The 144,179-nt window shown below is 39.7% G+C and overlaps 1 pseudogene; it reads right to left on the bottom strand.

Annotated features, from left to right (window-relative positions):
• Positions 1-58,642: 58,642 nt before the first annotated feature.
• On the bottom strand, positions 58,643-127,299 carry LOC145823630 (receptor kinase-like protein Xa21 pseudogene; annotated as a pseudogene).
• Between the last annotated feature and the right edge of the window lie 16,880 nt (positions 127,300-144,179).

The raw sequence follows: 144,179 nt of genomic DNA, 5'->3' as shown, positions 1-144,179 counted from the left end.
CAAGTACTGACGCCATATCTTCAAAGCAAAAACCACGGCAGCCAGCTCTAAATCATGGGTAGGATAGTTCTTTTCATTGGGCTTCAACTGACGAGATGCGTATGCTATGACTTTACCTTCTTGCATTAACACGCAACCCAAACCCTTATGTGAAGCATCACTATAAATCTGAAATTCCTCATTACCTGATGGAAGTACAAGAACTGGTGCTGTAACTAACCTCGTCTTCAACTCCTGGAAGGCTGATTCCCTATCATTGGTCCATTCATATGTTGCTCCCTTCTTAGTTAGTTGTGTCAATGGCACTGCAATCCTCGAGAAGTCCTTTACAAACTTTCTGTAATAACCCGCCAAGCCCAGAAAACTACGAACCTCGGACACGTTGGTCGGCGTCGGCCAATTCACAATGGCTTCAATCTTACTGGGGTCAACTGATATACCCTCTTCATTAATCACATGCCCTAAAAATGAAATCCTGGAAAGCCAAAACTCGCATTTACTCAACTTGGCGTACAACTTCTTAGCTCTCAAGATTTGCAGGGCAAGTCTCAGATGATTCTCGTGCTCACTCGAACTCTTGGAATAGATCAATATGTCGTCAATAAAAATAATTACGAACTCATCTAGATACGGCTTAAAGACTCTGTTCATCTAGTCCATGAATGCTGCTGGGGCATTGGTCACTCTGAAGGCCATTGCCAGAAATTCGTAGTGGCCATATCTTGTCCGAAAAGCAGTCTTCTCGATATCCTCGGCTTTAAACTTCAACTGATGGTAGCCTGACCTAAGGTCAATCTTGGAAAAGACTCGTGCTCCTCGTAGTTGATCAAGCAAATCATCAATCCCAGGCAATGGGTACTTCTTCTTAATGGTCACCTTATTAAGTTCTCTGTAGTCAATGCAAAGGCGAAGTGTGCCATCCTTTTTCTTAACAAATAGAACGGGTGCTCCCCACGGCGAAGTGCTCGGCCTAATAAACCCTTTATCCAACAATTCTTGTAATTGCAATTTCAGTTCTCTAAGTTCTGCTGGGGCCATCCTATAGGGTGTTTTGGAGATAGGTTGTGTTCCCGACATGATGTCCACAGTAAAATCTATTTCCCTCTCAACTAAGTGGCCATGCAACTCATTTGGAAAGACGTCGGGGAATTCCTTAACAACGGGTATGTCGGCTAACTCAACACTTCCATTCAAATCACTTAGTATACTGCACAAATAACCCTGGCACCCTTTTTGGATCAACTTAAAGGCTTTCATGGATGAGATTAAGTAAGGTGGGGGTACTACTCCTTTACCCTGGAAAATGACCTCGGCTTGGCTTGGGGTCTTCAATGTGACGCTCTTAGTAACACAATTAATGGATGCATGATTCGCTACTAACCAATCCATTCCCAATATGACATCGAAGTGAGTCATGCTTAATGGCATCAAATCAACTAACAACTCTGCACCCTCAATCACAACAATACACGCCCTATAAATGGATGCAACAATCATATTTCTCCCAGATGGAGTAGACACAGATAATACATAATCAAGGGGTTCTAATTTCCTATTTAATTTCTCGGCGAATATAGCAGACACAAATGAATGCGTAGAACCCGAATCAATCAATACGTATGCATCTTGAGAACAAATTGGAAGGGTACCTGACACTACTGCCTCAGCACTCTGGGCGTCTCCTGGTACTAATGCAAAAACTCTGCCCTGCCTCGCCTGTATCCTCCCGATGTTGTTCTTCTGTGCAGGGCCCGAGGTGCTTCCATTCCTCTTTCCGTCGTCAGCCTTTGCTTTCGGGCAGTCCTTCACACGATGACCTATCTCGCCACACTCGTAGCAAGCCCATGTTGCCCAACGACAGACCCCAAAATGTAGCTTTCCACAACTCGTACACGTCGACTTAACATTACCTTCATGATTTGAGTTGCTGGAACTGTCCATATTCATCTTCTTCTTGGCATTGAACGAAACTCGGGGATTATCATAATTCTGTCTCTTCCTCTGACTCTCACCTGAACCCCGGTATCGGTTCAAGTTAGCTTCAGCCAGGATGGCCTTGTCTAGTACTCCGGCGTACATCGGCATATTGAGCATGTTGACCTGATCTTGTATCGGTCCACGCAACCCACTTTCGAACTTTCTCGCCTTCTGGTATTCGTCATCAATCATGTGAGGCACATACCTCGCCAATTCAGTAAAGGCACGATCGTATTCTGCCACTGTCTTGTTCCCTTGTATCAGATTCTGGAACTCCGTGGTCTTTCGATCTCGGATGCTAAGGGGGAAATGTTTGTTGTAGAACAACTCCAAAAATCTGGCCCAAGTCAAACCCGGATTCCTTTCTCGGACCATCACCCACCACCTACGAGCGTCGTCGTCTAATGTGAATGCTACCAGAGATACCTTCTGGGCGTCTGTACTGGGGAAGATTTCAAACAACTTCTCCATTTCTAAAACCCATGCCTCGGCCTTCATTGGTTCTATACCTCCTTGGAATCTTGGCGGTTTCATTTTCTTGAACTCTCTGATCAGGGTTATCGTGTCGTTTCCATACAAAACTTGTTGTGAAGGCACTTGCGGCACTGGAGGAGGTGGAGCTGTATATCGGCCATTCGTCTGCTTGCCTTGCGTGGAAGTGGTACCAGTATCCTGTGGCCTAGGTTGTCTCAGCTCACTAACCAAGCCTTCGACTAATCTTTCCAGTCTCTCCAATCTATCTTCGGAATGATCTCGGTCAACTGGAGGTCTACCTCTCCTCATGATGCTAGGAGGATGTAAAATGTGACTTTAAAACAACTGAACAGATAATACGTATACAAGTAACAAATGTCCATGCCGAAATGATGCACACATAGTCAAATAGCAAGCAATATGATGCGATCCTAACATCATTCTAAGGGAAATCCTATGCTCTTTAGGACTCAAGGTGTGTGATTAACGTACTATAAGGAACGCGGGCTCTGATACCAATCTGTCACGACCCCAAACCGCCCCTAGTAGAATGGTGCCATGATGGCCAGTGATCCAAGATTACCGAAGGCCATCTCATAAGGATCACACACAATCAGAGTATAAAATATGGGGCTTACAAGTGCGGAAGCAGTATATATATATATAAGTAGTCCATGAGAGCCGTGCATAAGTCCAATGAAATGGCATACATCTTTACAAAGTCTTACAACTTAGATACAATAAGGATATGAGATACAAAAATACATCTTGACCAAAAGGCTTCTCAAACCGACACATACAAATACACATGAAATGTAAGCTAAGAAGCGTGATCTTCAAGATGTTACAAAATGCAAATCCAAAACGCGTCGGCAATGCACCCAAAAACGTATCGGCAACACATCTAGGCCTCAATGCCTTCTTCCTCATCACCTACATATATATATATAGAGAGGGTGAGCTTGGATACTCAGTGAATGATATTAGAAATAAAGGTTTTGCATGATTGATATCCAAGATCTCTTCCAAAACAATACATAGCATACTTTACAATCAGGGGGGGGGGGGGAAATCAAGTTCGTTTGCCGATCTTTCAAGCTCCTTGGATGTTAATAACATCTACATAATACATGGGGCGACGACATTCCAAGACAAGGGTGCAGTTGCATTATAGTCCCCTGGCACTAAGGACTTTCAAGACAAGAGTGCAGTTGCATTATAGTCCCCTGACACTAAGGACTTTCAAGACAAGAGTGCAGTTGCATTATAGTCCCCTGACACTAAGGACTTTCAAGACAAGAGTGCAGTTGCATTATAGTCCCCTGGCACTAAGGACTTTCAAGAAATGTCATCGAAACAAGATAGTGCTTGATATACAAATAGAGATAATCATTCATGCTAAATCAAATACTTTTCAAAACAAGGCAAAGCAAAGCTTATCAAAACGTATAACATAACTTTATTAAATATACCACTCACTTAGTTCTTCAAATGTCGGGGTCGAGACAAGCCCAAGTCCTACAAACACATGGCAAAGCCTATTGAATGCACTTTCAAACAAGCTTCATATGTATACAAATGATCTCGGAAAAACATGTTGGGTACCAACCAGGTCTAGGCCGAGGTTCCACACCTCCTTGCCGATGTGTGTTCCCGTGGGCCACATCCAAGGAAAAGAAGTCGGGAAAAATCTGGGTTTCCCTCTACTAATGAACATAAAGAACATGAGCATGAAGAACATGAAAAATATGAATGCTCAATCACAACCTGTTATCACAAAATCTTGGATTTTCATGCTACGAGTTCGAAAAACATGGACCTGGGTACCCGCACTTGAAGTTATTGTGGAAACAAACACAAAAACATGATTCCCAATGCAAACTTTCGGATCAAAACAAGACTTTTTTCTTCAAGAACACATGAATACTATTTTCTCTTTCTAAAACCAGCTTCAAATCAATGCATGTCGTGCAGGACAGGTTCGATCGTGCAATGCAGCTAGATAGACACAAAGAACTACAAGAGTAAGCCAAGGATCTAACCTCAGTATGCGAATCTAACGGTTCGATCTCTTGGAATCAAGCTCGAAGATTTACTTTCTCACTCTAAAACTTCTTCTTCCTCCTAGAGCTTCTCTCTCTAAAAGCCAAGGATATGATACCAAATGATAGGTTCTCTCACTCGGTTCTGGGCTTAACCCTCTGCTGGGACACGTGGCGGCAACTGGTTGGGTTTTCCCTCAAAAGGTGGCTGACAGACCAGACAAAAGCATGGTGAAAGGGTGTTCAACAAGTAAAGCGGTATGGGCTCTCTGGCGAGGCAATGACGTCGGCTAAGAACAAGGCGTCGGCAAGTAGGGTGACAGTGATCTCGGCTAGGAAGGACAACACTGGACCTAGCTGTGCCACACCTTGGCCTAGATGTACCACACCCCGGTCTAGGTCGTACCGATCTGGGAATAAGATCACTTGGGTTCAAGGATAACATCTCGGCCTAGATGATACACATCTCGACCTTGGTGATGCACACCTCGGCCTAGATAATGACCTCTCAGCCAATATGCCAGGACGAAGGTAGAGGTCAACCAAAGTGGTTCTAAGCTTAGGATGACCTCGGCTTGGAATAACCTAGGCTTAACATGACTTACGCTTGAGTCAGCAAGGGAGGAACAAAGCATGCACATAACACTTAGGCAAAACAAGATAAGATTCATGAATGTAAACTTAATAAGACAAGGTTATGCAAGTGCACATGAACATGTCTAAGACATGAATGTGGGTTATTACAGGACCATTTCATTTGGGCCCGTGTGGCCTATCACAAAGTCTCACTTTAATGATCTGAACCATTCATTTTTATATCACTATGTGTAGATTATTTATAAGAAAAAATAAGTCGATCCAATAATTATAGCCGCATTAGTGAATATTTTTAGACCCCTAGTGAATATATAATATTTATTACATTCCAATACAATAGCATATTTTAGTTTTGAATTATTGGTTATATTGTTGATGTTAAGATTGTTGGACCAATCTTCTGTGTAAATAAAATAAATAGAAACAAAGGCAAACAAAATAAAATAAAACTTACAGAATTTATTTTGTTGAACCGAATTTAAAAATCAAAAGACCAAGTCGAGTGTGTGACACTCTGTCCTTAAGACAGATTCGTCCTGCTACGGTGCTTACGGTTATGCGGCGTCTATCTCCCAGGATACAATGATCCTCACAATATTGTTGTAGCACACCAAACAAAATTGTACAGCGAACCAAACCTTGTGTTCTTACTCTCTGAATTTAATTCTAAAACTAAAATGAAGAAATAATGTAAATAGGAAAATCTGGACAACAAGAGAAAGGATTTTCAGACTGAGATTTCGATCTACTGGACTGCTGAAAATAGATTGTATTTATAAACTAACATTAGACCCGAACAGGTTCCAAAGTTGAAGTGAAAAGATGCAACCACTATTCAAACTTATCTGTTTGAATAGTTGGTTTGACCGTTGCTAAGACCACATTTTCAAACAAATTGAAAAAGGTTCCGAAGGCGTAACAGTTATAAACTTGTTGGAATAAACTTATTAAACTATTTAAATAGTTTAATCAAAAACAAACCGTTTAGTGGAACAGTTTATTTTTTTTTTCCAAACAATTGGAATACTTATATTAAACTATTTGAATAGTTTAATCATTTTTAGGAAACCACTTTAGGAAACCAAAAATAAATTTATATTTAAATTAAATTTCCACAACAATTTTTATTGAAAAAATTCAAATGAACTTTGTCTAAAAAATTAATGTTAAACCTGAAATCGACGTCAATTTCCCATTCACTCATAAATGGTTTTGATGTTCTGTCTTCACCGTGTGACTTGCCACGCGGCAAGGAACACGTCACCTCTTCGGACCCACCCCAAAAGACGTTCGGGGCCCACTCTATTTTGGGCTCAAAGTCGGCCCAAAATAAGCCTAATAAACCAATTTTTCCAACAATTCCCCACATGAATGGAATTTGACGGAGAGGAAATGCAACAACATGATCTAATTACAGAGAGTACAGAAATTGGAAATATTCTGCAAAGGATAGGTAGCTTTTGGCTTTGAACCTTCCCTTGTGAGACACTATCGGATTTATTAGCTAACCAGTGAACATGATGTCTTGAACTGTTCAGCCGTTTGTGTAAACCAAGACAATAAAACTCACACAGTATATCCCCAGACACAGTTTAGTTCTCACTATTGTGTTCATTTTGGCCCTGAACAACTTGGTCTTTCATGAGTGCTCTAGAGAATTGTAGCCCTTCACAAATCTCATAGAACTGGCCCAGTTCACACTCACATAGGTGATTCTTATGAAGAGTATCCTGCCATACTCCACTAGGTTTACCTAGATATAAGAATCATTAAAAGTATTAATTAACCTAAAACGCTGCAAACATCACTATTTCATCATAAAAATGGGTAGGAGTTGGACTCCCTAGTGATCCTTTTGAGTCATTCACAACTCGGTTGTCCCTTAGAACCTAGATCTTGGGATCTCCAGTCAACTAGGTTGGGTTGCCGTTGTGGTAACTCTTTTTTTAATAGGCTTAAGTCCCATTCCCCTCGATGAATTGTCAACTAACTCTCTTGCTAACCCTTTGGTTAGTGGATCCGCTATGTTGTCTTTAGACTTAACATATTCTATGGAAATAATTCCATTAGAGAGTAGTTGTCTCACAGTGTTATGTCGACGACGAATGTGTCATGACTTACCGTTATACATATGACTCTGTGCTCTACCTATAGCTGATTGACTATCACAATGTATGTATATAGCAGGCACCGGTTTAGGCCATATTGGAATCTCTTCAAAAAGTGGCGAAGCCATTCTACTTCTTCTCCAGCTTTGTCTAATGCTATGAATTCTGATTCCATAGTAGACCTAGCAATGCAAGTATGTTTGGAAGATTTCCAAGATACAGCCGCCCCACCAAGAGTAAAGACATACCCACTGGTGGACTTCGAGTCTCTAGTATCCGATATCCAATTTGCATTACAATATCCTTCAAGTATTGCTGGATATCTAGTACAATTAAGCCCAATGTTACGAGTAAATCGGAGATATTTTAGAACCCTTATAATTGCTTTCCAGTGTTCTACTCCCGGGTTACTCGTAAATCTACTTAATTTACTTACTGCATAAGCTATATCCGGGCGAGTACAGTTCATCAAGTACATTAAGCTTTCAATAATTTGGGCATACTCTAATTGAGAAATACTTTCCTGTACATTCTTAGAAAGATACAAATTAGCATCTACAGGTGTTCTAGCAAGATGATCATCATCTTTGCTGAATTTGTCAAGTATTTTCTCAATGTAATGAGATTGTGATAAAGCATAACCTTCTGATGTTTTGGTAATTTTCATACCAAGAATTACATCAGCAATGCCCACGTCCTTCATGTCAAAATGTTTATTCAACATTTTCTTGGTAGTTTTAATCATATCATTATTACTACCTATGATGAGCATATCATCTACATAAAGACATACAATGACATAACCTTTGTCTATGTTTTTAATATAAACACATTTGTCACACTCATTAATTTTAAATCCATTTGACATCATTGCTTTGTCAAATTTCTCATGCCATTGCTTTGGTACTTGTTTTAAACCATATAATGATTTAACCAATTTACACACTTTCTTTTCTTTCCCTGGAACAGAAAACCCTTCTGGTTGTTCCATGTAAATTTCTTCCTCTAACTCACCATTTAAGAAAGCGGTTTTAACATCCATTTGATGAATTTCTAGATTGTATAGAGATGCAATGGAAATTAGCATTCTAATGGATGTTATTCTAGTAACCGGTGAGTATGTGTCAAAGTAATCAAGACCTTCTTTTTGTCTAAAACCTTTGACCACAAGTCTTGCCTTGTATTTGTCAATTGATACATCTGCTTTCATTTTCCTTTTGAAAATCCACTTGTACCCAAGAGGTTTACAACCTGGTGGCAAGTCCACTAATTCCCAAGTGTGATTTTGCAAGATGGATTCAACTTCACTGTTGACAACTTCTTTCCATAAAGAAGCTTCAGGACTGGACATAGCCTCTTTAAAAGTTAAAGGCTCATTTTCTAACAAATATGTTAGAAAATCTGGACCAAAAAAGATTTTGAGGCTCTACCACGTTTACTACACCTAAGTTCATCTACCTCATTTTGATCTAACTCTTGTTCTTGATCATGTTCTTGATCCTGACTAGTAATAGCATTATGAGATCTTTTATTGTTACTAGTCTCTTGTCTACTCTTATTTGGAAATACATGTTCAAAGAAAGATGCATTCCGAGATTCAATAATATTATTTACATGCATTTCGGAATGTTCTGATTTATGAATCAAAAACCGATATGCACTACTATTCTTGGCATAACCAATGAAAATGCAATCAATGGTCTTAGGACCTATCTTAGTCTTTTTAGGACTAGGAATAACCACTTTCGCCAAACACCCCCACACTTTTAAGCATTTGTAGGATGGTACTCTTCCATGGCACAATTCATAAGGTGTTTGATTCACTTTCTTTCGGGGTACTTTATTAAGTATATAATTAGCAGAAAGTATTGCTTCCCCCCATAAGTTCTGAGATAATCCAGAACTGATTAACATGGCATTCATCATTTCTTTTAAAGTCCTATTTTTCCTTTCAGCAATTCCATTTTGCTGAGGTGAGTAAGGAGCAGTAGTTTGATGAATTATTCCATGTTCTTTACAAAACTCACCGAAAGGTGATTCATATTCACCACCTCTATCACTTCTAATTTTCTTGATTTTCTTACCAAGTTGATTTTCAACTTCATTCTTATATTGAATGAAAGTTTCCAAAGCTTCATCCTTGGTTCGAATTAAATAAACATAACTATATCTAGTATAGTCATCTATAAAAGTGATAAAATATTTTTTCCCACCTCTAGTTTGAATTGATTGAAAATCACAAATGTCACTATGAATTAATTCAAGTGGCTCCGTACTTCTTTCAGTTGAATGAAAAGGAGTTTTAGATAATTTTGTCTCAACACAAATTTCACATTTATGATTTAAATCAATGTCAAATTCAGGTAAACATTCCATTTTAATTAATCTACGCAAAGATCCATAATTAACATGTCCTAGTCTACCATGCCATAAATTTGAAGACTCAAGCAAGTAAGAAGAAGATGTATTATTATGAATAACTGAAGGCACAACGGTCATTACATTTAACTTGAAAAGGCCATCAGACATGTAACCTTTTCCTACATACATCTCATTCTTCGTAAGTACAAATTTATCACTTTCAAATACTAGCCTAAAGCCATTCTTACTCAACAGAGATCCAGAAACAAGATTCTTGCGAATGTCCGGTACATGTAGCACATTGTTGAGAGTGAGTTCCTTTCCAGATGTCATTTTAAGTACAATCTTTCCTTGTCCTTCAACTTTGGAAGTTGAGGAGTTGCCTATAAAGAGTTGTTGACCATTGTCCACTGTAGAATAAGATGTGAACATCTTTTTGTCAGCACAAATGTGGCGAGTAGCACCAGTGTCCACCCACCATTCTTTAAGATTTCTGACAAGATTTGCCTCGGAAACAACTACAGAACGATTGATGTCATCTACACCATTGGAAATCTTGTCCACTTCGGTCATATGGCCTTGAACAAGCTTCTTGCTTGTTCTTCTTTTGCTTTTGCCTTTACTACAACAATCTTTGGCCCGATGTCCCTCTTTGTCACAGATGTAACATTTGCCATTAAACTTGTACTTTTTATTTCCCCCCCCCCCTTTAGAGCCTTGTGATGAACTTTCTCCAGAAGACTTTCGTTTCTTGGTTTTTGAAGCATGTTCCACCACATTTGCTTTAGACTCCATAGGATGCTTATCAGCCCGCTTTTCAGAATTGCGGTTGTCCTCCTCAATCCTCAAATGCACAATAAATTCTTCCATAGAAATTTTTTTGCGCTTGTGTTTGAGGTAGTTCTTGAATTCCTTCCAGCCTGTTGGTAATTTTTCAATTAAGGCTGCAACTTGGAAGGATTCACTGAGAGACATGCCTTCTGCGTGAATGTCATGCAGAATGAGTTGGAAATCTTGAACTTGGCTGATCATAGTTTTTGAATCAACCATTACAAAATTCAGGAATCTGCCAACCACAAATTTCTTTGAGACGGCATCTTCCGTTTTGTATTTTTTCTCCAAAGACTTCCAAAGTTCCTTTGCTGTCTTGATAGGACTATAGACGTTGTATAATGTGTTGTCAAGTCTGTTCAAGATGTAGTTCCTGCAAAGGAAATCGGCATGTTTTCAGGCATCAACCGCAGCAACCACTTGCCAGTCGGTTTCATCCTCTTTCAAGATAAGAGAATCTTCACAGAGGGAACGAGCTAGGTTCAGAGTTGTAAGATAGAACAACATTTTCTGTTACCATCTTTTAAAGTCAGTTCCTGAGAACTTCTCTGGCTTTTCACCGTGATTTACCGGTACTGTTACAACAGGAGAGGGGGTTGCCATCATTACAGCCACCACAGTAGTACTTGTTTGGGCATTAGTTTCAGTTGCCATCAATTCTAATTTATAAAACAAAATTAGAATTAGAATTTACACTACACAGAAAATTAAACCAAATTCACAGAATTAAATCCTATAAAAAATAAAAGAAACACAAATGTAACTTTTATTTTCCAATTAATTTGGAAATAAAATAAAATTTTATTCAACCAATTCCACACAGCAAATTAAATTATGTAAAATAAAAGAAATAAGAATATAACTTTTATTTTTCAATTAATTTGGAAATAAAATAAAATTTTATTCAACCAAATTAATTCCACATAGGAAATTAAATTCTGTAAAATAAAAGAAATAAGAAAATAACTTTTATTTTTCAATTAATTTGGAAATAAAATAAAATTTTATTCAACCAAATTAATTCCACACAGAAAATTAATTTCTGTAACACTTCAATAATTAAAATACTAAAACAGAATTTTAAGTAATGAAAACTTAGAAAATAATTTCTAAAATCCAAAAATAATTTCTAAAAAAATATACTTTGAATTGTTAATGACACCAGTAACGTACTACTAGTTGTCAAAGAAAATAGACAATATATTACTACCATCTGTTAAATAGCATATAATTACTATTTGTTTTTCCAACCAGAATATTATTTTGTAAATCCACAGAAAATAATTTTCTTAAAAGAAGAAAGAGAAAAGGAAACAAATGAAAAATTCTGTAAATAGAATAATTCGAAATCTGTCTTAAGATTGTTAAGATTGTTGGACCAATCTTCTGTGTAAATAAAATAAATAGAAACAAAGCCAAACAAAATAAAATGAAACTTACGGAATTTATTTTGTTGAACCGAATTTAAAAATCAAAAGACCAAGTCGAGTGTGTGACTGTCACACCCCAAACTCTCCCCTAAAAGTTTGGGCATGACCTATTCAAAAACGGACATTTAACCTGGTATACATAACGGACGGGGCCTTAACGGAAGCATTAAATATCAAAATTTAATAAGGAACAAACTCCATTGAGCTACCACTACTATGCCAGGATCACAATCACTATAACAGGTAAATAATATACAGAAACTTGTACCCAAACATCGGTTATGTGCATACACATATACAGACCCAGCCCTGTGCTTGGGCATGAAACAAAAGAATTGAAGGTTAAGGAAGTTATGTACATTCAACCATAGACAAAAATTTAAGATACGAGCCATCAACTTAACAAAACTTCACAAATCAAAAGTGGCTTCGTCTAGTGCCTAGACACTCAAAGTTTGTCAAAAGAGGACAGATGACATGGGTTAGGATTGACCTCCCGATTGGTTACCTACAAAAGCAGACATAACCACAAAGTGAGCCAAACTCAGTGAATAATAATACTGAAATAATTCGATACTCAATTAAATCATAATACATTTCAAAGCGTAAGTGAATGCGGACATCATGTGGTTAATCTGATTCTGTACGCATTTTAGAATGGCCTTGTCGGTTTGGCACCATGTTCTTGCATGATTTTCAGAGCTTAATGCATGTCATTTGTCCATGTTTGCACCCTCTTAAGTGTGCTCGAGAATTGCTCTTTAATGCTTAAGTGTTGGTCCATGTGTGCATACATGTTTGCATGTCATTTCGCCTTCATTCTTGAGCACCTTGGCCACTGTTTTGGACCTAACTTAGAGCTGTCCAATTAGTGTAAGTCCATTCGTCGCATGCCATTCAAGTGTTGTTACATTATCCCATGTTTGCATGCTTTGGTTGCATGTGTTGCATGCTTGAAATCACTCGCATTTGGCATGCATTCCCTTGGTCAAGTTGCTAGCATGTCGCATGATTAGATTGCATCTCGCATGCTTTAGTAGTTTGCATAGTTATGGCATGCTTGTTTGCTTGTTTGCTTAGTTTGTGTACCTAGTGTACATCACTTGCTTGTATGCTCATGTTGCATGCTAGCTCACATGATTAGGATTGCATTGCATTGGCATGCATGCTCTACCTCTTGACTAAGTCATGATGGAGGGAGAAGCCCCATTGGTTTGATTGTGTGCATTGCATTTCATTTGACATAAAAATGCATAATTTGGTCTCTTGGGCCATCACGCATTGAAATGCGCGATTGGTGGTCTGAGAACCAAGGACCATGTCCCTTTGAGTCATACACATGATAAAGGGGCTTGGTTGGTGCATACATTGCCTGAATTGCATTGCCATGCTATGCCTTGTCCTCTGCTGCTGTCGATTGCAGGTTCTGCAGGCATTTTCTGCCGACCGGCAGTGTTCAGTTCCGACCGGCAATTAATTGGTGGCCGATAGCTTCATCAACAGCCGATGACCACATCCTACTGCCGGTGGCAATTCTACTCAGCCGGTGGTGTCTCCCAATGTCCAGGGAAGCAATTCTGAGACTTTGGCAGTCTTCAGAGGAGTATAGCAGGGAAAACAGAGGCAGCTTGTGTATGGCAGTGTACTTCCGAGCGGGACCGAGCATGCATCGCATTGGGCTCTCTTCCCGAGGCGGTTTATCTGTTTTTCCTAGATTAGTTAATTTGCTTAGCTAATTAGATGGCCTGTAATATTTAATTAGCTTGTAGGTTAATTATCTGTAATATTTATTTGGTCCCTCCGCGCGAGGGCGAATCTGTAATAAGTGTGGGTGCGTGTGTGTGCATGTCTTCCAATCCCCACTTCTTTCTTCCCTTTTATTTACCTGCTTATGAAGGTAGATTAGGGCATGTTTAAATTAGCATACCTTATGCTATGCATGCGTGCATCCATACATTTGTCTTGCATGCATCAGGCTCGGTACATCATGCTAACTGTATTTGTACTTCAATTCCAAATTGAATACGTGCATCAATTGATTGCATTTCACATGCCATGTTTAGGTTAGCCGAGCCTACTCAAATTGCATCCTGTATGTGTTGCATTAGTCAATTTAACATGAATTAGGACCATGCATGTTGGCTAACTAGTTTATTGTTTTGGCACGGAGTACGATGTAAGTATTTTCATGCTTTAGCATATCGCATGCGTGTGAATGCTATCATGACATCATGCTTACCATGTGGCTAGATGCTTATGTGATAAACTGTTTGAATGCCTGTGGGTGAAGGTTGGATTGTCTGAGTTGGAAAAACTCGTTGAAATCCGTATTTTAGCCTACTTGCGAGTAGCAAATTCCAAAGTGTTTTTCAAGACAAACGGATATGCAATGCTTATTTCCAAATTAGGCAATCTAGTCTATACTTGTTTACTGTGCGCGTAGCATAGTAACTCTAGGCTAATAACCGGAATAAGAACACATAACGTTTTCAAAAACGGATATCATGGTTAGTAGAGGCCGGTCTTCGGACCGGGCGAGAGGGGGTGCTCATAGCTGACCTTCCTCGATCGTACCCAAGTTCCCGAGCCGAGGCAACTTTGGTGATGACGGACATGTGGCCTTTGGCACCGAGTCAAGGTTTCCTAAATTCCCCCATAAAAAAATATTTAGGTGGCGACTCTATATCTGGCAAAGCAGTCCATGTTTGGCACTTCTTTTCAAAAATCTGTTTCTCAAAACGATTTGTCGGATTTGGACTCTTTGGTTTAGATTTAGAACCACAAACAAAATCGAGTCCGAACTGTAGCGTGCAGCGAGGGCCCCCCCTCGCGGGCGCGTGCTATAGTTTCTGGCGACTCTGCCGGGGAGTTTAGAGAGCTTGACTCGAACTCATGATATCCTGTTTTGATTTCATTTATGTGTCTCTTTGCATTGCATGTGCATTGGTGCGCCTAGGACACCGTGTTTGCCATCTGCCATTCCTGAACGGTTTGCCGGAGGCTTGTCTTGTCAAGGAATGACCGTAAGGCTGACCGGTTATGGGCTCTGACAGTATGGGAACACAAACCCCGATTTTTACCGGGGCACCCTTTTCGACCATTCGACCTAGTGCATATCGAAATCCATAGCAACCATTCCAAATTAGGGCAGGTTGCTTACCCGATGTTAGGTTGTTTGACAACCGCTGCGTGCGTAGTGAAACCCTAGCTCCTGACAAAATAGGACAGGGAAACCCTACCCCAACATAGGGGTGTTTTGGTTCTCATTTATCTGCTATGTGCTTTAGAGTGTATCTCTACAGGAACATACATACCAGTTTGCAAGTTTGAGTACCGGGCCCGAGGGCACCAGTATCAGTGTTGCTGAGAATCAGTTATCTGCGGGTATCAGGTTCAGTTTTGGGGACAGTGATTTCTGGGGAACAGTGATCAGCAGTAGAGTATAGTTGTTCAGCTACATCCGTGTTTCATCCATTTGGGCTGAAATACTGCTTGTTGTCTCTTTCAGTTCCGACAGCTGGTATAGAATAGCTAGTGTTCGCCCTTGCTGGGGCCGGACTTATGATGACGCAGAATTCGGAAGAGATCGTGGTTATGACAGCTGCATTAGATCAAGGGATCACTCTGCAAAGTGAGACCAATATTGATATGTCGCACCCACCCAGGTCGCCTGTTGCGCACCCGGTCTGGCCCCCCCAGCTATACCAGGCTCGCAAGCCTACTACATTTGAACTAATGGGGATGATAGGTGACCTCCAGAGGTCTGTGGTGGATCTCGCCTACGGAATGTCAGCTTCACCTCCAGCCGCACCATATGCCGGGAGTTTTGTACCCCAAGAGCCCCCGCTGTTGGGGCGAATTGTGATTGAACTTAGCCAACCGGAGATGGCCTCCAGCTATGGTAATGACATATCAACATCAAACCAAACCCTCGATCAGGCTGAGGCCAGAGGAAAAGACAAAATGAAGGCAGATGCCGATCCCATTGAACAACTGCTACGGGCAGTCGAGGCTTTGAAAGCCGGGGGGATGAACAAGCAACAGATATCCGCAATTGTGGCAAAAACTGTGGAGGATGCTTTCCCCACTCCACCTGAGGGTAGTTCAAGTCAGTCAGAAAATCGGGATAGGCCCCATCATACCAGAACAGTTCCTCCTATTCTCGCCCCTGCACCTGTGAAAGATCAGAAAGCCAAGGCAGTGCCTGCCGACCCTTTCGCTTGTGCGTCTAGTAAGAACGCTCAGACTTCAAAATACCTGCCCCGAGGGCGCAGGACCTTTCATGCTCTCTACATGCCTTTGTCTAAGGCACTTCAGATCCTTGCTGAGAGGGGACACCTCAAACCCTTGGAACCTCGGCCTCTCCCGAAGAATCTCCCTGCTACGCATGATGCTGCTCAGTACTGCGCGTACCACCAGCAGATAGGCCATGCTACCGACAATTGTTTCCGCCTCCGTCATGAGGTGCAAGATTTGATTGACAACGAGGTTATCCTCCCGCCCACCTCAGGCAAGTCCGTTACCACCCAGTTATTGGATTTTGAGGACACAGATACTGCAAGTATGTAATCAGAAAGTGAACCACCTGCGGGCGGTATTTGGTATATTTTGGATGTGGAGTCTGGCACGCATTTTTGAGTGTCTGTGAACGCTAGCTTTGTAAATTCTGGCTAGGATATCGAGTCAGTCTTTTGTTTTGAGTCTGTCTTTTTGTCTTGAGTCAGTCTTTTTGCTTAAGGGTCTGTCTTGTTGTAGCGAGTCAGTTCCCTTTGTGTAGAATACCAGGTGATTCTAGGGTTGTTGCCTCGAACACCGTTTTGTCTTGTAATTACCCGTTTTGTTTTTTTGAGTCTGTTTCTACCGAGGGGCTAGTTACACCAACAAATCTGAATGAAACAGCTGTGGCTATCTCATTTTCATGCTTGCTTTCAGTGTGAGTTAGTTGTGCTAGAGGATTTGAATGGGCTGACAGCACATCTCGCCTGCTCTCCTGCGCGCCAAGCTCATTGCATTAACCTAAGTTTTTCAAAAACCCCTTTTGAACACTGCGGTGATAAAAAAAAAAAAAAACGAAGAGGAAGGAATTCCTCTGGTTCTGCAAAACTTTGATCATTTTGAGAGAAACAGAGGCATGCTAAGCCTTTTAATGAATGAAATCATGCTTGTCCGCGTGAGTACTGAGAAGGACTCTGGCTTGATCCAGATTGGTTCCACACTGTCTTCGGCGCAAGCGATTTTTCGCTTTCTTAAAAACTTTCAAAAACAAATGTTTTACGCGGCCCTGTGAAGACCTGTGTGGAATCGCTCTTGAGATCGTGCAGCCTAGGATCGCTTTCAGCCTCAAGATTCGACCTGTTCATTTTGAACCTTGAATTCATTTGGAACATTCAACGGTCAACTGTCAGAGGAGGCCCGTGTGGCCAGTTTTGAAGCAGCCCTCGAACAAGAGGCACCAAAGTCGAATAAAAAAGATTAGATCTCACCAGAAGAAGCTCGTGGGGCAGCCATGATGGATTCTTTCGCAAATCATTGCAACAGCCATTCTCCTAGACACAGAGAGGCTTCAACTTCAAAAACCATTTGGCATGGACTTGTTACACTTTTACCCTTTGAGAGGCTCGCTGGGCCCCTTGGCAAAAGTTAGAGCCTGAAGAGTGAAGGTTAAAATACCCGAGTGTACCTTAACCGGAACTACGTAAGGCTTGATTCCCATGTTTGGGATACGTAGGCAACTTCATTTTGGAGTCCAGCCCCCAACGCTTTCATAGCGTCTCGGTCCATACATTGGTTTCGATTTCATCCCAAAGTCCAGTCGCCAACGCTTCCAAAGTGATTGTATCCATATATTGGTTTTGACCATCTTCGCCTTCTCTGTACCCGAGAAAGTTCGGTCGTGATCATCACTGGTAGGGACTGTTTACAATATGTTGCGGCATCATCCAAACAAGGGGCAACTTTCCATTGCCGTGACGTCGCCGTTCAAACCAGGGGCAACTTTCCGTTGCCATGCCGCGTCCTTCAAACAAGGGGCAATTTTCCATTGCCTCCGATCCGAGGTTGCGCATCTCAAAATAGTAGGTTCCGTGCTTGTTGAGCATTGGCAGTTTGCAAAAATAGTTTTTGAGAATTTTTACTGAGGTTGACTTAGTTTTCTCGAAAATTATTTCATTTTCCAAAACTGGACCATTTTCTAGGACCCAAGAAAGGAAAATTTTCAGTGCTTACAGCCGGATTTGCATGGCTTTCAAATCAAAAATCGAACAAGTACGTTAATCCGACTCTCCTCTTGATCAAAACTATTTTAGTAGAAAACCAAAACGAAAAAATGGTCAAAATGATGAACTAGGGGCACAGTTAAGTCAGGCGTTCTGTCTTTCCCCCGTCGTCAACATACTTGCCAGGAGGGCACTCTACCCACCAGAAGAAATGGCTGTGAGCTAACGGCATCGGGCATGAACCCGTAACTTCCAATTCACCCATCAATTATCCTGGGGAGGGATGGAAAATGAGAGAATAAAGAATAGAGAGGTGTAAGTTGAGAGAAAAAGCGAGCCAACGGGTTTTGAGAGAAAAACCGAGCTTGAGTGCCAGAGTGATGTGAGAATCACAAATGAGAAAAGGGTGGGAAACAATACCCAGAGAAACTGGCTCCTCGTGATCTGAGGTCCCCCGTCTTCGTTAACGCGTCTATATGTCGTGTCTTTTGTTTTGTTTACCTCAACCTTTGTTTTAGGTCTCTTCCGAGCGTGTCTCGTTGTGTTTAGGTCATGTACCCTTTTATTTGAGTCCTCCCCGCTGTGTTCAGTTGTAGGCTCGATACCCCGGTTTGAAAAACCCTTATTTAATCTCAAAAATCGTTTATACTCAGAATGCTGTGCCATTCTCTATATTTGATTGTGTTTCAACTCCAGCTGGTTTCACCTCCGTAGTCCGTCTTGTCAGATTGGGCTGTTTGTTCAGGATTTGCTGTGTGCAAAATGAACCGAGTGTGGTGTTAGGGGCTGTATGCAGACTAATCCCCAGTAGAGTGAGGGCTATGTGTCCAGAATCAGGCAGTGGGTTGCTTGGGTTATTTTGCTGTTGGCTGTTTAGTTATCTGATTATTATAGTGCAAGTGTTCAATTCTCAGACAACCAATCAATTTCCTTTACATTGAGGTGTAATATGGTGTGATGCAATGCAAAGTATGAAATGTAAAGATATACGGATGTAAACACTTTTTCAGACAAAAAGCCTGTTTCATTTCATCATCTTTTCAAGTACACAAGTTTTGGAAACAAAAACCTGCCTGTGGCAGTACAAAGTATCCTAACTACCAACAAAAGGGAAAAGTACAAGAAAGAAGTAAAACAACAAAAATTTGCATCCATGTCAAGCGGCTCCGAGGGCTATTGGTCTGTCCTAGTCCTCTTCCTGGACGAAGGTCCAGGAGCATCATCAGCATCGTCATCAGAGCCAGAGCCAGTGCCACCTCCGGTCTCCTCCTCCGATGACTCCGCCTCCGACTCTGCCTCCGCCTCCGACTCCTCGTCATCATCATCAGGGACTGGAGCCCGCGAACTACTCCCGGCATGAGTGCGCCCCGCCTTGGTGCGGGGGAATACTCTGCCCTCCTCACCTCTCCCTCGGGCGGGGACGGAAGGTCCAGCTGGAGCACCTCCTACAACGGGAATCTGGAAGGGAGGCTGGAAAAGTACATAAAAGGCAAATGCATCAGTATACTGTGGACAGTTTATCAATGCAGAATGCAGTGTATGAGTACAGTGTGTGAATGCCGTTAGCAGTTTATCAGTGCAGAATGTAGTGTATGAGTATAGTGTGTGAATGCCGTGAGCAGTTTATCAGTGCAGAATGCGGTGTATGAGTACAATGTGTGAATGTCGTGAGCAGTTTATCAGTGCAGAGTACAGTGTAGAATGTAGTGTATGCAGTGTATCAGACGCTGTGAGGTCAGTGTGTCAGGTGTTGTGTCGTGCATCAGATTACGTGAATCAGCTTGTGAGCGATTTGAGGCCGTGATCAAAAGAACATACTGGAATGCTGTAGAGGGCCAGAAGGTCAAAGGTCCGCTGTAGCATCCCCATCATGGAGGCATTCAACTCCACGGACTGCCGGGTGTACTCGGAGGACGCCTGCAAGAGTACAAGATATATCAGTATTCCGCGGAATATCAAATAAACTGAAATGAAATGCCAATACAAGATGCAAAATGAAGTAATACATACCGGAGGCAAGTCGGGGATGCCGGCTAAGTCATGACCAGCCGGGGGAGGAGCAAAAGGGATCTGGTAGGTCACCCCATCCTGCCCTCTGTATGTCAGTAAAGTGGGCAGAGCAGGCCAACCGGTCCCCCGTCCTCCCCGAACTCCGCCCCTGCCACGGACTCGAGCCCTCCTCGATGCTCCTGCTCCAGCTCCCGCTCCTGCCCTAGCTGCTGGCACCACGGGCCTGGCTCCCTCAGCTCGACGGCCGCCACTCAGAGACTGCATAATGTATGTTTGCACGTACTCTCTGTAGTCGCTGACGCCGCTGAAGCGGGTCGCCTCCCAGTCGATAGTATAATCTGCCATCTGCTCGGTAGTGAGTCGCTCGGTCTCCCTCATGTCCTCAGGAGGGTGAACCGGGACTATCTGCTCTGGTAACTCTAGGGTCTGGCGTAGGAAACGCTCAGCCAGGTACCAAGCCCGACAGACCGGGCCCTCCAGTAAGATCCGGAAACGCGAGGTCTCCTCAGCACCGGCAAATCGGTCCCGAATCGTGGCCGGCAACAGAGCCCAAGGCTGCCAAGTGATCTGAAAGTGACATACAGTTTGTTATCTATCGTTATTGAAATATGCAGTGAAAAGCAAAGCTTAGATAAATTCTGAAATAAAACATACCTCAGCAGGGGTGATAGTGTCGAAGTAGCGGCGAAAGAAGCTAAATGTCCCTTGTGGCCTCCGCACGCATCTGCTGTCGAAGCGTCACGAGAACGGGATGACGAGGGGGGTCTCCATGTCTGGCACGGGTGCAAGCCTGGGAAAGTAGGCATAGACCCACAACTGCAGAGAAAACATCAATATGATTATCAGATAAGAGCGGAATGCAAAATAAAACAGGAATAACAGGGCCACATATTGTGCAGTACGTTGCACAGACAGTGTATTGTGTACGGTGTACAGTGTGAGCAGTGTACAGTTAGTGTAAAGCAGAGTGTATGTGTGTGCCGTGTGTGCAGTATACAGTTAGTGAAAAGCAGACTACAGTGTGTGCGATACAGAATACAGTATAGAGTATAGAAGATAGAAAAGCAGAAATGAAAAGCGGAAAAGAAACGTACCTCCCAAGCACGCCAGTAGCCCCCGAGCAACTGTCCGCTGCCACGGGAAGCCGAGCTCATATACCTGTAGAGGGTGGCCAGAGCGGCGCCACCCCAATCATAGTGCAAGATATGCCTGACGTCCACCAGTGCACTAAGCAGGCAGAGGGGCACGGTGTTCGCCCTGTCGGCGAAAATGGTCGTCCCTAGCAGGAACATGAGAAAGCCGCGCGCATATCTCTCCACGGCCTCCGGAGTCATCAGAGCCTCCTCCACCAACGCGGGCTAGACCCTGAACTGCACCTCGAACCAGGAGTAACGAACAAAGCCTGGACGGGCGAGAGGTGGCACCTCGCCAAGCAAATGGATCTGAGCAGTAGTCCACTCGTCCATATCAGTGTCGAAGGGGATTGGATCACCCCCTACCCCGATGCTTGTGAGCATCGAGAAATCATAGGGAGTCATTGTCATGTCTCTCGTCGCAGATAGATGGAACGAGTCGGTGGTGTCCCACCACCTCTCCGCTAGAGCAGCAAGGAGAGGCCTGCTCGCGGTGAGTCTGGATAATCCCCTGCAGAAAGCGCCGAAGCCTGCCTGGTCCACAATGTGGCGAACCGCGTCGGGAAGCTCAGCATACCAGTCCCGAGCGGCAATGTTCCCATACCCGCGGACGGTATGGGAATCTCCCTGTTTTCAAACAAATAATTGCGAGGCAATACTGAATATACTAGTTTTGAAGGGCATTCAGAATTAAGTACAAATATAGCATGCGTGCAAGTTTTTCAGATTCAAACAGATCCCGGGTGCTGGTGTGCTTATAGTGAACTACAACGTGCGATGTGTCAGCATGTTGGCATGGTTCAGTACAAATATAGCACGTGTGTACGCTTTTCAGATTCAAACAGATATCGGGTATCGGTGTGATTACAATAAACTACAGTGTGTGCACATGTCATCCTCAAACAGGTATCAGTTGCCAGTATGGTTGCGATCAACTACAGTGCACAGTGTGTCAGTGTATCTGAGTCAAGCAGTTAAAGAATGTAATCAGCTATGGTAGTTTTTATATTCTACATTGCGGAAAATAAAACGGGGAAAGGAATGTTACCTCGGAAGCGCCGAAGCATAAGTGAGATGTAGGCTCACGCAGGAGGAGCTCTGGTGGCATCGCTCTGTCGAAACTCCGAAACTGGCGAAGTCCGTTAGGAGGTAGCACATGAATCGCCGGCCGGTAGGTCGCCGGGTCGAACGGGCGGACCCTCAACGGGAGGAGCTCAACCCCGGGATCTATCTCGTGATCCGGGGGAGTCCCGCCCTGTGGAATATCGTCGGCCATGTCAAAAATGGTGAGAAAATAGCCGAAAAAGGGAAAACCGGGCGAAAATGTGGAAAATCAACCGAAAAGTCAACCTGAGAGGGTGAAAAGTGGCCCGAGACGCCGGGAAGTGAAAAAGGCACACAAGTCGAGAGAAACTCTAGGGGAATAAACCCCAAAAGGTGGAAATGGTGAAGGAAGCACCGAAATGAGGAAATATTCGGATGAAAATGTTCGAAACGCGAAGATATACGCGAATCAAACGACGAAACAGGCGTGAAGCGCAAGGAAACGGAGAAAATAAGAGAGAAAAATGCTCTAGAGAGAGGGGGGAGAAATTTCAAGCAAGAGGAAGTGAAGAAAATAGGGTTTGGAACCCTATTTTAAAAGACCCGAGGTGAAAAGTCGAATCTGCCCCGATTCGGGCATTTTTGGCCGGTCGGCTATATTTTTTGCCGGTTGGCCAAATATTTGGCCGGTGGAATGTATTGATGGCCGATGGACAGCCGGTGGCCTCCTCTTCTGGCCGGTGAGCCTCCTGCATCCTTGTTTGGGTCAGATCTGCAGTTTTGGGTCTTCATAGCTCAAAGAAATACAAGAAAGTGCATCTCCGACACTCGGCCGGCCTCCGTTGTGACCTCGGGTCGTGCCTTCTGAGCGTGGCACTCGAATTCGTGCAAGGTGTATCCTTTTCATATCCTTTTGGCTTTTACAAAACTCAAAAGTTGCCCCATGCGTATCGCATATCATTCGCACTATCTTGTGCGCTCGCATTGTCTAAAACGCATCGCGCGGTTTTGCGCATCTCACTGCACTTTGTATGCATTCAATCAAATTCATTACTTGCGTAGACTGCATATTTGTTCAATTGCATTACTTGCGTAGACCGCATGATTGTTCAAATTCAATACTTGCGTAGACCGCATGTTTTGTTTGCGTAGACCGCATGTTTGCATTCAATTTCATTACCTACGTAGACCGCATGTTTTGTTTGCGTAGACCGCATGATTGTTCAAATTCATTACTTGCGTAGACCGCATGTTTTGCTTGCGTAGACCGCATGTTTGCATTCAATTTCATTACTTACGTAGACGGCATGTTTTGCTTGCGTAGGCCGCATGTTTGTTCAATTTCATTACTTGCGTAGACCGCATGTTTTGCTTGCGTAGACCGCATGATTGTTCAAATTCATTACTTGCGTAGACCGCATGTTTTGCTTGCGTAGACCGCATGTTTGCATTCAATTTCATTACTTGTGTGGACCGCATGTCTTGCTTGCGTAGACCGCATGCTTGTTCAATTTCATTACTTGCGTAGACAGCATGTTTTGCTTGCGTAGACCGCATGTTTGTTCAAATTCATTACTTGTGTAGACCGCATGTTTGCATTCAATTTCATTACTTGCGTAGACCGCATGTTTTGCTTGCGTTGACCGCATGTTTGTAATCAAATTCATTACTCGCGTAGACCGCATGTTTTGCTAGCATAGACCGCATTCTTATGTTCAAATTCATTACTTGCGTAGACCGCATGTCTTGCTTGCGTAGATCGCATGTTTTCTTTGCGTAGACCGCATGTTTTGCTTGCGTAAACCGCATGTTTGCATTCAAATTCATTACTTGCGTAGACCGCATGCTTATGTTCGATCTCCTGGCTTGCATAGACCGCATGCTTATGATCAGTTTCGTTACCCGCGCAGACCGCGTGCTCCACTTACATGTCTGTGCCTTCACAGCATTGTTATGCTTCCCATTTGCTTTGCGTTGTCACGCATTTTCAAATACATTAATATGCATGTTGTTAATCACATTGTACCTGTTAAGTTGTTTTCTTGCAGGCACGATATTGTATGTACGGTTCATTTGAGGCTAGTGCAACCAGACGAGCCGCACAGGTATTGTACGGTCTAGGAGACCTTAAATCCTTGGAAGGTGCAAGACCTTTAGTGCATTGATGTGCACAGTCCATTTACATTGTCATGTATCTTAAAAGCAGCGTGTTGTCACGCATTCCACGCAACATGCATTTCATGCATCATTTGCATTTTAAAAACAAAAACAAAAACAAAAAAATATAATTGCATTGTCATGCATCATCGTAAATAGTTGCATTGTCATGCATCATTAAAATATAGTGCATATTGCATTGTGGCTTGCATGCATTCACTACATCACCTCCGCCTATGGCTCGCGCCTTTCCATGTTGAGCTTGGTCCGGTATGTGCCCATACTTCTCGTGTCGAAGCATAGTTCAGTGGACCGTTCTATGTTAGACACGGCTTGTACGTGTACATGGCCTTCCTAGGAAAAGATTTGGTTTGGCCTGCGTGCCATATCCATTGCATCATTAGAATATAGTGTATATTGCATTGTCGCTTGCATGCATTCACTGCATCACCTCCGCCTATGGCTCGCGCCTTTCCATGATTGAGCTTGGTCTGGTATGTGCCCATACTTTTCACGTCGAAACGTAGTTCAGTGGACCGTTCTATGTTGGACGCGGCTTGTACGTGTACATGCCTTTCCTAGGCAAGATTTGGTTTGGCCCGCAGGCCATATCCATTATATTGCATTTCCATTCCATTGCATATTTGTAGATATTGCATTGTAATTTGCATGCATTCATTGCATCACTTCCATCCATGGCTCGCGCCTTTCCATGTTGAGCTTGGTCTGGTATGTGCCCATACTTCTCGTGTCGAAGCATAGTTCAGTAGACCGTTCTATGTTAAACATGGCTTGTATGTGTACATGCCTTTCCTAGGCAAGATTTGTTTGGCCCGCGTGCCATATCCATTGCCATCTCCCCAGCATATCCACATATATATATATTACATTGTAGTGTAAGTTTTGCATCCGGCATTAGGATCATTGTCCTTTCTTCAGCGGGTCGTTTCCCCACTTGTGTCAATCCCACCCCAATACTTGTTCTTGTGTCCGTCTACATTACTCATAGTTCAGTAGACCGTTCTATGGTAGACAGACTTGTTACCTCCATCAATCTATTTGACATTTGTGTGGTTTCAAACCGCTCATGATTGGACCATGATTCAATTGCTTTGCATGTAGTTCGCATTGTTTCAATTGCATTGCGTTTTCATTTGCATTGTTTATACATTGTTTTGTATATATTGAATATCATTTTGCATTCATTCTTGCATTATCATGCATGTTGCTAATAACATCGTACCTGTTGAGTTGTTTTCTTTACAGGCATGATATTGTATGTACGGTTCATTTGAGGCTGGTGCAACCAGACGAACCGCACAGGTATTGTATCCTCCGAGTGAGACGTATTGAGAATTGCATAATTCTCTTACATCCTTTCTGCATTGTAGTGTAGTTTGGTGTATGCTAGCTTAAAACTGTTGCATGTGCGCTTCGTTACAGCTTTTCTTTGCATGATCATAAGTTATGCTCGGCTTCGTGCATTGTCTTGCATTTTGCCCCCGCCTTCGGGCGCATACCTTGTTTGTCTTGCATGTTTGTCTAAGTTTTCGGCCTTGTCAAAAATGGGTCGTCTCTAGGCATTGATATTCACTCCCGTCATTGTTATGACTTTCGAGTTCTGTCAAAGAGGGGTAACTGTAGACACCCCATTTTTGACCGTCCTCAAGATTTGGACGTCACCATTGGAACACTTGGTGATTATCCATGTTTTTGTTCGTCGTGAGTTCCCGGAAGCCTTGGCAGCGCGCCTCGTCGCAGGACCTCTCGACTCGACTGTTTTGTGCTTGGTTTGACACCAAACACTTGTGTTTTGCCTTTGAGGGGCAGGATAGGGCTTGTAGACCATCCCCACCCATCACCGGCCATGGCTTGAGGCCACCGGCTGTGTTTTGTGGCCACCGGCCAATTATTTAGCCGGTCGGCTATCTTTTTTTGGTCAATTGCATCTTTGGCCGGCCGACTACTGTGCATCTACTTTTGCAGATATTTTGACACAGCTGTCTTGCATTTGGCTCCCCTCCGTACACGTGTATGGAGGGATCTCTCTCTTTAGAAGCTTGTCTTGTAAGCTTTACAAGACAAAAAGCTCTATAAAGAGAGGTCTTCTCTCTTGTTGAAAGGGTTAGACATTTTAGATAGCCATTTTAGGGTTTGAGTTCTAGGGTTAGGGTTTGTCTATATCCTAGCTCTATATCTCTCTTCCTCTTGTGTTTAGTGTGTGTATAAGTGTGTTTGTGTCTTACTATTGCACACAAACACATAGTGTTACACCTTTTCTTGGTTCATGAAGGGCCAGAGGTTTGTTCTTGAAGCTTTGGAGCTGTTTTGAGCTCAAGGAAGGGGCTGGTCCACCATTTGTAAAGAAGGTCAACAAGGGTAACAAATCTTACCCCTTTTTACCCCATTCTTGCATACTATCTTTGCCTATCTTAGAACTGTTTTTGAGCTTAGTGTATAATATAAAAAAGTTCTGTTTTTGGGCTCTCTAAATAGTTTGTTTAGAGTGTTTTGTGGTTTGGAGGTTTTTGACCCCTCTTAAGCCTTGAGAGGCTTCATTTTGTGCTATTTTGAGTAAGCTCTGAGACCTTGGTGTTTGGGCCTCCTCACCACTGAAATCCTGAGAGATTTCAAAGGCGAGGATGGTGCCTTGAGGTCCCCAGAAGGAGAGGGCCACCCCCTCTCCTTGTTGTCCTTGAAAAGGACCATTTTTGGCCTCTTGAGGGAGCACCTAGCTTAGGCTCTTGTTGACCATGCCTTAGTTGTTTTTTGTGCTTATTATGTCATAATATGCCTCTGTTTTTTGTTGGTTTTGGTACACCATGCATGCTTAGCATACCTACCTTGTAATGCCATGTTTAGGCCTTAACGTGCATTAGGTTGTAAACCATTGTTCAAGCATGTTTTAGGTCTAGCTTTGTGAAGCTTTTGTGCTTATTTTGCCATGTTAGAGGTCTGTCCTTAGTCATTTCGGTCGGCCATGGCATGCTTAGTATAGCCCCTTTGTACTTTGGCTTGTTGGCCTTGAGTATGTGAGTGTGTAGCATGCATTACTTGCTTTATTTCAGTAGCTTGGCACCATTTGTAGCATCATTTGAGTCCCTTTAGCATGATTGTATGCTTGCCTTGGATGCCTCTTTGATGCCTTATGAGCTTGTGTGGTATGCTCCTTGAAAGTACATTTGTGCATGCTTTTGAATCCAAGCCATTTAGATGCCATCTAAGTGGTCTTTCGGGCTTTGTTTTATGTAATAAAACTCTGTTTTTGGTCATTAAATTCATGCCATGTTTGGTCTTGCTAAGTGTGGTCAAATACCCCTTTAGCTTGTCATGAATCTTGGACCATTGTTACATGCTTAGCCTATCTTGTTTGCTTGGTTTGGCACCATGTTCTTGCATGATTTTCAGAGTTTAATGCATGTCATTTGTCCATGTTTGCACCCTCTTGAGTGTGCTCGAGAATTGCTCTTTAATGCTTAAGTGTTGGTCCTTGTGTGCATACATGTTTGCATGTCATTTCGCCTTCATTCTTGAGCACCTTGGCCACTGTTTTGGACCTAACTTAGAGCTGTCCAATTAGTGTAAGTCCATTCGTCGCATGCCATTCAAGTGTTGTTACATTATCCCATGTTTGCATGCTTTGGTTGCATGTGTTGCATGTTTGAAATCACTCGCATTTGGCATGCATTCCCTTGGTCAAGTTGCTAGCATGTCGCATGATTAGATTGCATCTCGCATGCTTTAGTAGTTTGCATAGTTATGGCATGCTTGTTTGCTTGTTTGCTTAGTTTGTGTACCTAGTGTACATCACTTGCTTGTATGCTCATGTTGCATACTAGCTCACATGATTAGGATTGCATTGCATTGGCATGCATGCTCTACCTCTTGACTAAGTCATGATGGAGGGAGAAGCCCCCTTGGTTTGATTGTGTGCATTGCATTTCATTTGACATAAAAATGCATAATTTGGTCTCTTGGGCCATCACGCATTGAAATGCGTGATTGGTGGTCCGAGAACCAAGGACCATGTCCCTTTGAGTCATACACATGATAAAGGGGCTTGGTTGGTGCATACATTGCCTGAATTGCATTGCCATGCTATGCCTTGTCCTCTGCTGCTGTCGATTGCAGGTTCTGCAGGCATTCTCTGCCGACCGGCAGTGTTCAGTGCCGACCGGCAATTAATTGGTGGCCGATAGCTTCATCAACAACCGATGACCACATCCTACTGCCGGTGGCAATTCTACTCAGCCGGTGGTGTCTCCCAATGTCCAGGGAAGCAATTCTGAGACTTTGGCAGTCTTCAGAGGAGTATAGCAGGGAAAACAGAGGAAGCTTGTGTATGGCAGTGTACTTCCGAGCGGGACCGCGAATGCATCGCCTTGGGCTCTCTTCCCGAGGCGGTTTATCTGTTTTTCCTAGATTAGTTAATTTGCTTAGCTAATTAGATGGCCTGTAATATTTAATTAGCTTGTAGGTTAATTATCTGTAATCTTTATTTGGTCCCTCCGGGCAAGGGCGAATCTGTAATAAGTGTGGGTGCGTGTGTGTGCATGTCTTCCAATCCGCACTTCTTTCTTCCCTTTTATTTACCTGCTTATGAAGGTAGATTAGGGCATGTTTAAATTAGCATACCTTATGCTATGCATGCGTGCATCCATACATTTGTCTTGCATGCACCGGGCTCGGTACATCATGCTAACTGTATTTGTACTTCAATTCCAAATTGAATACGTGCATCAATTAATTGCATTTCACATGCCATGTTTAGGTTAGCCGAGCCTACTCTAATTGCATCCTGCATGTGTTGCATTAGTCAATTTGACATGAACTAGGACCATGCATGTTGGCTAACTAGTTTATTGGTTTGGCACGGAGTACGATGTAAGTATTTTCATGCTTTAGCATATCGCATGCGTGTGAATGCTATCATGACAGCATGCTTACCTTGTGGCTAGATGCTTATGTGATAAACTGTTTGAATGCTTGTGCGTGAAGGTTGGATTGTCTGAGTTGGAAAAACTCGTTGAAATCCGTATTTTAGCCTACTTGCGAGTAGCAAATTCCAAAGTGTTTTTCAAGACAAACGGATATGCAATGCTTATTTCCAAATTAGGCAATCTAGTCTATACTTATTTGCTGTGCGCATAACATAGTAACTCAAGGCTAATAACTGGAATAAGAACACATAACGTTTTCAAAAACGGATATCATGGTTAGTAGAGGCCGGTCTTCGGACCGGGCGAGAAGGGGTGCTCATAGCTGACCTTCCCCGATCGTACCCAAGTTCTCGAGCCGAGGCAACTTTGGTGATGACGGACATGTGGCCTTTGGCACCGAGTCAGGGTTTCCTAAATTCCCCCATAAAATAATATTTAGGTGGCGACTCTATATCTAGCAAAGCAGTCCATGTTTGGTACTTCTTTTCAAAAATCTGTTTCTCAAAACGATTTGCCGGATTTGGACTCTTTCGTTCAGATTTAGAACCACAAACAAAATCGAGTCCGAACTGTAGCGTGCAGCGAGGGCCCCCCCTCGCGGGCGCGTGCTACACCTTGGAGGTCCAATACATATAGTCTGAGCATATCTTCAAGTGTTTGAATCGTCCTCTCTGTTTGCCCATCAGTCTGGGGATGAAAAGCTGTGCTAAACCTCAACTCGGCTCCGAAAGCTCTTTGCAGGCTCTGCCAAAATTTGGAAATCAACTTCGGATCTCGGTCTGACACAATTGACATCGGCACTCCATGAAATCTAACAATCTCGTTCACGTACAACAAAGCGAGTTTATTGGTGTTGAAGGTGGCCTTAACAGGCAAGAAGTGTGCTGACTTAGTTAGTCTATCCACAATAACCCAAATCGAATCCATACCCTTCTGTGTCTTCGACAAACCAACCACAAAGTCCATGGAGATGTGCTCCCATTTCCACTCAGGAATCGGTAACGGTTGAAGAAGTCCTGCAGGCCTTTGATGTTCTGCTTTCACTTGTTGACAATACAAGCACTGCGACACGAATTCGGCTATTTCTCCTTTCATATTCGGCCACCAAAATGTCTGCTTCACATCCTGATACATCTTGGTGTTCCCTGGGTGAACAGCAAACTTGGAACCATGAGCTTCCTGTAAAATTTTCCTTTTTAACTCTGGGATGTTGGCTACACACAACCTTCCTTCAAACTTGAGCACTTGATTTTCTATGGTGTACCCTGATCTCGGCTTTGTGACAATCTCATCGGCTACCTTCTTGAAGAATTCATCCTCCATTCGTCTTGTCTTTACTTCCTCAATAATAGTCGGCTCCACTAAGATCGTGGTTAGGCATGCCAAATTTCCAACCACTTTTCTGCTCAAAGCATCAGCTATGGTGTTAGCTTTACCTAGATGATATTGAATCTGCATCTCGTAGTCTTTCAACAACTCAAGCCATCTTCGCTGCCTCATATTTAATTCCTTCTGAGTGAACAAGTACTTTAAGCTCTTATGATCCGTAAAAACTTGACAAGAAGCTCCATACAGGTAGTGGCGCCAAATCTTCAAAGCAAATACCACGGCTGCTAATTCTAAATCATGAGTGGGGTAGTTCTTTTCATGTGGCTTCAATTGTCGAGAGGCATATGCTATGACCTTACCTTTTTGCATTAGTACACAACCCAGACCCTTATGCGAAGCATCACTGTAAACATGAAACTCTTCATTGCCTGATGCTAGTACCAGAATTGGTGTTGCGACTAACCTCGTCTTCAACTCCTGGAAGGCTGCTTCTCGATCCTTAGTCCATTCGTAAGCCACTCCCTTCTTAGTCAGTTGTGTCAACGGAATTGCAATCCTTGAGAAATCCTTTACGAACTTTCTGTAATAACCAACCAATCCCAGAAAACTACGAACCTCAGACACATTGGTCGGCCTCGGCCAATTCACAACGGCTTCAATTTTACTAGGATCGACCGAAATACCATCTTCATCAATTACATGACCCAAAAATGAAATAGTAGAAAGCCAAAAGTCACACTTGCTAAACTTAGCATACAATTTCCGATCCCTCAAAGTCTGTAAGGTAAGTCTCAAATGATCCTCGTGTTCAGCTTTGCTCTTAGAGTAAATCAATATATCATCGATGAAGATGACCACAAACTCATCTAGATGTGGCTTAAAGACTCTGTTCATCAAATCCATAAATGCTGCAGGGGCATTGGTCACTCCAAAAGGCATTACTAAAAACTCGTAGTGGCCATACCTCGTTCGAAAAGCGGTCTTCTCAACATCCTCGGCTTTGACTTTAAGCTGATGGTAGCCCGACCTAAGGTCAATTTTGGAAAAGACTCGTGCTCCTTGCAACTGGTCAAACAAATCGTCTATCCTCGGCAACGGGTACTTATTCTTGATGGTTACCTTATTCAGTTCCCGGTAATCAATACAAAGACGAAGTTCACCATCCTTCTTCTTGACAAACAAGACGGGTGCCCCCCAAGGTGAAGTGCTCGGCCTAATAAAACCCTTATCTAGCAACTCTTGCAGTTGGAGTTTCAATTCTTTAAGCGCGGCGGGGGCCATCCTATAGGGTGCTTTAGAGATGGGCTGGGTTCTCGATATGGTGTCAACAGTAAACTCAACTTCTTTATCAACTAGGTGTCCAAGCAATTCATTTGGAAAGACGTCGGGGAATTCATTAACAACTGGGACATCGGCTAATCCAACACTTCCATTCAAATTACTTAATATGCTACACAGGTAGCCTTGACACCCTTTTTGGATCAACCTATAGGCTTTCATGGATGAAATTAAGTAAGGTGCGGATACTACCCCTTTACCCTGAAACGTGACCTCGGCTAGGTTTGGGGGTTTTAACGAGACGCTCTTAGAAACACAATTTATGGATGCGTGATTTGCCACTAACCAATCCATCCCCAATATGACATCAAAATGAGTTATGTCCAATGGCATTAAATCAGCTAACAATTCAACATTCCCGATCACAACAACACATGCTCGATAGATGGATGCAACATTCATGGATCTCCCAAATGGAGTAGATACAGATAATACATAATCAAGGGGTTCTAGTTTCATATTAATCTTCTCGGCAAACTTAGCAGAAATGAATGAATGCGTAGAACCCGAATCAATCAATACATATGCATTTTGAGAGCAAATTGGAAGTATACCTGACACCACTGTCTCAGCATTCTGAGTGTCTCCTGGTACCAGTGCAAAAACTTTGCCTTGCCTCATCGATCCTTTCCCAACGCTACCCTTTTGTACGGAACCCGAGGTATTCTCGTTTTTCTTACCTTCATCAGCCCTTGTCTTTGGACAGTCCCTCACAAAATGACCTATTTCACCACATTCGTAACAAGCTCCAGACGCCCGACGACAGACTCCGAAATGTGGCTTCCCACAACTGGAACATGTCGGCTTAGTACCACTTTCCTGCCTTGGGTTGCTAGAACTGCTGACATTCGCTTTCTTCTTGGTACCAAACTGTGCTCGGCGATTGTCATGATCCTGTCTCTTCCTCTGGCTCTCCCCCGAACTCTGGTTTCTGTTCAAGTTAGCTTCGGCCAGAATGGCTTAGTCCAATGCCCCAGCGTAAGTCGGCATGTTAAGCACATTGACCCGGTCTTGAATCGGTCCACGCAGCCCACTTTCAAACTTCCTAGCCTTCATGTATTCATCATTGACCATGTGGGGTGCATACCTCGCCAACTCGGTAAAGGCACGGTCATATTCTGCTACTGTTCTACTGCCTTGCGTCAAAGTCTGAAACTCGGTAGTCTTACGATTTCGAACACTTAAGGGAAAATGCTTGGTGTAAAACAATTCCAAAAATCGGGTCCAGGTCAAGTCTGGATTGCTTTCTCAAACCATCACCCACCATCTGCGGGCGTCGTCGTCTAGTGTAAAAGTTGCTAAGGTCACCTTCTGGGTGTCGGTGCTGGGAAAAATCTCGAACAGCTTCTCCATTTCCAAAACCCACGCTTCGGCTTTCATCGGCTCTATGCTCCCTTGGAATCTTGGTGGCTTCATTTTCTTTAACTCTCTAATCAAAGCTATCGTGCCATCCCCATATAAAGCTGGCTGTGGGGGCACTTATGGTAGTGGAGGAGGTGGGGGTGGAGCTGCATTTCGGCCGTTCGTCTGCTCGGCCTGAGTCGATGTAGCACTAGCGTACTGTTGCCTTGTCTTCCTTAACTCGCGGGCCAAACCTTCAACCAACCTTTCTAGTCTGTCCAATCGGTCCTCGGACTGGTCTCGGCCAACTGGAGGTCTACCTCTCCTCATGATGCTATGAGTATGCAAAATGTGGCTTTAAAACAAAATGAACAAATAAACACGTAGGCAAGTAACAATTAAGCATGCTGAGATGATGCACACCTCGTTCACATAGCAAGCAATGTGATGCAATCCTAACATCCTTCTAAAGGGAAATCCTATGCTCTTTAGGACTCAAGGTGTGTGAATAACGTATACTAAGGAACTTGGGCTCCGATACCATTCTGTCACGACCCCAAACCGCCCCTAGCAGTTTGGTGCCGTGATGGCCAGTAATCCGATATTACTGAAGGCCAACTGCCAAGATTCACACACAACAGAGTATAAATACATGGGGCTCACAAGAATGGAAGTGATACAGAAAAAAATCAGATTAGTCCATAAGAGCCGTGCATAGGTCAAATGAAATAACAACCATCTTCATATGGGTTACAACTTAATTACAAATGAAGCAAAGTACAAATTACATCTTAACATTTTAACAAAGGCTTCACAAGCCGACACAAACAAAATACGCGAACTACCGGTCAAGGAACATAGTCTGCCAGGTTGCCAACATACTCGTTGCCGGCATAGCATACATACAAAACACACATCTTGATCAGAAGGCTTCTCCAGCCGACGCGTGCAAATTACAAGTATTACAAATCTAGAAGCATAATTTTCAAGACTGTCGACGTAAATACAAGTCAAGCCGACATAATCAAAAATCCAAAAACAATCTCCAGAATCACATCTAGGCGTCATCGCCTTCTTGCTCATCACCTACATATATATAGAGAGGGTGAGCTTGGATACTCAGTGAATGATATAAATAATAAAGAGCTTTTGCATGAATAATAGCCGAAGTCTTTGCAAAACAATACAAGTCAAAACTTATATAACAAGGGATGGACCTCGTCCATCTAACGAATCATCAAAGCTTCAAGGGATGCTTATTAGCATCAACATATTACAAAAGACAACATTCCGGGAACCAAATCCACGCGGTAAACCGTCAGTGGCAAAGCAAGACAAGGCAAGGGAGGTATCTCAAACAAGGGTGCTACAAACGTTTAGAGTCCTCTAGCACAAGGGACTTTCAAGACGAGATGTGCTGTGAAAGTTTAGAGTCCTCCAGCACGAGGGACTTTCAAGACGAGATGTGATGCGAAAGTTTAGAGTCCTCCAACACGAGGGACTTTCAAGACGAGATGTGCTGCGAAAGTTTAGAGTCCTCCAGCACAAGGGACTTTCAAAACGAGATGTGCTGCGAAAGTTTAGAATCCTCCAGCACGAGAGACATTCAAAACGAGATGTGCTGCAAAAGTTTAGAGTCCTCCAGCACGAGGGACTTTCAAGACGAGATGTGCTGCGAAAGTTTAGAGTCCTCCAGCACAAGGGACTTTCCGAGAAGATCATCAAACCAAGAGAATGCTTGATATACAAAATAGGGACAATTATTCATGTTTAACAAATACTTTCAAAACAAAGCAAAGCAAAGTCTTTATCAAACGTATAACATAGCTTTATTAAAAGTACCACTCACCTAGTTTGTCAAACGTCGGGGTCAAGCAAATCCCAGTCCTACAAACACATGGCAAGGTCTATTGAATGTACTACTCAGAACAAGTCTAGCATGCATGTAAATGACCTCGGCATTTTCCAAAAACTAAGTCAAATCAAATCAAAACACCGTTTCTCATTTCTGGAAAACAAGCTGGGCAACTACCAGGTCTAGGCCGAGGTCCCACACCTCCTTGCCGAGGTGTGGCCCCGACGGCCACATTCACAAGTGAAGTCGGGAAAATCTGGGTTTCCCTCTTGATAAACATGAAGAACATGAAGAACATGAATCATGAGGAAAACAAATGCGAAGATCAAAATTAGCTATTTCGAAAGCTGGGATTTCATGCTATGAATTCAAAAACATGGACCTGGGTACCCATATTCAAGGATCTTATCAAAACAAACACAAAAACATGGTTCTAGATGCAAACTTTCGGATCAAACGAGGTTTTTCCTCAAGAACACAAGAAAACCATTTTCTCTTTCTAAAACCAACTTTAAATCAATGCATGACGTGCAGAACGAGTTCGATCGTGCAATGCAACTAGATGATTAGTAAGAACAACAAGAGCAGGTTAAGATTCTAACCTCAAAGCTTGGATCTAACAGTTCAAGCTCCAACGATCAAGCTTGGAAGTTCTCTCTCTCTCTCAAAACTTCTCCTTATTCTTCCTAGAATTTCTCTCTCTAAAAGGCAAGATTTCATACAAAATGATGTGTTTTCCCGACAGTCACTGACTTAATCCTTCTGTCGGGACACGTGACACCAGCTGGTTGGCTCTACTCGAAAAGGTGACTGACTAACTGATTGGACAAGACCATGACAAAGTGTATTCAACAAGCTAAACAGCAAGAGTACTCCGGCAATAATGACATCGGCTAACAACAAGACTCCAGTGAGCAAGTGGCAAGGACATCGGCTTGGAGGGACAACACTTGACTAAGCTGTGCCACACCTTGGCCTAGATGTGCCACACCTCGGTCTAGGTCATGCCAATCTAGGAACAAATCACTAATGCAAGGGTCAAGGATCTGGAACGCCTAGATAATAACATCTCGGCCCAGATAGTACACATCTCAGCCTTAGTGCTGTACACCTCGGCCTAGATGGTGACATCTCGGCCAATATGCCAAGGTGGGGATGGAGGTAACCGAAGGGATTCCACGACGGTTCTAAGTGGAAAAGGTTTCGAAGGTGACTAGGCTTAAGATGACCTTGGCAATACACCAGACAAAAACAAAAGCATGCAAGCAATCATTCGAGTAAAACAAGACAAGATTTGCAGGTGCACATATCAAAACAAGATCATCCTTAAATGTATGCAAGTATGACTAAGTCAAAACGAGGGTTGTTACACTACAACCTTGGGATCTTCTCTTCATTGTTTACTGGTAACTTTATTTATTAATTTTTACTTTTAAATAAAAATTATGTGTATTAATTTATAGTTATTTATTATTTTTTGCAATTTTATTTGTTATTATTTATGTTAAAATAAGAGATTTTGATATGCTAAAATTATTAATCTTAATTGGTGGTGATTTATATTAAAATTAGGGATTTTAGTTTGTTGTTGTTTGTGCTAAAATTAGGAATTTGATTTGTCTAAAATTAAAAATATTAATTCGTCGTGATTAATATTTAAATTAGGGATTTTCATCATAACCAATATCACATATCTCATAATCATTTATCACATATCTCATAACTACTACCCATATAGCTCATAACCACATCTTACAACCAATCCCCTTTTGACTCATAACCAACATTACATATCTCATAACTAACACCCTTTTGCTCATAACCACACCACTTTGATCATAACTAATATCACATATCTTATAACCAGTAATTACATATCTCATAACCAAACACTCTTTGACTCATAGCTACACCACTTTGCTCATAACCAAAATCACATATCTCATAATCAGTATCATATATCTCATAACAATTACCCACATATCTCATAACCAACACTCTTTGGCTCATAACTAACATCACATATATTATAACCACTAATCACATATCTCATAACGCCCTTTGGCTCATAGCCACACCATTTTGATCATAACTAACATCACATATCTCATAACCATCACCCATATATCTCATAACCAACACTCTTTGGCTCATAACCACACCACTTGGCTCATAACCATTAATCACATATCTCATAACCACATCTCATAACTAATATCCTTTAGCTCGTAACCATACCACTTTGATTATAACCAATATCACATATCTCATAACCACTAATCACATATCTCATAACCTCATCTCATAACTAACATCACTTTCGCTCATAACCCCTAACTTTGATCATAACCAACTCAAAACCACTAACCACATGTCTCATAACCAACTTTGATCACATATCTCTATTTTAGATTTATTTTAGTCATACTATCTACTGAATATAATAGAAAGGGTAATATACAAACAATATACATTTTAAAATATCTATATACATATAGACATATATATAAATAATTTGACTAAATTTATCTACGATGTGATTTTATTTATTTCTACTAAATCATTGTCCTCTTAATTTTTTGTTCCCAACTTTTCCTCTTTTATTTCCCTGTTCTATTTTCTTTCCCTTGATTTGTCCTAGTTGTGCCTCAACTCTCTCTATATCTTACTAAAACTCCTCTATTTCACTCAAATTATCAAATGACCAACATTGATAGTTCTTCCTCGCTGGATTTTTACTCTTTCAACCTTGATCATCTCTTTCTAATCTTGTCTTTGTGCCAGATCCCTAAGCTCGTCATTGCTCTCTTTGTCTACTTCAATTATATTGGTGGTGATATTTCTCTATCTACTAAATGCATCTATCTCGAAACTCTAGTTCCTTCACATTAATATGTCATACATATACAAACCTTTGGCCCAAGTATTGATTCAAAAGGTTTTGTTGTTTTCAATTTGTACACACATATGTGTTCTATAACTATTGCAAAATGATTTTGGGTATATATAACTAGTTGTGTGTGGTTGCTCGATGGGGGTGTGATAAAAATAAAAATTTGGATTGGAATATAATTTTAATTACTTGCAAGACACATGTTAGTTACAAGTGATAATAATGCGAGGGTATTTTGGATAAATAAAAAAAAATTGTGACATTACACTAGGGGTGGCCATCAGCTCAATGACCCGCTCAACCCAGGCCAATATTTTTAGTACTTGAAAAAATTATTTTGCCTATAGTACTGGGCGGGGATAAAATTTTGTGCCCATTTAATATTCGAGTAAGGCTGCAGATAGACTTACAACCAAGTTCATTTATTTATATAATAGTAATTATAATTTTATAACATTTTAATTATAAAACAAAGTAAAAATATATAGAAGAAAAAAAAAACATATATACTTCTTTCTATGAGTTAAATTAAAACATTTGTTAAAAATCATTTTCATTTTATCATTTAATTTTATTAACATTCTAAATTCAATGATATATAAAAAGATTTAAATAATTTAATCTACATACAAGAAAATAAATAAATAAAATCATAGTTTATATTTTTTTGGATTAAGTGACCAGACTTGGAATTTGAACTTTTTTAGGGCCGGGTTTGGGATGGTTAGATTACTCTCAATGTCGGGTCGAGTTTGGGATGACACATATCCCAACTATTCATCTTTTTCTTTCCTTGTTCTATTTTATTTCCCTCGATTTGTCTTAGTTGTGTCTTAGCTCTCTCTATTTCTCACTCAAACTCTTCTATGTCGCTCAGATTATCGAATGATCAACAATGGTAGTTTTTTCTCGTTGGATTCTTACTCTCTCAACCTCGATCACCTCTCTCTACTCATGTGTCTCTACACTAGGATCCTTGAGCTTGTCACTACTCTTTCTATCTATTTCAACCTTGTTGTGGTTGATGTTACAAAACTTTGTGATTTAATTACAACATTTGTGATTTTTAATAATTTTGAACAATCTTGTTACACCAATTAGTGACGTCGTTACGTTTTTTGTGTTTTATGTTACGAAATTTTGTGACTTAATTATGATATTTCTGCTTTCTAAAAATTTTAAATATTTTTGTTACACTAATTAGTGATGTGGTTATGCATTCTGTGGTTGATGACTAAAAATTTTAAATATTTTTGTTACACTAATTAGTGATGTGGTTATGCATTTTGTGGTTGATGACTACAATACCAAAAAATAGACAATGATTTATATTTAAAAAAAATAAAAAATTTAAGATTTAAATTGATAAATAAAAAATTAATAATTTATTTTATTATAATACTCAAATCATGATTTTTTTTTCTGTAATTGTTACTAGTAAAAAAATTTATCAATCTTATCATAATTTTCCCCCCAAATAATTTTGTCAAAAAATTTGGAACAAACACTCGAAATTTTGTGCAAATCAAAATTCCCTCCTAATTTTTTTTTGGACAAATTTGTAGAACTTTTCTTCGGCCGTAACATTTTGAGAAATTACGCTCCCACGCTCTCTCTCTCTCTCTCTCTCCCTCTCTCTCTCTCTCTCTCTCTCTCTCTCTCTCTCTCCAGTCGTCGACGCTACCCATTGCCACAGCTAGCGACCATCACCACCTCTAAGTAAGTCCCACACCTTTCTCTCCTATTCTATTTTATTTCGGAGAACTGATTTTAACCCTCTAGGTGCCACTCTCTCTCAAGGGATCCTACACTTCCTGCCATCGACTCCACCACCTTCGTCTCCACCATCATCTCCAACTTAAACAACCTATTCGATAATGCCCAACCCCCTGCTACGACGACGAAACCCTAGATGTATTCGAACTCGATTACAGGCTGGTATATATGTAGTTCATAATTGCCCAAAGCCGTTACTTTTACTGTTATTATTTGCGATTTGTCTGTGTTGAGATGAAAATTTCAAATTTAGGGTTTTCAAGCAGAGGACTTGGAATTTTTTGTGTGATTAAGTAAAAAAATCGAAAACCCATCTTTATGCAGGCCCATTTCCTTTGAAGAAAGACTTGATTTTGTTTTTTCAGGTGTAATTTATGAGATTATGTGATTTTGAAGACCATTTGAGCCTTGATTGTTTATGTTATTTAATGTTTTTGTGGTTGAATCTAGTCGAAGCCATTGTAGCTCAGTAATTAATTTATTTGAGATGTACGCAGGTAATGTGGTTTGTATTGAACCACAATTGAGTTGTTGAATTTAGTTGTTCGATCCTTTCTTGATCTCTGGTCACTCTACGCTTAGCCTCTCTCTTTCATTTTGAACTGCTATTTTTTTTTTTACAAGAATTTTATTTGAGGGATAGAACAACAAAAAAAGTTTGGTCTGTGGAGTTGTGAATTTGTTTTGGTCTTTTTGTTTTGTTTAGATATGGGACAATGGTGTTTCAGCCATTAATGCTCCTGGTGGTCTCCTGAGCTATGTTTAATTTGATTGTGTTCTTTGATGTCATCATAAAGTTGAACTCAGCCTATTAGGGTCTCTATTACAAAGAGAAGAGTTGTTTGCTATAAATAACTGTATTAAATTGAAGATGAAATTTGTTTTTCTTTAATAGGTTTGAATGTGTTCAATTTATGTGGAATGTAGGTCTTTGAATTAAGGTTCATAACTTTGTTTTGTCCTTTATTTTTATTTTTTTTGGTTTTGTTTTTATATCTAATGCATGTCTTTGAATTACATTTTCAGAAGCAAACAAGAAAAAGATGAGGTAGCCATCATGTATGTCACTATTGGAAGTCTATATTAGTTATTGAAGTTACTTGGAATGTTCATTGAAAGTCTTCATAATAATAATAATAAAGAACATAGTGGGGAGTTGGTGGTTCTCTTCCCGTCTCTATTAAATCGAAGATCAAATTTGTTTTTGTTTAATTGGTTTGAATGGATTCAAATTCTGTGGAATTCAAAAGTGAATCAAATTGATTTGGAAAGTTATTTGACCAGCCTATTTTTTATTAAGTGCTTTAATCACTCTCATTCTTCTGCAACATATTCAATGTTCAGGTTGGGCATGACAAGCAAGGATTGCTGATAGGTTTGCCAACTATTAGGCCGTCCATGGGGGTGAAACTTCAATTTTCTTTTGGCTATTGTAATAGAGGTATATATTAGTATTTCGCCCACAAAAGGCATATGTGGCGGGCATGATATCTGTATTACCAATACCATCATGCTACTAACATTGCATATGCCCTCTATTTGTAATATGCAAATAAAGTACTAATTTACAATGGTCTTTGGCATTTTCAGGATCTACGTGCCGAGACTCAAAAGAAGCCTATGTCATTTTATGGCATTTTAAAGGGGTCTCTGTATCTTTGTGAGTACGTAGAGATCTTGATAGGTGATTCTATGGATTTTTTAGTTGTGTGCTATTTTATTCACAATGTCCACAAATATATTAATAGTGAATGAATTGCATTTTTTCGTTCTTATTTTCTGTTAGTTATTCTTGAATTTTATTGCTTTAACCAAGGTATAATTTTGGGTTTTTTTTTTTAATTTTTTTTTAAATGCATATGATTGTTATGAAGGAGGATGAAAGAGAGATACTAGATCCACTGTCTGTGGTGGAACCAAGAAGTAGATACTCGAGGAACAAAGGCATTGATTGGTGCCTATGTCGATACTAGCTATAGCTTTTATTGGTATTCCTCAGCTCTGGTTTTTGGTTGTTGGATGTATAGTTTGGATTCATATCAAGCATCCAAAATATAGGCCAAGTATGACAATTCAAAGATGTCAACATAAGCAACTAGGACAAACTTCAAAATTCATGTTGCTTTGTTATATAGATTTTGTCATAAGGATGCAGACAGCATTTAGGATTAATTTTAATTGTTTGTGAGTTCTTGTTGTTTGTAAATTATAGCTCTTAAGGATTAAATTTAATAGTTTTTCAATAGAGCACATGGCTATAGTTTTTGCCCGTTGTTTACACTTATAAGCTATTGCACCTACAGATTGACAATTGGAATATTTACTCCAATTACACTCTCACCACCACCACCACCACTACCACCAACAACAACAACAACAAAAAATGCTCTCTTGGTAAACTTTGGTAATTTTCTTATTTATAATGTAGTCTTATATTTCTTTAATAATCTACATTTACCTATCCTTTACTTTTGTCAACAACTCAATAAATTTTCTATTGAATTTTTCACGCTTGTTGAATCCACATTATTTGTGTAATTCTCTTGGTTTGTTGCATAGTAGAGAGAGGATTAGTCAACATCTCCATAGTATGGTAACTCAGTTTTTCGATGGGGTAGATGTCTTGTGTGCCACTTTGGATGTTTAGGATTCTTGTCTATGTGTTTTAGGAAGCTTTGAAATCTAATTATACATAGGATTAATATATGAGCATGGAATTGTGGATTTTGCTAATGTTTTGGGTGGATTCTTAACTGGTTTCCTTCTTGCCTTTATTTTGCTGCCTTGTCCTCAATTTGGATGGGTAGACTATTTTTATCAATTCTGCAACGTAGAATCTTGTTTGTATGTTTCAACCTCTTGAGTTTTATTTTATGTATTGCGACTTAATAAATATATTTTGAAGGAAAATAAGTAACACCTGCATTCAAGTGATGTCCCATATATTTTGCACCAAGAATGGCTGAAATAAATATCCAGGTCAAATTGGGAGGAGTTAGATGCAAATGCACTTTGAAGCAGCAGCACGAGTGTTGAAGCTAGACGCATGAGTTGACATTTTGGCTATTTGGAAACTTCCTAATATTTTTTGGAAAACACGTGTAAATACTGTTTGGAAAATTATTGTTGACTTCCTATTTATTTATTTTGAATTGAAAAACATGGAGAATTTACATTTTGGATAAATTTGTGTATAAGCTCTATTTTTTGTAAGTGGCAAAATATATGCTATTTTGTGAGGACGATGTAATTATTGTTATTGGAGTTTGTGTTTAATGAATTAAATTTTTATATTTTTTAGTTGAGTTTATTTTATATGTTCGGATGAAAATAGAATTTTGGCTAATTTTGCTGTTAAAGATATTTCATTGTATTCACTAACTTTTATGATAAAAATCTTTTAGTAATTGCCAACTCTTTAATAGCATTGAATACTATGATATACTTTTTTCACAGCATTTATCCATACTAGTTGATCGAATACTAGTTTGCAACAAATGGCTTCTATGATGCATTTTACAAACCTCTTAAATGCAAAAAAAATAAATAAAATAACTTGCAACAAGAACTATGTCAACATAACAAAAGAGGATACCTGGATTTTATGAACAATTAATTGGCTTACAATTGAGTTGGATTGACAAATGATTACACAATCAATTAAACAATCAATTATAAAACAGTTTGTTTTTATAAATTGTCTTGTACAATTGATTGTAAAATCGATTGACTTGCAAATGTGTTGTGGCTTGTATTCATAATCAATTCAATTGCAATAGTATATTTGGACCAAGACTCATGGATTGTGTCACGTCCTCAAAATAAGCCCATTATATATTTATCATTGACATGCAGTATTTAAAGAAAACAATTCATTATCTCATTCATCAGAGTATTACTAAATAAAAGCATTACATGTAACATCAAATTAAATGCCCTACGGGCTTACATCTTTCCCAGCCAACACTTGGACACAAAAATATGAGTTCTAACTCAAATACAAGTAAAGCCCTAAGCTTGAATGTTTACATGTACTATCAAATAAAAACAACTAACTGAAGATAGTCTTCAAAATCCAAAAGTCAAATCCTTCCAAGCTAAGTCCTTGGAGGTAGCTTATCACCTGAACCTGAAAATGATGTTCCCATATAGGGTGAGCCACTGCCCAGTAGAAATATACTAAACCAAATATAAGCATTGAATAAAGCAATAGCATTCAATAGATGGTTAACCAAGATAATCAATTTTAACTTAATACAGTCTCATGACACTAATGTCTATGACATGTTTCAAATCCCATTATTATCAATATGGATCAGAACCTGGCCCAACTTACAACAGTGAACTATATATGATATTCACATTACTTCCAATGTCATATTACTTCCAATGTCAACAACACAGATGAGACTCAGGCTCATATCAAAACACTTCATACTTCCGTTTGATACACATTGTAGTGCTGTATCAATAACATGTAAAAACACTTCAATATGATAAGCACACATAATAGTGATGCTAATGGAGTCCATCCCCTATCTCCTCCCAAACAAAATCCGGTTTAGAGGTCCATCCCCTATCTTCCCCTAAACCGTGGAGTACATCCCCTATCTCCTCCCAAACAATATGCATATGCAATGCTCAATCAATACATGCATTTTCTGTATTAATTCAATAATCTAAATTTATGACTTAAACAAATTGATTAGTTTCAATTTTCCCTAATCCACATGCAATGTCTACAACAAACACAACTATCCTCCACCGATAGCCCAAAACAGTTATTTCTAGACTGGAAATAAATATATCAACAATTCAATAGGCGAGTGATTTAAATAATCCAACTACACCATTTAGTCAATGAATTCCTCAATTTCATGAATTTAACCAAATTCCCCAATTTCCTTAAATTAATTAAACAAATTAGTTTATTAATACAACTAGGGTTTTTCCCAAAATTACCAAAGTACTCCCAACATATCAAAATACCAAAACTTAGAACAAAACTTATAAGATGGAGTAGGAAATCCCTACCTCGAAGAAAATAACCGAAATGGAGAAGACGGAGATGAAGACCCAAATTCCAAAGTGCTCCAAACCACCAAACGTTTAGATTAAATGGAAGCCCTTGACTCACTCTATCTTTTTAATAAAGGACTAAGGTTAGATACTCACCCTAGGTAGATCAATTCTTAGAGAGAAGACAGGTTTAGAGAGAGAGAGAGAGAGAGAGACTCTCAAGGGGCGGTTTTTAAAAGTTAAGAAAGAAAAGTAGGTCAAAAAGTGATCCAAAAAGTGAAATCTCAGACTGATGTAGTCGACTCCCCGCTCGAGCGTCCAAACTCCCGCTCGAGCGTCGAATGCGCACTCCCAGTACTTTTGCAGAACCAGGTCCCCGCTCGAGCTACCAACTCCCCGCTCGAGCGGAACTCACATATTTCCGCTCGAGCGTCCAATCCCACGCTCGAGCGTCCAACATTGCACAGGAAATACTGGATGGGTGATAATCCCGCTCGAGCACTAAAACCCCCGCTCGAGCGGACAAGCAACAAAAGAATCCCTGCTCGAGCATCAAACTCCCGCTCGAGCAGACAGGTCAAAATCTGGGCAACTAGTTTTGGCATCTAAACTCAACCGACCTGTAACAAACATGCCCAACACATCCTATAACTCAAATACAAAGAGATTAGAGGACGACAACAACCAATATATAATGACAGGATCCACGGAACCTAAGTCCGGATAGAATAATCTAAAGGGAAAAGACCGGGGTCGCTATAACCTTCCCTCCTTAAAAGAATTTCGTCCCCGAAATTAAGCATAAGGTTTTGAAAACAAGTTTTTCTCAAATTCCAACAATATGATAACTCAAAATAAACAACTTGACCCAACACCGACCATTTCATCTCTTATCAAGAGGCATTTCACAATATGTAAAATAACATATATTTTCACCTGCATTAACACTATGCAATTTTCTTTCAATTTTAACAATTTTCAATATATTCAACATATGCAATGTTCCATTAAACTTCCATTTCGAGACAAGTTCTAACATATTTCCATTACCCAAAACATTCTCAATATTTTACAGCTTAAGACATATATAAAGCTCTAAAGTTCAACAATATGACAAAATCTAAATACAAAATTACAAATCGATAAACATGTCTGGATATTTCTCGCGGACTTCCAATTCACGTTCCCAAGTGGCTTCCTCCACCCCGTGATATTTCCACAAAACTTTTACCAAAGGAATGGTCTTGCCTCGCAAGACTTGATCCCGCCAATCCAAGACCCGGACCGGTCTCTCCTCATACGAGGCATCCTCATCTACCTCTAAATCGGTCTAATCCAATACATGTGATGGATCTGGCTCATACTTCCGAAGCATACTCACATGAAACACGTCATGAACTCCGGACAACTGCGGCGGTAAAGCTAACCGATAAGCAACCTCGCCAATCCTCTCAAGGATCTCAAAAGGACCAATAAACCGAGGGGATAACTTCCCACTCTTCCCAAACCTCATCAACCCCCGCCTAGGTGATATTTTCAGAAAGACATGATCACCCACTTCAAACACCAAAGGTCTCCTCCTACGGTCAGCATAAGATCTCTGACGACTCTGGGCTGTAACAAGCCTCCTACGGATAAGTTCAACTTTCTCCGTCATTTCCCTCACCAACTCTGGACCCAACAAAGGTGCATCACCCACCACAGCCCAACAAACTGGAGACCTACACGGTCGGCCATACAAGGCCTCAAACGGTGCCATACCGATACTAGATTGGAAACTATTGTTGTAGGCAAACTCCACCAAAGGCAGGTGCCTCTCCCACGACCCACTAAAGTCAAGAACACAACCCCGAAGCATATCCTCAAGGATCTGAATAGTACGCTCGGACTGCCCGTCAGTCTGCGGATGATAAGCCGTACTAAAGGTCAACTTGGTGCCCAAGGCACTCTGCAAACTCTGCCACAACCTAGCAGTAAAACGAGGATCTCTATCCGAGAGGATCGTCACTGGGACCCCGTGCAATCTCACTATGTCCCGAATATACAAGTCGGCAAGATGGTCTACCGAATCTCTCACGCGCATAGGAATGAAGTGCGCCGACTTAGTTAACCGGTCTACAACCACCCAAATGGCGTCACTACCCCGCTGAGTCCTCGGAAGGCCTACAACGAAGTCCATAGTGACATGCTCCCACTTCCACTCGGCAATAGGCAAGGGTTGTAACAAACCCGCTGGCCTCTGATGCTCGGCCACTTGCTGACAAGTAAGGCACTTAGACACGAAAGCTGCCACATCTCTCTTCATACCCCGCCACCAAAACTGGCGACCCAAATCCCGATACATCTTAGTGCCTCCCAGATGCACCGCAAGGTGTGAATGATGAAACTCTCGGAGTACCTTCTCTCGACAAGACTCCGGCACCAACAGACGGTCTCGGTATCTCACACTCAGGTCGGGATACACTGTCAAACCCTTCTCAACCTTCCCACCAGAAATCTTCTCACGGAGGGATTCTACCTCAAGGTCACCCCCCTGAGCCTCTAACACTCGAGTCACAAGTGTAGGCTGTGCAACAACAGAAAACAAGGCCGCAGCCTCTACGGATTCGCCCAAAAGTAAATCGAACTCCCCAAGTGCACCCAACATCTCCCATTCCCGGATGGCTATACTAGCTATGTCACCAACAGATTTCCTGCTAAGGGCATCGGCCACCACATTGGCCTTCCCCGGATGATAATGCAACTCAAAGTCATAATCCTCAATAAACTCCATCCACCTCCTCTGCCTCAAGTTCAAGTATTTCTGTGTAAACAGATATTTCAGACTCTTATGATCCGAGAATACCTCGAACCTCTCACCATAAAGATAATGCCTCCAAATTTTCAAGGCAAATATCACAGCTGCTAACTCTAAATCATGCGTAGGGTAATTCTTCTCGTGAATTTTTAACTGACGTGAGCCATAGGCAACTACTTTCCCTTCTTGCATCAACACACAACCCAGACCCTCTCGTGAGGCGTCACAATAGACTGCATTACCCAACCCCCTCTCCGGAATAATCAAGACTGGAGCGGTGATCAGTCTAACTTTCAATTCCTGCAACGACTTTTCACAAGTCTCACTCCATACAAACTTGACTCCCTTCCGAGTCAAACTAGTCAAAGGTGAAGCTAACCTGGAGAAATCCTTCACAAACCGGCGATAATACCCAGCTAACCCTAGAAAACTGCGGATCTCAAACACACTCTTAGGCTGTGCCCAATCTTGCACTGCCTCAGTCTTGGATGTATCAACAGACACTCCTTCCCCAGAAACTACATGGCCTAAGAACTTGACCTCTTCTAGCCAAAACTCACACTTCCCAAACTTAGCATAAAGCTTATGGGCTCTAAGTAACTCAAGCACCACTCTCAAGTGTTCCTTGTGCTTCTCCTCAGAAGGTGAATAGATAAGAATGTCGTCCACGAAGACGACTACAAAACGATCTAAAAATTCCCGGAATATCCGGTTCATCAAATCCATAAATACTGCCGGTGCATTGGTGAGCCCAAATGGCATCACCAAAAACTCATAGTGGCCATACCGCGTACGGAATGCCGTCTTCGGAATATCCTCCTCCTTGACTCTCAACTGATGATAACCCGATCTCAAGTCTATCTTCGAGAAACAACGGGAACCCTTCAACTGATCAAACAGATCATCTATACGAGGCATAGGGTACTTATTCTTAACCGTAGCCCGATTCAATTTCCGGTAATCTATACAAAGTCTCAAAGCACCACCTTTCTTTTTAACAAAGAGGGCCGATGCTCTCCATGGCGAAACACTAGGACGTATAAAGCCCTTATCTAGTAACTCCTGGAGTTGGATCTTCAACTCAACTAACCCAGCTGGGGCAAAACGATAAGGTGCCATAGAAATCGGCGCCGTGCCGGGTACTAAGTCAATAGAGAACTCAATCTCTCTGTGAGGTGGCAAACCAACAAGGTCCTCGAGAAAGACGTCCGAGTACTCACAAACCACTCTTGGCAACACAGTCTGAGTCTCATTACACTCACCACTTTCAAAGCTAGCAAGTAGACCACTAAGCTCACTTCGCCCTCGCGAATCATACCCCGGTGGCAAAACACTACCAACCCGGTCCCCCAGAAAATGAAAACACTCCCCGCTCACGGTACAACAAGTGACCCTCTGGCGGTAGCAATCAATTACTGCCCGGTATGACGATAACCAGTCCATACCCAAGATAACATCAAAGCCCTTCATGGGCATAACTACAAAAGGAAATGGAAGTCTATGATCGGCGACCTCTATATCACAACCCCTGACACCTTGTTTCAAGATTAATTCAGCCCCAAGAGGTGACACTACACACATAGGGGATGCTAACTGTGCTAACTCCAACTCCAAAACAAATGCAAATGCAGCAGACACAAAGGAATGAGATGCACCCGTATCAATCAAAACACTAGCAACCGAGTTACAAAACAAGAAGGTACCTCTCACAACTGATGGTGCCGGCACAAGATCCTGCACGGTAACAGCGTACACGCGCCCAGAAGACCTCTGATCAACTTGCTCACCCCTAGGAGCATAAGATTGCTGTACCGACTGGGACGATGAAGCCCCCTGATTGGCCCTCGAGGCCTGACCCGACTGAGCTGGCTGCTGACCCGAAATCTGCCTCAAACCAGATGCACTAGATGTGCCACCCAACTGCGAGCAATACCTCTTCATATGCCCTGGCTGACCACACTGATAACACGAGAGTGGCTGCCCTCTACCCTAACTCTGGCTCTGAGATCGAGCCGAAGATGATGCTGCTCTCTGCACTCCTCCCCTCTGAGGACAAACTGGAGACTTGTGGCCCAGCTGGCCACACTTGAAACAGGTAATGTCTCCCTGACTGCCTTTCCCCGAACTAGCACTCGGCACAGGAAAAGTCGATCTAGAAAAGCTACCCTGAGACTGCTGAGGATTAAAACCCTTCTGTCTCCTACCATCACTCTAACCATCCTGACTCCTCTTGGAGCCCTTCTGTCCTTCCTCCTCTTCCTGCATCATGATTTCCATGTGGGCTGCAGCATCAACCATACGCCCATAATCCCGAATCATAGTTCCCCCAACTCGCAGCTTGAGGCCACGCCTCAACTTCTTCTCAAACTCGATACAACGGCATTCCTCAGACGCCACCAACTCAGGTGCAAACCTGGACAAGCTAGTAAATGCAGCCTCAAACTCGGCCACTGAAGAACTCGACTGCTTAAGCTGGCAGAACTGGTCTCTCAGCTTCTCCCTAACTGCTGGAGATAAGAACCTCTCCTGGAAAGCGTTCACAAAAGCCTCACATGTACCTCCTATACGACCCTTAGTGAACTTCCACCACTGACTCGCATCTCCCTTCAGCTGGAAAGATGCCAAGGTCACTTTCAACCCCTCGTCTTCGATGCCAAGCATCTCAAACGCCTTCGTTGTCTGTTCGAGCCATTCATCTGCCTTAAGTGGCTCTTTAGGATCACCCACAAATTCATCCGGGTTAGACCGGAAGAACTCCCTCTTCAGAAAGGAAGGTCCTGCATCCGCAACAACAACCCGCGCTTGATTCTCAGCTCTGAGAATGCCTACTAACTCCCTGAATGCCCCTGCTATCTCTCGGGCTAGAGCGCCCATAGCCTGCTGGCCTACTGGCTCGGCCACATTGGCCTGGCCAATACCCTCCTGAACTGCCGGAATCTGCTCTGGCACAGGCACCTCCTGCCTACCCGGCCTACCACGCCTACCGCGTCCTCGTCCTCGTCCTGACATCCTAATAAAGGAAACAAAGACGTCAGCACATTAATAAATGTGCCGAAACTAAACACTTGCGTCCTAACGCATTGAACAACAATAATTCATTCCACGTAAGCACATAATCACATAAACATCTACGAATTTCATTCCTGGATGATAATAGTCCCGAAGCGTTACTATAGTTCCGGTTGGAAGCAGCATTGATCAAGTGCCTTTCCAACAAGACTACTAGCAACTCAAGGGTCTAATTAACATCCTAGAAACTACGTTCCATACCCACATAATCACATAAACATATAAGCATATAACATTTCACTAAGTCTCTATCAAACGAGACGAACCCATTGTGATACTAATCACTTCCCACGTACCCAAAGTATTCAAACCCGGTACGCTCTGATACCAAGTTGTCACGTCCTCAAAATAAGCCCATTATATATTTATCATTGACATGCAATATTTAAAGAAAACAATTCATTATCTCATTTATGAGAGTATTACTAAATAAAAGCATTACATGTAACATCAAATTAAATGCCCTACGGGCTTACATCTTTCCAAGCCAAAACTTGGACACAAAAATATGAGTTCTAACTCAAATACAAGTAAAGCCCTAAGCTTGAATGTTTACATGTACTATCAAATAAAAACAACTAACTGAAGATAGTCTTCAAAATCAAAAAGTCAAATCCTTCCAAGCTAAGTCCTTGGAGGTAGCTTATCACCTGGACCTGAAAATGATGTTCCCATATAGGGTGAGCCACAGCCCAGTAGAAATATACTAAACCAAATATAAGCATTGAATAAAGCAATAGCATTCAATAGATGGTTAACCAAGATAATCAATTTTAACTTAATACAGTCTCATGACACTAATGTCTATGACATGTTTCAAATCCCATTATTATCAATATGGCTCAGAACCTGGCCCAACTTACAACAGTGAACTATATATGATATTCACATTACTTCCAATGTCATATTACTTCCAATGTCAACAACACAGATGAGACTCAGGCTCATATCAAAACACTTCATACTTCCCGTTTGAGACACATTGTAGTGCTGTATCAATAACATGTAAAAACACTTCAATATGATAAGCACACATAATAGTGATGCTAATGGAGTCCATCCCCTATCTCCTCCCAAACAAAATCCAGTTTAGAGGTCCTTCCCCTATCTTCCCCTAAACCGTGGAGTACATCCCCTATCTCCTCCCAAACAATATGCATATGCAATGCTCAATCAATACATGCATTTTCTGTATTAATTCAATAATCTAAATTTATGACTTAAACAAATTGATTAGTTTCAATTTTCCCTAATCCACATGCAATGTCTACAACAAACACAACTATCCTCCACCGATAGCCCAAAACAGTTATTTCTAGACTGGAAATAAATATATCAACAATTCAATAGGCGAGTGATTTAAATAATCCAACTACACCATTTAGTCAATGAATTCCTCAATTTCATGAATTTAACCAAATTCCCCAATTTCCTTAAATTAATTAAACAAGTTAATTTATTAATACAACTAGGGTTTTTCCCAAAATTACCAAAGTACTCCCACCATATCCAAATACCAAAACTTAGAACAAAACTTATAAGATGGAGTAGGAAATCCCTACCTCGAAGAAAATAACCCAAATGGAGAAGACGGAGATGAAGACCCAAATTCCAAAGTGCTGCAAACCACCAAACGTTGTGTCTGGTCTTGCACCAAACACTTGTGTTTTGCCTTGGAGGGGCAGGGAATGCCTTGTGAGGCATCTCCACATACCACCAGCAGTGGCTAGAGGCTACCGGCTGGTTTTTGCTTCCATCGGCAATCTTTTCTGCCGGTCGGCACATTTTGTTGCCGGTCGGCACTCTTTTTTGTCAAAATGACATTTTTGGGCAGCCGACCACTGTTCATCTACTTTATGTAGATATTTTGTGCCAGCTGTGATAGCTGGCACCAACTCTTCTTCCCTCCATATACATGTATGGAGGGATTGCCCTCTAACCAAGCTTGTTGTATAAGCTTTGCAAAAGGGAGTTCTATAAGAGGACAAGCCTCCTCTTTGCTCTAGGTTAGAGATTTTGAAGGCAAAACCAGAGCTTCTACATATAGATACACCCTATCTCTATATCTCCCTCTCTCTCCTCCTTTGTGTGTGTTTCTTGGCCTAAAAGTGTGATTTTACCTTACTTTTGCACCAATACACACACTATTACACCTTGCTCCGAGATTGAGGACTTTGAGGGTTGATTCTTGAGTTTTTGGGCTGTTTTTTATCAAAAGAAGGAGGCTACCTTGGCTGTTCTTGAAGTGTGCTTCAAGGGTGAGCATTTTACTTTAATTTCCCCAAACTTGCACTAGCTTTTTACCTATCATACTTGCTGATTTAGTTTTTGTGCATAACATAAAAAAGGCTTGTATTTTCATGCTTAAGAACTTTCATTAAGAGTCTTTCATGATTTGAGTTCAAACTCACCCTCTTAGGCCTTATTTGGCCTTTTTGTTGCCTCTTTGGTAAGGCTTTGTTTGCTTAAGTGTTTTGGTCTTCTCACCACTAAAAACCAGTAGATTTTTGGTGGTGAGGAAGGTGGTTTGAAGTCTTGCATAGGGGAGGGACACCCCTCTCCCTTCATTGTCTTGTTTCCTTGTATTTTGGCTTAAAAGGGTAACATGCATGCTTGATCATTTTTTGCCTCATTTCAGAAGTTTTTTGGGTGTTTTAGGTCATATGTGATCTCTATTTTTGGCCGGATTTGTACCCATTTGCATGCTTAATATACTTGCTTTACATTCCTCCATTTGGCCTAGGATTGTATCTTGTGTTTAGGCCATGATTCTTGCATGTGTTGGCTTGATTCCATGAAGATGTTGGCATTATTTCACCATGTTTAAGGTCTGTTGGCCCTTCATTTTAGTCATACTTGCCTTGTTTGGTGTCATCTCTTTATGTTTTGGCTTGTAAGCTTTGAGCATATTGACCTCTAGCATGCATAACTATGATCATCCTCATGATTTGGCATCATTTAGGACCACATTTCAGTCCATAAATCATGTTTATATGTGTGCATGTGTGACCTCTTTTATGCCTTGAGGGTGTGCCCTTTTATGCCTAGATATGAGCCTTGATGCACACACCTCTTTGGAGTCACTTTAGCTGCCATATTAGGAGGTTTTGGAGTCCCTTTTTGCATGTTAAAATTCTATTTTGGCTTGTCCAAGCCATGCCATAAGTGGTCATGTTAGTGGGAGTGAAATGCTTCCTTTTTGTGCCTTAACCTTAGGACCTTTGGTTTGCTTGTTGGCATGAGTATTGGTCCACCTTTTGGACACTTTTGGCCACTGTTTTGAGGAGGGTGAAGGTCTGCCCCTTTACCATTTTAAGCCACCATTGCATGCTTGTTTCATGTTTGATGTATGGTTGCTTCATTAGGTGTTGTAGCATGATGATTCTATTGGCTTAAAGTGTCCATATTTACATTACATTTGCATCTTGTATGCCTAATATTGCATGCTTGCCATACTAGTTGCATGACACTTGGCATACTTTGCATCTTGATATCATGTTGCATTTTGAGCCATGTTAGCATAACATGCATTGCATTACTTGGTTTGGGGTGTCAAACCAAGTGTGAGGGTTAAGGGGCGTTCATACCATAAGTGATGCAACGCGCCTTAACTCTCGGTCACCGGGACCTTTGACTTCAACATGATAAGGCCTCGGTCCTCATTTGTGTGTTGCATGCATCTTTACATCAAGTGGCAAACTTGATCCCTTGGGCTATCATGCACCATTGATGGCTCGAGGATCGAGGGCCATGCTTCCCTGAGTTCAAAGCATGATGGGAAGCATGACCATGCTCACATGTGCCTAAAATCCCATGCCATATACTGTCTGTTCTCTGTTGCTGTCAAATCTGTCTTCTGCAGGAAGCTTCTGCCGACCGGCATAATTCAGTTCCGACCGGCCACTGATGAATGGCCGATAAACCCAAAAACAGCCGATGGAGATTCTGCACTGCCGGTGGGAATTTCCCCTAGCCGGTGGTACTCTGCAGCATGCAAGGAACCTGTCCTAGGGCTTTGGCAATTTTCGGAAAGACCGGGCAGTATAAACAGAGGTGGCAGGGGTATGGCACGAGTGTTCCAGGCGAGCCGGGTCTCGAGCATGCATCATATGCGCATCCCGAGGCAGGGGGCTATGGCCACCTTTCTTTCTTTTGCATTCATCCTATTAAGTAAATTAGAAGTTCTGTAATAATTTATTTGTTTACTATTCGGACTGTAATATTCATTTGGCCCCTCCGAGCGAGGGCAATTATGTAATAAGTGTGCGTGAGTGTGTGTATGTCTTCCAACCTCACGTCTTTCTTCCCTTTTATTTACCTGCTTATGATGGTAGATTAGGGCATTTTTGAAATTAGCATACCTTATGCTATGCATGCGTGCATTCATGCATTTGTATTGCATGCATTAGGCTCAGTACATCATGCTAATTGCATTTGTACCCCAATTCCGAATTGAATACGTGCATCAAATTGATCGCATTTTCGCATGCCATGATTAAGTTAGCCGAGCCTACTCTAATTGCATCTTGCATGTGTTGCATTAGTCAACTTGACATGAACTAGGATCACGCATGTTTGCTAACTAGTTTATTGTTTTGGCACGGAGTATGATGTAAGTATTTATGCTTTAGCATACCGCATGCGTGTGAGTGTTGCCATGACAATATGCTTGCCATGCAGCTAGATGCTTATGTGATAAACTGTTTGAATGCCTGTGGATGAAGGTTGGGTTGCCTGAGTTGGAATAGCTCATTGAAATCCGTATTTTAGCCTACTTACAAGTAGCAAAATTCCAAAACATTTTTTTCAAAACAAACGGATATGCAATGCTTATTTCCGAATTAGACAATCTAGTCTATACTTGTTTGCTGTGCGCATAACATAGTAATTCTAGGCTAACAATTGGAATAAGAACACATAAAGTTTTCAAAAACGGATATCATGGTTAGTAGAGGCCGGTCTTCGGACCGGGCGAGAGGGGGTGCTCATAGCTGACCTTCCCCAATCGTACCCTAGCTCCCGAGCCGAGACAACTCCGGTGATGACGGACATGGGGCCTTCGGCACCGAGTCAGGGTTTCCTAAATTCCCCCATAAAAAAATATTTAGGTGGCGACTCTGTATCTGGGAAAGCAGTCCATGTTTGGCACTTCTTTCCTAAAAACTGTTTTCTCAAAACGATTTGCCAGATTTGGACTCTTTGGTTCAAGATTAAGAACCGTGACACGAATCGAGTCCGAACTAGTAGCGGGGTCCCCCACGCGGGCACGTCTACAGTTACCAACCTGAAGGAACTTTTCTTGACGTAGTAGAAGTGTACTCCCACTCAGAGAGGCACAACCTTTGCTTTCATTAGTTGCCAAAATAGTGTGTGCTCCCACTCGAACCTCCAAAGAGCAGCCATTGATTCCTTCAATGCAAGCTTCGAGGGTTTTTCTTGCTAAAGTAGAGTGTTGCACCCACTCGGACCTTCGAAGAATAGTCATTGCTTCCATCAATGCAAGCTTTGAGGGTCTTTCTTGCTGAAGCAGAGTGTGTGCTCCCACTCGGACTTCCGAAGAATAGCCCTTACTTCCATCAATGCAAGCTTCGAGGGTCTTTCTTGTTGAAGCACAGTGTGTGTTCCCACTCAGACTTCTGAAGAATAGCCCTTGCTTCCATCAGCCATTGCTTCCTTCAATGCAAGCTTTGAGGGTCTTTCTTGTTAAAGTAGAGTGTTGCACTCACTCGAACCTCCGAAGAACAGTCATTGCTTCCATCAATGCAAGCTTTGAGGGTCTTTCTTGCTGAAGTAGAGTGTGTGCTCCAACTCGGACTTCCGAAGGACATCCCTTACTTCCATCAGTGCAAGCTTCGAGGATCTTTCTTGTTGAAACAGAGTGTGTGCTCCCACTTGGACTTCCGAAGAGCAGCCCTTGCTTTCATCAGTACGAGCTTCGAGGATCTTTCTTGCCAAAGTAGGGTGTGCTACTAATCAGACTCCTGGGAGACGGCCTTGCTTCTGTTCAAACTTTTGAGGGATAGCCCTTACTCTCATTAATGCAGGTTCTGAGGGGCCCAAGGTCGTGGCCTTTGCTTCCCTTAGCTGCCAGAGTAGAAGTGTACATCCACTTGGACTCCTAAGGGACAACCTTGCTTTCGCTCGGACTTCTGAGGGACAGCCTTGCTTCCGCTCAGACTTCCGAGAAACAATCTTTACTTCTGTTGGTACAAGCTTGGTACACTCGATTGCCTTCCAGAGGGATCTTTCTTGCCGAAGTAGGTTGTGTGCTACTATTTGGCCTCGGACTTCTGAGGGACAGCCTTGCTTCCGCTCAAACTTCCAAGAGACAATCTTTACTTCTATTGGTGCAAGCTTGGTAGACTCGGTTGCCTTCTGGAGGGATCTTTCTTGCCGAAGTAGGGTGTGCACTACTTTCGGACTCCCGAGGGACAGTCTTACTTCCGTTCAGACTTCCGAGGAATAACCCTTGCTCTCATTAATGCGGGTTCTAAGGGCACCAATGTCGTGGAGTTCTTACAAGAATTTATTTGCCTGAAATAGCGAAGCTGACAAGCAAGACTAGCAATATCAATTTCAGATTATGATTCAAACATTACCGAAATAAAGGCGACATCAACAATAATAATGATATACTTAAATTGTAACAATTTTATTCCTTTGAGTAAGTTCATGAAAATGCAACAATCAAGGTTTTGTCTGTCCAGGCCGGTTCCTCTCAAGCCGATGTAAAGCTACAACGGCCACACAAAATTTTGGCATTAGCTATGAATTTCCCAAGCATCCATAAGATCAACAAAACAACAACCAATCATTCAACAACAAGATTTATATACAATATAAGGGCCTCATTTCCTCTGGTTTCATCGACAACAACAACATTTATTTTATTCGTCCCATTCAAGCAAAGCTAGCAACAACACTCACATGGATTACATGTTCTTCCTCAACATCAATAACTCGTACAAGATTCAAGTGGGTCATTCTCTCTTAGATTACAGTATTCAATATTAAAGACCCAGTTTATACAAAACTCTTACTCTAAACAAACAGAGTAAGTTGAGTAACAAATTTCAGGCCCAAGATCTCAAACATCTTTTATTTGGATATTATATTTCTCAGTCATACCAATTTCAAGAATATCTTTTCCAAGTCAAGATTCATAGCCCAAAATTTCTTACAAAAAAAAAAAAGATTCATCAAGAGTGGTGGTTATCTCAAGATCAGGAGGTCAAATTTCAGTCCAAAAACTCATATATATATTTTCCCACAGTCAGGGTAGCAAAACCCAAATTGTTTACATGTCCAAGTGCATAAACTTAAAAGCCATCAAAAATGGAGAGTCAACCTTCAAGGGTTCTGGAAATTTGTTCGCAAAACCTGTAAGAAGCCAAAGAAAGAGGGTTTCAAGAATATACTCACAAATCCAAAGCAATGAAGAGAATGAAGTTTGTGAAATCAAGACCAAGATCTGGGGGTTCGGAACTCCAAAGAGTGTTGATAAGCTGAGATGGAGGACCGGTGATGAGCTAAATGGCGTCGGGCAAGACAACGCATGTCGCGTTGAACGGGCAACATGCGTAGTCGGCGTTGGACAATCCGAAGCCGAAGGCAGCAGTGGTGTCGCAGAGGAGTTGGCAACCACACATGTCACATTGAATGGGCAACGGTGTGGTTGGCTCTGGGCAGTCAAGGCCAAAAGCAAAGTTGCAGCAATGGTGATGTCTCAAGAGCAGGATGAAAAGATGTGCAGGCCACGCAAGCTGGGCAGTCGTGCATGCAATGCAGGGTCGGGGCTGCTCTCGCAAGGGCCGTCGGAGTGTTGCACAACGCCAGGAAGGTTGGACGGCACTGCTCAGTCGCGTCTAGACCAGTGGTGGTGCTATTTGGGGGAGCAAAACTGAAATCAGACGCACCCAAAGCTCAGAGTGGATGCATCGTTGGGCCGAGGTGAAGTATTGACGACGGCGGGGCCTGTAGCTGCGGCGATGAACAACGTGCAACCTGAAAAAAAATTTGGTAGTGCAGTAAGGAAAATGAAGCACAGAACAAAAAAGAAAAAGATGTCATAAATACAAGCAACTGGGTCGGCCTCTGTTATTATAGAAACAGAGCTTTCTTGAAGATGAAGAAGCAGGGTCTCTCTTTTTAGAGAGAGGAAGTGTGCTGCCGAATAGGTCTTGCCTAAAAGAGAATTAAGGTTTTTGTCCTTATCTCCAAAAAGAAAAAAATATATATATAAAAAGAAAAGGCAAAGGTTTGATTCTGATGATGACCCTCAAAAGTGCCAAGGCTAAGGCTATATATATATAAAATAAGCCTACGAATATTCTGGAGCATTTTTCGGATTTGAAATTGTATAAGTTTGTTGGAGAAAAGGTCAAGGCAAGTTTGATTAAAAAAGAAGTAGGCATTATACATTAAAAAAAAAAAAAAATGATGGTGGGTGTGCTTTATTTTTGCTTGGAGTGAAAAATATATATATTTTTTTGAGATGTTCTATATAAAAAAAAAAAGTTATTTATTTATTTATTTAATATTACTTGCCAATCTTATTCATAAGTTGTGGTGAGTCATCAATTTTTATTCAAAAAGCCACATCAAGACAAAATATTCCCGAGAGAATGAAGTGCATCATGGCTGCAGTCCGAGAAAACTATAATTTCTCATACACGCAAGGGGAAAATGAAAGAGGAGCTAATTTGAGTTCACTAAATTAATTAGGCCCAATAGTCCAAGGTTGGTGGGCCCGAATTTATCTCAAGTCCAAGATTGGTGGGCCCAGATTTATCGCCATCAAATGTGCCGAATCGCCCTAAGCCTCGAAAAGGTTCGAATCCACGAACTTAGAGACTTACTCGGGCTCGAACTCGAAAGGGTTCGGATCCACGAACCTAGAGATCCGAAGCACTTGGCTTCGAACGGATTCAGACTCAATCTAGAAGCCGCTCCGTTAATGAGTCCTACAACACATGTGGGCTCGGAGCTTTCCGGGATCTACGCACTAAAACCATGTGCGTAATGAAGGCCAAACAAAGGACCCGATCCCGAAGACGGTGAGTGGAGATAAATTCACTCTTCGGTTAAACTAAGTTATATACTCGGGTCGAGGTGGCACGATCTAGGGGGTCCCTGAGACTCGGCAATATTTGCGGCAGGGCGTTCTCTTGAACTACCCCTGACCCTTATGCGGCAGGACGTCCTCTGGGACTATCCCTGACCCTTTGGGATGATTAGGGATCATTGGTTAGGTGTGGCTAAGAAGAAGGGTTCGCCGAGGGTTGATCTCCTCTTCGGGGTTTTCCTCATCCTCGGAGAGGTCACCTACTCGGACAAGGTGGTTAGAGAGAATATTCCCCATGTGCCTTGCACATAGGCTCCATCCTACATCATGAGGTGCCTATAAATAGCACCCACCCATAGCTTTACAAGGGATGGATTTTGGAGATTTAACTCTTGGGAAAGAACTGATTTCCCTTCTCCATTATCAACCTTGAGAGTGAAAGTGGGAGATCCATGGGAGAGCCTTGCCATTATTCTCTCTTTAGCCACTTTGCCTTCTTCTTCGCCCAATCTCTTATCTCCATCATCTCCTTTCTTTGTGTTCTTAGTTGAGACTATTAAAGAATCTAAGCCTCTCATCATCTTCTAGAGAATTCGAATTCTTCTATTCAAGGATCTTCGAAGATCTTCGAATTTTCCAACAACATTCTTGAACCCTCTCATACACCTACAAATAAAAAATCCTACAAAAAAACCCACTTCCTAAACACCCATATAATTAAATAAATTGCCCGTAGGCTTACATCATTTAATCCAAGAGGGAGGGTTTAACCCTTTTTACATCAATGGCATTCCGCCCACAAATAAAAGGCCACGTGGCCAACAAATAAGGAAGATCTTTGACCTTGAAGCACTTCTCTATATTCACCTGAAAAAGATTAGAAACGTGGGATGAACATAAAGTCCAGTAGGGATCTCAACATGATCCTCAACAATAATGACTTACAATAGCTATGATCATGAATGCTAGTCTCATACCATATAAATAATGTGACATTTTGTAACCAACATATACTTACATAAGTATTTTTTTAAAACTCATCCAGTTTATTCAACAACGCCAAGGTTCGCTTTTACCTCTCATTTTCCATTTTAACAATTATCACACAACAATTGCATTTACCATTTTAACAACACACACGTATTATCCGTTTTTATTTTCTTTGAAAACAAGTTCACAAAACCCGATTTCTTCACATTATTTACAACCCAATACATAACCAAGGTCTGTCTCCGCGCGCTCATCACATTCTCAATCTTAAACTCAAAATTTAACGAGATACATTCAAAAAAATAATTTATGGTAGGAAACTCCCTCAACCACTCTCTAGCACGTCCAAATATACATGAACACATCTACTCAACATATAAGACAATTCAACCTTACTGAATCATAATCATCATAACACATGACACACACAATCAAATTGAGACAAAAATGATAAATAATCTCTGCTCTACCTTCTTGAAGCATGGTAAGCCAATGATACATCTTTCTACAATGAAATGCCAATTTACCAGACACCAGTTGGAAGGGAATGGCACCTCTGCCAATTCTCCAGGTGCTAGCTGGAAGGTAATGGTACCTCTCATTCTCAGCGCATTACACATTTTCCAACCACCACATTATACAATAATCATGGAACACTCGAGTGTACTACAGACACATACCCATTTCAGCATTCACAATGCCATCCACCACCGATGACGAAGGACAAAACCTCTAAGCAATATGTATTAAATGCACGAAATACAATCATCCAATTCTTATAAGGCATTAGATCCAACAACAACAATGATGTTCCAAGGTTTTCAACTTTTACCAAGGTTCTTTCTTAATTTGCAAAAGGGTTGCAATCCCCTTTATCTTTTCGAGTCAATTTCCAATTTGCAGTACACCAATTGTATATGTACATGCATTTAAAATAAATGAAACTCCTTTCCTCCATTTAATCCAAAAACTCAACCCGCAGACAACAAAGTCATAACCTGCTCAGTTTCAACTCAACAAGGGTATTACCCAAAATTCCTAATCTCATGGTTAAATCCCCTTTTTAACAATTAACACATTATCAGTTCGTTATATTTAACTATAATCAACCCAACACAAAGTTAATGCTACAATCATAAGACCCAATTCAATCTCAAACCAATTACCAAATCATTAATCAATTTCCTTAATTCATAACATGATTGACTCACAATTTCAACCATTTTCACCTATTAAGCATTATTACAAAAAACAATTCGGGTTTTGCGTCTCTCTACCCATAGCATGTTAAACCACTCCCCAAATTAACCCAACAACAATTTACTTCCCAAATCTCAACCTTAACATCAAACCTCAGATCCCCTATCATGATTTTCAAAGAAAAAATCCATAACAACATGGTTTTTATGCAATAAAAACATACCACATGTCTATCTATAAAAGAGGGATTGAAAAAGACCAAAGAAATCCCCACCTCAAAGAGAGAAGAGGAGAAAAGCCCAAAAATCAACTTCGCCGAAATTCGATCTCCATCGGTCAAAACGAAGCCCTCAGTATGGTCATCATTTTGGTGTAAGGGACTAGCACGAAAATCTGAATGGATTTCTTAAGATCAAAAGAAAATACAATGTTTTGAGGGTTTGGGTAGAGAGAGATGAGAGAAAAAGAGAGAAACATTATAAAGAGAGACATATAATCTGAAATGAGAGGAAATGGAGCAAAAGAACAATATATAGCTGAAATGCACAAAAAATGAGACAAAACGCCTGGCCTCACGTGCGGCGCCTTCTCCCCGCACGTGCGGAGCGTCCTCCCGTACGTACGGTCTCCTTCGCACCTCCACTTCCACACCTACCTTTTATGCAGTGCGCACACAGCCCTCTTCGTTGCTTCCCACACGTGCGGCCTGATCTCCCGTAAGTGCGGCCCCTCTACCGCACGTGCGGAACCTTCCAGACTGGAAAAACCTCGGCTTGTCCCCCGACATTCTGGAGTTGACCTCGCACCCTCCGGAACAAGTGAAAACTCAGAAATGAAACAATGCAACTGAAAATATTTAGAGAAAGAATTTCCAACAACAACTTACCCAACATAACTCAAAAAGAAACGAGATGGCTTTCGAACCGGTCATCACAACCTCCCCACCTTAGGAAATTCCGTCCCCGAAATTAAACAAACACCAGAATAAGGTCAACACCTCATGAAGAAAACACGACACCAAGGAAGACCTCTCAACCTACCTGTAGACACCCCATTTTTGACCGTCCTCAAGACTTGGACGTCACCGTTGGAACACTCGGTGATTATCCATGTTTGTGTTCGTTTGGAGTTCCCGGAGGTCTTGGCTCGCGCGCCTTGCCTCAGGATCTCCGAACTTGACTATTTAGTGTCTAGTTTCACACCAAACACTTGTGTTTTGACTTTGAGAGGCAGGGTAGGGCTTGTAGACCATCCCCACCCACCACCGGCAGTGGCTAGAGGCCACCGGCTGGTTTTTGCTGCCACCGGCAATATACGGCCGGCACTATTTGTTGCCGGTCAGCACTTTTTAGTGCCGGCCGACACTCTTTTTGGCCAAGATGGCATTTTTGGCCGGCCGATTACTGTGCATCTTCTTTTGCAGATATTTTAAGACAGCTGTCTTGCTTTTGCTCCCCTCCATACACGTGTATGGAGGGATCTCCCCCTTATGAAGCTTGTCTTGTAAGCTTTACAAGACAAGAAGTGCCATATAGAGAGAGATTGGTCTCTTGGCTTTTGAGGTTAGAGACTTAATATATTTTGAGAGCTTAGACAGCCATTGTTAGGGTTTGATTTCTAGGGTTAGGTTTAGATATACATTCTATCTCTCTTTTCCTCTCTTTTGTGCTCTTGTGTGTGTTTTAGTCCATACTATTGCACACAAGTACCTAGTGTTTCACCTTCCTCTTGGAGCTGAGGTTCTAAGGGACTGATTTTGAGGTTTTGAAGCTGATTTCAAGCCAAAGAGGGCCATTGGAGCATCTTTGTTGAAGAAGTCTTCAAGGGTAAGAATCTCACCCCTTTTTACCCCTTTTTTGCATTGTATTTCTACCTATCTTAAATTCGTTTTTGAGCTTAGTGTATAATACAAAAAAGTTCTGTTTTTAAACCCTCTTGGTTGTTTGTTAAGAGTGTTTTGTGGTTTGGGTAAGCTTGAGTACCCTTAGGCCTTGAAAGGCCTCATTTTGTGCCCTTTTGTGTGAACTCCGGGATTTTGGTGTTGGGGTCTCTTCACCACTGAAATCTTGAGGGATTTCAGTGGTGAAGATGATGCCTTGAAGTCCCAAGAAGGAGAGGGCCACCCCCTCTCCTTGTTGTCCTTGAAAAGGGCATGTTTTGGCCTCTTGAGAGAGCATTATGTTTGAGGGTGTATTGACCATGACTTGGATGCTTTTTATGCTTAATATGTCATGTTATGCCTCTGTTTTTACTTGGTTTTGGTACTCCATGCATGCTTAGCATAGTTTCCATGTAATGCCTTGTTATGCCTTAACATGTCTTAGGTTGTGTGCCTTTGTTTCTAGCATGTTTTAGGCTTACATTTGTGAAGATTTTGTGCTTATCTTGACATGTTTTAGGTCTGTCCATAAGTGTTTGGGTTGATTTTGGCATGCTTGGTATAGCTCCTTTGTATTTGGGCTTGTTGGCCTTGAGCATATGAATGTATAGCATGACATCTTTACACTGATTTGATGATTTGGGGTCACCCTATATGTCATTTCAGTCCTATTTGCATGCATATATGTTTACCTTGGATGCATCTTTAATGCCTCATAAGCTTGTGTAGCAATGCTCCATGTTTTGGTGTTTATGCATGCCTTTGTTTTTCGAGTCATTTGGATGCCATCTAAGTGGTCCTTAGGCCTTGTATTAATGTCCCAAAACTCTGTTTTTGGTCAATGAGTTCATGCCATGTTTGGTCTTGCTAAGTGTAGTTCAATGCTCCTTTGGTTTGCTTTGAACACTTGGACTATTTGTTGCATGTTTGGCTTGATTTGTTGCTTGGTTTGGCACCATCCTAACATGCATTTTCAGAACTTATGTTGCATATTAATTGCCCATGCTATCCCCCTTTCAAATGTGTTTGAGGGTTGTTCAATTTGTGCTTAAGTGTTGGCCTTCAATTAGGTGCATGTGTGCATGTATTTGGTTCCTCATTATAGCACTTTGGCCACTGTTTTGGGCCTATTTAGAGCTGCCTAATTCATGTATAAGTCCATCTTTGCATCCATTTGCATGCCCCCATGTTTGCTTGTATGCTTGCATAAGTTAGTTGCCATGCCATGTTGCATCCTTAGCTTGCATACTTAGGTTGCATTGCATCTTGCATGCATGCCTTGTTCCTTGACTTGATGATAGGAATTGGGCCTTGTTTGGTTTGATTTGGTTTGAATGCATTTGAAATCAAAGTTGCATACTTGGTTCTTTGGGCCATCATGCATGGAAATGCGTGATTGATGGTCCGAGAATCGAGGCACATGCCCTTTAAGTCATTATCATGATAAGGGACATGGTTGGTGCATATATGCCTTGAATTGTGCTGCCATGCTTTGCCTTGCCCTCTGTTGCTGTCATTTGCAGATTCTGCAGGAACACTCTGCCGACCGGCAACAATTTCTCTGCCGACAGCTTCATTTTGTGCCGATGGCCACACACCACTGCCGGTGGTAATTCCACTCAGCCGGTGGCACTCCCCAGTGTCCAGGGACGCAGTCCTGAGGTTTTGACAGCCTCCAGAGGAGTGAAGGAAGGAAAACAGAGGCAGCCTATGCATGGTGGCGCGTTTCCCGAGGCATTTTCCCTGTTTTCTTAGTTTTAGTTAATTTGCTTAGTTGATTAGGCAATTTGTAATTGTTAATTAGCTTGCGTAGTTAATGAATTTGTAATATTTATTTGGTCCCTCCGAGTGAGGGTAAATATGTAATAAGTGTGCGTGAGTGTGTGTATGTCTTCCAACCTCACGTCTTTCTTCCCTTTTATTTATCTGCTTATTATGGTAGATTAGGGCACATTTAATTTAGCATATCTTATGCTATGCATGTGTGCATCCATGCATTTGTATTTCATGCATTATGCTCGGTATATCTCGCTAATTGCATCTGTAATTCAATTCAAAAATTGAATATGTGATAGTTGATCGCATTTCATATGCCATGCTTAGGTTAGCCGAGCCTATCTAATTGCATCCTGCATGTGATGCATTAGCCATTTTTAACATGAACTAGGACATGCATGTTTGCTAACTAGTTTACTGTTTTGGCACGTAGTACGATGCAAGTATTTATGCTTAGCACCTCGCATGTGTGTGAATGTTAACATGACAGTATGCTTGCCATGCGGCTAAATGCTTATGTGTTAAACTGTTTGAATGCCTGTGGGTGAAGGTTGGATTGTTTGAGTTGGAAAAACTCATTGAAATCCGTGTTTTAGCCTACTTGCGAGTAGCAAAATCCAAAGTATTTCCAAAGCAAACGGATATGCAATGTTTATTCCCAAATTAGGCAATCTAGTCTATACTTGTTTGCTGCACGCATAACATAGTAATTCTAGGCTAATAACCGGAATAAGAACACATAAACGTTTTCAAAACAGAATATCAGGGTTAGTAGAGGCCGGTCTTCGGACCGGGCGAAAGGGGGTGCTCATAGCTGACCTTCCCCGATCGTACCCAAGCTCCCGAGCCGAGACAACTCCGGTGATGACGGACATGTGGCCTTCGGCACCGAGTCAGGGCTTCCTAAATTTCCCCATTTTAAAAATATTTAGGTGGCGACTCTGTATCTGGCAAAGCAGTCCATGTTTGGCACTACTTTTTCAAAAATCTATTTCTCAAAACGATTTGCCAGATTTGGACTCTTTGGTTCAGATTAAGAACCGCGACAACAAAAATCACGAGTCCGAACTGTAGTAGCATGAGGCCCACGCGGGCGCGTCTACACTACCAAGGAACATAACACAACTCCCGACTACAATCAAACTTTGAATACCATCATCCTGACTCTGGTTCGACCTCTCGAAGCTCCAAGGATACTTGACTTACCAAGAACACAATGAAGAGATTCACAGACGTCTCCTTGACCCATACCACTCACTGGGCCTATGCGACAAGAACAACAACAACCATAGCAACAATGCGCACACCCAGGGAATCCACCACCACATGCCTAAACATTCCCGAACGCTTAACACCCCAACATGGAGGAAAATAAAGTTTTACTACAAGATTTGTACTCAAAAGGAAAGGATTACAACAAAACCCAACCCAAGACAAGACTCCGGCCTAACAAGCTCTTACAACATCCAATCGATCCACATAACCGAACATACAAATCCAAGATTTAGCAATACAAATAAAGTGGTTATACCATCCCAACCATAAGGGTATAATAACTAACAACTCAACCCCTTAAAAATAATTCATCATGTTCTCAACTCTTGGTAAAAAGCCTTTCTTTGCAAATAAAACATTTTCTTAGAGGTGCTTAAAACTCACACCGGTTATAAGTCAAAAATACATTTTCTGCCTTTCAAGCAAGACCCAAATTTTATTCATTTCCAATTCCATTCCAATGTAATCAACCGGTGAGTCTCTACCGTCACCCTATAATGCTCCATCACTCACATGGTGATGCCACAACCAATATCAACATAACATTTTCACAATAATAATTAACAGAGATAACAATTGTGCCATCAACACAAAATACCGCTATCATGCAACTACATTCGGTCAAGATCATTATTATTACTATGCAATTTATCACCCACACAAGGTAACAAAACGGGCACATAAACTAGTTACAATGAGGATTGTTCATAACATCTAGAATGAAAACTCTTTTTTCTCATTTATACCTTTTCTCAAAAATTTGCTTAAATTCATACCGTTTTCCAACAAAAGATTCATGTCATAGACTTCAAGTAAAACTAATTTATTTTGTAAATATTTTCCCAAAACAAACTTTAAAATCTCACCCCAAGGGTTTTAGTTGAAATAGAAATGCTGTGAAAGTTTTCAAAAACTGACAATCACCTTCCAATTTACCTCCTCAACAAATAACCGGTGAATCCTGACCATCACCCAATCACATCCTTTACACTTATAGTGACTTCAAAATGTGACGATTATATTTCCACAACAGCAACAATTAGAATAGACACAATGCTGAAATAGACATTTACTACACGCATGACTTTCCAACTCCGAAAGTTTCACACCAATACAAACACTAACCCAAGTGACCATCGATACACGAAGGCTTACAAATGTTCTCAACCAAAAAGCTAACCCTTTACCCCGACTCATGGGCTTCAAGATTTTCACACGGGAAGTGCACATCCATAACCACATGCACATAAGCAAAGCTCAACGCCCCCAAACACAACCCTTGGTACTACATTGCCTTATAGCCCAATCCACACTAGATTTCCAAAATTCCAACCTCACACTTTCTCTAACCATTCTAAAGTGACTATTTGTCACCCACCTTGATACCGTTCAACTTAACTAGTCACCCAAGAACTTTCACCCCCGACACTCAAACATCTACATTCCGCTCCCGTTCCGTTTACCTAGAGACAGGTTTCCAAACACCGTTCCACATACTTTTAGAGGCTTCTCGGCTTCCCCAAACAAACTACTCCACTATTGTGTCCATAGGAATTCTACTCTCAAACCTAGGTAAAAAACACGTCCTTATATATCAACACAAGACCGAATAGGTCAAAGGCGATTCACACGATCCCGATCACACAAGACGATTCTTACCAATGATATATTCATTACCTAAGAACACAAACCATTCATCACTCTAGTAATATTTCAAGCATCTACCCATGAAATTCTTTTCCCACTCAAAGCTCTACCCAAGATCTAATAACGTCTCCAACTCATAACTGACCATGGCACAACACTGCCCCTATTCGCGGTCGATAAGACCACAATGAACTCACAAATCAATAACTCAAGACACTAAACGACACACACTAGTGCCATCCTCACTATGCCAAGATATGGATCCCACTCTTCTTTAAACTTAACACAATAAAAGCTTTAAAATTTTGGCCCTCATCAGAACGCTACGCTAGTCACAAAATTTTTGCAAACTTCTCATTTTCCACCTACAATTTCCAAACTAAACAAGATTCAAAGGCCATCACTTGACCATCACAAAATTCAACACCTGATACACAATAATACTAGGATTATCAATACCCTTAACAACTTTTCATCACACATATAAAAGAGAGTTCAAGACTCATTACATGCCCAACACATAAGGGTAAATGAACAATAATGCATATACATATACAACACACAACTACAGTGCGTTGACATCCTACAACACACCGATCAATAACAAAAGCTTCACAATTTATAACATCGATCTCTAAAACAAAAGTCCCTCTCAAGGGTGATACTACTGCACTGGTTGAAAAGTCGACCCTTGCGAAGCTCTCGAAGCCTGGCCTTTTTGGGTCTGGTACCAATATCGTCCCCGACTGGACTGATGGGACAGACTCTGACTAGATTCTGAAACACCCGAAGAATTCACACGCAAAGGGCAATAACATCTAACATGGCCCTGCTGACCACATTAAAACAAACAACAGTCTCCCAACTCTGAACCTAATTTGTAGCCCAGACCTCACCGGATCCCCGAGCGAATGAGCTCGAAACCCCCGATGAAGACAAGGACTGAGTCTGGGAGTGAGCATGCGCTCGCCTCCAACTCTTACTAAGCCTAGAGTGCTTATGAACCATAGGAGTTACCGAAGTGACCTCCTCCCTAACCCGACCAACACTGCTAACCATGGCCTCCATATGGATTGCCACCTTAACTAAAGCAAAATAATTCTTCCTCATGGATCCAACCACCTTCTCTCGGATATCATCACGTAACCGCCTCTCAAACTCATAACAACGGCGCTCCTCTGTTGCCACCAACGTTGGAGCAAACCTCGACAAACTAGTGAACCTCATCTCAAACTGAGCCAAATTAGTAGCATCCTGGCGCAACTCAACAATCTATTCCCTCAACCTTTCCTGAGTAGAAGAAACGAAATATTTGGCCAAGAAGGCCTCGGTAAACGCAAACCACGTGGCACCTACAGTGCCCTTCGTATACTTTCACCAATAATTAGCATCTCCCTTCAATTGGAAGGTTGCCAGAAAAATCCTCATCCCCTCGTCCTCGACTCTGAGCATATCTAGAGTCTTGGTAATATGTTCCAACCAACTCTCCGCCTCCAACGGTTTTGCCTCCCCCAAAAACTCCGGTGGATTGGAGCGAAGAAACTCTTTAGTAAGCTTGAGGGTACGTCCGTTGTCCCTCTCATTACAAGCTAGAGCGTCATGCACCGCTCTCACAACCTCGCGTGCAACTTTCTCGCCGACAACCGATGCTGTAACGACAGGTGCTAAGGGAACCGCCATGCCCCTACCGACACCACTACTACTCATCTGTCCTCTATTCCCTTGTGTAGAAATCCTATAAAACCCCAAAACAAAATCAAACTTAGTGCACATCGCAATAGCCTCTTCGAGGCACACACACTCACCACCACTAAGCTACAAAACACACTTAACCTCCAAAACATACAATTCCCAATGCATATAAACAATTTAACCATCTAAACACATAATCAAATCAAGTCTACAAGGATAGCCACTCATTCCGAAACTGTAAAAGAATTCCTATTAGAAACCACATTGATCAAGCGTGTTTCCAATAGGACCTCAAAGCAAGTTCACCTACCACAAGTACAATCCAAGAAACTTAATCCCATGCTCACACAAATGCAACATATATGTCCAAACATCTATTCTAACTATATGCAACGTCCTCACCAAGCATAGCAAACCCTTTGTGTTAAAAACCACTTCCTACGAGCCCAAAGTATTCATACGCAGCTCGCTCTAATACTAAGTTGTCACGCCCCACTTTTTATTTACTCGGATTCCATTACTAAAACCATTTTTATAAATTCAATTTCAGAGATAGCATACAGCAACTCGTTACATTTACAAGGAATACATAAATAATAATTCTCTCATTCGAATATAAAATGAATGCAACATGAATGTATAATTAAGTAAATTGCCCGTAGGCTTACATTATTTAATCCAAGATGGAGGGTTTAACCCTTTTTACATCAATGGCATTCCGCCCACAAATAAAAGGCCCCGTGGCCAACAAATAAGGAAGATCCTTGACCTTGAAGCACTTCTCTATATTCACCAAAAAAAGATTAGCAACGTGGGATGAACATAAAGTCCAGTAGGGATCTCAACATGATCCTCAACAATAACGACTTACAGATAGCTATGATCATGAATGCTAGTCTCATACCATATAAATAATGTGACATTTTGTAACCAAAGTATACTTACATAAGTATTTTTCTAAAAAAAATCCAGTTTATTCAACAACACCAAGGTTCGTTTTTACCTCTCATTTTCCATTTTAACAATTATCACACAACAATCGCATTTACCATGTTAACAAAGCACATGTATTATCTGTTTTTATTTTCTTTGAAAACAAGTTCACAAAACCCGATTTCTTCACATTATTTATAACCCAATGCATAACCAAGGTCTGTCTCCGCGCGCTCATCACATTCTCAATCTTAAACTCAAAATTTAACGAGATACCTTCAATAAAATAATTTATGGTAGGAAACTTCCTCAACCACTCTCTAGCACGTCTAAATATACATGAACACATCTACTCAACATATAAGACAATTCAACCTTACTGAATCATAATCATCATAACACATGACACATAGTCAAATTGAGACAAAAATGATAAATAATCTCTACTCTACCTGCCTGAAGCATGGTAAGCCAATGATACATCTTTCTATAATGAAATGCCAATTTACCAGACACCAGCTGGAAGGGAATGGTACTTTTACCGATTCTCCAGGCACTAGCTGGAAGGTAATGGTACCTCTCATTCTCAGTGCATTACACATTTTCCAACCATCACATTATACAACAATCATGGAATACTCGAGTGTACTACAAGCACATACCCATTTCAACATTCACAATGTCATCCTCCACCGATGACCAAGAACAAAACCTCTAAGCAATATGTATTAAATGCACGAAATACAATAGGCATTAGGTCCAACAACAACAATGATGTTCCAAGGTTTTCAACTTCTACCAAGGTTCTTTCTTAATTTGCAAAAGGGTTACAATCACTTCTATCTTTCCGAGTCAATTTCCAATTCGCAATACACCAATTATATATATATATATATACATGCAATTAAAATAAATTAGACTCCTTTCCTCCATTTAATCCAAAAACTCAACTTGCGGACAACAAAGTCATAACTCGCTCAGTTTCAACTCAACAAGGGTATTACCCAAAATTCCTAATCTCATGGTTAAATCCCCTTTTTAACAATTAACACATTATCAATTCGTTATATTTAACTATAATCAACCCAACACAAAGTTAATGCTAGAATCATAAGACCCAATTCAATCTCAAATCAATTACCAAATCGTTAATCAATTTCCTTAATTCATAACATGATTGACTCACAATTTCAACCATTTTCACCTATTAAGCATTATTACAAAAAAAAAAAAAAAAACAATTACGGTTTTGCTTCTCCCTACCCATAACATGTTAAAGCACTTCCCAAATTAACCCAACAACAATTTACTTCCCAAATCTCAACCTTAACATCAAACCTTAGATCCTCTATCATGATTTTCAAAGAAAAAATCCATAACAACATGGTTTTTATGCAATAAAAACATACCACATGTCTATCTAGAAAAAAGGTATTGAAAAAGACCATAGAAATCCCTACCTCAAAGGGAGGAGAGGAGAAAAGCCCAAAAATCAACTTCGTTGAAATTCGATCTCCACCGGTCAAAACGAGCCCTCGATATGCTCATCATTTTGGTGTAAGGGACTAGCACCAAAATCTCAATGGATTTCTTGATATCAAAAGAAAATACAATGTTTTGAGCGTTTGGGTAGAGAGAGATAAGAGAAAAAGAGAGAAACATTGTAGAGAGAGATAATTTGAAATGAGAGAAAAAGGAGCAAAAGAGCAATACATAGCTGAAATGCACAAAAAACGAGAAAAAACACGCACCTTGCAGCACGTACGGTGCCTTCCCCCGCACATGCGGCTCTTACCCCCGCACGTGCGGTCTCCCCCGCACCTGCCTTTTATGCAGTGTGCACACAGCCCTCTCCCCTACTTCCCGCACGTTCGACCTGATCTCCCGCACGTGCGGCCCAAGGCCCCGCACGTGCAGCTCTAACCTTCCTACCCGAAAAAACCTCGGCTTCTCCCCCGACACTCCAGAGTCGACTTCGCACCCTCCGGAACAAGTGAAAACTCAGAAATGAAACAATGCAACCGAAAATATTTAGAAAAAGAATTTTCAACAACTTATCTAACATAACTCAAAAAGAAACGAGAGGGCTTTCGAACCGGTCATCACAATAACTATACAAAATCAACACTAACAACAAGAAGCACTGTAGCTCTAGGCCAATACACAATCAGACAACTGCCACAGCAACCTATTTGAGAAGAACAACAGCAACAACCACCAGCAACTAGAGGGAGACTTGGCTTAGACACATCAAAACACAAAAGCAGGCACCAGAACTCGGGCTACAGGAAAGAGGACAACCCGTGCACAACCCACAATGGAAAAGCAAAAAAACACCAGCTACAAAGCTAAGACAAAGACAAAGAGCTTGCCCAAATGGAAGCCTAAAAGGGCAATTATGAAAAAGCCATTAAAATCCAATAGCCAAAAGCAAGGAACCAAGTAGAAAATACACCTACTCTAACTAAGGAAGAACACTCCATCCTCTTGTTCAGGAACCACATATTAGGGGATAACAGGACAAAACAAAAAAGGATAACCCCATGCACAACCAGCAATGGGTAAGCAAAGAAATCAGCAAAAAGATAAGAAAAATAAGTCCCTTACACAACCTTCAAGGGTAGGACATCAAAACATCTCTGACCGTAGCAACCAGCAGCAACCGAAAGCAGCAGAAACAGCAAACAACAAAAGCAACAAGCAGCAGCACAGACATAGATGCACGAACCCACCAATGGCAACAAGAGAATCCAGTGTAGACAAACCCTTAAACACCAAAAATAATCAACAAAACCTAAGGCAAAGGTAGAACACAACAAAAACCTGCTTGAGAGAGAACAAGCAAGAAACCAAACACACAACTCAATATATATAGGACTTACGTCACTGAACCCACACACAAGGCCAGGGAAGCAAGAACTCTCATAGGAAAGAAATCAAGCTGCCTCAAAAGCCTACAACCAACACATGAAAAAAAAACGAAAAACAAAAAACAAAAAACAATGCCCAAATAGTATACATTAATGTGTGTTTAGGAGGGGAAAGATTAGGTACACACATAGTCTTTGGCATAGTATACAAAATGATTGTCCCGAGACTCAAACCCATAACCTCAAGCTTATTAGGCCAAGGTTTTGCCATTGAACCAATGGTCACCCCCTCAACAACAAACACTCAAACGAAGAAAAATAGGACTAAGATCACTCAACCCTCAACAATAAAAATCCCCCACATATGTACCAGCTTAACAACCTGCTATATAACAAACGATTAGAAAGTTGGCTTACCATAACTCAACCCAAATATGAAGACTTCACATAACTCAACCCTCAATAGAATCTAAGTAACTAAAGAAGCTAACATATGAAACACACAACACTCAACCCTCAACATCTTTATTAATGTACTAGCATAGCCTGCGTAGCACACAAATGGGGGAAATAAAAATTAAGATATCAAAAGAGCTCACTGTTCATAAACACATTACACAAAATATATAGGGCTTACATCACTCAACCCACACACAAGGTTAGGGAAGCAAAATCTCATAGAAAAGAGATCAAGTGCCCCAAAAGCCTAAAACAAGAACTCAAGAAAAAATATATAGGGCTAAGATCACTTAACCCTTAAAAAAAAAAAAAAAAAAACTCTCTCACATGCAAGCAGTCAAACCTTGTGCAACTGATTTCAACACAGGCATAAAAGCCATGCTAAATCGAGTGGACCGAATCGTTTTCAATGACAAAGGAGATAACTCTCTGTCGTGAATGCGAAATTTCTTCGCTTGCAAACTCTTTGTCAAAGCCAGTAGAGACAAACTCATTTTATGTGTAAATAACAGGGAGAGACATCCCAGCTTTGTATATTTTACCAACTTAAAAAATCTCAACCTTAAAGACAATACAAGACAAAAATTTGGTAATATGAAGGCTTTTACATTATTTTTTTCATGTGACCCTACGATTGAACTTTTCAACCATAACATAGGAAAGATCAATTAATTATCGTGGATCAGAGTCATTCATTCACAATTTAATTTGGTAAATTACAATAAACCTCACAAGTTTGGCATAATTACACTAGCTTCCTTTTTAGTAAGACTAAAGCCTCCAAAAGTAATGCAAATACATTGGTCTTATACAAAAAGTTATATACAATCTTGAAATGGATTTGGAGTTGTGAAAGGACAGATCAAAAAAATTCAATTTAAGTAATAGTTCATAAAATATGTTTCTAACTTTCAATTTCTATTAGACTGCTTGTTTCCAAGGTAATTCTTTTAGTGAATAAACATAATTGCCTAAGTCAAGTTTCCTCATTGAATCTTAGGAGGACATTTTCCCCCCGATTATAGTCATTTGACTTGGCAAAAGGTAGGAGTACTTTGGCAATAAGTGAGAAATCTCAAGTCAAAAACCCATCAAACCTTGTACTTGGACTTGCTAGTATGTGTGCACGCATGCAAGCTAGAATAACCATAGAACACTTGAACAAAAACAAAACCATAATAGACTTTCCATTTGCAAAATTGTAAAAATAAGCATGAACCAAAAAGATTGGAAACATAACGATGAAGTTGAGGTTTGGATTTCTAGAAAATAAACTCGGAACATATAATTTAGGAACGATTCCAAAAAAAGATAACAATGGTGAAAGTAGAAAAATCAAGGCAGGTTTAAGAAAAAAAACATATGATGTCGTTCTTAAAGTACATCAAAATATTCTATCAATCGCCCAAAATTTACAGACACTACAAGTTGATAAAAACACAAAACCACAAGTACTATTCTTAAGAGTGAAACACTTGCCATAAAATTCCACCAACAATTAGCACTTGAATAAAAATCAAAACCAAAATCTCTCTATCTTATATGATCATCTATTTTATATAGTCAATGTTCTATATGTAATTATGTGGCCACTCTGTTCCTTGGGATGACACTTTGGAAATTTTAAAATCTACCCAAAATAGTAAAGGGTGCCGACTATTGTTATTCCCAATTTGGGTAGTGGTGTTTATGATGGGTTCAACAAGAGAAAACAACAAAAATAATGGGGATGGTGTGCGTTTGGTTATGTCAGGGGGTACTGCGACATTCTTATCTCTAGCATCAACATGGAAACACGGGACAATGGAAAACTTAAAAGCACCCATACAAATGTTAAGGCAAATATAAGCTTCGAAAGCCATCTACTAAAAAATAAATAAATTAAAATTAGTCCATTGGAACACTTTCATATGGCAAGCCATGATCAACAACCTTCAATTGATATTGGCAGGTCTAGATCCCATTGTAACGTAAAATAAAATATGAAACATAATGCAATTAGGAGGAAGAATGAACAATTTTAACATTCCATTGATCAATCCAACTTAAGGAATGTAAGGAAAAAAAGCATAGACCAGTTTCAACAATTAGAAATTAATTAAATTTAAACCAAAGAATTATTTCATTAAAGCCCTTCTGAACAAGCAAACGGAGAGGTTACTTGAGTCAGTCCAACAACCTATCGTTCTTACTCAAATCTTCTATAATGCTATGCCATATTCTTCATAACAAAAAATGATAAAGTAAGATGCCTTTCAATATTCTAGAACCTTGAATCCCTCTTACAACATTTTTCTTCAATGGAGTAAAACCAAACGTTTCAGTTCAAGCATATAAACAATAAAATAAAATAAATAAATAACAAACAAACAGGATGGTAGCCTTGCAAAATATGGAGTACTTCAAACCACATTGGTGTTAGTTCAAGCAATGACAATGCAACCACAAGGACCAAATCCAAATAGATTTTTTCAATTTTACTATGATTGACACCTATATGAACATTATCATGTCTAGCATAGTATCACGATAATCAATGACAATGAAACCAATGCAGCTTCCTACAAATGGCAACTAACAACTAAGGATATTACAAATTGCATATGAACGAAACTACTTATATTTCAAAACTCAAACCAAAAATGTAAACAAATACAAAAACACAATTGGGCCATGAAGATCAAAATATAACAACATTTATATTGGGTTATGCAAACCCAACTAAAGTTTTAAATGTAAAATCCAATTTAGCAAAATCCCAAAACAAAAATAAATAAATCCCAAATAAAAAGGTAAACACTACAGAGAATAGTATAAAATCGTTATTAGTCCCTAAAAGTAAAAAATATGGTTCCTAAATACTACATTAATTAATTAATGTTAACCCTACAGACAAAAATAGTATAAAATCATTATCAAGTTTGGCAAAAACCTTAGAGTGCCTCACCAAAAACTAAGTCGTAGTTTCACTAACCCTCATTCAAAATTCTAAGATAATCCGGAGAATGAGAGAAAAAAATAGGATAAAAATGAAAGTGAATGTATTTTTTAGTGGAAGGGAAAGGATTTAAGAAATAACCACCAGACCAGAGATACACATACCTTTAGATTTCAACAGAAGCAGAGCAAATGAGGGAGAGTACCGCCGGAAGGGGAGGGAGGGGCCGACGGAAGGAGACGAACGATTTTTTGTGATCTTCTCATCACCCAACCCAATGATAGAGTCAGAGCAACAAATGAAAGAGATGACAAAGCGAGAGCAAAGGCAAAGGAGATAGAGCATAGAAAGAGACGATAGAGCAGGTTAATCAGTTACTCTGGTTCCTATATTTAACCGTTAAACATTTTAATGGCTAAGATGATATTTGAGTAATCTAACAGTTTAGAATCAACGTGCAAAAACTACCCTAGATGAATAAGAAAACATGAAACCCATAAATCTTAAATCAAAACAATTGTTGAAAATCTACTCACAACCCAAAATCTATATAAATGAATAAGAAAATATGAAACCCATAAATTTTGAAGCTAAGAGAGGGGAAGATAGGTAATAATGGATGATTGTGGAGAAGTTTTACTAAATTGTTTTTAGAGATTGGAACGAAAGAAGTGAGGGATAGGGGTTGTATTTATAGGTGGTGGTGGGTGGGGTTGGAAAGTAGGTTACTACAAAGGAAGAGGAATTTGGATCCAAAATTTTTTGTAAGATGATTATGTTTAAACGGTTGATATTTAATAGTACAAAGTTGAGATTACAATAGTACAAAAGTTTGGGGCACAAAAGTTGAGAGAATTAGAGAGGGTTGTGGAGCCCACCACGGTCCCCGTTTTGATGATTTAAACTATTCACTTTTTAGGACTCGTTAAGTAGAATATTCATGTAAAAAATCAAGATGATCGAATATTAGAAGCTATATGTTTCAATCAAATTTGTATTACAAAAAATGAATGGTTATTCTTGAAATTATATTTGTCGTCCATTATTTTAAAACAAATATGATTCAAACATATAGCTACCGACGTCCAATCATATTTTTTTTTTGCATGAATATTCTACTCAACAAGTCCAAAGTATGTCTCTAAATAGTGAAAAGAAATTTAAATAAGCATAAAAAATCACCATTGTTAACAAAAATAAACAAAATAAACATATTCAAAAGAGAAAACAAAAAAAAAAATATACTTCTAGAGAATCTTATAAATTCCAACAATTATAGAGTGAACAACATGTACTGCGTTAGGTGAAGCATTTTATAGAATATGAAGTATACATATTACATACAGACACACACATAACAAAAAAAAAAATGATTACACCCAAATAAACAAAATACCTTGAATCAAATTCTCAAACAGTGGATTTAGAGAGAAAATGAAAGAGAAAAGGAGCCAAACCACAAACCATTATATTTGCTTTGAGAGAAGTGTGTTCAAAGTGTCTACTATGTGAAGAGGTCATCAGACAAAGTGCTGAGTTGCAAACGCAGTGAAAACTCTAATTAAGTACGAGAACAAAAATAGAAATACCCATTATGAAATTTGGGACCTTACGTAGCGTAATTGAGAAGAAAAAAATTTTTTGAAACTCATTATCAAGTAACCATGGAGATTATAAATTAATTGAGAAAATGTATAGGCACTCTATAACGAAACCATTGAGACTCAATAAAGACAACATATTGTAACACCGATAATCAATGCATATATGGAAAACACTCTAAAGAGATAACTCAGTTAGGTGCATTAGCATTAGCCGCGAAATTCAACAACCCTCAAAACCCTTTAATATTTTTCATAAACCCAAATTAGTATATCAACACCACAAAAATTAAAAAAAATATAAATAATTCATTTAGCAATTGATTGTTGGTTCATAAAAAGCCAAAGAATTTAGTAAAAAGACTTGATCATACATTTAACAATGAAAAATAATCAATAATTAAATGCACACCTAGTAATATCTATCACGTACAAATTAGTATATGCCTTCTCAAGAAACTTGGAGAAAGTGAGTATAACATGTGAGAAAGAAAAGGTTCCATCTAGGAGGTCAATAACCCATTCCAACTATTTCTAGCCTTTAAAAAAAATATGGGATCAAACTCACCAAAATGAAGAATAATTAAAAAGTAATACAAATGAAAGATAAAAGAAAAAAGAAGTTATTTGCAAAAAAATTATGCAAGGTTCCATGAGAATCAACAAAGTTGCATTTTTGTAACATCCGTGACAAGAAACTTCATGTCTTTTGCTGAAGAAAAAACTGGTTGAGTAAAGGGAAAAATTCATACAAATATAGATCAAACTAAAGCTATTAAGCATAACAAATATTTTGTTTCTGGAGATAATTGCATTTTTATTGGGTTATTAATATATTTATTTCATTTTCTAAACTTGTTTAGTAAATCAATTTTCTATTCAAGAATGATATAGCGACCCTGGTTTTGACCTGTCACTTGTGGTGTTCTGGACTCGGGTTTGTATGGTTTGGATGGTGGTTCACATCTTGTTTCCCTTGTCTTCCCCTTAATGTTGGTTATTAGGTTGTAGTTGTGTGTTTGGAACAGGTTGGTTGCTTGTTTTTCCAAAACTTTGTTGCCTAGAAATTTGCCTCTTCGCTCGAGCGAGGCATCTTGCATTCGAGCGAGCTCGAGCGAGCTTTCCTTCACTCGAGTGTGCGTCTGCTCCTCTGTAAAACCTAAAGGGTGGTGTTCTTCATTCGAGCGAGCACTCCTTCGCTCAAACAAGTCCTGTGTTATGTTTCCTCCGCTCGAGCGAGCTTTCCTTCGCTCGAGCGTACTTCTGCGTTGCAAACCTGAAGCTTTGCATTGTTCGCTCGAGCGAGCATACCTTCGCCCGAGCGAGGCGACCTTTTTGTGTCTGGTCACCCGAGCGAGAACTCCTTCGCTCGAGCGAGCCTGGTATACATTAGTTCACAGCAGCACCGTTTTCGCTTCATTTTTTATCTCATTTTCACCCACAAACCCTAAATCTGCAGCTTCTCTCTCTAGAGACCACCTTCTCTCTAAGGTTTCGTCTAAATCCATTGGGTTCTTGATCCTAGTGTCTTGGAGAATAAGGTAGAGGGCTTCAAGAGCTTTGTGTTGATCCAAGAAAGAGTTGGTTTCGTCACCTTTGGAGTTTCGACCTTGCTTGTCCGTTTTCTACACTTGAAGTAGGGATTTTCTACACTCTCATATGGTTTTTAGCTTAGTTATTTGCTATTGTGTATAGATGATGAGATTTGGTTGTGGTTTGGACAAATCTAAGATTTGGGTTATAAGAAAAGAGGGATTTTTTATGTATAAGAGATAAATGATGTATAGGTTTGAATATAAGATCTTGGTGTACCAAAATAATTGATTTTGGGTGGTCGAGTCAATATTGGGAAAAGGGGGATTTTTGCCCTAATTTGATATAATGATTATTTTGTATAAAAAGTTGGAATTAACATTGAATATGTTAAATTGGATGATTATTGATATAAATGGTGATATTAGATATGTATTGTCTCACCTATGGAAGTTTTGAATAAACTATTAAATCCGATATTGAATATATCTTGGAAATAATTATATTGGCCTATCGGTGGAGGATAGTTATGATTGTTGTAGAAATTGTATGAGGATTAGGCGATTTAATGCTAATCTATTGTTAGTGTCATTGAATATGACCATGTTGTAAATACATTGTATATGTATGTTTATTGGGAGGAGAAAGGGGATGTACTCCATATTTGATAATGTCATAAATATATTGTATATGTATGTTTATTGGGAGGAGAAAGGGGATGTACTCCATATATGATTATGTTTATAAATACATGGCATATGTATATATGTTTGAGGAGGAGAAAGGGGATGGACTCCATTTAAAGCAAGTTGGTCGGAGTGTCCTAGGTGAAAGACCCCGAAAATATATATAAATGGGTGCCGGTTCCCTCGGACAAAATATCCGTAAAATGCAAGTTTGAAGTGTTTATGTATATTTTTGCATAACTGAAAAACCATTGAGTTGTAGTCTCATTTTGGTTGTTGAAAGATAATGAATTTAACTCATGAATTGAGTGGTATATATATATATGGACTGGAAATGAATTGGAGGAAAAGGGAATAAGATTTGCCTTAGGGTCATATGAATATGTAGGCCTTGTGGATGCTTCCATATCGGTATTGTTTATATATGTGGTATTTATACCTTTGCTAAACTTCATAAATTGTGTTAGATTATTTCTACTGGACTGTTGGCTCACCCTATACGGGAATATCATTTTCAGGTGCAGATGAGATATTTCCTCCAAGGCAATAGCGTAGATGGACTTTCAGGAAGCAAAAGCTTCTTAATTATGTATTGTTGTGTGTTTGTTGGTATTTGTAAAGCCAAGGGCTCAAGATGTAATGAGCGAGACTCAATTTGTGTAACCAAGCAATGACTTGGAAAGATGTAAGCCTATATGGCATTTAATTGTTTGTTAAACAGTAAACTCTGATGTATGAAAGTATGTTGTAAGCCTATTAGGATGTCTGGGCGTGGATGTGGTGGTGGTAGACGTGGTAGACCTATGAGGCATAAGATGCCGACACCGGATGACATTCCGGCACAAGAGGAAGGAATTGGTCAAGCCAATGTGGCTGAACCAATTGGTCCTCAGGCCATGGGCGCTTTAGCCCGTGAAATGGCCGGAGCATTGAGGGAATTTATGGACATTCTCGAGGCTCAGAATCAAGTCAAGGCCCAAGTAGCTAAGGCAGGGCCATCTTTTCTGAAGATGGAGTTCTTCCGGTCGAATCCGGATGAATTTGTGGGTGATCTTAGAGAGCCATTGAAGGCAGATAAGTGGCTAGAACAGTTAGTGAAGACATTCGAGATGCTTGGCATCGAGGATGATCAGTTGAAAGTGACCTTGGCGTCTTTCTAGTTGAAGGGGGATGCGGGTCAGTGGTGGAAGTATGCGCGTGGGCGAATTGGAGGAACTTGGGAGGCTTTTGTTGAGGCTTTCCAGGATAAATTTCTACCTCCCACGGTTAGGGAGAAGTTGAGAGATCAATTCTCTAAATTGTTGCAGTTGAACACGCCAGTGGCTGAGTTTGAGGCAACCTTTACTAGTCTATTGAGGTTTGTGCCTGAGTTAGTGACGACTGAGGAGCGCCGTTGTTTGGAGTTTGAAAAGAGGTTAAGGACCGGGTTAATGTATAGAGTTGCCGGTTCCATGACTAGAGATTATGGGCGCCTTGTGCAGGCTACAGCCCATCTTGAAACTATTATGCAGGCAAAAGAGGAAAGGATGAGGGGCTCCAGGAGGAGTCAGGGAGCTCAGTCAAGGTCCACTTTTCCAATACCGAGTAGTCTCAGGGAGCTCAGTCAAGGTCCATTTTTCCAATACCGAGTTCAGGTTTTGGGAAAGGTGGGCAGGGAGTTTTTACTTGCTTTAAGTGTGGTCAGTTGGGCCACAAGTCTCCAGCTTGTCCTCAGAGAGGGGGAGGACAGCGAGCAGCATCATCTTCGGCTCGTTTTCAGAGCCAGAGTCAAGGAAGAGGCCAGCCGCTCACTTGTTATCAGTGTGAGTAGGCGGGGCACCTGAAGAGGTTTTGCCCACAGTTAGGTGGTGCACCTAGTGCATCTGGTTTGAGATAGACACAAAGTTACCGGCCAGCACAGTCAGCACAGGCCTCGAGGGCCAATTAGGGAGTCTCTTCGGCTCAGTCTGTGCATCAAGCTTATGCTCTGAGCGGTGAGCAGGTTGAGCAGAGGCCTACTAGATGTATGTTTACAGTTGTAGGGCCAGATCTAGTACATGCTCCTTCTGTAGTGAGAGGTACCTTTTTGTTTTGCAATTCGGTTGCTAATGTGTTGATTGATACGGGTGCATCCCATTCTTTTATTTCATATGTGTTTGCATCAGTTTTCGGTTTGGAGTTGGCACAGTTAGCATCTCCTATTTGTGTGGAGTCACCAATTGGTGGTCAGATTATCTTGAAACAAGGATATCGGGATTGTGACATCGAGGTTGTTGGTCGTCAATTACCTTTTGTATTTATAGCGATCCCGGTTTACCTTTTCTTTACTTGTTATATCCGGACTTGGGTTCCGCAGAGCTGGTTGTTGAGAGTATGTTGTTTGCACCCTTTAATCCTTATATTGAGTCTTGGGTTGTGTTGGGAAGATTTGGAGCAGGTTGGTTGAGCTTAGGAACCAAGTCTAGTTGCCCAGATTTTGGCTTGTCCGCTCGAGCGGGGGTTTGGGCGCTCGAGCGGGGAATACACCCATCCAGTATGTCCTGTGTAGTGTTGGACGCTCGAGCGGGGGATTGGCCGCTCGAGCGGGAGGTTGTGAGTGACGCTCGAGCGGGGAGTTGGGCGCTCGAGCGGGGACCTGTCTGCAAAAACTTCTGGGAGTGTGCATCCGCCGCTCGAGCGGGAGTCTGTGAGTGGCGCTCGAGCGGGGGTTTCCACGCTCGAGCGGGGCAACTGTTATAAAAATCCGAGACCCGACTTTCTGGATCATTTTTCATCTCCCTTTTGATTCTAAAACCCTAGAACCGTCTTCTCCCTCTCCTTACACACCTTCTCTCTTAGGTTTGATCTACTTAGAGTGTATTTCTACCCTAAGTCCTTTTTTAAAAAGATAGAGTGGGTTGAGGGCTTCCGTTTAATTTGAACAATCTTGGGTTTGGTGCACTTTGGTTTTTCGTCATCTTCTCCATTCGAGTTCTTTGCTTCGAGGTAGGGATTTCCTACTCCATATTATAGGTTTTGTCCTAAGTTTTGGTATTTTGATATGTTGGGGGTGTTTGGTAATTTTTGGAAAAACCCTAGTGAACGTAATAAATTAATTTGTATAATTAATATAGGGAAAATTGGGGAATTTGGTTTAATTCTTGAAATTGGGAAATTTTGAGTGTAAATGGTGTAATTTGATAGTTTAATTACTCACCTAAGAGAATATTGTGTTTATGCTTACTAATACATTTATTTCCTGTTTAGAAATAATTGTTTTGGGCTATCGGTGGAGGATAGTCGTGATTGTTGTAGACATGGCATGTGGATTAGGGAAAACTGAAAGTAATCACATTGGTTAAGTCTTTGATTTAGACTATAGAATTAATATAGAAATTACATTTATTGATTGTGTACTATATATGGTAAGTGTTTATACATTGTATTGTGTGGGAGGAGATAGGGGATGTACTCCACGGTTTAGGGAAAGATAGGGGATGGACCTCTAAACCGGATTTGTTTGGGAGGAGATAGGGGATGGACTCCATTAGCATCACTATTAAGTGTGCTTATTCATATTGAAGTGTTTTTACATATTATTGATACAGCACTAAAATGTGTATCAAACGGGAAGTATGAAGTGTTTTGATATGAGCCTGAGTCTCATTTGTTTTGTTGATATTGGAAGTAATGTGAATATGATATATAGTTCATTGTTGTAAGTGTGGCCAAGTTCTGAGCCATATTGATAATAATGGAAAGTGAAACATGTCATAGACATTAGTGTCACGAGAATGCATAATGATACAATTGATTATCTTGGTTAACCATCTATTGAATGCTATTGCTTTATTCAATGCTTATATTTGGTTTAGTATATTTCTACTGGGCTGTGGCTCACCCTATATGGGAACATCATTTTCAGGTTCAGGTGATAAGCTACCTCCAAGGACTTAGCTTGGAAGGATTCGATTTTTGGATTTTGAAGACTTGTCTTTAGTTATTTGTTTTTATTTGAGATTACATGTAAACATTCAAGCCAAGGGCTTAACGTGTAAATGAGTTAGTACTCATTCTTTTGTGTCCAAGTGTTAGCTTGGAAAGATGTAAGCCCTTAGGGCATTTATTTTGATGTTACATGTGATGTCTTTCAATAAAAGTACTCTGATGAATAACTCAAATGATTCGTTTTCTTTTATTAATGCATGTTAATGTTATGTATATTATGGGTTTAATTTGAGGGTGTTACAACTTGGTATCAAAGCGTATCGGGTTTGAATACTTTGGGTACGTGGGAAGTGATTAGTATCACAATGGGTTCGTCTCGTTTGATAGAGACTTAGTGAAATGTTATATGCTTATATGATAACATGTTTATGTGATTATGTGGGTATGGAACGTAGTTTCTAGGATGTTAATTGGACCCTTGAGTTTCTAGTAGTCTTGTTGGAAAGGCACTTGATCAATGCTGCTTCCAACCAAAACTATAGTAACGCTTCGGGACTATTATCATCCAGGAATGAAATTCGTAGGTGCTTATGTGATTATGTGCTTACATGGAATGAATTATTGTTGTCCAATGCATTAGGACGCGAGTGTTTAGTTTCGGCACATTTATTAATGTGCTAACGTCTTTGTTTCCTTTATTAGGATGTCAGGACGAGGACGATGACGCAGTAGGCGTGGTAGGCCGGGTAGGCAGGAGGTGTCTGTGCCAGAGGAGATTCCGACAGTATAGGAGGGAGTTGGCCAGGCCAATGTGGCCGAGCCAGTACGCCAGCAGGCTATGGGCGCTTTAGCCCGAGCGATAGCAGGGGCATTCAGGGAGTCAGTAGGCATTCTCAGAGCTGAGAATCAAGCTCAGGCAGTTGTTGCGGATGCTGGACCTGCCTTTCTGAAGAGGGAGTTCTTCCGGTCTAATCCGGATGAATTTGTGGGTGATCCTAAAGAGCCGCTTAAGGCAGATGAATGGCTCGAACAGACAATGAAGACGTTTGAGATGCTTGGCATCGAAGACGAAGGGTTGAAAGTGACCTTGGCATCGTTCTAGCTGAAGGGGGATGCGAGTCAGTGGTGGAAGTTCACAAAGGGTCGTATAGGGGGTACGTGAGAGGCTTTTGTAAATGCTTTCCAGGAGAAGTTTTTATCTCCAGCTGTCAGAGAAAAGCTGAGAGACCAGTTCAGTCAGCTTAAGCAGTCGAGTTCTACAGTGGCCGAGTTTGAGGCTGCATTTACTAGTTTATCCAGGTTTGCACCTGAGTTGGTGGCGTCTGAGGAACGCCGTTGTATTGAGTTTGAGAAGAAGTTGAGGCGTGGCCTCAAGCTGAGAGTTGGAGGAACTATGATTCGGGATTATGGGCGTATGGTTGATGCTGCAGCCCATATAGAGATCATGATGCAGGAAGAGGAGGAAGGACAGAAAGGCTCCAAGAGGAGTCAGGATGGCCAAAGTGATGGAAGGAGACAGAGAGGTTTCACTCCTCAACAGTCTCAGAGTAGCTTTTCTAGATCGACTTTTTCAGTGCCAAGTGCAGGCTCTGGGAAAGGCAGTCAAGGAGACATTACCTGTTTCAAGTGTGGCCAGCTGGGCCACAAGTCTCCAGTTTGTCCTTAGCGGGGAGGAGTAGAGAGAGTAGCATCATCTTCGGCTCGATCTCAGAGCCAGAGTCAGGGTAGAGGCCAGTCGCTCTCGTGTTATCAGTGTGGTCAGGCAGGGCACATGAAACGGTATTGCCCGCAGTTGAGTGGCACATCTGGTGCATCTAGTTTGAGGCAGACTCAGAGTCATCAGCCAGCTCAGTCAGTTCAGGCCTCAAGGGCCAATCAGGGGGCTTCATCGTCCTAGTCAGTGCAGCAGTCTTCTGCTCCTAGGGGTGAGCAGGTCGATCAGACGTCGTCTGGGCGCGTGTATGCTGTTACCGCGCAGGATCTTGTACCGGCTCCATCTGTTGTGAGAGGTACTTTCTTGTTTTGCAACTCGGTTGCTAATGTTTTGATTGATACGGGTGCATCTCATTCTTTTGTGTCTACTGCATTTGCATCTATTTTGGAGTTGGAATTAGCACAGTTAGCATCTCCTATATGTGTAATGTCACCTCTTGGGGGTGAATTGATCTTGAAACAAGGTGTTAGGGGTTGTGATATAGAGGTCGACTATCATAGACTTCCGTTTCCTTTTGTAGTTATGCCCATGAAGGGCTTCGATGTTATTTTGGGTATGGACTGGTTATCGTCATACCGGGCAGTTATTGATTGCTACAGTCAGAGGGTCACTTGTTGTACCGTAGGCGGGGAGTGTTTTCTTTTTCTGGGGGACCGGATTGGTAGTGTTTTGCCACCAGGATGTGATTCGCGAGGGTGGAGTGAGCTTAGTGATCTACTTGCTAGCCTTTTGAGTAGTGAGTGTGATGAGACCCAGATTGTGTTGCCAAGGGTGGTTTGTGAGTACTCGGACGTCTTTCCCGAGGATCTTGTTGGTTTGCCACCGCATCGAGAGATTGAGTTCTCTATTGACCTAGTGCCCAGCACGGCGCCAATTTCTATGGCACCTTACCGTTTTGCCCCAGCCGAGTTAGTTGAGTTGAAGATTCAGCTCCAGGAGTTGCTAGATAAGGGCTATATCCGTCCTAGTGTTTCGTCGTGGGGAGCACCAGCCCTCTTTGTTAAAAAGAAAGGTGGTGCTTTGAGACTTTGTATCGATTACCGGAAATTGAATCAGGCTACGGTTAAGAATAAGTACCCTATGCCTCGTATAGATGATCTGTTCGATCAGTTGAAGGGTTCCCGTTATTTCTCGAAGATAGACTTGAGATCGGGTTATCATCAGTTGAGAGTCAGGGAGGAGGATGTTCCGAAGACGGCATTCCGTACGCGGTATGGCCACTATGAATTTCTGGTGATGCCATTTGGGCTCACCAATGCACAGGCAGTGTTTATGGATTTGATGAACCAGATATCCCGGGAATTTCTAGATCGTTTTGTAGTCGTCTTCGTGGACGACATTCTGATCTATTCATCTTCGGAGGAGGAGCACAAGGAACACTTGAGAGTGGTGCTTGAGTTACTTAGAGCCCATAAGCTTTATGCTAAGTTTGGGAAGTGTGAGTTCTGGCTAGAAGAGCTGAAGTTCTTAGGCCATGTAGTTTCTGGGGAAGGGGTGTCTGTTGATACATCCAAGATGGAGGCAGTGCAAGATTGGGCACAGCCTAAGAGTGTGTTTGAGATACGCAGTTTTCTGGGATTAGCTGGGTATTATCGCCGGTTTGTGAAGGATTTCTCCAGGTTAGCTTCGCCTTTGACTAGATTGACTCGGAAGGGAGTCAAATTTGTTTGGAGTGAGCCTTGTGAAAAGTCATTCCAGGAGTTGAAAGTTAGACTGACCACCGCTCCAGTCTTGATTATTCCGAAAAGAGGGTTGGGTTATGCAGTCTATTGTGACGCCTCACGAGAGGGTCTGGGTTGTGTGTTGATGCAAGAGGGGAAAGTGGTTGCCTATGGCTCACGTCAGTTGAAAATTCACGAGAAGAATTACCCTACGCATGATTTAGAGTTAGCAGCTGTGATATTTGCCTTAAAGATTTGGAGGCATTATCTTTACGGTGAGAGGTTCGAGGTATTCTCGGATCATAAGAGTCTGAAATATCTGTTCACACAGAAAGACTTGAACTTGAGGCAGAGGAGGTGGATGGAGTTCATTGAGGATTATGACTTCGAGTTGCATTATCATCCGGGAAAGGCCAATGTGGTGGCCGACGCCCTTAGCAGGAAACCTGTTGGTGACATAGCTAGTATAGCCATTCGGGAGTGGAAGATGTTGGGTGCACTTGGGGAGTTTGATTTGCTTCTGGACGAATCCGTTGAGGCTGCGGCCTTGTTTTCTGTTGTTGCGCAGCCTACACTTGTGACTCGAGTGTTAGAGGCTCAGAGGGGTGACCTTGAGGTAGAATCCCTCCGAGAGAAGATCTCCAGTGGGAAGGTTGAGAAGGGTTTGACAGTGTATTCCGACCTGAGTGTGAGATACCGAGACCGTCTGTTTGTGCCGGAGTTTTGCCGAGAGGAGGTACTCCGAGAGTTTCATCATTCGCGCCTTGCAGTGCATCCGGGAGGCACTAAGATGTATCAGGATTTGGGTCGCCAGTTTTGGTGGCGGGGTATGAAGAGAGATGTGGCAGCTTTCGTGTCTAAGTGCCTTACTTGTCAGCAAGTGAAGGTCGAACATCAGAGGCCAGCGGGTTTGTTGCAACCTTTGCCTATTGCCGAGTGGAAGTGGGAGCATGTCACTATGGACTTTGTTGTTGGTCTTCCGAGGACTCAGCGAGGTAGTGACGCTATTTGGGTGGTTGTAGACCGGTTGACTAAGTCGGCGCACTTCATTTCTATGCGTGTGAGAGATTCAGTAGATCATCATGCCGACTTGTATATTCGGGGCATAGTGAGGTTGCACGGGGTCCCAGTGACGATCGTCTCAGATAGAGATCCTCGTTTTACTGCCAGATTGTGGCAGAGCTTGCAGAGTGCCTTAGGCACTAAGTTGACCTTTAGCACGGTGTAGACGCGCCCGCGTGGGCCTCGCGGCTACAGTTCGGACTCGATTTGTGTCACGGTTCTTAATCTGAACCAAAGAGTCCAAATCTGGCAAATCGTTTTGAGAAACAGATTTTTTCAAATAGTAGTGCCAAACATGGACTGCTTTGCCAGATATAGAGTCGCCACCTAAATATTTTTTATGGGAGAATTTAGGAAACCCTGACTCGGTGCCGAAGGCCACATGTCCGTCATCACCGGAGTTGTCTCGGCTCGGGAGCTTGGGTACGATCGGGGAAGGTCAGCTATGAGCACCCCCTTTCGCCCGGTCCGAAGACCGGCCTCTACTAACCGTGATATCCGTATTTGAAAACTTTATGTGTTCTTATTCCATTTATTAGCCTAGAATTACTATGTTATGCGCGCAGCAAACAACTATAGACTAGATTGCCTAATTTGGAAACAAGCATTGCATATCCGTTTGTTTTGGAAAATGCTTTGGATTTGCTACTCGCAAGTAGGCTAAAACACGGATTTCAATGAGTTCTTCCAACTCAAACAATCCAACCTTCACCCACAGGCATCCAAGCAGTTTATAACACATAAGCATCTAGCCACATGTTAAGCATGCTGACATGGCAACATTCACACTCATGTGATATGCTAAAGCGGGAATACTTACATCGTACTCCGTGCCAAAACAAAGAACTCGTTAGCAAACATGCATGATTCAAGTCCATGTTAAGTGCCTAATGCATCGCATACAAAGTGTTGCTAGAATAGGCTCGGCTATCCTAAACATGGCATGTGAGAAATGCACAACTATCACATATTCAATTTAGAATTTGAAGTACAAATACAGTTAGCATGATGTACCGAGCCTAATGTATGTAATACAAATGTATGGATGCACGCATGCGTAGCATAAGGTATGCTAAATTAAACGTGCCCTAATACTAACCATCAAAGCAGGTAAGTAAAAGGGAAGAAAGAAGTGGGGATTGGAAGACATACACACCACCTACGCACACTTATTACAGATTTGCCCTCGCTCGGAGGGACCAAATAAATATTACAAATTAATTAACTACGCAAGCTAATTAATATTACAAATTAATTAATTTAATTAACAATTTAAATAAATTAATTAAAACAAGAAAATCGCCTCGGGAAACGTGCCGCCATGCATAGGCTGCCTCTGTTTTCCTTCCTTCACTCCTCTAGAGGCTGTCAAAACCTCAGGATTACATCCCTGGACACTGGGGAGTACCACCGGCTGAGTGGAATTACCACCGGCAGTGGTATGTGGCCATCGGCACAAACTGAAGCCATCGGCAGAGGATAGATTGCCGGCCGGCACCTTACACTGCCGGTCGGCAAAGAAAGTCTGCAGAACCTGCAACTCACAGCATCAGAGGGCAAAACAAAGCATGGCAGCACAATTCAAGGCATGTATGCACCAACCATGTCCCTTATCATGATAATGACTCAAAGGGGCATGTGCCTCGATTCTCGGACCACCAATCACACATTTCCATGCATGATGGCCCAAAGAACCGAGTATGCAACTTTGATTTCAAATGAAATGCAAACCAAATCAAATCAAAGTCCTAATCCCTATCACCAAATCAAGGGGCAAGGAAAGCATGCAAAATGCAATGCAACCTAAGCATACAAACTAAGGATGCAACATGGCATGGTGACAAGCTTATGCAAGCATACAAGCATACATATGGCAATGCAAACTAATGGAAAGATGGACTTATACATGGATTAGGCAGCTCTAATAAGGCCCAAAACAGTAGCCATAATGCCCAAAAATGAAGGCTAAACATACATGCACACATACACATGTTAAGGCCCAACACTTAGGCACAAAGCAAGCAACATTCAAGCACACTTGAAAGAGGCAATCATGAACAATTGGCATGCAACGCGAGCTCTAAAATCATGTTATAAAATGATGCCAACTCACATTAAACAAGACAAGCAAGTGCATGCAAGCATGGTCCAAGTACTTGAAGCAAGTCATGAAGCTTTGAAGCATGTTTATCACAACAAACATGGCATGTATTAAACTACTAAAACAGATTTTTAGCATGTCAAAACAAGGCCAAAGGACTCCTTAGATGGCATCTAAGTGGCCCAAATAAAAAGGCATACATAGACACCAAAACATGGAGCATTGCTACACAAGCTTCCAAAGCATTAAAGAGGCATGCAAGGCAATCAAACAAGCATGGAAATGGGACTAAAATAACATGTGGAGGGACCCCAAATCACCAATTCGATGCAAAGATGTCATGCTACACATGCACATACTCAAGGCTGACAAGCCCAAATACAAAGGAGCTATATCAAGCATGCCAAAATCGACCCAAAAACTTATGGCCAGACCTAAAACATGGCAAAATAAGCACATAATCTTCACAAGACTAAGCCTAAAACATGCTCCCACAAAGGCTAACAACCTAAGGCACATTAAGGCATAAACATGCCATTACAAGGCAACTATGCTAAGCATGCATGGAGTACCAAAACCAACTTAAAGTCATGTTATATTATGGATATATAAGCATGAAAAATAGCCTAAACATGCTCAACACACACTCAAGCATAATGCTCTCTCAAGAGGCCAAAATATGCCCCTTTCAAGGACAACAAGGAGAGGGGGTGGCCCTCTCCTTCTTGGGACATCAAGGCATCATATTCACCACTGAAATCCCTCAAGATTTCAGTGGTGAAGAGACCCCAACACCAAAATCCCGGAGCTAGCACAAAATGGCCCAAAATGAGGCCTTTTAAGGCCTAAGGGTGGTCAACAACCCTCAAACAACAAAACACTCTTAATAAACAATAAAGAGGGCCTAAAAACAGAACTTTTTTATGTTATACAATAAGCACAAAAACAGCTCTAAGCTAGGTAGAAAATCAATGCAAAAATGGGGGAAAATGGGACTAGATTCTCACCCTTGATGACCCCTTCACAAATAGTGCTCCAATGGCCTCCTTTAGCTTGAATCCAACACCAAAACCTCAAAACCAGTCCTTTAGAACCTCAAGAGCCAAAGGAAGGTGAAACACTAGGTGTTTGTGTGCAATAGTAAGACACAAAACACCTAGTGCACAAATGAGAGGGAAAGAGAGATAGAAAGTGTATCTAACTCAAACCCTAGAACAAGAGCTCAACAATGGCTGTTTTTTTGCTCTCAAAATCTCTCAACTCTCCTACCTCCTAAGCCAAGAGACAAGCCTCTCTCTATATGTCTTGTAAAGCTTACAAGACAAGCTTTACAAGAGGGAGATCCCTCCATACACGTGTATGGAGGGATGAAAAAGCAAGACAGCTGTCTAAAAATATCTGCAAAAGCAAATGAACAGCAATCGGCCGGCCAAAAATGCCATCTTGGCCAAAAAGAGTGCCGGCCGGCACTAAAAAGTGCTGACCGGCAACAAAAAGTGCCGGCCAGCAATAAAAATTACCGGTGGCAGTAAACACCAGCCGGTGGCCTCTAGCCACTGCCGGTGGTGGGTGGGGATGGTCTACAAGCCCCACCCTGCCCTTCCAAGGCAAAACATATAGCGACCCCGGTCTTTTCCCATTTGATTATTGTATCCGGACTTAGGTTCCGTAGATTCTGTCATTATATAATTGTTGTTGTTGTCCCTTATTTTCTCATTTGGAATTAGAGGATGTGTTGGGCAGGTTTGTTTCAGGTTGGTTGGGTGTAGAAACCAAGTATTGCTGTCCAGGTTTTTGGTTCTTCGCTCGAGCGAGGAGTTGTTCGCTCGAGCGAGAGGTTGCGTCTGATTTGGACCTGTAGCTGTGCATTCTTGGCTCGAGCGAGCTTTTCTTCGCTCGAGCGAGTAAGTTTGTTCTTCGCTCGAGCAATAGTTCCTTCGCTCGAGCGTGTGTCTGGTTACAGACCTGTGGGTTTGAGTTCTTCGCTCGATCGAGTTTTCTTTCGCTCGAGCGAGCTTTTGGGTTGTTGGCTCGAGCAAGGCTTCCTTGGCTCGAGCGTTGCTTTTCTGTGTCTGGTCGCTCGAGCGACCATGTCTTCGCTCGAGCCAGCCTGTCCAGTTTATATACACAGCAGCGGGATTTGATCAGTCTTTTTCATTTTCTTTTGATTCGAAACCCTAGGTCCGACTTCTCTCTCTCCCTACTCACCTTCTTTCTTAGATTTGATCCACTTAGGGTGTGTTTCTACCCTAGATCCTTCATTAAAAAGATAGAGGGAGTCGAGGGCTTTCATTTAATCTGAACATTTGGCGATTTGGAGCACTTTGGTATTTGGGCACTCATCTTTGTCTTCACCATTTGTGTTGTTTTTCTTCAAGGTAGGGATTTCCTACTCCATTTTATAGGTTTTGTTCTAAGCTTTGGTAATTTGATATGTTGGGGATACTTTGGTAAATTTTGGGAAAAACCCTAGTTGTATTGTTGAATTAATTTGTATAAGTAATTCATGGAATTGGGAAAAGATGGTTAAATTCATGGAATTGGGGAAATTCATTAATTGGGTAATTGGAATCATTTGTCTATTGAATTGTTGATATAGTTATTTTCAGTTTAGAAATAACTATTTTGGGCTATCGGTGGAGGATAGTCGTGATTGTTGTAGACATTGCATGTGGATTAGGAATAACTGAAACTAATCACATTGGTTAAGTCATTAATTTTAACTATGGCATTGATACAGAAAATACGTGTATTGATTGAGCATTGCATCTGCATACATTGTTTTGTGTGTGGGAGGAGATAGGGGATGTACTCCACGGTTTAGGGAAAGATAGGGGATGGACCTCTAAACCGGATTTTGTTTGGGAGGAGATAGGGGATGGACTCCATTAGCATCACTTTTGTGTATGCTTATTTATACAGAAGTGTTTTATTGATACAGCACTAAAATGTGTATCAATCCAGAAGTATGAAGTGTTTGATTTGAGCTTGAGTCTCATTTGTTTGTTGATATTGGAAGGATGTGAATATGATATATGTGATTCACTGTTGTAAGTTTGGCCAGGTTCTGAGCCATGTTGATAAAATTGGAAAGTAAAACGTATCCTTGGGCAATAGTGTCATGAGACTGTAAAATGAAGTAATTGATTATTTTGGTTAACCATCTGTTGAATGCTATTGCTTTATTCATTGCTTATATGTGGTTTAGTATATTTCTATTGGGCTGTGGCTCACCCTTTATGGGAACATCATTTTCAGGTTCAGGTGATAAACAACCTTCAAGGACTTAGCTTGGGAGGGTTTGGCTTCTGGATTGAAGAAGACTACCTTTAGTTAATAGTTTTTATTTATTAGTACATGTAAATATTCAAGCCTAGGGCTTTTCTTGTATTGAGATTAGAACTCATATTTTTGAATCCAAGTGCTGGCTTGGAAAGATGTAAGCCTGTAGGGCATTTTATTCGATGTTACATGTAATGCTTTATTTAGTAATACTCTGATGAATGAATTAATAAATTGTCTTCTTTAAATAATGCGTGTCAATGATATATAATGGGTTGCTTTTGAGGGCGTTACAAAACACAAGTGTTTGGTGCAAAACCAGACACTAAACGGTCGAGTTCGGAGATCCTGAGGCAAGGCACGCGAGCCGAGGCCTCCGGGAACTCCAAACGAACACAAACATGGATAATCACCGAGTGTTCAAATGGTGATGTCCAAGTCTTGAGGACGGTCAAAAATAGGGTGTCTACACACGGCTTATCATCCTCAAACTGACGGGCAGTCCGAGCGTACTATTCAGATCCTTGAGGATATGCTTCGGGGTTGTGTTCTTGACTTTAGTGGGTCGTGGGAGAGGCACTTGCCATTAGTGGAGTTTGCCTACAACAACAGTTTCCAGTCTAGTATCGGTATGGCACCATTTGAGGCCCTGTATGGCCGACCGTGTAGATCTCCTGTTTGTTGGGCCGAGGTGGGTGATGCACCTCTGTTGGGTCCGGAGTTAGTGAGGGAAACGACGGAGAAAGTTGAGCTTATCCGTAAGAGGCTTGTTACAGCCCAGAGCCGTCAGAAATCTTATGCCGACCGTAGGAGGAGACCTTTGGTGTTTGAGGTGGGTGATCATGTCTTTCTGAAGATATCACCAAGGCGGGGATTGATGAGGTTTGGGAAGAGCGAGAAGTTGTCCTCTCGGTTCATTGGTCCTTTTGAAATCCTTGAGAGGATTGGCGAGGCTGCTTATCGTTTAGCTTTACCACCGCAGTTGTCCGGAGTACATGACGTGTTTCATGTGAGTATGCTTCGAAAGTATGAGCCAGATCTATCACATGTGTTGGATTGGACCGATTTAGTAGTTGACGAGGATGTCTCGTATGAGGAGAGACCGGTTAGGGTCTTGGATAAGCTGGACCAAGTTTTGCGAGGCAAAACCATTCCTTTGGTAAAAGTTCTGTGGAAGCATCACGGAGTGGAGGAAGCCACTTGGGAACGTGAGTTGGAAGTCCGCAAGAAATATCCGGATCTGTTTGTAGATGCTTGAGCATATGCTGTTTATTTGTAATATTGAACCTTAAGTGTATTGAATATAACTTAGGTTGTGAAACATGGTTTATGTTTTTTTTTGGTTGATGGAAGTATTTTGAAACTTGCCTTATAATGGAAGTTTAATGGAATATTGTGTATGTAGAAAATATTGTTGAATTGAAAGGAAATGCATATTGATAATACAAATTGAAATATATGTTGTTTTATATATTGCAAGATGCCTCTTGATAAGAGATGGAATGACCGGTATTGGGTCAGATTGTTTAAATATCGTAATGTCATATTGTTTATGCTTAATTTCGGGGACGAAATTCTTTAAGGGGGGGAGGTTATAGCGATCCCGGTTTCCCTCTTCTTTACTTGTTATATCCGGACTTGGGTTCTGCGGAGCTGGTTGTTGAGAGTATGTTGTTTGCACCCTTTAATGCTTATATTGAGTCTTGGGTTGTGTTGGGAAGATTTGGAGCAGGTTGGTTGAGCTTAGGAACCAAGTCTAGTTGCCCAGATTTTGGCTTGTCCGCTCGAGCGCCCCGCTCGAGCGGGGAATACACCCATCAAGAATGTCCTGTGTAGTGTTGGACGCTCGAGCGGGGGATTGGCCGCTCGAGCGGGAGGTTGTGAGTGACGCTCGAGCGGGGAGTTGGGCGCTCGAGCGGGGACCTGTCTGCAAAAACTTCTGGGAGTGTGCATCCGCCGCTCGAGCGGGAGTCTGTGAGTGGCGCTCGAGCGGGGGTTTCCACGCTCGAGCGGGGCGACCGTTATAAAAATCCGAGACCCGACTTTCTGGATCATTTTTCGGCTCCCTTTTGATTCTAAAACCCTAGAACCGTCTTCTCCCTCTCCCTACACACCTTCTCTCTTAGGTTTGATCTACTTAGAGTGTATTTCTACCCTAAGTCCTTTGTTAAAAAGATAGAGTGGGTCGAGGGCTTCCGTTTAATTTCAACAATCTTGGGTTTGGAGCACTTTGGTTTTTCGTCATCTTCTCCATTCGAGTTCTTCGCTTCGAGGTAGGGATTTCCTACTCCATATTATAAGTTTTGTCCTAAGTTTTGGTATTTTGATATGTTGGGGGTGTTTGGTAATTTTTGGAAAAACCCTAGTGAACGTAATAAATTAATTTGTATAATTAATATAGGGAAAATTGGGGAATTTGGTTTAATTCTTGAAATTGGGAAATTTTGAGTGTAAATGGTGTAATTTGATAGTTTAATTACTCACCTAAGAGAATATTGTGTTTATGCTTACTAATACATTTATTTCCTGTTTAGAAATAATTGTTTTGGGCTATCGGTGGAGGATAGTCGTGATTGTTGTAGACATGGCATGTGGATTAGGGAAAACTGAAAGTAATCACATTGGTTAAGTCTTTGATTTAGACTGTAGAATTAATATAGAAATTACATCTATTGATTGTGTACTATATATGGTAAGTGTTTATACATTGTATTGTGTGGGAGGAGATAGGGGATGTACTCCACGGTTTAGGGGAAGATAGGGGATGGACCTCTAAACCGGATTTGTTTGGGAGGAGATAGGGGATGGACTCCATTAGCATTACTATTAAGTGTGTTTATTGATATTGAAGTGCTTTTACATGTTATTGATACAGCACTAAAATGTGTGTCAAACGGGAAGTATGAAGTGTTTTGATATGAGCCTGCGTCTCATTTGTTTTGTTGATATTGGAAGTAATGTGAATATGATATATAGTTCATTGTTGTAAGTGTGGCCAAGTTCTGAGCCATATTGATAATAATGGAAAGTGAAACATGTCATAGACATTAGTGTCATGAGAATGTATAATGATACAATTGATTATCTTGGTTAACCATCTATTGAATGCTATTGCTTTATTCAATGCTTATATTTGGTTTAGTATATTTCTACTGGGTTGTGGCTCACCCTATATGGAAACATCATTTTCAGGTTCAGGTGATAAGCTACCTCCAAGGACTTAGCTTGGAAGGATTCGATTTTTGGATTTTGAAGACTTGTCTTTAGTTATTTGTTTTTATTTGAGATTACATGTAAACATTCAAGCCAAGGGCTTAACGTGTAAATAAGTTAGTACTCATTCTTTTGTGTCCAAGTGTTAGCTTGGAAAGATGTAAGCCCTTAGGGCATTTATTTTGATGTTACATGTGATGTCTTTCAATAAAAGTACTCTGATGAATAACTCAAATGATTCGTTTTCTTTTATTAATGCTTGTTAATGTTATGTATATTATGGGTTTAATTTGTGGGCGCTACAGTATTTGTATTGATTGACATGCGTAGTTTTGATGTCATATTGTGTATGGACTGGTTATCGTCATACGGGGTTGTTATAGATTGCTACCGTCAGAAGGTTATTGTATGTACCTTGAGCGGTGATTGCTTTTATTTCTTGGGGGACCGGATGGATAGAGTCTTATCACCGGTGTATAATTCGCGTGGGCGGAGTGAACTTAGTTGTCTCCTTGCTAGCTTTTTGAGTAGTGAGTGTGATGAAGTTCGGGTTGAATTGCCAAGGGTAGTTTGCCATCTCATTGAGAGATCGAGTTCTCTATTGATTTAGTGCCTGGCACGTTACCAGTTTCTGTGGCTCCATATAGATTTGCACCTACTGAATTAAGTGAGTTGAAGGTTCAACTCCAGGAATTGTTAGATAAGGGTTTTATTCTCCCTAGTACTTCACCCTGTGGAGCGCCGACTCTCTTTGCTAAAAAGAAAGATAGAACATTATAACTTTGCATTGATTACAGAAAGTGGAACCGGGTTACTGTTAAGAATAAGTACCCAATGCCTCGTATAGATGATCTATTTGATCAGTTGAAAGGTTCTTGTTGTTTCTCTAAGATAGACCTGAGATCGGGTTATCATCAGTTGAGGGTAAGGAAGGAGGATATCCCAAAGACGGCATTCCGTACGCGATATGGCCATTATGAGTTTCTTGTGATGCCTTTTGGGCTAACTAATGCTCCAGTAGTATTTATGGATTTAATGAATCGGATCTTCCATGAATTTTTAGATTGTTTTGTGGTTGTCTTTGTGGACAACATTTTGATTTATTCACCTTCTAAGGAGAAACACGAGGAACATTTGCAAGTAGTACTTGAGTTACTTAGAGCCCATAAGCTGTATACTAAGTTTGGGAAATGTGACTTTTGGCTGGAAGAGGTTAAATTCCTAGGACATGTAGTGTCAAGGGAAGGGGTGACTGTAGATTCATCCAAAATAGAGGCAGTGCCAGATTGGGCACAACCTAAGAATGCTTTCGAGATTTGTAGTTTCTTGGGGTTGGCCGGGTATTATCGTCGGTTTGTGAAGGATTTCTCTAAACTAACTTCACCTTTGACTAAGTTGACTAGAAAGGAAATCAAGTTTGTGTAAAGTGAGACTTGTGAAAAGTCGTTCCAAGAGCTCAAGATTAGACTCACCACTGCTCCAGTATTGATTATACCAGAGAGGGGTTTGAGTTATTCAATTTTTTGTGATGCTTCACGAGAAGGTTTAGGTTGTGTATTGATGCAAGAGGGTAAAGTGGTAGCCTATGGCTCACGGCAGTTAAAAACACATGAGAGGAATTATCCAACCCATGACTTAGAATTAGCGGCAATGATATTTGCCTTGAAGATTTAGAGGCATTATTTGTATGGTGATAAATTTGAAGTGTTTTCTGATCACAAGAGTCTGAAATATCTGTTTAAACAGAAAGACTTGAATTTGAGGCAGAGGAGGTGGATGGAATTCATAGAGGATTATGATTTTGAGTTGCATTATCATCCCGAGAAGGCCAATGTTGTGGCCGATGCTTTGAGTAGAAAGCTAGTTAGCAGTGTGGCTTCTATCGCCATTCGAGAATGGGAAATGTTGGGTACTCTTAATGAGTTTGACTTCCATCTAGGTGAGTTTGTTGAGTCTGCAGCTTTGTTTTCAATAGCTGCACAACCTACACTTGTGAACCGAGTGTTAGAAGCGCAGAAGGGTGATCTTGAGGTGGAATCTTTTCGAGAGAAGATTTTCAATGCGAAAGTAGAAAGAGGTTTGATTGTGTATCCCGACCAGAGTGTGAGATACCATGACCATTTGTTTGTACCGGAGTCTCGCCGAGAGGAAGTACTCCGAGAGTTTCATCATTCGCGCCTTGCGGTGCATCCGGGAGGCACAACGATGTATCATGATCTTAGTCGCCAGTTTTGGTGGAGAGGTATGAAAAGGGATGTGGCTATGTTTGTATCAAAATTCCTTACTTGTCAACAAGTGAAGGCCAAGCATCAGAGGCCAGCGGGTTTGTTGCAACCCTTGCCTATTGCTGAGTGGAAATGGGAACATGTTATGATGGACTTCGTTGTGGGCCTTCCGAGGACTCAACGGGGTAGTGATGCAATTTGGGTGGTCGTTGACCGATTGACTAAGTCGGCACATTTTATTACTATCCGCGTAAGTGACTTGATAGATTATCTGGCCGACTTGTATATTAGGGACATAGTGAGGTTGCACGAGGACCCTATGACCATTGTTTTGGATAGAGATCCGCGTTTCACTGCACGGTTGTGGCAAAGTTTGCAGAGTGCCTTGGGGACTAGATTGACTTTTAGTACTGCATATCATCCTCAGACTGACGGTAGTCTGAGCGTACCATTCAGATCCTTGAGGATATGCTTAGAGGCTATGTCCTTGACTTTAAGGGTTCATGGGAGAGGCATTTGCCCTTGGTAGAGTTTGCCTATAATAATAGTTTCCAATCGAGTATTGGCATGGCACCATTTGAGGCCTTGTGTGGTCAACCGTGTAGATCTCTTATGTGTTGGGCCGATGTGGGTGATGCACCTTTGTTAGGTCCAAAGTTGGTTTGGGAAACGACAGAGAAAGTTGTACTTATTCGTAAGAGGCTAGCTACGGCTCAGAGTCGCCAGAAAAGTTATGCTGACCGCAGGAGGAGACCTTTGTCTTTTGAGGAGGGAGATCATGTCTTTTTGAAAATATCACCTAGACGGGGTTTGATGAAGTTTGGGAAGAGTGGGAAGTTGTCCCCACGATTTATTGGCCCTTTTGAGGTCCTTGAACGGATTGGGGAAATTGCTTACCGTTTGGCATTACCGCCACAAATTTCCGAGGTTCGTGATGTGTTTCATATTGGTATGCTTCGGAAATATGAACCAGATCCATCGCATGTATTGGATTAGACCGACTTAGAGGTAAATGAGGATGCCTCGTATGAGGAGAGACCGGTGATAGTCTTGGATAGACGGGATCAAGTTTTGCGAGGCAAGACAATTCCCTTGGTAAAAGTATTGTGGAAACATCACGGAGTTGAGGAAGTGACTTGGGAACGTGAGTTAGAAGTCCGAGAGAAATATCCGGATTTGTTTGTTGATGCCTAGGCATGTATTGAGAATTAATTTTGTTAATGAGAAGTATAAACATTGTATATGTTTTAACTTGTAAGAACATTGTATATGTTACAATTGTTTGGGAAGAACATGGATTCAATATAAACATTGCATATGTTTTGAGAATGTGGAAAATTGATGATGTTGTATCATTGTTGGAAGCATTGTATATGCTATGTACGATTTTTGAAAATTTGGACTTTGGTTAAACATTGTAAATGTTTTGGAAAATAGAAAATTTCATTTTTATAATGGGACTTGTGAATTGAGTTGGTATGAATGGATGACCGGAGAATGACTCACAGTGTTGAACTTGTGGGAATAGCATGGCTTTGAAACATGATTTGTAATTTCGGGGATGAAATTCTTTAAGGGGGGGTAGGTTATAGAGACCCTGTTTTGACCTGTCACTTGTGGTGTTCTGAACTCGGGTTTGTATGGTTTGGATGGTGGTTCATGTCTTGTTTCCCTTGTCTTCCCCTTAATGTTGGTTATTGGGTTGTAGTTGTGTGTTTGGAACAGGTTGGTTACTTGTTTTTCCAAAACTTTGTTGCCTAAAAATTTGCCTCTTCGCTCGAGCGAGGCATCTTGAGCTCGAGCGAGCTTTGTGAAAATGTTTCTTCGCTCGAGCGAGCTTTCCTTCACTCGAGCATGCGTCTGCTTCTCTGTAAAACCTAAAGGGTGGTGTTCTTCGCCCGAGTGAGCCCCGTGTTATGTTTCCTTCGCTCTAGCGTGCTTTGGCGTTGCAGACCTGAAGCATTGCATTGTTCGCTCGAGTGAGCATTCCTTCACTCGAGCAAGGTGACCTTTTTGTGTCTGGTCACTCGAGCGAGAACTCCTTCGCTCGAGCGAGCCTGGTATACATTAGTTCACAGCAACGCCGTTTTGGCTTTATTTTTGATCTCCTTTTCACCCACAAACCCTAACTCTACAGCTTCTCTCTCTAGAGACAACCTTCTCTCTAAGGTTTCATCTAAATCCATTGGGTTATTGATCCTAGTGTCTTGGAGAATAAGGTAGAGGGCTTCAAGAGCTTTGTGTTGATCCAAGAAAGAGTTGGTTTCATCACCTTTGGAGTTTCGACCTTGCTTGTCCGTTTTTTACACTTGAGGTAGGGATTTTCTACACTATAATATGGTTTTTAGCTTAGTTATTTGCTATTGTGTATAGATGATGAGATTTGGTTGTGGTTTGGACAAATCTAAGATTTGGGTTATACGGAAAGAGGGGTTTTTGATGTATAAGAGATAAATGATGCATGGGTTTCAATATAATATCTTAGTGTACCAAAATAATTGATTTTGGGTGGTCGAGTCAATATTGGAAAAGGGCGGATTTTTGCCCTATTTTGATATAATTATTATTTTGTATAAATAGCTGAAATTAACATTGAATATGTTAAATTAGATGATTATTCATATAAATGGTGATATTGGATATGTATTATCTCACCTATGGAAGTTTTGAATAAACTATTAAATCCGATATTGAATATATCTTGGAAATAATTGGGTTGGGCTATCGGTGGAGGATAGCTATGATTGTTGTAGAAATTGTATGAGGATTCGGCGATTTAATGCTAATCTATTGTTAGTGTCATTGAATATGACCATGTTGTAAATACATTGTATATGTATGTTTATTGGGAGGAGAAAGGGGATGTACTCCGTATTTGATGATGTTATAAATACATTGTATATGTATGTTTATTGGGAGGAGAAAGGGGATGTACTCCATATATGATTATGTTTATAAATACATGGCAAATGTATATTTGTTTGAGGAGGAGAAAAGGGATGGACTCCATTTAAAGCAAGTTGGCCAGAGTGTCCTGGGTGAAAGACCCGAAAATATATATAAATAGGTGTCGGTTCCCTCAGACAAAATATCCGTAAAATGGCAAGTTTGAAGTGTTTATGTATATGTTTGCATAATTGAAAAACCATTGAGTTGTAGTCTCATTTGGTTGTTGAAAGATAATGAATTTAACTCATGAATTGAGTGGTATATATATATGAACTGGAAATGAATTGGAGGAAAAGGGAATAAGATTGGCCTTAGTGTCATATGAATATGTAGGCCTTGTGGATGCTTTCATATTGGTATTGTTTATATACGTGGTATTTATACCTTTGCTAAACTTCATAAATTGTGTGAGATTATTTCTACTGGGCTGTTGGCTCACCCTATACGGGAATATCATTTTCAGGTGCAGATGAGATATTTCCTCCAAGGCAATAGCGTGGATGGACTTTCGGGAAGCAAGAACTTCTTAATTATGTATTGTTGTGTGTTTGTTGGTATTTGTAAAGCCAAGGGCTCAAGATGTAATGAGCGAAACTCAATTTGTATAACCAAGCAATGACTTGGAAAGATGTAAGCCTATATGGCATTTAATTGTTTGTTAAACAGTAAACTCTAATGTATGAAAGTAAGTTGTTTCTCATATTTATTCCGCATATGAGTTATCTTTATTGTATTATTTTGGGGGCATTACAAATGAGCTACTAACTAGCCACCATGGGTAGACTGCATATAAAAAAGAAGTTATTTGCAAACAATTATGCAGAATTATGAGAATCAACCAATTTGCATATAGAAACTTGGCTCAACAAGTCTTGAATCCCATATATTAAACTCATATATACCTACCACATTGCAAGAGAAATTGTCAATTTAATTCTTCAGCATATCCAATCAACTAAGAGTTGCAATCCACAATGATAGTTATACCTGCCACACTACAATTGTCAATTTAATTCTTTAGCATGTCCAATTAACTAAAAGTTACAATCCACAATGACAATTACTTTAGTGAGGATCAAAACCCAAGCAAGGACCCTTGATATTTCATAATATTTCCAAGTTCTTTATTCAAAATGAACAATATAGAAAAATCTAGCTGAAATCCAAAAATTATAGAAGCCAAAAGCTTATAATTCAACAATGACAATAAATTGGTAGACCGTGGAATTAAGATACACCGGCAACAGATTAAAAGATCTCAATTCAAGTAATGTTGAACAACACAATAATCTCACTTTTTCTACACAGAATATATCATTCACTTTCCACACATTCCATGTGTTAAATTTAACAAAGGTCATGAACTGAACTAAATTCTAACCAAATCATCATAACATGCAAAATCTATGAACATTAAAATCATATATTTTTCAAAAAATACATTAAACCCATTATCACCAAATAGAAAAGAATATAGCCAATTAAACCCATTAAGGAAGAATTGACAATGTCCTTCCAAACACAAACAATTACCCACCCCCTTCCTACATTTATTTTTCTTCATTCATTTCATCATTTTTTTTTTTTCTATTTTATTCTTGTGTTCATCAATATCGATTCCCTCTTTTTTTCCCTTTGTGCTTGTACAAATAGAGTTGGGTTAACAAACCAACTATGCAATGCAAGTGTGCATATGTGTGTTTTGAGTTACTAAAACACACCACATATTCTACAATTAACTTGGAAAATGAAACTATGACTACAAGGAGCAAAAATAGAATTGATTTTGAAAGTGTGAAAGAGATGGAGAAATTGATCGATCATGAAAAAAAAGAGAAAGTCAGTGCATGCAAAAAATCGATTAAGAGAGAGAGAGGGGGGTTATTGTTGCAGATGGAGGGATTTTGAGTTTCGGAAGTGGTAGAGGGGTTGGAGTTAGGATGAGGCTTTGGTAGAGGGAAATCATTGAAGTGAAGAGGGCAATAGAGAGAGAGAGAGAGAGAGGTCCATATATACCTGATATTTATCTGGTTAGAAAGACCACCTTCACTTCAACGATGGAAGCCAACAGAGGCTTGTAGTCCCGTTATGGCTCAAATTCAATAGAGGCTACTACTTATTGCTGGAAATTAAGGGTTACACAGAGATGGCGAGAGTAGCAGAGGAAGAGAATGAGCGAGAGTAGCAGACGAAAAAGAGAGAAAGAGAAGCATAATCGTTGTGGGGGAGTGAGAGGAAAATAGGAGAGAGAGTTAACCAGTTGCTCAGGTTTCGCATTTTCGGCCATTAAACAATTCAATGGTCTTGATCAATTGTTTGTAATCCATGGGCAGATAATTAGGTTGCATATGATGTGCAACCTTTAACGGGTTGCACACCCAAACAGCTCTCTTACCTAAAATACTATTCTCATATCAATTTTGCATCTTACAATGTTAAATGGAAAGATCCAATCATCTGCAACCAACCCAATTTCCAAATTTTGTCGGATCAACACTTCGTAGGAACTTGAAGGTAAAATTCCAAATTTCTATATTCTGAAATTGTAAAATTGGTGCGATTTTGTTTTCCCCCCTAAACTTTGTACATTTTAATAAATTAATACAAATGAACTAGAATAGTGACATATTTGTTGTCAATATTAGTATGAGTACTTAACTTAGGAAAGTCCGCACCCCATCTTCAAAGAATGGTTATATCTTTTTTGACTCCATGACAAGTTCCCTATTACCAAAGACAGGTGCTGATTTGTTTTCTTTTCTTATCATTTTTTTTTTTTTTTTGGAAGGGGTGGTTGGGGGACTACATCTGACACAAATCTATGATTAAAGTCAACATTACTCCTTCAACTATATTCAATTTTATTTTTCTTCTTTACCTTAATTCATATCCTCATGGCTTCAATTTTTGTCCATTTTTTTGTGTGCATGCGTGTGTGTATTAAAGTTCACTATCTTCTCAATAGAAGAAAAAAAATGTAGCTATCTAATTGTTGATTAAAAAAAATTAGAAGAAGAAAAAAAAGAAACAGAAAAAGAAAAATTATGCTTTGGTTTATGTACTTCTTGTTGTTCAAAAAGATTGAAGCAAAAATATGGTTCCAAAATACAACAAATACAAGATCCAACAAACACAAGCAAATAAATAAAGTGACACACCCGCCAGTGCCATACTTTCAATTAAAAGAGAGCAAATACTAGCAAACAAATAAATTGACAGGCCCACCAGTGCCCTGCTATTAATTAAAAGAAAGTAAATAAATAAATTGGCACACCAGCCAGTACCCTACTATCAATTAAAAGAAGGCAAATAAATAAATTGGCACACTCGCCAGTGCCCTGCTATAAATTAAAAGAAAGCAAAAAAAATAAAGTCGCACACCCGCTAGTGCCTTGCTATCAATTAAGGAAATAAAATACAAGCAAATAAATAAATTGGCACACCCACCAGTGCCTTGCTATCAATTAGAAAGCAAAGGAACGCATATAAATTAGCACACCCATCAGTGCTACTACTAGGAGGGAGGGAGGGAGGGAGGTATACCTTTACTTCTATTTAAAGATGGTGAAATTGAGGACCTACGACAAAAGAAAAGAGAACATGAAAATGAGTTAGAAAATAAGACAATGCTTAAGGAAATTTAGCATTATGGGAAGAAAGGGTATAATATATGTACGACGAATGTCATTTTGCACGTATCCTTTCACATTAACAAACCTTCTACACAAACACACAAATATATCATTTAGCTCTTGAAGTAATACATTTACTTACATCATATATTGTAAAACTGCATATAAATCCAATCTAAGATTGCTTTGAGCTACAAATTTTCTATAGATTGAATATAAACAGATAATTATTATCTTTTAAATATATATTTCACAATCATTGCCACTAGATCCGCAATTACATTAAAGTCCCCATGTTTTGAAAAAATGTTTTAAATTTTAACTAGAGCTAAAAAAATAGACCAAAGCCTCTTCCAGTTCCTAAAATAGAAAGCAAATTTTTTGTTGGGGAATGACCATATTATATGAACCCAACTATCTTCGCTTTTTTGTTAAAACACACACACGCAAAAAAATAAATAAACAAATAAACCGTCTTTGTATTTTTGCGTCATTTTTTGTTTTAAACCAAGAAATAAACAAAACACTATCAACACTACGAATTGCGGAGTTGTTTTCGTTGATAAGGTTTTCAAAAGGGCACTATTAGAAAATAAAACGAGTAATGCCATGTAAATATAAAATTCATACTTAAAATTTATTATGAATGATATGATTGCTCAAGCATGTTGTTTTCACATTGTTTTTGTGACAAATTATGTATAACAATTATGTTTAAATGTGTGCATTTGATAATTGAAAATGGAAGATCCAAAGTCTCCCCCATGTAACATTGCACTTGTAAACCCTGCAAAACCCAATATTATTGCACCTCTAAAGTCTTTAAACAAACTAAACTACTAAAAGAATTTCCCACTTATGCTTGATTTCATGAAATGAACAAAATGTGCATGTTTTGTTAGGGTTGTATGCCTAATGGGTGATCATAGTTTGTGTCACCAGGTAAGTGTTGTTAACCAAGGGAAAAAAAAACACTCAATATGGCTGTGTGCCTAATGAGTACGTAATTATCCACAAAAGAACACATGACACAAAGAACTCACTCACAAAAATATATTCAACACAACAATGTTTACAGTAAAATCATAAAATTCAGACAAATCAAATAATCCAAATCCTTGACAATGAAATTATTGAACAAGTACCTCAAGTAATACCATTTTCCGATTTTTTTTTTTAACGAAAAAAATTTAAAACCATTACAGTTAAAAAGAAAACTCAAATGGAACCAAATCCATGCATGCATTATTACTTGCATATGTCCAATGATTGCTTACAAAAGAAGAATGGAAAAGATTTTAAAGTTATTACCTCTCACATAAACATTGATCTGTAGAAATGAATGTGGCAAATAAAACATTAATGTGAAGCACAATGCTTTCCCCAACTAATGTGCTAGGTTTTGAATGAGCTAAAATTCAAAAAAATTCAGTCAGATATATTTGATCATCGGATACCCAAGATATATTTGATATATTTCAGTAAGCTAGGTTTTAACCATTTTTGGTACCCAGAATAATTTGAAAGATCTCATGCTTAACACTAATTTACCAAAAAGATTTACTTATCTTCTTTCTAGTAAGTAAAAAGGGCAGCACATTCAAATTCCTCTCCAAATGCTCTTCACTAAAGCTTATTTTTGTTGATCCCAAAAAAAAAAAAAAAAAAGGGAAGACAAATGCATTTTTACAAACATCTTAAATGCAATCAAAATTCAAAGAACAATTTGAAAAAAATCATTGAAAATCCAATTTGGAATAGTTTCGAATAGTCTCTCATTCTTCAGATTATCTTAACTACGATCAAAAAATCATTTAGAACAGTTTGGAACAGCTTAAATCCAATCAAATTCAAACATCTTAAACACTAGAGAGAAAAATAGTTTAAAATCGTTACCAAATTTGGAAAAAAAACCCTTAAGTTGTAGTTTCACTAGCCCAATGTTCAAAATTATAAGATAATATGAAGATGAGAGACAAAATTGGATAAAAATCAAAGTGAATAGAATTTTCCAAACAACAAAAAATGAAGGGTTAGTAAAAGTTATAATAAATAGGTCAAATGGGTTTCACCCCACAAACAATGAACTTAAAAGAAGTAAAAAATCAACAAGCAAAGAAGAGTTCACAAAATGGACCATAACATAATGAGAGAGAGAGAGAGAATATATCAGCAAAAGAACACAAGAAAATGCACAGACATCAACTGCTTCTTTATATTAACACAAAACTAGAATAAGGCTCACAAAATGTACCACCATATTTACTAGATTAAGTTGCAGAAAATGGAGATGGAAGAGTTTCAACTTTGCGAGAAATCTTTGAGTAGCGTCGTAGGAGGGAGAGAATTGTCAGAGTCATGTTGGGAGAAAAACGTTAGGGCTTTCTTAGAGTGGAGAAAGCAGGAGAGAGAGAGACAAACAGAGAGAGAGAGAGAGAGAGAGAGAGAGAGCGAGCGGAGCTTTTCAATCAAGACAACAATTGGTTAAGAAGGTTCAAGTTTTTTCCATTAAATTATTCAATGGCTTAGATTAGTTTGTGAAGATTCAATGGTTAAGATATAAGGTGCACATGGTAACAGAACCCGGAAATCAAAAGTGACAAAATAGTGAAAAAAAAAATCTTTATTTTTTGCAAGAAACATTTATGTATATTTTGCAAGAAATTGAAAAGCAACTTACTATGTTTCTATGGGTTGTACACAAAATTTAACAATCTTGCATTTTCCAACATTATCATTTATCATGCTAAACAAAAGGGGGGGGGGGGAATCAAATTCAAAATCAAAATTTTCCCTTTCTCACACTTTCCACTACTTCAATCCTAAAGTTTCACACTAATCTTTCATGGTTGCTAGGAAAGCCTCCACACTTAGAGGGAAGACAGTAATTCATGGATTATCTTAGCATCAATATACTTTGAAAAAAGTATGCGGAGGAAATTCATTTTATTAAACATAAGCTTCATGTGGATTGAAAATTAAAATTAAAATCGTATAACAGAGGAAATTCATTTTATTAAACATAAGCTTCATGTCAACTACTTTTTAGCTAAAATTAAAATCATATACTTCAATTCTTTTTAGCTTTTCACACTTTTTTGTTGGTTGGAGTCTCTTCCCCGTTATCTTGTCAACTACTCATGCTTAAACAACGATACAAATGAAGTTCAAGCACTATTTAATTAGCATTTTTGGAAGTATTTCTATTGTATGTTAACTAATTTCGCTTATATATATATATATTGAAAAACCAATGAAACAAATGATTTACTTGAGATGGGTATTTAATTCACCTAGAACAACGAGTATTAAACATTACCAAAAACGTGCCCCAACTTACAAATTGGGAGGTCCCACCACAAGTTATAGTTACTTCATGTAAATATCACTAAATATATATTGGAATAGTCAATCACAAGTTTTCAACATCTAAATGCAATGAAAATATAGTTCCAAAATACATTTGTTTAAATTGCTAACGAACTAAGCATTTTTATAAACATCTTAAATGCAATCAAAATTAAAATAACATAATTAGCCCTATAATTTTAATGCCAAAATTTCTCATAAAATATTTTGCAACAACTCAAGAACAAGTCATGGAAGCAACAAAATGGTTACAAAATACAATATTAATTAATGTAAAAATGGATTATTTCGTTAAGAATGTCAACCAAGATATATAAATAGCAAAATAGAACAAAATCCTTACCAAGCCTTGCTTCATTACAAATTTCAAATCAGTGTGAGCCAACAGACACTGGAATAGAAATTCAGATAGAGCAATAGAGATAGCAAATAGGGTAAAAATCAGAGAGTATAGTTTTGAAAGAGGGATGATTTCAAAAATATCCAAAGAGAGTAAAAAATGGGAAAGAAGAGAGTTTTAGAAGAGGATTTAGGGTTTCAAAATAATCAGAGGGAGGCATACCTTGTTGATTGCTCTTCAAAAAAAAAAAATCTTTTGTTTTCGTAGAAAACAAACGAAGGCTCACTGGGTTAGATTAGGGTTTTAAACTGAACAACCACTTAGAACCCGCAGTCAATTAAGCCAGACGAAGAGAGAAAAATGAGCGCAGTAGAGAGAGAAGAGAGCGAGAGGAGCAGGGGAAGAGATCACTCGAAGGAGGGAGTAGTAGAGGGAGAGGGAGAGGAAGAGACGAAAGAGTGAGAGTAGAGAGAGAGAGAATACGTTAGTATTGGAGATGGTCAATCGGTTGCTCCGATGTCTAATTTTTCAAAATTTAAAAATTTAATGGAATAATGCTTTATATATTAGTTAATGTACTAATTAATATATCAACAGATGATGTGACAAAATTTTAAATTTTTTGAATATTTATAATTTGTATAATAGGTGGGGTCAGTAATAATGGCATAACATTAATTAATACACTAGTATATTTATTAATTGGTGTACGTAGTACCACTGATTCAATGGTTAGGATGTTTTGTGTAATCCAATGGTCAATAATTGTCACTGCCTTTGTGTGTATGTGTCTCTTCTTTGAAATTGTAACTGTAACTTACTTGGCTACAGTTTTGTATTTTGATACAAGGTATAATGTATACCATATTTTTTGTTGTGCATTTTTTTGATGTTAATTTTTCTTTTGTTCTTTTTTTTTTTTTTTTTTTGTAAACATATACTTTTTCTCAAGTTGATGTCTTCATGCTTCGTCCCCTAAAAAAACTTGTTTGTTAGTCACATTTTTGGTTCTCTTTTTTCTTTTTTCTTTTTTCTTTTTCTTTTTTTTTTTTTTTGTCATATCTGCATTTGTTTATAAACCAGTAATCAAGTTTTTTGCAAGTGGGAAGAGGGGAAGTAGTAGGTGTTGCAGATGGCTTTTAGATTGTCCCCTTAACCAAGTTTTTGGTTGTTTTATTAAACTTAATTTACTCATATGATCCCGTCTTTCCCTTAGAAGTGCATATTAGTTGGGTTTTGGTTCACAAATTTTTCTTAAAGGTGGCAATTAGTTGGGTTTACAAATCAAGTTGTGAATTGGCTGATTCTTGGCTGATTCTTGGCTGATTCATTATTGAGCCATAAATTTGTTAAAAATATTTCATTTTTTTGGTTGTTTTGCTTGATTATCGAAATACATTGCTTTTTAATCAATATATATATTTTCTAATTTATTTTACTTCTTTTAATTTTTCTTGCATTTTTTTCATTCTCAAAAGTGGTGTATAGAAGAAGTAACCCAATATATAGCTTTCATTGCACTGTAAAGATGCGTTAGTTGTTTTGCTTATATTTTAGAACATCTTTTTTAACTATTTTTAAGCTCTGAAATTGCTTTATGTTTTTTTCATTATATTGGTTCAATTGCATTGATCAATTGAATGTTGGATAAATGCTAAAGACTAAGAAATTTAGCAGCTTACTATGGGATGTAATCTTCCAGGGATGTAAGAAAATTGGTTGCTTACCTTTTTTTTTTTTGCTCTAAATAGTTTGAATGCTCTCAATTGAATCTCATTAGATGTGAAGTTATAAAATATTTTGGATTGATTATGAAAAAATGTTGTGTTGATGTCCATTTTAAGTTTTATGTTTTTGTTATTTGAGCACCACCTTTGAATAATATTTTTTTTTAAGGGATACAGTAAATGATCATCTCTAAACAAATTGTCTTCATTGTTCAAAGTACTCTGGAGTGTTTTGAGAAGTTGGTTAAAAACTGACTTTTTGACTTTTTTGTTTTTTGGTGGATAAAAAATATGAGAGGTGATATAACCCAAAATGAGTTAAAAGCCAAAAGCTAATTTTTAACCAGCTTCCCAAATTCGTAACATTAACTATAAAATGTGTAATCTCACCATAAATTTATGTTATAAAATGTCCAAAATTTTGCGATTGATGTTGCAAAAATTTTTAGTTTAGTTACGAAATTTTTTGTTTTGCCAATTTGTGGCGAGATTATATATTTTGTCGTTGATGTTACGAAATTTTGTAGTAAGATACATACACATATAATATTGCAAGTGTATGTGTATGTGTATGTGCATGTGCATGTGATGCAAGGTAGAATAATGAGATGAAACTCAAATACGAAGATTAACTACAAATTTCATAAAAAAGATACTCTCTCTTGAACATCTATTATTTCTCTCAAAATAAGATGCTCTGCCCCAAGATTCACTACCAATATTTATAAGGAACAAGCCCCAATACAATAGGAGATAAGCTAAGGTAATACTCACTAATCAAGCCTAAATCAAAGATAATATGAAAATTACCAAAAATAGAAAGATTTGAGTTAATCTCAAATCTAGAAACTAGAATAAAAATTACATATTTTGGAAAAAAATCTAACCTCAAACAGATTTGTTTACACCAAGTAATTAACGAATCAATTATTTTCAAAAGCAGCGAAGTCGCGAAATTGAAGACCTAAATATTAGAATTTGACCGAAATCCATCGTACGCCATGGCAAATAGATGGATATTGATTGTGACGTCATTTTCAGTGTTTCTACTGAATTCTACGTCATTCGAAGCACGTACTAACTCACATCTACTAGTTCATTTTGCCTTTGCTATGTTTGTCCATGAGTTCTAGAAAACTTTATGGCTAAACACTCTGCATCAGCATGTCAAATACTTTGGATGTGAAGGAGTTGCTTTCTGATCTTGTTCAACTTGACAAGAACCTTTTTAATGTCACTCCTCTCCACAGGTATATCACTAGTGCACTCTAAACCCAACTCTAAGATAGCAAGAAGAATGCTTTGTGAGGTGACCATGTCACTGCCATTTTGCATCCTCAATAAACCACCATCCACTATTTCCATAATTTTGTTGGGAAGTGATGCGCTCACCCATTGCCTTAAATTGATCTTTGCAGAGAACATTTCATCTGTGGGTTTCTTTCTTGTGAATGTTTCCAAAAGCATCACACCATAGCTATATATGTCACGCCCTCAAAATAGACTCATTATAAATTTGTCACTGACACGCAATATTTAAAGTAAACAATTCATTATCTCATTCATCTGAGTATTTCTAAATAAAAGCATTACATGTAACATCAAATTAAATGCCCTACGGGCTTACATCTTTCCAAGCCAACGCTTGGACACAAAAATATGAGTTCTAACTCAAATACAAGTAAAGCCCTAGGCTTGAATGTTTACATGTACTATCAAATCAAAACAACTAACTGAAGATAGTCTTCAAAATCCAAAAGTCAAATCCTTCCAAGCTAAGTCCTTGGAGGTAGCTTATCACCTGAACCTGAAAATGATGTTCCCATAAAGGGTGAGCCACAGCCCAGTAGAAAAATACTAAACCAAATATAAGCATTGAATAAAGCTATAGCATTCAATAGATGGTTAACCGAGATAATCAATTGTATCATTATACAGTCTCATGACACTAATGTCTAAGACACATTTCACTTTCCATTATTATCAACATGGCTCAGAACCTGGCCAAACTTACAACAGTGAACTATATATCATATTCACATTACTTTCAATATCAACAAAACAAATGAGACTCAGGCTCATATCAAAACACTTCATACTTCCCGTTTGATACACATTGTAGTGCTGTATCAATAACATGTAAAAACACTTCAATATAATAAGCACACATAATAGTGATGCTAATGGAGTCCATCCCCTATATCCTCCCAAACAAAATCCAGTTTAGAGGTCCATCCCCTATCTTCCCCTAAACCGTGGAGTACATCCCCTATCTCCTCCCAAACAATATGCATATGCAATGCTCAATCAATACATGTAATTTCTGTATTAATTTAATAGTCTAAATTTATGACTTAAACAAATTGATTAGTTTCAATTTTCCCTAATCCACATGCAATGTCTACAACAAACACGACTATCCTCTACCGATAGCCTAAAACAGTTATTTCTAGACTGGAAATAAATATATCAACAATTCAATAGGCGTGTGATTTTAATTATCCAACTACACCATTTAATCAATGAATTCCTCAATTTCATGCATTTAACCAATTTCCCCAATTTCCTTAAATTAATTATACCAATTAATTTGTTAATACAACTAGGGTTTTTCCCAAAATTACCATAGTACTCCCAACATATCAGAGTACCAAAACTTAGAACAAAACTTATAGGATGGTGTAACGCCCTGAAAATAATAACAATAAACCCACCAGATAAGACATGCATTTACATTTAAACTAACCACATTCCTTTCATTCATTAGAATTCCGTTACATAAGTATTACATGTTAATCTCATAACAAATGCCCTACGGGCTTACAGCTTTCCAAGTTAACACTTGGTTACAACAAAGGGTTCTAACTCGTTTACACATTAAGCCCTTGGCTTGAAATTACATGTAATAAATCAAAGTAAAACGACAAAACTATGCCCGCCACAAGCCTCCCAGCTATGTCCTTGGAGGTGGCATGCTTCCTGCACCTGAAAATGATATTCCCATATAGGGTGAGCCACAGCCCAGTAGAAATACACTAAACCAACCATGGACAATGACTAAAACATTAGCAATTGATAGTTGGTCAACACTGATACAATCACATAAATTACATATTTATGTCAACGACTTACAAGTCCCAATTACTTTTCATTTTCCCTTTTTCAACAGATAAGCATGCTAGCTCTATCATCATTTCCACAGATATGTATAAAAACTATATCTCACATTCAGATAAGCATAAAAGCTATATCCACATTCTCAACAGATATGTATATCAACAATATCCACAGATAAGCATACAAGTTGTATCCACACTCTACAACAGATATGTATATCAACAATATCCACAGATAAGCATACAAGCTGTATCCACACTTCACTTCACAAAGATAAGCATATGAGCTCTATCTTCACTTCTCTAGACAAGCATATGAGCTCTGTCTACGGAGTACATCCCCTATCTCCTCCAAATACCTATCCGGTTTAGAGGTCCATCCCCTATCTTCCCCTAAACCGCGGAGTACATCCCCTATCTCCTCCTCTACACATAACGTATATAAACACATTGGTTCTATATACAATCACACAATACAAACAATTAATGTATTCTAGCAACTGTCAAGTTCCATAACACATTCCATTGATTAGTTTCAGTTTGCCTAATCAACATACATTGTCTACAACAATCACGACTATCCTCCACCGATAGCCCAAAGCAGTTATTTCTAAAACAGAAAATAAATGCACAAATGGATATTCAATCAACATTTCATTTCCTCATTTCTCACCAATTAATTATCCCAATTAATTAAACAATGTAATTAGGTCATTTTCCATAATTACTATTTCAACCCTTAGGTCCCATTTTCATCAATGATTTAACAATCATTCCATTTTTCTATGCCAAACATGCATCTAGGTTTATTATGAATGAAACCCCAACTTTTGGATAATTGCACAAAAGCCCCAAACTTTCACAAAATTACCAAACCAAGCCCAACATCTCAAAATACCAAAATTTAAAGACAAAACCCATAGAGAGGAGTAGGTTATCCCTACCTCAAATTCGGAGTCCCAAAGGAGAAGACGACAAAACCCAACGTGCTCCAAAACCCGTGATTTTCAGATTAAAATGAAGCCCTCGACGATCAACAACCTTTTTATAAAGGCCAAAGGTGAGTAAATCACTCCTACTAGATCAAAACCTAGAGAGAAGGTAGAGTCTAGAGTGAGAGGCTCAACAATGGTGATTTTGGAAAAGTAAGAGAGAGAAGAGAAAGTGAAAAAGTGATTTGGAAAGTCACAACTTCGGGACTTTAACCCAGGTCTTCCGCTCGAGCTTAAAACACCCCGCTCGAGCGGCCACTCACAGACTTCCGCTCGAGCGGCCAACCTCCCGCTCGAGCGCAGAATGCACTCGCCCAGCACTTTTGCAGAACCAGGCCTCCGCTCGAGCTCCCAACCCTACGCTCGAGCTCACAACACTGCACAACAAGATACTGGATGGATGTAATCTACGCTCGAGCGCCAACACCTCCGCTCGAGCGTACAGGCCAAGAATCTGGGCAACTAGTTTTGGTTTCTAAACTCAACCAACCTGTAACAAACCCGCTCAACACATCCTATAACTCAAATACAAAGTAAGAAAGGATGTAAACAAGATAATAAACAACTACCAACATCCACGGACACATGTCCGGATCACTATACAACAAGGGTAAACCCGGGATCGCTATAACCTCCCCCCCCTTAAAGAATTTCGTCCCCGAAATTAAGCACAAGTTTTCAAAACAAGTTTTTCTCCCTTTTAATCAATGTTACACTTGAACATTCAACAATTCGACCCATTACCGGTCATCCCATCCCTTTAACAAGAGACATATCACAATATGTAAACCACATATGTATTATCAACATGCATCAACATTATGCACTATCTTTCCAATTTCAACAATATATTCAACACATATAGTATCACATTCAACTTCCGTATGAGGCAAGTTCCAAAACATACTTCCAATAACCAAAACATTTTCAATGTTTCACAACTTAAGACATATATAAAAGCTCTTAAGTTCAACAAAATGTAAAATTTAAATACAAGATTACATATCAACAAACAAGTCCGGATATTTCTCACGGACTTCCAACTCACGTTCCCAAGTGGCTTCCTCCACTCCGTGATGTTTCCACAAGACTTTCACCAAAGGAATGGTCTTGCCACGCAGGACCTGATCCCGCCTATCCAAGACCCGAACCGGTCTCTCCTCATACGAGGCATCCTCATCTACCTCTAAATTAGTCCAATCCAACACATGTGATGGATCTGGTTCATACTTCCGAAGCATACTCACATGAAACACATCATGCACTCCGGACAACTGCGGCGGTAAGGCTAACCGATAAGCAACCTCACCTATCCTCTCAAGGATCTCAAAAGGACCAATAAACCGAGGGGACAACTTCCCACTCTTCCCAAACCTCATCAGACCTCGCCTAGGTGATATCTTCAGAAAGACATGATCACCTACCTCAAACGCCAAAGGCCTCCTCCTACGATCGGCATAACTCTTTTGTCGACTCTGGGCTGTAACAAGCCTCTTACGGATAAGCTCAACTTTCTCCGTCGTCTCCCTAACCAACTCCGGACCCAACAAAGGTGCATCACCCACCTCGGCCCAACACACTGGAGACCTACACGGTCGGCCATACAAGGCCTCAAACGGTGCCATACCGATGCTAGACTGAAAACTGTTGTTGTAGGCAAACTCTACCAATGGCAAGTGCCTCTCCCACGTCCCACTGAAATCCAGGACACAACCCCGAAGCATATCCTCGAGGATCTGAATAGTACACTCGGACTGCCCATCAGTCTGAGGATGATAGGCCGTACTAAAGGTCAACTTAGTGCCCAAGGCACTCTGCAAACTCTGCCACAACCTGGCAGTAAAACGAGGATCTCTATCTGAGACGATCGTCACTGGGACCCCGTGCAATCTCACTACGTCCCGAATATACAAGTCGGCAAGATGATCTACCGAATCTCTCACGCGCATAGGAATAAAGTGCGCCGACTTAGTCAACCGGTCTACAACCACCCAAATAGCATCACTACCCCGCTGAGTCCTCGGAAGACCTACAACGAAATCCATAGTGACATGCTCCCACTTCCACTCGGCAATAGGCAAGGGTTGCAACAAACCCGCTGGCCTCTGATGCTCGGCCTTCACTTGCTGGCAAGTAAGGCATTTCGATACGAAAACAGCCACATCTCTCTTCATACCCCGCCACCAAAACTGGCGACCCAAATCCAGATACATCTTAGTACCTCCCGGATGCACCGCAAGGCGCGAATGGTGAAACTCTCGGAGTACTTCCTCTCGGCAAGACTCCGGTACAAACAAACGGTCTCGGTATCTCACACTCAGGTCGGGATACACCGTCAAACCCTTCTCAACTTTCCCACTGGAGATCTTCTCTCGGAGGGATTCTACCTCAAGGTCACCTCTCTGTGCCTCTAACACTCTAATCAAAAGTGTAGGCTGCGCAACAACAGAAAACAAGGCCGCAGCCTCAACAGATTCGCCCAGTAGCAAATCAAACTCGCCAAGTGCCCCCAACATCTCCCATTCCCGGATGGCTATACAAGCTACATCACTAACGGTTTTCCTACTAAGGGCATCGGCCACAACATTGGCCTTTCCCGGATGATAATGTAACTCAAAATCATAATCCTCGATGAAGTCCATCCATCTCCTCTGCCTCAGATTCAAGTCTCTCTGTGTAAACAGATACTTCAAACTCTTATGATCCGAGAATACCTCGAACCTCTCACCATAAAGGTAGTGCCTCCAGATTTTCAAGGCAAAGATCACAGCGGCTAACTCTAGGTCATGTGTGGGGTAATTCTTCTCGTGTATTTTCAACTGACGTGAGCCATAAGCTACCACTTTTCCCTCTTGCATCAACACACAACCCAAACCCTCTCGTGAGGCATCACAATAAACCGCATAACCCAACCCTCTCTCCGGAATAATCAACACCGGAGCGGTGGTCAATCTAACTTTCAGCTCTTGGAACGACTTTTCACAAGTCTCACTCCACCCAAACTTGACTCCCTTCCGAGTCAGTCTAGTCAACGGTGACGCTAACCTGGAGAAATCTTTCACAAACCGACGGTAATACCCAGCCAATCCCAGAAAACTGCGGATCTCAAACACACTCTTAGGCTGTGCCCAATCTTGCACTGCCTCAACCTTGGATGTATCAACAGACACCCCTTCCCCGGATACCACGTGGCCTAAGAATTTGACTTCCCCCAGCCAGAACTCACACTTCCCAAACTTGGCATACAGCCTATGGGCTCTAAGTAACTCAAGCACCACTCTCAAGTGTTCCTCGTGCTCCTCCTTAGATGACGAATAGATAAGGATATCGTCCACAAAAACAACCACAAAGCGGTCTAAGAACTCCCGGAAAATCCGGTTCATCAAGTCCATAAAGACTGCCGGTGCATTGGTAAGCCCGAATGGCATCACCAAAAACTCATAATGGCCATACCGCGTACGGAATGCCGTCTTCGGAATATCTTCCTCCCTGACCCTCAACTGATGGTAACCCGATCTCAAGTCTATCTTAGAGAAACAACGGGAACCCTTCAACTGGTCAAACAAATCATCTATACGGGGCATAGGATACTTATTCTTAACCGTAGCCCGATTCAACTTCCGGTAGTCTATACACAATCTCAAGGCACCATCTTTCTTTTTAACAAAGAGGGCCGGTGCTCCCCACGGTGAAACACTAGGGCGAACAAAGCCCTTATCTAGCAATTCCTGGAGCTGAACTTTCAACTCAACCAACTCTGCTGGAGCAAAACGGTAAGGTGCCATAGAAATCGGCGCCGTACCAGGCACTAAATCAATAGAGAACTCTATCTCTCGGTGAGGTGGCAAACTAACAAGATCTTCGGGAAAGACATCCGAATACTCACAAACCACCCTCGGTAACACAACCAGGGTCTCACCACTCTCACCACTCTCAACGCTAGCCAGTAAACCACTAAGCTCACTTCGCCCTCGCGAATCAAACCCCGGTGGCAAAACACTACCAACCCGGTCTCCCAAGAAATGGAACCACTCCCCGCTCAAGGTACATAACGTGACCCTCTGGCGGTAGCAATCAATAACAGCCCGGTATGACGATAGCCAGTCCATACCCAAAATAACATCAAAACCCTTCATGGGCATGACAACAAACGGAAAAGGAAGCCTATAATCGGCGACCTCAATATCACATCCTCTAACACCCTGTTTCAGAATCAACTCACCACCCAAAGGCGATACCACACAAATAGGAGATGCTAACTGTGCTAACTCCAATTCCAAAACAGATGCAAATGCAGCAGATACAAAAGAATGAGATGCGCCCGTGTCTATCAACACATTAGCAACTGAGTTGCAAAACAGAAAAGTACCTCTCACTACTGATGGAGCCGGTACTAAATCCTGCGCGGTAACAGCATACACGCGCCCCGTAGGCCCCTGGTCTACCTGCTCACCTCTCGGGGCAAAAGACTGCTGCACAGACTGGGATGACGAAGCTCCCGGATTGGCCCTCGAGGCCTGCACAGACTGAGCTGGCTGAAAACCCTGCGTCTGCCTAGAACCAGACGCTCCCGAAGTGGCACTCAACTGTGGGCAAAACCTCTTCATGTGCCCAGGTTGTCCACACTGATAACAAATCAAGAGCTGCCCCCTGCCCAAACTCTGACTCGGCGGTCTAGCTGAAGAAGAAGCAGCTTTCTGACCCCCACCCTTCTGCGGGCAAACAGAAACCTTGTGACCCAGCTGGCCACACTTGTAACAAGTGAATTCTCCCTGACTGCCTCTCCCCGAGCCTACACTAGGCACTGGAAAGGTCGATCTAGAGACTGCACCCTGAGACTGCTGAGGGTTAGAACCCCTCTGCCTCCTGCCATCACTCTGACTATCCTGGCTCCTCTTGGAGCCTCTCTGACCCTCATCCTCCTCCTGCATCATAAGCTCCATATGAGCTGCAGCATCCACTAGGTGTCTATACTCTCGAATATAAGACCCACCAACTCTCAACTTGAGGCCCCGCCTCAACTTCCGCTCAAACTCATAGCAACGGCGTTCCTCAGACGCCACCAGTTCAGGTGCAAACCTAGACAGACTGGTAAAAGTAGCCTCAAACTCGGCCACTGACAAGCCCTGCTGATTAAGCCGGCTAAACTGATCCCTCAGCTTCTCCCTTGCTACTGCAGACAAAAACCTCTCCTGAAAAGCATTCACAAACGCCTCCCAAGTACCACCAACACGAGCTTTCTCGTACTTCCACCATTGACCCGCATCTCCCTTCAGTTGAAAGGATGCCAAGGTCACTTTCAGTGCTCCGTCCTCGATGCCAAGCATCTCAAACGTCTTCGTTGTCTGTTCGAGCCATTCATCTGCCTTAAGCGGCTCTTTAGGATCCCCGATAAACTCGTCCGGATTACACCGGAAGAACTCCCTCTTCAAGAAGGAAGGCCCTGTCTCAGCTGCCTGATTCCCAGCTCTAAGAATACCCAAAGCTCCTGCTATCTCTCTGGCCAAGGCACCCATAGCCTGCTGACCTACTGGCTCAGCCACATTGGCCTGCCCAACTCCCTCCTGCACTGCCGGAATCTCACCCTGTAACGGTACTTCCTGCCTCGCAGGTCTACCACGCCTAGCACCTCTTCCTCGTCCTGACATCCTAATAAAGGCAACACAGAACGTTAGCACATTCATAAATGTGCCGAAACTAAACACTCACGTCCTAGTGCATGGAGAACTGTAATTCACTCCACATAAGCACATAAACACATAAGCACTTACGAACTTCATTTCCGGATAATGATAGTCCCGAGACGTTACTAGAGTTCCGGTTAGAAACAGCATTGATCAAGTGCTTTTCCAACAAGACTCCCAGAAACTCAAGGATCCAATCAACATCCTAGAAATTAAATCCCATACCCACATAGTCACATAAGCATGTTATCAATTGAGCACATAGCATATGATACTACATCTAAGTCTCTATCAAGCGAGACAAACCCATTGTGATCCTAATCACTTCCCACGTACCCAAAGTATTCGAACCCGGTACGCTCTGATACCAAGTTGTAACGCCCTGAAAATAATAACAATAAACCCACCAGATAAGACATGCATTTACATTTAAACTAACCACATTCCTTTCATTCATTAGAATTCCGTTACATAAGTATTACATGTTAATCTCATAACAAATGCCCTACGGGCTTACAGCTTTCCAAGTTAACACTTGGTTACAACAAAGGGTTCTAACTCGTTTACACATTAAGCCCTTGGCTTGAAATTACATGTAATAAATCAAAGTAAAACGACAAAACTATGCCCGCCACAAGCCTCCCAGCTATGTCCTTGGAGGTGGCATGCTTCCTGCACCTGAAAATGATATTCCCATATAGGGTGAGCCACAGCCCAGTAGAAATACACTAAACCAACCATGGACAATGACTAAAACATTAGCAATTGATAGTTGGTCAACACTGATACAATCACATAAATTACATATTTATGTCAACGACTTACAAGTCCCAATTACTTTTCATTTTCCCTTTTTCAACAGATAAGCATGCTAGCTCTATCATCATTTCCACAGATATGTATAAAAACTATATCTCACATTCAGATAAGCATAAAAGCTATATCCACATTCTCAACAGATATGTATATCAACAATATCCACAGATAAGCATACAAGCTGTATCCACACTCTACAACAGATATGTATATCAACAATATCCACAGATAAGCATACAAGCTGTATCCACACTTCACTTCACAAAGATAAGCATATGAGCTCTATCTTCACTTCTCTAGACAAGCATATGAGCTCTGTCTACGGAGTACATCCCCTATCTCCTCCAAATACCTATCCGGTTTAGAGGTCCATCCCCTATCTTCCCCTAAACCGCGGAGTACATCCCCTATCTCCTCCTCTACACATAACGTATATAAACACATTGGTTCTATATACAATCACACAATACAAACAATTAATGTATTCTAGCAACTGTCAAGTTCCATAACACATTCCATTGATTAGTTTCAGTTTGCCTAATCAACATACATTGTCTACAACAATCACGACTATCCTCCACCGATAGCCCAAAGCAGTTATTTCTAAAACAGAAAATAAATGCACAAATGGATATTCAATCAACATTTCATTTCCTCATTTCTCACCAATTAATTATCCCAATTAATTAAACAATGTAATTAGGTCATTTTCCATAATTACTATTTCAACCCTTAGGTCCCATTTTCATCAATGATTTAACAATCATTCCATTTTTCTATGCCAAACATGCATCTAGGTTTATTATGAATGAAACCCCAACTTTTGGATAATTGCACAAAAGCCCCAAACTTTCACAAAATTACCAAACCAAGCCCAACATCTCAAAATACCAAAATTTAAAGACAAAACCCATAGAGAGGAGTAGGTTATCCCTACCTCAAATTCGGAGTCCCAAAGGAGAAGACGACAAAACCCAACGTGCTCCAAAACCCGTGATTTTCAGATTAAAATGAAGCCCTCGACGATCAACAACCTTTTTATAAAGGCCAAAGGTGAGTAAATCACTCCTACTAGATCAAAACCTAGAGAGAAGGTAGAGTCTAGAGTGAGAGGCTCAACAATGGTGATTTTGGAAAAGTAAGAGAGAGAAGAGAAAGTGAAAAAGTGATTTGGAAAGTCACAACTTCGGGACTTTAACCCAGGTCTTCCGCTCGAGCTTAAAACACCCCGCTCGAGCGGCCACTCACAGACTTCCGCTCGAGCGGCCAACCTCCCGCTCGAGCGCAGAATGCACTCGCCCAGCACTTTTGCAGAACCAGGCCTCCGCTCGAGCTCCCAACCCTACGCTCGAGCTCACAACACTGCACAACAAGATACTGGATGGATGTAATCTACGCTCGAGCGCCAACACCTCCGCTCGAGCGTACAGGCCAAGAATCTGGGCAACTAGTTTTGGTTTCTAAACTCAACCAACCTGTAACAAACCCGCTCAACACATCCTATAACTCAAATACAAAGTAAGAAAGGATGTAAACAAGATAATAAACAACTACCAACATCCACGGACACATGTCCGGATCACTATACAACAAGGGTAAACCCGGGATCGCTATAGATGGAGTAGGAAATCCCTACCTCGAAGAAAATAACCCAAATGGAGAAGACGGAGATGAAGACCCAAATTCCAAAGTGCTCCAAACCACCAAGCGTTCAGATTAAATGGAAGCCCTTGACTCACTTTATCTTTTTAATAAAGGACTAAGGTTAGATACTCACCCTAGGTAGATCAATTCTTAGAGAGAAGACAGGTTTAGAGAGAGAGAGAGAGAGAGAGACTCTCAAGGGGCGGTTTTTAAAAGTTAAGAAAGAAAAGTAGGTCAAAAAGTGACCCAAAAAGTGAAATCTCGGACAGATGTAGTCGACTCCCCGCTCGAGCGTCCAAACTCCCGCTCGAGCATCGAATACGCACTCCCAGTACTTTTGCAGAACCAGGTCCCCGCTCGAGCGACCAACTCCCCGCTCGAGCGGCACTCACACATTTACGCTCGAGCGTCCATTCCCACACTCGAGCGTCCAACACTGCACAGAAAATACTGGATGGGTGATAATCCCGCTCGAGCACCAAAACTCCAGCTCGAGCGGACAAGTAACAAAAGAAACCCAGCTCGAGCGTCAAACTCCCGCTTGAGCGGACAGGTCAAAATCTGGGCAACTAGTTTTGGCATCTAAACTCAACCGACCTGTAACAAACCTGCCCACCACATCCTATAACTCAAATACAAAGAGATTAAAGGACGACAACAACCAATATATAATGACAGGATCCACGGACCCTAAGTCCGGATACAATAATCTAGAGGGAAAAGACCGGGGTCGCTATAATATATATCACCATTTGTTGAGACTCGTCCTTCAGAGCCATACTCTGTGTAAAATATAAAAATTGTTATATATCACTGATCTTTATTACCATTTTATATTGCCATCTATATGGATACTTATAATTGACTTCCTTGTTTGAAGATGATTATGAAAAAATTAATGAAAACAACTAATATCTTGTCAAGTATCCTGGTCATATAAAACGGTGAAAAAAATAGATGATATATAGCATTTTAAGGCGGTAGTTCAATTAGGCAAAGAAAAATGTTAGGGCTCCCAAAAGTTTTATCCAACTTTCTACCAAATGTCTCACATAGGTGTGGAACCCACACCATGTGAGTCCCACACCCATGTCAGACATTTGGTAAAATGTTTGATAAAATTTTTAGGGTCTCTAGCATTACTCTTAGGCAAAATATTTTATTCCAAAATGGGTTAAAATAATGGATAACTTACATACCTATGATCCATAAAATATGCATTTTGTGTCACTTTAATATACCAAATTTGAATTTTTGTCAATAAAGTTTTTTAAATTTGAGTCAAACTACTCCAATTTCACCCAACGGTCTAAACATTAACAAAATAATAATATAAATTCATCTATGGTACCAATAGTATGTGTGTCATATCACTTGAGTTTCTATAGTTTTAAATTTATCAAATTTATCCAATAGCATTGTAAGTTTATGCTTTGTCTTCTTAAATAGTGTTTAGTGACCAAAGCAACAAAACTGAAAACTTTTGGAAAATAAGTGACATGAAACAAACTTCAAGGATTATAATTGTAGTTATTACTATTTTAATGATTTAAACAATCCCTTTGAAATTAAACCAATTTGTATCAAATTGAAAATTTTAGGAATAAAATTGACAAAATTAAAACTTGGGCGACGAAAATAACATGACAGAACATATATTTAGGAACTTAGTTTATTTTATTCTAAAATGATTCATTGACCCGTATTTTCTTCTTTTTTTCTTTTTGGCTAGATAATCCTTTAACGTAGTAATCTAATTAATCTAGTAATTAGTGTCAATATTAGGCATGTGGTTCAAAATTTGAAGTTGCATTGAAAAGCCGGAACCTATCTCAACTTGACATTGTGTTCTTGATGAAAGCAATATATTGACACTTAAGAAAAGCCATCTACTGTATTTCTTTGGCGAACTTAAAACATAAAATTCACATTCAAGACATGCATGCCAAACAAATTAATAATAAATACATAGAAAATTGATTTGTAACAAGTCCGTCAAATGAGAAATATAAATTAAATAAAGGTAATTAAAACATTTACCTGGAGCAATATAGCCGATGGTACCTAAAGTCCTAGTTTGTAATGCAATCTTGTTTTCAGTTAAAATTTTTGCAATGCCGAAGTCAGCAACATGTGTAACCATGTCTTCATCTAGAAGGACATTGCTCGGCTTCAAATCACAATGAACCACAGGCTCTAATTGACCATAATGGAGATATTCCAGAGCTAATGCTACATCAATCATGATGTCAATGCTTTGAAGGAGATTAAGGCAGGAGTTATGAGAATATAACCACATTTCAAGGCTTCCATTAGACATATAATGCAAAACCAATGCTCTTAACTCGGGATTAGAGCAAGTCGTTATAACTCCAACGAGATTTCTATGTCGAGTTGTTCGCAACACTTTACATTCTACATCAAAACTTCTGAAAGCTCCTTCAAGTTGCAAATTTAAAACCTTAACAGCGACAATTGTCCCATTTGAAAGTGCACCTTTGTATACCGAGCCATAGCTTCCTTCTCCAAGCAAGTTGGCTTCGCAGAAGTCATCTGTGGCTCGTCGAAGCTCTAGATATGAAATCATTCAGTGCTCTGTTGTTGCATATAAATCTATCAGATTTTGACTTTGGACATTGTTTCCATGATTTCTTTTCACAATATACACACCAATTGAAAAGATTAGCATCAATGCAATGACGGGAAGAATGTATCGAAGATTAATTTTAATCATTGAGTTCTTGGAACTATTGCTTGCACATGGTGGCACTTTCAAAATAGGATTCCCACAAAGTGCTTCATTCTCCATGAAAGACTGTGATGTGAGGTTCATGAACGGCCCTTCATTTGGAATCTCCCCAGCCAACTTATTGCAAGAGAAATTCATGTATTGGATATGTGAAAGTGCCTCAAGAGACTTAGGTATCTGTCCAGATAGATTGTTGTGTGAAAGATCCAAGTAATCCAATGTTATCAAATTGCCCATTGTGTTGGGAATGGGTCCCGAGAATGAATTCTTATACAGGTTCAAAGAAGTTAGGCTTTGAAATGACCCAATAACTCTCGGAATGCTTCCTGAGATTTGATTCCAAGATAAATCCATGATTTCCAACACTTTCGATGGTCTTATGTTTGGATCTAGGCTTCCACCTAATGAATTGAACGAAAGATTCAAGTCCCTTAAAGTTTCAAGGTTCCATAAAGTCGACGGTATGAAGGTCAATTTATTATCAGCAAGCTTCATCACCTGCAAACCTCTAAGATTTTCAATGCATCTTGGGATCGATCTAGATAACTTATTGTCCTCTGCATAAACTTCCCCTAAGTTGCTCAAAAGGAAAATCTCATTTGGAATTGATCCATGAAAGTTGTTACCACCAAGATACAACCTTTGCAAGCTTTTAATTTCTCCAAGAGTTGAGGGGATGTTTCCATTCAGATTACTGCCAGCCAATGCAAGTACATTCAAATTCCTCAAAGAACCAATCTCTTTAGGAATTGTACCAATTAGTGGATTTTGAGAAACATAAAGTCTTTCCAAAGAGTTTGAAAGATTTGCAATAGAATTGGGTAGGGTGCCACTCAATTTATTTTGTTGCATCCATAACTCCACCAAGGAAGTGCAATTTGTCAAATTTGTGAGAAAACTAAGTTCAATACTTCCTAGTTCATTTGTCAGTTGATTTTGAGCTAAAACCAAACGTTCTAGGTGTTTTAGATTGCCTAAATGTTTTGGTACTGGTCCAGTAAACAAGTTGGTAGCTAGAATTAGCATAGTGAGCTTAGAAGAATTGCAGAGAGATGAAGGGATGTTTCCAGTTAGTTGATTGTCATCCAAAAGGAAGAGTTCAAGATTATGAAGGAAAATGCCATTATTTGTTGGAAGGTTTCCAGAAAAGGCATTAAAATCCAAGACAATTTGAACCATTGAAGACTTGTTAAAAATTGCAGGAGGTATTGGACTTGTGAGATAATTGAATATAAGGTCAATTATATTCAAATTTGGAAGTTGTGCCAATTCAGTTGGAACATTTCCATAAATGTGATTCTCTTCTAGCCCAAACACTTCTAAGCTTGAAATGTTGCCAAATGAAGGTGGAATAGTACCTATAAGTTTATTTCGTCCAAGAGCAAGGAAACTTAGAGAGGGTAAGGTGCTCAACTTTTCGGAATTCTACCACTAAATTTATTATCTGCAAGAGATATCACTTCAAGCCTTTGACAGTGGTGTAAACCCAATGGGATGTTTCCTTCTAACATATTAAGAAATAAACGAAGGGTTTTTAGGCGACGCAAATGGCCTATTTCATCTGTCAGATGACCATAGAAGCTATTGTTGCTAAGATCGAGTAATTGGAGGAAAGAAAGATTACCCACCTGAGGAGATATGGTTCCTGTTAGGTTTTATTATTGGCAATCCCGTTTGACAAGGATTTCTTTAAGAAGTTGATTTTCTTCCAAAACTAGGATTACTTTTGGATTTCTATAAGTAATTGGATTTCTTCCAAAATTAGGATTACTTTTGGATTTTCTATAAATAGTTGGTTTTCTCCCAAAACTATTGAATTCCTCCAGATCTTCTTTTTCGTTCTTAAGGTTTATATCTAGGGATATTTTGTTAGTTTTCTTTGATGTTTTATTGAGTATTCAACTCATGGTTTAAAGAGAGTACATCAAAGGTTTTGTTTGTTATACACAAGAGAGAGAGAGAGTTGTTCTTCGGTGGATTCTGAAGAATTCGAGCCTGAAGCTTCGGTAGATTCTGGAGTGGCTCATCGTAAAGACAATTCCGAGGTGAAGACGGGGTTGGAAGAGGCACATAGAGGTTGGTTCAATTAGGCGTGGATTCGCTAGGTAATTGAGAGTATACCTGTGTAATTCCTTTAAATCTTCTTAGTGGATTGTTTTGTGGCTGTTGCCCGTGGCTTTTTTAATCACAGTTGGAGGTGTCCAATTGTGGTTTTTCCACGTTAAAATCGTTGTGTTGATTTGTCTTGATTGTTTAATTGGGATTGTTATATACTACTTAAAATTGTAACATAATCACAAATCAATATCTAGGGGGGATTTCTAGATTTTTCAATTGGTATCAGAGCGGGTCGTTCTATTTTTTTTTTAAAAATATTCTTTTAGAACGAGATCTTGTTTGATTTGTGATAATGGATTCAATTCGTGAGGGAAATTCTATGGTTCGACCACCCCTACTTGACGGATCCAATTATTCTTTTTGGAAAGCTTGGATGAGATCGTTTTTAAAATTTATTGATGAAAAAGTTTGGCAATCTGTCATGAATGGGTGGACCGAACCAACAATTACCGTTGATGGAGTTACAATCCCCAAACCAATTGATTAGTGGGACACAATTGATTACCAAAATAGTAGCTGGAATAGTAAAGCCATCAATTCTCTCTTTTGCGCTATCACACCTGAAGAATTTAGTCGTATTTGTAATTGTGAAGTCGCAAAAGAGGCTTGGGATATCTTACAAACTATTCATGAGGGCACTCCTTCTGTTAAATGCTCAAAACTTCAAAGGCTCACGTCTAGTTTCGAAAACCTTTCAATGAAAGATAGTGAGACCTTTGATGAATTTTATGCGAAGTTGAGTGACATTGTAAATTCCAGCTTCAATTTAGGTGAAAAAATTCCAGAATCCAAAGTTGTGAAAAATATTTTGAGATCCTTGCCCGATCGGTTCCAACCAAAAGTTACAGCTATTGAGGAGGCTCAAGATGTTGACAACCTCAAGCTAGATCAGTTGGTTGGAAATCTCCAAACTTATGAGGTACACAGGAATTTCAAAAAGAAACAAAAAGATATTGCTTTTAGTAGTGCTCATAAAGTTAGAGAGGATTCTGATGAGGATTGTGATATAGATTCCAAGATTACGGCTGCTTTTGTTAAACAATTTAAAAAATCTTTTTTGAAAAAGAATCCTAATCTTTTGGAATCTACTCATACTCGTAAATCTAAAGGCAAAGATAAACTCAAAATTAATTCTATAGCCAAGAAAGAGAAAGGAAAGATACAAGGGAACTCTGAAATACTCCAATGCTATGAATGCCAAGGATTTGGCCACTTTGCTTCAGAATGCCCTACTCGTTTAAGGAAGAAGAAAGCCCTCGCCATCACTTGGGATGATGAATCTGAATCTGATAATGATAAAAGTGACAAAGAAGATCAAGGCGAAGAGGGACATAAACAATTCCTTGCTTTCATGGCAGCTTCCGAAGCTGAAAGACAATCAGATTCTCCGAAGATGTCAGTTGAGAATATCACTGATGATGAATCCTCGGAGAGTGATCATGAAGAGCTTGAGCAAGCTTATGAAAAGTTGTATAAGGAATCTCTTAACTTATTCAAATTGAATGACAAACTCACAAAGAAACTCAAAGCATGTGAAAGTGAGAATGTCAAACTTAAGGAGGAGATTTCCGAGGCCAGGATTAATGCCATCAAGGTAGCTGATGATCGACAAGTTCTTTGTGCAAAACTGTTGACTTGTGAGACAGAGAGGAATGAGCTACTGCAAGCCCATGCCATGTATGAAGAAAAGATTGAATCTCTCAAAATGTCACAAGTTGCTTTGGAAGAACTAATGATCAAGAAAGAGGAAGAGCTCAAGTGTGCTATGGCTACCATTGGTCTTTGGAACAAAGGATCAAAGACTTTGGAGGATATCATTGGGTCTCAATAAATGAGTTGTGACAAGAGTGGCATTGGCTTTGGTGGTAAGAAAGAGCAAAAACAGAGTGCTTCAACATTTCATGATACAAGAACTCAAGGAAAGGGAGAACAAAAAATTCAACAAAAGGATGGACTTCTCAAACTTCCTAGAGTTGGTAAGGTTAAAGAAAAGAAGGTACACCCTGTTTTTATTTGTCATCATTGTGGTATGCATGGTCATATTCGCCCTTATTGTTATAAGTTGCATGGGAGAGTGTATTTGCCTAGACCTAGGAATAGAAAGTTGGAAACCATGTCGAGATGGGTTCCTATTGCAGGGGAAAGGAACCACAACGTCAAGACACCACCCAAGAACTGCAATTCCCACAACTTTGTTCGTAATAAAGCAGTTTGGGTGAGAAAACTTGACTTGTGTTAATTTGTTTATTTGTTTTAGCTTTTGGGTTTTTGTGTGTTGTTTTTAATGAAAAAAAAAATGTGTGCTTGTTCATTTTTTTTTTTGTCTTGCTTTATTTTTGAAAAAAAAAATTTAAAAGAAATCCCAAAAAGATTTTCTTAGTATGGTTTTGCAAGCTTGAAATTTTTGAGTGGTCCTTGGTGCATATTGGATTTGATGAGAATATCCATTACTTGTTAATATATGTGTGCTTTCTGTGGTCATTACTCGTTTTGGAGTGTGTGTGTTTTTTGATTAGTATGTCTCATTCTGTACACACTCTTGGATTAGCAAATTTTGGAGTCATTCGCTTTAGTGATTATTATTTTTTTTTTATGGACTTCTAGCATTGTATCTTTTGCTTTTCTAGAGGAATTGACCTATACTAGCATATCATGGGTGATGTTGAGTCTCTTAACCACCTACCATCTTTTTGCATCTCCATGGCTTTCCCCTTAATTCTTTGCAGTCTAGCCATGAGGAAAAGGCTACCTCAGAGTCACCAACCAGGCCATCCTTATTATATCCATGCTTCTCTGGTTCGGTTTCCATACTCTTGAGCGTGTCAGCCACCAATGATTGTGTAAAAGAAAAAGAAAAAGAAAAGACAAAATATGCAAAAGAAAGGAAAAAATGTGCAAAAGAAAGAAAAAAAAAAGAAAAGAAAAGATTCATTGATTGAGGGGGAGCCTTCGCCTTTACACTCACCAAATACCCCTTGATTCCTAGTGGTTTGACTTTCCTTTGTCGTGCTTAAGATTCTCTTGTCGGAGGTCCAGCTTTCATATCATTACTAGGATTGAATCTAGTGTTTGTCGAACTCCAAGAGTCACACACACACTTTTATCATGAGATCTATGCTTTTCACATAATGCATCACTTTCTTTCATCAGGAATCTTCTACAGACTGTGCACATTGTGTTTTCTTGTAATGGTGCTTCTTGGATAATCTTGTGTGTTTTTAAGGTACAAATCTAGAATTCGTTGCTTGCTCCACCATATTATTTTTGTCGTTTTTCTTCTTGTTTTTTGTTTTTAGTGAGGGGGAGTTTGGTTTTTCATTGCAAGAGTTTGTTAGCATGAACACTTTGATTTGTTTGGTAAGGGAAATTGGCGATAGTTGTTTTGCATGTTTCTTTGCACTGTTTGCAAATTATTTCCTTTTTGCATACCCCTGATTTTTACGTCGTCATATCATTGCTTGTGTGGTTTATGATCTTGCTTTTGTTGTTTGAGAGTTATTTTTCATGAGTCTTAGTTTTCATCTATTCATGTTTTTCATCTCATGTTTCAAGATAATCGTGTCATATGTCTATTGCTTTTTCATATACTTTTGTGGGACTAATAGTTGTTTTGGAGATTGTGGCACTAATAGCTGTTTTGCAGATCATGACCTTAAGAAAGAAGTTGGCTTTTGCTGGCTGTAATGGGTTGCGGTGTTTAGGATTTTATTTGTTAGGTGTATTTTGTCACGGCATTGCCAAAGGGGGAGATTGTTAGGTTTTATTATTGGCAATCCCATTTGACAAGGATTTCTTTAAGAAGTTGATTTTCTTCCAAAACTAGGATTACTTTTGGATTTCTATAAGTAATTGGATTTCTTCCAAAATTAGGATTACTTTTGGATTTTCTATAAATAGTTGGTTTTCTCCCAAAACTATTGAATTCCTCCAGATCTTCTTTTTGGTTCTTAAGGTTTATATCTGGGGATATTTTGTTAGTTTTCTTTGATGTTTTATTGAGTATTCAACTCATGGTTTAAAGAGAGTACATCAAAGGTTTTGTTTGTTATACACAAGAGAGAAAGAGTTGTTCTTCGGTGGATTCTGAAGAATTCGAGCCTGAAGCTTCGGTAGATTCTGGAGTGGCTCATTGTAAAGACAATTCCGAGGTGAAAACGGGGTTGGAAGAGGCACATAGAGTTTGGTTCAATTAGGCGTGGATTCGCTAGGTAATTGAGAGTATACCTGTGTAATTCCTTTAAATCTTCTTAGTGGATTGTTTTGTGGCTGTTGCCCGTGGTTTTTTTAATCACAGTTGGAGGTGTCCAATTGTGATTTTTCCACATTAAAATCGTTGTGTTGATTTGTCTTGATTGTTTGATTGGGATTGTTATATACTGCTTAAAATTGTAACATAATCACAAATCAATATCTAGGGGGGATTTCTAGATTTTTTCAGTTACTTCGAGACTCATGTTGCCAAGGAGCAAGCCCGTGACTCTTTGCCTACGTTGGCTGCATAAGACCCCCGCCCAGCCACAAAAATTTGTTTCTTTCGTCCAGTTACTCAACACATTGTTGGGATCATTTTTGATGGATGATTTGAAGCTGGGGAGAGCTAATTGGTCTGTGAAGTTCGAGGAACAAATGGCCAAATCAACCATGCATAAGAGCACTAACAGTGCCAGAGCTTCCATAAGAGAAGTATCGGACAGCCTCCTCACGGACATGATTGAGAAGGAGAGAGTGTGTGTATGCTTATGCTTATGCTTAAGCTTGTGAAAATGTATGCTCACCATAGTCATATCCATACAATATATATATATATTAGAGGTGAACAAGATTCGGATTGGTTGAGTTTAGGAGTAAACCATGAGCAAATCATTACTTGCAGTTCTATGAAATTTGAAATTAAACCAAATCATTTGTATCTAAAATAAAATTGCTTTTGGGGTGTGTCCAATCAACTTAATTTGTTACAGGTATATTTCACTTGATATACTTTGAAAAGTAAACGGTTTGAATAATTAAAATAGATCCCAAAATGATCCAAAAGACTGCACAAATCTTATTTTATTGAACTTGAAGACAAGCAAAGTAGGATTGCTTGGTTAAGTTTTAGAAAATAAAGACTAGGAAAATTGTGCAAGACAGATCACCAAGCCATCTTTTTAGGAGGTGTTTGGAAAGAATATTTTTGATTTTTTTGATATAAAAATAGCACTAAAAAATTAAATAAGTTAAAATAGTTAAATGATATAATATCACATTAAATTCATAATCATTTCACTTTTTACTTACAAATATTACATCCAATTACAAAAAAAAAAAAAAATCTAACCATCTTCTCAAATATAACTATTTTAGCCTATTATAATAGTCAAAAACTAAAAAATAATACTATATGCACCAATTAGTAGACTAACTGATGTACTAATTAATGATTTGACATAATTTAAGAGGTTTGTAGTATTTATAATTTGTATAACGAGTGAGATCAATAAAAATATCATAATATATGTTGGTATACTAATTAGTATACTAATTAATACATATAGTGTTGGATTTATTTTTCTAGTGTGGCCCAATAGCCTACATATTTTCTACATGTTTTAATTTATTTGGACTCCACAAATAGATAAAGCCAATATTTGAGATCAAGTTCAGTAAATAGAATTTTAATATAATCACTCTTCTAAGATGAGAAGGAAACCTTGATGGATTAGGAATTCTTCTGATAGAGTTTATCTGGCCCTCTTCTCTCCTCTATATAAGGATGGGTGACTCCCCTTTCATATCATGAGTATTTTTCCATCACTTTAAGTTTTATAGTCATCCTAATTAAGAGAGACAGAGAGAAGAAGGTGAGCCAAGAATTAAAGGTTCAACTTTAAGGGGTATTTTCTCAACTTGTCTAATTCAATGGCTGACAAAGGTATATTCGTTTTATTCTTGAGTTGTATTGAATTCAAGATCCTGTAAAGTTTAATTCCGCATTATTATTATTATGGTTACATGTATTATTAAATCTTACATGTGGTATCAGAGCTTTAGTTTGTGAATCAATACACCTTGGAATAATAATATATTTATGAATATTGTTGTATTATAATTATAATTATTCATAACAACATATTTTTTTTTCATAAGGTTTGAACTCTCGGCATATGTTGGTTATCTTGAATATACGCTGTATGTTCAACCTTGTAAGCTACATGCCATATTTATTAGGCAGTGTCTGAATGGTACATCTAATCTCTTTCATATTCATTATGCATCAAAGAAACTCTTTTTGTGTTGTTAAAAGTCAAAGGTTGTGTGAAAGAAGATTTCATTCCTGATTTCTAAATCGTAACTAAGTATGCACATCATGGACTCCCTCACTCACTTTGTTTTGTGATATGTTAGGTGCAAACTTTTATGTAATTTTATATGTTGTTCATATGCATGTTTTGATTTATTATCAATTTTAGTGATAATAATTTTTATAATCATCATAATATGTTATTGAATTGAGTGTATTGCTTGCTGTTATGATAAAGTGCATAGATTAAAAGCAATTTTAGAATTTTGCTGAATCGTTCAGACTATTAAATAAATATATTTATTTGATTGTATCACATTAGAGGATTATGTTTTCTCTTTGTTTAATTATGCACACCTATTGTCTATTATTGTTAAATATTTATATATTTTCATGATTTAAAATTGATATCATGATATAATTTTGTGACATTGAATATTAAATATTAAAGTGGTTAATTCATATTAGGTGTAATTCTTATTAGCCATTATTTTAGATATTCATGATTGTTATAATACATATATAAATATTCCTGTTCATCCAGAGTTATTATTATTATATTGGTAATAGCAATCACATAAAAGAAATTTTAGAAATCATAAAAATAGTGATCTCATTAAAATTGTGATTGAATTAATGATAATTGAATAACTCAAAATTAATGAATAGAAAATATTGTTGGTTAGTTTCGTATTCATAGGGTTTACTAATTTAATAGCTGCCAAAGTGGCCTAGATTTGTAAAACTTATGAATATAGAACTACATAAAAGAATTGTTAAAAAGGGTAACATTAAGGTCGATAATATTCTCAATTGCAGTTATAATTAGGAGATTGAGACTAGCCCAAAGGAGAGTCATTTTCAAATAATTATAAACTGGGTAGGATAATGTAGCTTATGTAATTTGACATATTAGAATTGAATACCCAAAGGTAGCATAACTAGCTGGAAAATTGCATAAATTACTTTAGATCTACATAAGTGATTCTTGACGAGTGGACAATAGATATACCTAAGTTTTGCCCAAAGGAAAGACTTATGTGATATCAATAGTTCATCATAATTCTCAAAGCTTTAATATGTATATTGTTTATGCCTTTTTCCATGTTACTTATGAGATCTTGTGTTAATACCTTTTAAGAACTGTCAAAAAGATAGCTTGCTATCTAAGGTGGTTGGACCTAGAAGGGAGGCTATATTGACTCCTCCGACCTTCCTGGGATCTTACTTGGTTATTGACCAAAGGACTCTTTAGTGACATTATCCTAACGCTTAAAATAAAATTTGGTTAAAGGCTGATGAAGATCGACAAGCCACTTGCTGGCACTATTATGGTTGAATTAACAACAATGAAATATAATGGCCACCGAGGAGTTCAGGATCACATCTTCAATATGGCGACAAAGTTGCAAAACTTAAAACTTTAGGGATGCAGGTTGATGAAACTTTCCTCATGCAGTTTATTCTCAACTCACTTCCATCACAGTTCAATGCATTCAAAATTCACTATAACACCAATAAAGATAAGTGGAGTTTGAATGAGCTGACTAATATGTGTGTTCAGGAGGAAGTGAGGTTGAGGGAGGAAGGACGTCAAACTGCATTGGCTGTAACTCATGGAGCTATAAAGAAAACGATGGGTAAGTTTGTAAAATCAAAGAAAAATCAACCAAAGAGAAGTAATGAACCTAGGGAAAGAAAATCAGGCTCAGAATGGTTTCACTGTCAAATGCTACTTTTGTGGTAAGAAGGGACATGTGAAGAAAGACTGCAGTAAGCGAAAGGCTTGGTTCGAAAAGAAATATAAGAAATTTTCTTTTGTTTGTTATGAATCAAACCTTACTGAAGTACCTTCTAATATGTGGTGGATTGACTCTGGGGCCACGACCCACATTACAAATGACATGCAGGGATACCTCTCAACCAGGAAACCGAAGGAAAGTGAAAGATTTGTCTATATAGGGAACTGTCTCAAAACTGAAGTCGTAGCTGTAGGAACCTATCGACTGATCTTAGAGACGGGTTATCAGATGAATCTAGAAGACACTTTTTATGTTCCTTCAATTTCTAGGAATTTAGTTTCATTATCCAAATTGGATCGTGTTGGATATTCAGTTTTATTTAATTGTGGAAAACTCAATTTAATGTTTAATTCAAAAGTGATTGGTTCTGGTAATTTATGTGATGGTTTATATAAAATTACCTTAAATCATGAGTTTGCACAATCATTAGTAACTCTGCATTCGAATATTGGTTTAAAACGTGGTCTAATTAATGAAAAATCATCGATCTTGTGGCATAGACGGTTGGGGCATATCTCCAGAAATAGAATTGAAAAATTGGTGAAGAATGGGATTTTGGAAAACCTTGACTTCACTGATTTTCAGATATGTGTGGATTGCATTAAAGGAAAGCAAACCAAACACACCAAGAAAGGTGCCACAAAAAGTAATGAGCTTCTTGAGATAATTCATACAGATATTTGCGGGCCACTCAACATCCCATGTCTTAGTGGTGAAAAATATTTTATCACATTTATAGATGACTTCTCACGTTATGGATATGTGTATCTAATTCATGAAAAGTCTCAGGCTGTTGACATCCTTGAGGCGTACATAACTGAAGTCGAGAGACAATTAGATAGAAAGGTTAAAATAGTGAGATCAGACAGGGGTGGTGAATATTATGGTAAATATGATGAGTCAGGCCAAAATCCTGGCCCATTTGCCAAATTCTTAGAAAAAAAAGGCATTTGTGCTCAATATACAATGCCTAGTACGCCACAGCAGAATGGAGTTGCTGAAAGGCGTAATCGTACACTTAAAGATATGGTTAGGAGTATGTTAAGTTACTCAATTGTACCTATTTCAATGTGGGGTGAAGCTTTAAAGACTGCAATGTATATCTTAAATAGGGTTCCTAGTAAGGCGGTCCCAACAACTCAAAAGGAGTTGTGGACTAGTAGGAAACCTAGTTTGAGACACTTACATATTTGGAGTTGTCCAGCAGAGGCAAGAATCTTCAACCCACAAGAGAAAAAGTTGGACTCAAGAACAATATTTGGATATTTCATTGGTTATCCAGACAAGTCTAAAGGGTACAAATTTTATTGTCCTAATCACAGTACGAGGATAGTGGAGACTAGTAATGCTAGATTCCTAGAGAATGGTGAAATCAGTGGGAGTGAGAAAACATGAGTGGTGAATTTCGAGGAAATTAGGGTAGATGTGCCAACATTTAACCCTTATCGAAAAGTTGTTGTTCCTCAGACTATTCCACAGGCTGAGGAAAACGAACAACATGATGAAAATCCTTCACCACCTCATGTTTCACCACTTCATGAAGATACCACCATTGAAAATATTGTAGAACCACCACAACCGACAGTTCTGAGAAGATCTCAGAGGGAAAGAAAGCCTGCCATTCCAGATGATTACATGGTGTATCTACAGGAATCTGATTTTGATATTGGGATTAACAAAGATCCAGTCTCATTTTCACAAGCCCTGAATAGTGATAATTCTTCTAAATGGGTCAATGCTATAAATGAAGAGTTAAAATCCATGGAACAGAATAGTGTTTGGGATCTCGTCGAATTGCCTAATAACTGCAAAAAGGTCGGGTGTAAATGGGTCTTCAAGACCAAGCGTGACGCAAAAGGCAATATCGAACGATTTAAAGCCAGACTTGTTGCCAAAGGTTTTACTCAAAAAGAAGGCATAGACTATACAGAGACCTTCTCTCCAGTATCTAAGAAGGACTCGCTTAGAATCATCCTAGCATTGGTAGCTCATTATGACCTAGAGTTGCATCAAATGGATGTGCAAACTGCTTTTTTAAATGAGAATTTGGATGAATAAATTTATATGTAACAGCCAAAAGAATTTGCAAAGAAAGGTAAAGAACATTTAGCTTGCAAATTAAAGAAATCCATATATGGCCTTAAACAAGCTTCTAGGCAATGGTGTTTAAGGTTTAATGATACCATTACCTCTTTCGGATTTAAGGAAAATGCAGTTGATTAATGCATATATCTGAAGGTTAGTGGGAGCAAGTTCATTATGTTGGTGCTATATATGGATGACATTTTGTTAGCTAGTAATGACCTTGGCTTATTGCATGAAACCAAGGAATATCTCTCCAAGAACTTTAAAATGGTCGATATGGGTGAGGCAAACTATGTTATTGGCATAGAGATCTTTAGGAATCGATCTTGAGGATTGCTAGGACTATCTCAAAAGGATATATTGATCATGTTTTGGAGAGATTCAATATGCAGTTTTGTTCAGTCAGTGATACACCCATCACGAAGGGTGATAAATTAAGTGAAAAACAGTGTCCAAGGAATGACTTGAAAAGAAAACAAATGAAGGACATTCCATATGCTTTGAGGCTACAAATCATGCTTTATGGTTGCAGAATTTCATCTCTGGACTTGGTGTTGTTGACTCAATTGCCAGGCCGCTGAAGATATATTGTGACAATACTGCAGCAGTTTTCTTCTCTAAGAATGGAAAGTACTCCAGTGGTTCCAAACACATGGAAGTAAAGTACTTGGTTGTTAGAGAGATAGTCCAGAAACAACAAGTGTTAATTGAAAACTTAAGCACCTCTCATATGATTGTTGATCCATTCACAAAGGGATTGCCACCAAAGACATACAAAAAACATGTTATCAGGATGGGTCTTTGAAGCAACCCTTGATATGTATGGTTAATCGTGAGTGCTTATTTTTATTTGACACTATTTGCGCAATAATAATTTTGTTTCTGTTTTTCCTGTTTCTAAAAGTGTGTGTACACATTAATTTGAATATTGATAAATAGGGAATGTCTTAACAAAACAAATTACAGGGGCTTTTCAAGAAAATAATTATATATCCCGATAAAGGACTGGGTTGGTGAAGGTTATCAATGGTGTGGTGCATAGAAGGAAATATGGCATAAATGTTATATAACCGCTATGACTCACATTGGTGATCTGAAGTAATCACAGTATTATAGTTTCTAATATATCTGAACTTATTGGCTATTTTTTAAAATTCGTGATCACGTGTCAAATTTTTTAGTGTGGAATCCAATGAGTCAAAAATTTTTAAGTTGCATATTTTTGAAAAAACTCATAATTGCATCATAATCGGCTTAATGGGCCAAGTGGGAGAATGTTGGATTTATTTTTCTAGTGTGGCCCAATAGCCTACATATTTTCTACATGTTTTAATTTATTTGGACTCCACAAATAGATAAAGCCAATATTTGAGATCAAGTTCAGTAAATAGAATTTTAATATAATCACTCTTCTAAGATAAGAAGGAAACCTTGATGGATTAGGAATTCTTCTGATAGAGTTTATCTGGCCCTCTTCTCTCCTCTATATAAGGATGGGTGACTCCCCTTTCATATCATGAGTATTTTTCCATCACTTTAAGTTTTATAGTCATCCTAATTAAGAGAGACAGAGAGAAGAAGGTGAGCCAAGAATTAAAGGTTCAACTCTAATGGGTATTTTCTCAACTTCTCTAATTCAATGGCTGACAAAGGTATATTCGTTTTATTCTTGAGTTGTATTGAATTCAAAATCCTGTAAAGTTTAATTCCGCATTATTATTATTATGATTACATGTATTATTAAATCTTACATATAGTACCACCAAAAACTAAAATAAGTAACTTCTCAAATGGGCCTTAATCAAAACTAAAATGACAACAGCTAGCACATTAAAGTTATGGGGAGAAACTTCGGAGGAGAGCCATAAATTATAATTCACTTCAATGACTTCACAAAAATGCTTTTGGGTCAAGTCTGGTGGCCTTGACTCCATAGTCAATCAATGACTTCATAAAAAATGCCAAATGGGTTCCAACTTTCAATTTATTATTAAGGAAATAAAAGAGGTAGAGTTGACTCCCAATGACCACTTTGACAAAATTTTATTAAAAAAGTCACTTCACAAATTTAAATTTTACAAATTTTATAAGAAAATTATTATTTTGACACTAAAGAACATTCATTGGGTTTGATTTTAAATTTCAAAAACAGTTGGAGCTTTTATTTTTGGAAAAATTACCGAACTGCAGAGCTCGGGAAAAGTATTACCACGTGGCTTATTTTTCAAAATTTCAACAATAATGGAGAGTATAAAAGTGTTAGATTTTTATTATTGACAATCCCGTTTAACAAAATTTCTTTCAGTTGAAATTTTATTCACTCCTTGTTTATGTGAGGCTATGAATGTTTAAATGCGAATCCTTTTATGTTTGCATTTCGCTGACTAAGTCAGGGATCTACAGAAGTTTGACTTGCTTGCAAATACATTGGGAGTTGAGATTTTCCGCTCGAGCATAGATCTTTATTCAGAAACACGTGTTTAAGTCACACTGCTCAAGCGTCAATTCCTGCACTCAAGCAGAGATCGCGACCTTGTTTGCTATAAAGCTACGGTTCAGTCAGATTTTAGAGTACGACTTCCAGATCTACTTCTTGGGTAATAGGATTTTCATCCAGAGCCTCTTTATTAGTTTCTTTGATGTTTTTATGAGTTTATCTCAAGGTTTAATTTGTTCACATCAAAGGATTATTTGATCATTCAAAAAGATAGTTGTTTTTCGATGGAATCTGAGGAACTTGGGCTTGAAGTTTTGGTAGATTCCAGAGTGGCTCATCGTCGTGGATTCAACATCGACGTTGTGGGTTCAACGTTGGGCAAGATAGTTTCGAGGTGAAGACGGTGGTGAAAGAGGCACATTAGGATCGGTTCAATTCAAGCGTGGATTCGCTAGATAATTGAGAATACACTTTTGTAATTCTTTTTTGTCTTTTTAATGGATTGTTTTGTGGCTTTGGCTGTGATTTTTTTTTATCACAATTGGAGGTGCTCCAATTGTGGTTTTTCCACATTAAATCGTTATGTCGATTTGTCTTTGATTGTCTGATTGAGATTGTTATTCATTGTTTAAAATTGAAATATAATTACAAATCAATATCTTGGGAATTCTAAGATTTTTCAAAAAGTTATTACAATAAAATGAAATTTTGTATTGATTGTACCGTTTGGAAAATGTTTACGGACTACAATTTTTTTTTTTTTCATAATTTGATCAATAATAATGTGATATGATACATAACAATTTTCGATTTGTCAAATTTTCAATTATGTAAGATTTATCCATCTTGTTACATCATTATGAATAAATTTAATAATCCAAATTATATGTATCTGCCATTACTCTTACCATTTTACCCTAACTCTCACACCCAATGACTCACTCTACAGACGCTCAATCCTCACCCTCTCTCTCTCTCTCTCTCTCCCTCTTACAGATCATACACACAGTCTCATGCATCACATCACATATATACACAATCCAACATTAATAAAAAAAGCAAAATAAAATTATCTTTATACTTTTACATTTATTTTATTTTATTAAAATATATTTACTATTTAATTAAAAGAATTCTTATTTTATAGAATTAATACCATTCTAAAATATCAATAGAATCTTTAAAATGTGATTAATATTTAGCATATTTAATAAAAATTTAAATTAGTAATTCAAAGTATATAAAATTTATATAATTAAAATTAAAATGATTTGTATGGTTTAAGTTAATATAAATAATAAAATTCTTTAAATTTACCTTTTAAATTGATCTATAAGAGAAAACATAGGGAGTTATACAAATAAAAATAAAAATAAAAATATTAACTCAAACCATACAAATAAAAATAATTACTACGACCATAAAAATAAAAAATAATATTTTATAAAATATATACAAGCTAATTTGATGAAAATAAATACAAGAAATATATTTTAAAATTCTCAAAAGTTACTTTCGTATCAAAAAAGAGATTTTTTTTTTTTTAAAAAAGAAATGAAATAAATTAAAACTAAACAAAATTGTGCCTGCAAAATTCAAATATTTGATATATATTTAAAATAAAAATAATTTAAGTGAGATATTAAAAATTACAAAAAAAAAAAAACCACACTAATGTATTATTTGAAAAAAAAAAAGTCACTACAAATTAGACTTACACTCATGCACATCCTTAAACACAAGTAGACTTGCATCCATGCACAAGTTAGATTTGCACTCAGAAACAATTGGACTTGTACACATACATAGACTGCACCCTACCATAAATTACACTTGCACCCTGCCACAGATTAGACTTGCACCCACACACATGTTGTATTTTCACCCCATCACATATTAGACTTGCACCCATACACAGGTTGTACTTGCACCCCACCACAGATTAAACTTGCACCCATATATAGATTGTATAGCGATCCCGGATTTACCCTTG

The sequence above is a fragment of the Camellia sinensis genome, chromosome 4, assembly GCF_055761805.1.
Source record: "Camellia sinensis isolate YWXY chromosome 4, ASM5576180v1, whole genome shotgun sequence".
NCBI lineage: Eukaryota > Viridiplantae > Streptophyta > Magnoliopsida > Ericales > Theaceae > Camellia > Camellia sinensis.
Note: the sequence above shows the minus strand (reverse complement) of the source record. Positions and strands in the feature narration are given on the sequence as shown.